General features: G+C 38.3%; 3 protein-coding genes and 1 long non-coding RNA gene across 8 annotated transcripts in view; 1 reads left to right on the top strand and 3 right to left on the bottom strand.

Annotated features, from left to right (window-relative positions):
• Window positions 1-35,740: 35,740 nt before the first annotated feature.
• Window positions 35,741-45,300, bottom strand: LOC132131905 (uncharacterized). The gene is made up of 3 exons (XR_009428968.1): window positions 44,882-45,300; window positions 36,102-36,261; window positions 35,741-35,778 (listed from the first exon to the last, which is right to left on the bottom strand). It is a non-coding gene; the product is annotated as an uncharacterized LOC132131905 (long non-coding RNA).
• Window positions 45,301-46,466: 1,166 nt separating this feature from the next.
• LOC132131123 (poly(rC)-binding protein 4-like) lies at window positions 46,467-129,194 on the top strand. Of its 5 annotated transcripts, none has more exons than XM_059543078.1 (15): window positions 46,467-46,928; window positions 48,146-48,251; window positions 90,698-90,877; window positions 93,852-93,875; window positions 99,005-99,037; window positions 102,880-102,996; window positions 108,247-108,378; window positions 109,358-109,486; window positions 110,727-110,801; window positions 113,085-113,156; window positions 116,824-116,865; window positions 117,082-117,160; window positions 119,607-119,659; window positions 125,100-125,269; window positions 126,740-127,147. In XM_059543078.1, exons 3-15 carry the CDS (start codon window positions 90,770-90,772, stop codon window positions 126,846-126,848), a joined length of 1,143 nt encoding a protein of 380 aa, XP_059399061.1. In that variant the 5' UTR covers window positions 46,467-46,928; window positions 48,146-48,251; window positions 90,698-90,769; the 3' UTR covers window positions 126,849-127,147. The 5 variants fall into 5 exon arrangements, with proteins under 5 accessions (XP_059399061.1, XP_059399060.1, XP_059399059.1 ...); XM_059543074.1 differs by having other exon boundaries at window positions 46,479-46,928; window positions 127,005-129,194; XM_059543075.1 differs by lacking the exon at window positions 46,467-46,928 and adding an exon at window positions 47,966-47,990 and having other exon boundaries at window positions 127,005-129,194.
• A 9,734-nt stretch (window positions 129,195-138,928) lies between these two features.
• On the bottom strand, window positions 138,929-142,852 carry LOC132131083 (putative RNA-binding protein 15B). The gene has a single exon (XM_059543006.1). It carries the CDS (start codon window positions 142,618-142,620, stop codon window positions 140,185-140,187), a length of 2,436 nt encoding a protein of 811 aa, XP_059398989.1. The 5' UTR covers window positions 142,621-142,852; the 3' UTR covers window positions 138,929-140,184.
• Window positions 142,853-143,816: 964 nt separating this feature from the next.
• The window catches only part of LOC132131625 (mesencephalic astrocyte-derived neurotrophic factor-like), a 2,680-nt gene continuing 2,317 nt past the window's right edge, over window positions 143,817-144,179 (bottom strand). Inside the window, exon 4 of the mRNA XM_059543684.1 lies at window positions 143,817-144,179. This exon is cut by the window's right edge and continues 253 nt beyond it. The gene's annotated coding sequence lies outside the window, so the exon portion shown is untranslated.

Genomic DNA, 144,179 nt, shown 5'->3' with positions numbered 1-144,179 from the left:
CACACCAGACCGTGAAACCTGTTTTTCTTTTATTTCATTTTATTTCCTTTTTTTATTTTTATTTTTTTTACATCATGCTGTAACTTAACATTTCCTGTTAAAAAATAGATGAAAAATTTGTATTTTAGCGGAAAAGCAAATAATTGTGTGGAACAATTTTGATGTGTCTTATAAAACTTTATTTATTTGTTGTAAAAATGTTATGTATTAAAAATATTTTAAATAATACAGTGCATTATATGATTATAAATAAAATGTAAAAATAATAAAAATAATAATAATTATATATATATATATATATATATATATATATATATATATATATATATATATATATATATATATATATATATATATATACACACACACACACACACAAACAAACATATATAGTATTATAGATAATGTATTATTAACTGTATTATATATAAATATTAAATATATACTACATGTTTATATAAATGTTTGTAATATATATATATATATATATATATATATATATACACTGAACAAAGTGATACACAACACTTTTGTTTTAGTCCCTCATTTTTCATGAGCTGAACTCAAAGTACTAAGACTTTTTTATTTATGCATAGAATACAAAGAAGAAGTGCTCACTAACACATATTTAAACAGATTTGTGAACAATATTTGAGAGAAATAGGCCTTTTATGTACATAGAAAAATTATTGGATTTTTTAGTTCAGCTCATGAAAAATGGGGGCAAAAACAAAAGTTTTGTGTTTATAATTTTGTTCAGTGTACATACACACACACGTTTTTACATTTTTACCCTTTACGGTCCCACTTTATATTAAGTGTCCCTCATACCTGTGTACTTACATAGTAACTAGATGTATACTGTACATAGTATGTATCCACAGTGTAAATACACATCGGTACATAGTATCTACAGCTCTAATGTGTAAATACACATATGTAACAACCCACTGAATGGTATGTGTAAGTACAATTGTGTAACAGGACATTGGTAACAACATATTTAGGTAATGAAAGTACAAATGTGTAACGAATGTGTTACACTTTATATTAGATTTATCATGTAAATACTCTGATGTTACACAGAAGTGGCCAGAAAATTAGGAATTACATAGAAATTGTGGTTGGTGTCCAGAATGTTACACTTTATATTAAGTGGACATTTCCTGAGGAGTTACCATGTACATGTACCATTTACACTGTATTACTGTATTACTGGTATTACAGTGGTGCACCAACTCCAACTCAAAATCCAACTCCTCCCACTTCACAAATCCCTAAACCTACCAATCTACACCCCTTATATTCCATTTCCACCCCTACACCTACCCATCTCCAGCCCCTGGATCCTACTTCACCCCTAAACCTACCCATTACCACCCCCTGGATCCTACTTCACCCCTAAACCTACCCATCTCCACCCCCTGGATCCTACTTCAGAATCAGAATCAGAATCAGAATCAGAAAGAGCTTTATTGCCAAGTATGCTTGCGCATACAAGGAATTTGTTTTAGTGACATAAGCTTCCAGTAAACAGAGACAACAACACACAGAAAGAAAAAAAAAAAAAAAATTACAGGAGAATTACAAATTGGCAAATAAATAAGTGTATAAACAATTGTGCTATAAATGATAATGGAATAGGATTGAGTGAGATGCAGGAATGTTCTAGGATGGAGGGGTAACAAATAAATATAAGGATATTGCACATTTTTGCATAAGCATAAGTTTAAGTGGGAAACATTTAACTGTTCATGAGGTAGATTGCCTGGGGGAAGAAACTATTCTTGTGCCTTGCTGTTCTTGTATTTGCGGCTCTGAGGCGCCGGCCAGATGGCAAAAGTTCAAAGATGGGGTGACTTGGATGTGAGGGATCCAGAGTGATTTTCTGAGTCCTTTTCCTCACTCTGGATGTGTACAGTTCTTGGAGGGTGGGCAGGGTAGCACCAATAATCCTTTCAGCAGTCCGAACAGTTCTCTGTAGTCTTCTGATATCTGATTTTGTAGCTGAACCAAACCAGACAGTAATTGAAGTACACAGGACTGACTCAATGACGGCTGAGTAGAACTGTTTCAGCAGCTCCTGTGGCAGGTTAAACTTCCTCAGCTGGCGAAGGAAGTACAACCTTTGTTGAGCTTTTTTCACAATGGAGCCAATGTGATTGTCCCACTTCAGGTCCTGAGAGATGGTGGTTCCCAGGAATCTGAATGACTCCACTGCAGCCACAGTGCTGTTCATGATGGTGAGTGGGGAAAGTGCAGGGGGGTTTCTCCTAAAGTCCACAGTCATCTCCACTGTTTTGAGCGTGTTCAGCTCCAGGTTGTTAAGACTGCACCAGACAGCCAGCTGCTCAACCTCCTGTCTGTAAGCAGACTCGTCACCGTCCTGGATGAGGCCGATGACTGTAGTGTCGTCTGCAAACTTCAGGAGCTTGACAGAGGGGTCTTTAGAGGTGCAGTCGTTGGTGTACAGGGAGAAGAGCAGAGGGGAGAGAACACATCCCTGAGGGGCACCAGTGTTGGTGGAGCAGCTGTTTGACATGAATTTCCCCAGTCTCACTAACTGTTGCCTATCTGTCAGAAAGCTGGTGATCCACTGACAGATAGAGCTAGGAACAGAGCTGGGTCAGTTTGGTCTGGAGGGGTGTTGGGATGATGGTGTTGAAAGCCGAACTAAAGTCCACAAACAGGATCCTCACATAAGTCCCTGTTTTGTCCAGATGTTGCAGGATGAAGTGCAATCCAATGTTGATTGCATCATCCACAGACCTGTTTGCTCGGTACGCAAACTGCAGGGGGTCCAGTAAGGGTCCAGTGATGTCCTTCAGATAAGCCAGAACCAGTTTTTCAAATGACTTAATGACGACAGACGTTAGAGCCACAGGTCTGTAGTCGTTAAGTCCTGTTATCTCGGGTTTCTTTGGAATGGGGATTATGGTGGAGCGTTTGAAGCAGGAAGGCACTTCACACAACTCCAGAGATCTGTTGAAGATCTGTGAAAAGATGGGGGCCAGCTGGTCAGCACAGATTTTCAGACAGGCTGGTGTAACGCCATCTGGGCCTGGTGCTTTTCTTCTTTTGTTCTTCTTGAAGATCTGGCGCACATCATCTTCACAGATTTGAAGAGCAGGAGGTATGGAGAGGGGGATTGCAGGAGGTGTTAATGGTTGTGTAGGGAGATGGTCAGAGTGGGTGTTGGGGGTTTCAAATCTACAATAAAACTCATTCAGGTCGTTAGCAAGTCGTTGATTAGCCTCAGTGCAAGGGGATGGTGTCTTGTAGTTTGTGATGGCTCTCAGTCCTCTCCAAACTGAAGTAGAGTCGTTGGAAGTAAACTGGTCTTCCAACTTTTTAGCGTAGGTCTTTTTAGCTGCTCTAATCTCTTTGTTCAGTGTGTTCCTGGCCTGATTTTACAAGACCCTGTCCCCATTTCTGTAGGCATCCTCTTTGGCCTGACGAAGGTATCTGAGTTTTACTGTAAACCATGGCTTATCATTGTTGAATGTTAAATAAGTCCTGGTAGGAATGCATATATCCTCACAGAAACTAATATAGGATGTTACAGGATAGTACAATATAGGATGTTACTTCACCCCTAAACCTACCCATCGCCAACCCCTGAATCCTACTTCACCCCTAAACCTACCCATCTCCACCCCCTGGATCCTACTTCACCCCTAAACCTACCCATCGCCACCCCCTGGATCCTACTTCACCCCTAAACCTACCCATCGCCACCCCCTGGATCCTACTTCACCCCTAAACCTACCCATCTCCACCCCCTGGATCCTACTTCACCCCTAAACCTACCCATCTCCACCCTCTGGATCCTACTTCACCCCTAAACCTACCCATCTCCACCCTCTGGATCCTACTTCACCCCTAAACCTACCCATCGCCACCCCCTGGATCCTACTTCACGCCTAAACCTACCCATCTCCACCCCCTGGATCCTACTTCACCCCTAAACCTAACCATCTCCACCCTCTGGATCCTACTTCACCCCTAAACCTACCCATCACCACCCCCTGGATCCTACTTCACCCCTAAACCTACCCATCTCCACCCTCTGGATCCTACTTCACCCCTAAACCTACCCATCGCCAACCCCTGGATCCTACTTCACCCCTAAACCTACCCATCTCCACCCCCTGGATCCTACTTCACCCCTAAACCTACCCATCGCCACCCCCTTGGATCCTACTTCACCCCTAAACCTACCCATCGCCACCCCCTGGATCCTACTTCACCCCTAAACCTACCCATCGCCAACCCCTGGATCCTACTTCACCCCTAAACCTACCCATCGCCACCCCCTGGATCCTACTTCACCCCTAAACCTACCCATCTCCACCCCCTGGATCCTACTTCACCCCTAAACCTACCAATCACCACCCCCTGGATCCTACTTCACCCCTAAACCTATCCATCTCCACCCTCTGGATCCTACTTCACCCCTAAACCTACCCATCGCCACCCCCTGGATCCTACTTCATCCCTTAACCTACCCATCGCCCACCCCTGGATCCTACTTCACCCCTAAACCTACCCATCTCCAACCCCCTGGATCCTACTTCACCCCTAAACCTACCCATTGCCACCCCCTGGATCCTTCATTACCCCTAAACCTACCCATCTCCAGCCTCTGGATCCTACTTCACCCCTAAACCTACACATCCCCACCTCTGGATCAAATGGTTCCAATTACTCTTATACATATTGTTGTAACAAAATGTAGTTAAATATGTCCTGTTACACATTTGTATGTACACAAACCATTCAGAGGGTTGTTACATTTGTGTAGTTACAGAAATATTACAGTTGTAAATACTATGTACCAATGTGTACTAACACTGTGGTTACATACTACATAGACATTTAGTTACCATGTAAGTACACATGTATTAGGGACACAATATAAAGTGGGACCCAATTTACGTATACATTTTTACATTTTAATTGTTGCAGTAGTGTTATAAAACAAATTCTTATATAAAAATTATATATAACTTAAAACATAAATCAATATAATAAATCAACATGATCGTCATATTTTTGGGGTCCTTGGCATGAAACAAGTTTGAAACCCCTGATTTAGATAATGCACATAATAATTGATTTCCTTTAGTTATGTTATATAGCAACTGAAACCAGGTGGATCATCATAGAAGGACGGCATTAGAGACCACGTGGTCACAAAAACCAGGAGGAAAATGAAGCAAGACAAAACATGTATTTGTTCACGAGGAAACAAGATGAATCCGTCAGGGTGGCGCGCGTCTGCTCACTTACTGACAGTTGTCTGTTTCTATCCCACTTACTTCAGGGGAGAAGATGGAGTGATATATTGTGATGTATCTCAGGCTAACCTGACCATCTGTGACACCACGAAATGCCAGAGCTAAATTGTCTTCGCTGGAGGGGAGTGTGAAGGTGTGTGTGTGTTTCTGTGTGTGGGTTTGTGGAGCTACTGCAATCAAATCCCTGGATGTATCTGACACAAACAGCTTCCAGGGGAAACAATGAGATGCCGCAAATCTGCTGAGGGATGAAAATTCTATTGGCCAAGAGACTGCTGATTACTTTAGCATTTTCCAAACAACTTGTAAAGCATATTGTTGTCTATAAATAAACAACGTAATTAATAATTAACCTTCCCTGACCAAATTCACCCACTAAAGTGAAATGATCTCTTGAGAAGAGGCAAAGCCATTTTCCACGCTTGTTGAAAATCAGCATTAAATCACTTCAGAAATCAATGGGCATTCCAGTTGCTCACCCACAACGCACATAAACGGTGGCGATATATTACGCAGAAAAACCCATCACAGGGACTAATGAACATAAATACTGGCCACGCGAATAATGAAGTCTGGCCGTATAAATCTCAGCCTCACATTAAAGACTGCCAAGAGAATAGACAAATATTGTCCATGCTAAAGAGGCCAGAGGAACAGATGTATTCAGTTGATGAGCGATCGGTTGTTTGCGTGAACTGGTTTGTGATTTACCGAGACTCTGAACGGTCATTGGTCTCTCATGAACTCATTGGCGAGGTTCATTTAATTAAGGTGAAACTGTCAGGGAGGGACTACATATCTCACAGCCTTAAATGCAAAAGCAATGAGGTGATTACCATTTTTTGATGGCCAGCATGAAACATTCAATGCCGGTAACTTCATGAAGATCAGTGGAGAACGAAACCTGCTCAGGAAGCTAAATAAATATCTAAACACTCATTTGTGATACATATTTTTTTTTCTCCTTGCTATGGAACTCAGTGGGGACCAGCAAGTATGGGGGTAGAATTGTTGTATTATTCCAAATAAATATATTATGCAAATAAATGTAAAGAGAAAAAAAAATAATAATAACATTTTGACAAATAAATAGAATGAGATCCACAAATAAATCTCAGTGTTTCACAAACATTAATTCAATTCACAAATAAATAAAATGAGATTTGCAAATAAAAAGACATGTCCACAAATATATTTTTATGTCACGAACACAACTTTGTCTGCCATTTATTTTGAATCGTGACCTTGTAGATCGTTGCGTGCATTTGTGGATTTTGAAACATTTCTAGCGTCAAGACGCAGACAATCCACAAATGCATGGCTCCACCCACTGTCTACTCAAGCCAATCAGATAACAGCCACATTTCGCTGACCAATCGTGGCACTTTCTTGCTATAACCTTCATATAATCTTTCTCCACAAGGGACATGTAACAGAATTGGAAGTAAAATGTTAAAATCTCATTTGTCCTTGAGTAGGGTTAGAAGACTTCTTTTTGCCAATCTGGAATTGACTGGATTGTGAAAAGTGGATATGAGATTCCAAAATGGAGTCACGCCGGAAGAAAGTTTTCAAGAAAACAAAGTCTATATGGTATTTGGCTACTGATTAACATTATCCAGCACACTGCATATCATTGTCAATGGAAATGAACAGCATTTCAGCGGAAGCACAATTTATTACATTTAAAAATACTCTCATATCTCTTGATATGAGAACCTCCATAGAACCTATAACATCCATAGAATCTTTCCATTCCATAAAAAGGTTCTTTATAGTGAAATGTATTATTATTATAATTATTATTATTTAAGAAGTGTTCGCTGAAAGATTATTTTGTGGACCCAGAAATACTTATTCTGTGGCATCACTATGAAAACCACCTTTTGGAACCTTTATTTTAAAGACTGATTAAAGATAACAAGGATAATATTACTTTCTTAGAAATAACACAACCAAACTAATCATTCACTAAAACCAGAAAAACATGTAAAAGTAGTCAATTTTCAGCTTCAATAGAACCAATTTCAAGTTGACTACAACTTCCTTTTATACTCAAAGAATTGTACACGTTTAACAGTGTACGACTCTAAGAATGTCATTAATTTGGATTTCAGTTAAAAATGATATACACCACTTTTATTTCGCTCTCTTTCAGAATATTTTTTCTGTTTCAGAAAGAAGAGAGATTTCATTAAAACCTGCCTGAGAAAACTGTGCCAGTTGACGAAGGCTTGCTGATATAAGCAAAGGATTTTTCCCACTTCTTAAAACCCTGTGCTTCCTTCCTCAGTCTAATATGAAAATATGCTTTGAACTTTTGGTCATGCTGAAAAATATAGTACTGAAAAATACGGTGCCACTGCCAGTACAGGAACCCCCCTCTCCCTTGCCACCAATAAAATCTCTTCCTTCACGTATACTGATTCAAAAACACCAGGAGATATTAAAAGCTACTGCATCATTACTAGATCACTGTGCCATGATCACTTAAGCTCATTTCATAGCTGGTTTCATCCTTTGTGTACTAATTGGAAGTGGCTGTCATGTGCAAAAGAGCGATTTGTTTAGATTTACAGAAGGAGACAACAGCCCGCATGTCCGTGACACCCAATAATTAGCCCAGAAGTGGCACTAGTGTCTGCGATAATCTGCATGTGCTGTCAGCAAAAGCTCTGATGCTCACGATAGGATTGTTCGGTCATCGCACCTGAAATGTGTTAATTTAGCTAAAAAGCTCCTGTTTTAAGCAGATCTGAGGTGATGAAAACTATTTCCCTAATTAAAATATGGTTCGTGATTTTACATATAAACATGGATTTTGTTGTTACATTAATGGGTGAAGTATTAATCAGTCGACACACATGTATTTTCCCACAATACAATCTGCAGTATGTGCCCTAACAAGTGAACCATTACAAACTAATAAGAGATATGATTAAGAGTAGGCTCTCCAGGAAAGTAAAAAAAAAAACATAACACCTGGTCCATTTCACTGCAGTATCTGCTGTTTAATTGGGCAGCAATTCCAATGTTACGCTTGGAAGCTAAGTTGGGCCACTCCAAATTTTACAGAAGTAACAGAGTAGCATAATGGAAGTGCTAAATAGATACAGTAGGTGGCCAACCAGAGTGTGCTTTCCGCCGCTGCGTCTGCAAAGTGCATTTGCAGCTTTTGACCGCTGAGTGGTTATTAGCCCTAAGCACGGGATTATGGGAAATGGAGTTGGGAATGGCAATACAAGAATTCCAGAGTCCTGAGTGGAATGCCCTCTATTGGAGGTCATGGGCACTCCAGCTGATGATCATGACTTTCAGCTGATGAAGTGTGCTTTCTACCGACCCGCAAGCGTCGCCGCGACTGCAAAGTGCATTTGCAGCTTTTGACCGCTGAGTGACAACCACAAGTTATCAAACAAGCGCATCAATAATCAACAAAGTGCATACGATGTAAAAAATAGCTTCATTAATTGACAACTTCAGTGATTTTAAATGGAGCCGTTTTTAAATTATTTTATACAATTTAAGTAAAAAAAAAAAAATTGCAGCCACATTTAAATGAGTGTATTCTATTCCTTAAAATATCAGAGTGCAAGATTTGCATGCCACACATGATGCTGAGTGCGACGCACAACATTTATTCTTATCTGTCTACATATTTTTTCTTCAGTACAAATCTTTTTTTTTGTGGGGGGGGGGGTGTATTTTGTATCATTACATGTAAAAATAATTATCTTTGTAATGCATATGCAAAATGTGAAACTGCAATCTTATTTGAAGTCTATAGTATTTTATAATTATTTTTATAATAATAATAAGATCTAACTTAACCGGTTTTGTATATTTATTATATAATGTAAAAGAGATTTATCAAAATAATCAAAATCAACGAACTGGAGCGACATAAGACCTTTAGATCATTTTAAAACGTCAAATAGTCTTCAATTTACAGGTTATAACTGCATATGTATCGGCTTCTGAAGATTTATTTTTAATGTGGATCCCATACTGAAACTTAAACCTGACAGGGAAAATTATTAATGTGCATGCATTTTTACTTATAATGAAATAGCTTACAATTGGGGTGCCTTACATACATGAGAAATATATCTACAGAAACCTTGAAATGTCTACTTTTAAACGAACCAATTAAAAATGAAAACAAATACTCCCTGATTATGTGCATCCTGTAGTAGCCAGTCCTGGATGATGATTGGTCAATGCTGTGTAAAATATACAATATAGTAACAGTCAAGTGAAACATAACTGCGGGGAGTCATGGAAGTCTGGATAAATCAACCGTATTGATGTATTTAACCCATAATCTGGTTCCCTTGAAAAAAAAAATACAATAGGATTTTTTCCATTGGCCTTTGTATTATTGTAGAAAATAAGCTCTGTGACCAACAAAAGTTGGATTCTTTATGATTTGTTTTGTTTATCTTCACAGATAAACACAACTGTTATGAATGTTAAACTCTAAATACAGTTACCAGAAATGCAAAATGAAAACCAAGAAATCCAAAAAGCTTAATGTAGGTGTCAGGATTCTGGACTGTTGTGTCATGTTTTGACCTTGTTTATGTTCTTTTTTTCCCTTATTTGTTCGTGTTCCTGTCCTAGTTTTGTGAGTTTATGCCTTGTCTCCTCGTTCATCGCATTAGGGAAGTGTGACAGTAGGTTATAAATGAACTACCCCAAGGTCACATGACTTCAACGTCACCATCAATAGGCTTTCAAAATGAACAATGTGTTGTTGTTTTAAACCTTTTCCCTTAAAGTTAGACTTTCAATATTTTGCAAACACAACAAGGCTGTGAAAGTAACGTTTGTAATGATGTTTAATGCCGTTATCTTGATCTTGTGCTCTCCACTGACCTGAAAAACCACTGAAAAACCTTTTTTTTTTTTTTAAATAAAAAATTCACTTCAAGATGATGGAACCAGAAGTGCTAAAATGCGAACTTGTTTCTGGGTTTTGGCTGAAAAAAAAAAAAAAAAAACGCTGTCTATAGTTAAAATGGAAATCTGTTTAAATAAAAGTCAGTGGAGAACATGCCTCAGCACATTGAATTGCTTTAACATGGAAACAGTTAATAAGTAAACCACCTGGATACATAAACAGGATATTTGCTGACATATTAATTTTGTAGAAATGGATGAATCCCAGTACAAAAAACCTTGTCATATCTTGTGCCCGCATTCTCCACCAGCGTAACAATATTTTTCTGCAGTCTTACATAACATTTTGTCTTCATGCCACATCCAGTAAGGCTGGCTATAGTACATTGGCATTAAATTTCATGATAACATTATGAACAACTGAAACAGGAACATTCAAGTCTCTGGAGATGTGCTTGGGATAGACTTGAGCTCACCCACATTGGTTTAGATCTCAAAAAGTCATCAAAACTATGATGCAATACAGATCTAAATCACATTCTGAGGCCTTAATATTTTATTAAACAAAATAAGACACTTGCATTCATAAATGTAATTGTTCAAATATATTACGAGTCTGGACGACCATAATATGTTTAGACACTTGATTTAATGACTTTGTGATTACATGTCTGTCACTATGCTCAGCTTAATACTTCCACATTCTTCTTGTGCAAGTGGCTCTGGAGTACAGCGACATCTCTGTTCTCGTTGGGTTTTGTTGTTGTTGCTCTCCTTCTTTTAACCTACCCTGTCATGAAATGGTCTAAAATAACAAGAACTGACAAGTAATTATACGCAGAACTCTCCTCATTCATTTCCAATTATCCCTCCACACCTCAAGCTCAGACCAATTATTCTAAATTGTGCTGCTTTATCTCAGATTTTCTTGTCTTATTTTGCTGAGGGAAAGCATTCATTAGTGTTAATCGGACATGTGTTTGTGCACTGGTCAATAGTATGAATATAGTCTTGCCTGTCATATTTTTTTTCAAGAAATATCCTTTTTTTAACTCAACATAACTCTAAGTTAAGCTCCAATGAAACAGTTAAAATGTTCATTTATTTCATTTCAAAAATCTAGGTGACCGTCTATAGAAATAGCAGACTCTCATCGCAACTGTCCATCCATGCAGATCTGTGACCATTTGTTTCACTTTCTCTTACAAAGGTTACGATTTGTAGATGAGACAGGAACACTGGTTCATGATTAGTGTAAAATAACATCTAAAAGAGAACTTAATTTCCCTAATTATCCACTCCTCTGCCTATGTCACTCTTTTCCATATAAAATTAACTGCAAATATTTGTTAAAATATGGTTTTATATATCATTATTAGAACTTTTCATATTCGTGACCTACTATCTCATAATTTTTCCTTTTTTTCTTGTAATTGTAGTTCTCTTACGAGAGTTCTCTCGTACTGCGTCTTAGCTAAGACGCTACGGGAAAAGTCTCTTTTCACGAAATACTGAAGCAAAAAATTATCCTTAATTTTGAATTTTTGTAAAGCGCATTTGCAGCAGTACGCAGCCATAGGCGAGACGGCTCGCTCACTCATTGGCTGCTCTGCAGCAAGTGCACAGCCTATCGAGCACAGGCTGATGCAATATCAGACCAATTAGGACGCTTCGCTCCCATCACGCCACTTCTCGCCGAAACGGGTGTGGCCCAACCCTATAAAAGGAGCTCGAAAAGGCTGACTCACCTGATTTTTCATCTCTTCGGCGAAGCTCAAGCATCGCTGGATCACGGAGGAAGCAAGCGCCGTCTGAGAGGCATATCAGCGGGACGAGCCATTCGGAAGCTGCTGGCCTCGCCGCCTTCTACTGCCGTTCCTGCTGCGCTGTCCGGCGCCTATATCCTTTAATATCCTTATATCCTTGTGTGAGTTCGCTCTGCGACATACACTCTAAAAGAGCTGCGTCTTTTTAAAGATGCCCTCGTGCGGCTCGTGCAGAGCCCCGCTCAGCGAAGGATGAAGACTAAGGGGTGGATATCGATAAGGAGCTGATGCGAGTGCTCACGTTGGCCGCGGCGAGCCTCGGCCTCGAGTGGTCTGCTCCAGCGCCCCCTTCTCATTCCCGGCTGGATGGTAGCTTTCTCCCGGATGAGCGTTTTTCTCCCAGCTCAAAGCACGCCCCCTTTCTTCCTGAGCTTCACAAAGAAGTGGCAAAAGCTTGGAACGCTCCTTTCTCGGCGAGAGTTCGTTCATCTGTTTCGCCAGCATTCTCCACACTGGACGATGCTAAGAACAGAGGCTACCTGTCACTTCCGCCGGTGGAACAGGCTATTGCAGCGCACCTTTGCCCGCCCTCTGCTGGACGGCGGACTAAGGCGGCATTGCCATCCAAAGCCTGCCACATGACGTCATCGCTGCTCGCACGGATCTTCTCTGCTGCTGGGCAGGCTGCGTCTGCGCTGCACACCATGGCCACTCTGCAGATCTTCCAGGGCGATCTCCTCCGCAAGCTGGATGAGATGGGGCCTGAAGCGATCTGTCTTGCGGATCTGAGGAGCACTTCGGATCTCTCCCTCCACGCTGCACAGGCCATGGGACGGGTTATGGCTTCCGCTACGGTAGCTGAGAGGCATATGTGGCTGACGCTCTCTGATATCAAGGAGTCTGAGCGTGCTGCGTTCCTCGATGCGCCGCTGACTCCTGCTGGCCTCTTCAGATCATCTGTCAGCGAGTTTGTGGAGAGATTCGTCGAGGACCAGAAAGCATCGCAGGCGTTCAAGCACTTCTTGCCGAAGCGCTCCGGTCCTGCAGCTGGCCGCGATAGACCGGCCCCACAGAGCTCTCAGTTACGCCCACCGCCAACTGCGTCATCGCGACAGCGTCAGCAACGCAGCACGGGACCCCGTTCTCGCTCTTCCAGCCGTCGCCCCGCACCGCGGGAGCCGCGGCAGAGGATTGCGGTGAAGCCAGAGGCCCCGAAAGCATCCTAGCACCGCTAGGAAAGCGCCGGTGTATGAGTTCCGCTGCGGCCGAGCTCTCACCCAAGCGCGCCACTGTTGCAGTTCCAAGAATTGTGACTGTCTCAGCGTCTTCTGCAATGCGCAAGCCTGCACGAGTGCCCACTTGCCTGCACACAAAAGCCGTTATCACGGCTACCCAGATATTTCCCGAAAAGAGTGTTATTTCTGATGTTCCGGCCACGGCCGATGGTGCTATAAATGTTGTGACGATGCCCACTCCTCAGTGCCCATCTCCGCATATAAGCACAGCCCTGCACACAGGGCTCGCGCCTATAAGATCGACTCAGATCGGTCACGCGCACCACATAGTAAACGTGCCCACTCCTCAGTGCCCACAAACACTATGTCACACACGGCGCGTGGTTTCTGTAAAAACGAAGCCCGTGCTCGTACGATCTGCCCAGGCAGGCAGCGAGTCAAAAGCAGTAAATGTGCACATTTGCAGCCCACAGTTACTCGCAGACATCATGAGTCCCATGGGACCCGCTCAGCCCTCCCTCGATCGGTTAAGCGCCGAAACGGGGTCGAGGAGGAGCGATCTGCCCGCTGTGATCAGCGCGCTCCCCGCCTCAAATGCCACAGGCGTGACGCCCATGTTGCAGCACACCGAAGCGCCGCCGTTGCCCAGGCATTATAAAGAGAGGCTACTCGCAACAGTTTTCTCGACGCCCTCCGCGCTTTTTAGCGCGCGTCGAAAAAACGGTAAAAACAGAAGTAGCACACCTACTTCTGGCCGAAATATCAAAACTGTTGAGCAAAGGGGCTATAGAGCCTGTGTCTCAAGCTCAAAGCGAGGGGGGGCTGTACAGCAGATATTTTCTGGTGCCCAAGAGAAACGGGGGTCTCAGGCCCATACTGGATCTAAGACAGCTGAACAGGGCATTGATGAAACGCAGTTTCAGAATGCTTACGACCAGGAAGCTCCTCGCGCATATTCCCAGAGGAGACTGGTTCATGTCAATAAATCTGAAGGACGCGTATTTTCAAATACAGATAGAGTCAAAATCACAGGCGATATTTGAGATTCGCCTTCGAGGGCCAACCGGAGTTGTGGTCCCTCCATGTGTGGGCGCTCAACGGTTACCCGCTGATCTCTCAGTGGGAGTGCTAAATACTATCACTCAGGCTAGGGCTCCGTCGACCAACGGCTCTATGCCTCGAAGTGGTCTGTGTTCTCCAGCTGGTGTACAGCTCGGGGATGTTCACCCCTTAGTTGTGAGGTGACGGAGGTTCTCTCCTTCCTGCAGGAGCTGTTGGATAAGGGCAGAGCCCCATCCACGCTCAAAGTCTATGTGGCGGCCATCGTAGCGTTTTCTGAAACTGCGCTGGGTCAGTCAATATGAAGGAACGATTTGGTCATCCGCTTCCTTAGAGGAGCTAGGAGGCTGAATCCTCCCAGACCTCCGTCAGTCCCTGTATGGGACCTTGCGACGGTTTTGGAGGCCATGAAGGGTTCCCCCTTTGAGCCTATCCAATCGATTGGCCTCCAGCATCTGTCGTTCAAGACGGTATTCTTGTTGGCTCTCGCTTCAGTGAAGCATGTGGGTGACCTGCACGCGCTCTCGGTGAGCCAGTCGTGCTTGGAGTTTGGGCCTAATGACTCTAAGGTCATACTCAAACCTAGGCACGGTTATGTGCCAAAGTCCCTCAACACGCCATTTCGGGCCCAGGTTATTGCCCTGTCTGCCCTGTCGGTGTCAGGAGAGTCTTCGAGTCTTCTTTGCCCTGTTAGGGTTTTAAGAGCTTATGTGTTGCTCTCCTTCTTTTAAGAGCTTATGTGTTGCTCTCCTGACTGAGCAGCTGTTTGTCTCGTTCAGTGGACGTTCCAAGGGAATGGCTGTTTCGAGACAGACTCTATCCAGATGGATAGTCGACGCCATAGCGTTAGCTTACGCTTCCAAGGGCCTTCAGTGCCCACTGGGCATCAGAGCACACTCCACAAGAGGCGTCGCCTCATCGTGGGCGCGGTCTACTGGGGTCTCCTTGCAGGATATTTGTATGGCGGCAGGTTGGGCCTCGCCGTCTACATTTATCAGGTTTTATAACCTGGAGGTTCCCGCCTTGCAAGCAAGGCTGCTGTCGGTGTAGCCGAATCAGGGCCCTGATGGGAATTCTGAGTTCGTGAGCGTTATGCGCTACCGACTGTTATATGGGCAGTATTGTGTAAGACCCGTATTGCCACATTGGTCAGGCCTTGCCTCGACTGTGTGATGATTGTATTGCCGCATCTACGGGTGCCGCTAGATATGGGACGGAAGGCTTTCCCCCCCTCTCCTGTCCTGGGCTCTCTGTGAGTCCCTCGGGTGACTGTGCACTGTAAATCCTGGGCGTTGCTTCAGGTTTATTGGTGTGTGACATGGGGTTCCCGTAGCGTCTTAGCTAAGACGCAGTACGAGAGAACTCTCGTAAGAGAACGTACTCGGTTACTTACGTAACCTCGGTTCTCTCTAGAAGAGGGAACGAGTACTGCGTTCTCTACCGTGCGTACGATTCACTCTGGTTCGCTTCGGCGATTAAATAAATTAGGTGAGTCAGCCTTTTCGAGCTCCTTTTATAGGGTTGGGCCACACCCGTTTCGGCGGGAAGTGGCGTGATGGGCGCGAAGCATCCTAATTGGTCTGATATTGCATCAGCCTGTGCTCGATAGGCTGTGCACTTGCTGCAGAGCAGCCAATGAGCGAGCGAGCCGTCTCGCCTATGGCTGTGTACTGCTGCAAATGCGCTTTACAAAAATTCAAAATTAAGGATAATTTTTTGCTTCAGTATTTCGTGAAAAGAGACTTTTCCCGTAGCGTCTTAGCTAAGACGCAGTACTCGTTCCCTCTTCTAGAGAGAACCGAGGTTACGTAAGTAACCGAGTACGTTTTAAATCCCATTATTTTTATGTTTAGTATTTGTGACCATCTATATTTCTTTTTTTTTTCTTTGTATCTCACAATTCTGACTATTTCTTGTAATTACATGTTTATTTCAAAGAATGTGGGTTTATGTATTTGCAACTTTTTTATTGCATTTGCAACTGATTATTTCAGATATTGTTCTCATTGTGACTTTATTTCTCACAGTATGACTCTCTCTTGCGACTGTGACTATTTTTTTGTAATGCGACAATTGTGAATATCACAATTGTGACTTTAGGTCTTAAAATTGCGATCATGTATTGTGCAATATAACTGTATATTTTACAATAACTTCAAACTCATTAGTTGAAATTTTCATTTATCTGCTTCCAAAGAGCAAATCACAGATTTCAAAACACTTTTTCATGATTCAAAAGATTAATTCAGAAACACATCTAACTACAACATGGACCACAAAATTGGAAGCACATGATTCTCTAGAATGTCACCTTAAGATTTGGCTTCACTTTCATTACAGGAAAAGCCGAACTAAGAGGGTTTTCATCCATATCTTATATTTGGCCATGTAGCACAGCTCATCAGGAAAGGGGTCGCCCACCAAAACAAGTATGGGCTACTTTGAGAAAAATACGCCCCTGTGACAGAGAGAGCTACATAGGCTTTGATTTATCTTGAGAGCCTACTTAAGCATGCGGGCACCAGAACACAAGCACAGTGAAGCTGCATTCAGCTGGAGGCCGAGGAAGCATTGAAAGTATCAAACGTACAATGCGCTGCCACTTAAATTTTATTGCCATCCATATTTTTGCCGGTTAGGGAACATTAGAGAAGTGAAACAGAGCCCCTGTTGTTCTTTAAGCTCTATAAGCAATGCTTGAACCGAGGACAGCCTGGCTGCTCCTGGTAGGGCGCCAGGTCTTTCGCCTTTAAGCCATAAAAGAGTGCTTGACTTATGAACGTCTGGTGTTAAAGAAAGATGGAGAAAGAGAAAAGGAGATCGATATTTACGTTGATGCAGTTGGCAGCCTTCAAAGTTGGCAGCTGGATACAGGGCCTTGGACACTTGGGGGGTGGTGTCAAATTTACAATGCTGAAAGCTGCGAAAATCCCCAAAAACCATTGCAGCCTGTTGTATTACACCCTCCCACTGCATACCTCTTTAAAAATAAGGGTGATGGAGGATTAAGCTCAGAGCACAATAGCTAAAGGGAGAAATAGCCTGAGCTTTAAATATATCACTCTGCGGGGACAAAACTCTTGAGCTGAGGACCTCCGCAAACAGCGACATGTAAAGTCCTTCAGGAGCATATCTAAGAGGACATGTCACAAAGAATTAATAAAACTGTCTTGAGCCATTCAATTTTAATCAAGAGCTGGAGGGGCCTGGGAAGTGAGTTTTAAAGGGAAATGTTTCCACCCTTTCTTTGCCCAGCCCAGACCTTAGCCTAACCCCAAGGACGGCCTTGAAAATGCATTCTGACATGCAAATAAAACCTCTAGTCAAAGTGTGATTTGATGCTCCAAATACACTACGTTGTGAGTGCTTCGAGGTGTCTGGGAAGTGAATTTTAAAGAATTGTTCAGGCAAAACTGAAAATTCTGAGATCATTAACCCCCATGTTGTTCTGCACCTCTATGACTGCCTTTTCTTCAGAAAGAGAGAACGGTTAAAAAGTATTTATAAAAAGGCAATTGTGAGTATTTATCATGATTTTGCATTTTTTATTGTAATTTTTACTTTTTATCTAACAATATATACTTTTCAGAATAATAACTTTCTCACAATTGAGACTTATGTTTATAATTGTCTTAAATTCGCAATTACGAGAATTCACAATTGTGGGATATAGCAATACCATTGTGAGAAATAGTTGTAATTATGTGCAATTGTAACAGTTGGTAGAAATTAAGTCACATTTCTGATAAAATACAGCAGCAATTGTGTGAAATGAAAACGTAATTCTGAAAAAAAAACAATTGAAATAAAAAGTCGTAATTATAAGCAATAGCCACAGTTGTGAGAAGTCATACTTTTGGGAAATAGTCACAGTTACAATCAACAATCGCAGTTGAGAGAAATGCTGTCACATTTGTGAGAAATGAAATGGCAATTTGGCAATTACGAAATCTAAGACATAATTGTGCCTTTATATATAAATTATAACTCTCACAACTGCAAATAATTATCACAATTACGAAAAACTGTCACTACTGAATTAATTTCTTACTGCAACTGCAACTATTTGCACACACAAATTTGCATCACAAATTTGACTATTTCTATAAAATGCTACATAATTTATTTTTCATGATCGTGACTTTATATGTTAATTCAAATCTGAGATAGCCATCTTTTATTATAATTCTGATGTGAAAACTTGCTTCCCAGTGTTTTGAACTTTATTAACCAATTCACAGAAAAGAACAAGCTTATAAGAACATTTTGTTTTTTAATCGGTTGATCCACTTAAAGAGTTTTTGTATGGCTTTATAAGTCAAGTTTAAACAAAAGAAAGTGAGTAAACAAACTATTGGTGACCTATTGCTTTAGAATGTGATGATTCCTGCACTTCTTAACTCAGACCTCAGCCTAACCCCACGGATGGCCTTCACCAAAAATGCATTCTGACATGCAAAAAAATCCACCAGTCAAGGGGCAGTTTGACACTCCTAACAGAATCCATGGTGAGTGTTTAAAGTAGCCTGGTCTCTTTCATGAGATAATTTTCCACACTCAAACCCACTTAGACAGGCAAAGCTTTGTGCCATATTGCGGCAATGCTATTTTTAGAACGGCTGATATATTTCCTCTATTATTTTAAGCAATGACACAACCATCACAGATTATATAAGCACCCTCCCACTGCTGTATCTCCCTCCAAACAAATCCAAGGATTTCACCAGCGCCCCAAGAGATAAACAACTGACAGCCCAAATAGCCAATCAAATCACTGCACTGCTTTGTTGCTATCCGCCATTTTGTCTGTCAAGCTCTAAAGCTTAATGAACTGGCAGACACATAAACTTTTTTATTTTTATTTTATTGAATTAAGGTACAAGGCGTTGTTATGGTGCACGTCATTTGAATACTAGAAATTTTGAGTGGCTAGTTAATCAAGTTTTCTTTGTGAAACCAGTTAGTAATATTGAGAAATGCAAGCTTTGAATCAGACCTGTCACTCATTTTGACACTGTCCCTCTTTGTGATATTTCTGTAATACATTGTCCATAAAAAAGACCAAACAAATAAAATGTTTGGGCAATTTTCATTAACATCGCATTTAGATCCAATTTAGAGGATTACGTGGAGTTCTATATGGGAATATGTGTTCAAAGTCAGAGAAACTAAGCAGGGTATTTGGTTTATTTTCTCTGTAAATCTTCAATCAGACCGAACATCTGCACATTAAATTCAAAGAGACTTCATCCGAGATACTGCATCTGTTGACTTCATCTTTTGTGAGGATTATTTGAAAAGCAGAAGCATGCTGAATGGTGTTTGGGATGAATCTCGCATTTCAAGAGCCCTTTGCTCTGATAAGTAATAAACAATGTGACACGCAGCAAGAGTTAACTTGATTTTAAAGAAACACAAACCATTATTTACCACTAGATGCATCTGCAAAGCTTCCATTACACGTTTTTCAAGTGTCATTGTCAATGACTATGATATTGGCTGTCTGGCTTCTTGACACTTCTTGACACAAAGAAACATCCTGAATGGCCCGAGGGTGAGTAAATGTTCAGCAAATTTTCATTTTTGGATGAACTATTCCTTTAAGAACCTGCCATTCCAAAATGATAGATTCATTCCTCAAGTCTGGAGGCCATCTAATTATAGAACCCGTAGATGGCGAGGGTGAGAGGACAGGGAGAGGTAAAGAGATAGAAAGAGGGATGTTTTTCCTCCTCGTGACAGTAATGTCACCTCCCAGCGGACTTCGAGGCAGTTGTGGGCTGCCGTCTCCTGCCTGCAGCCTCCCAGCTGAGGCGAGCCAGACAGACAGACGTAGGTCGATAATAACGGCACTAGCTACTCTCTTCCACAACATCAAGCTGCGCCTCTCAGAGACGCTGGAGGAAAGACGCAAAAGAATGAGGGGAAGTGGTTAAGCCTTGGGAGAGAGAACGCATCTGTGAGGAATTGTGACAACCCCAAACCCCGTCTGTGAGTGTTACAAATGCACCGCGTCTACTGAAAAACGACTCTGTGTTTATGTTCAAAAGGATCTGGAGGACCATAGTAAGCGAGGTACTCCGCTCGAACCTGTCCTGCATGTCTCCGATTAGAAAAATAAAAACTGTTCCCTCCAGACACCTGCTCATAACTGCTGGCAAAAACTTGAAACAGTCACCTAGCCAGAATTGGCTAGAAGACAAAATGAAAGGGGAAAATGAGGGTAACTTTGGATCCATTATGAGTAATGCTCGGCCCCTGCTGGGTATGATTTGGCTTGACATTTTTACATAGCAATTACCACATATTTTCTTCTCTTTCCTTCTTTCTTTGCAGTGTCGTCATGTGATATTGATGGCTCTGCCTCTATGCATGGCTTAAATCAGACATATATCAGGCTCAATCTGGGGAAAACACATGGTGATGGTTTTGATTCAACTCTAATGGAAACTTAATACATTCATGAATGACAAACAAGACGCCACCTGATCTCTGGCAGCGGGAAAAGAAGAAAAAAGCCACTGAAAACACTGAAAGCTACTATTAAATATTAAACCTAGGGAGACGTTTTTGTTATGTCCTTTGATCCTATGGCCATAACATTCGACACTTTTTTTTTTTTTTTTTTTTTTACATATTTACAGATTTAGCATGTGCAGGATGATGATAATGCATCATCCAATATATTACTACAGGAAATAAATGGAAACATCTGCTAATTTTGTAATGGCCCAAATCCATAAACCATGATTTGGGGTAAGATGTAAAGATGTAAACTTAACTCTCATCTGATTTTTGTATACAGAATATGTACATTTTCTGATAATATTAATGATTTCTTAAAAACAATTAACTTCAAATATATTTTGTACATTTATGTATTGACTATTCATATGAACAAGTATACATATATTTATATATATAATTATCTCATCTGCTGCAAACCCTTTTTGAAAGTATGTTCAAAGTACAAGTGTTTCCAGTTTCCATCATCACTGCGTTTTATTATTGTAGTCCATATTAAAATGTTATACTAGCCTTAGGCTTTGTAGCCATCACTAGCATTATTAGCTGTATTGTCGTGTGGCATATGCTTTATTTTTCCCGCAGCTTGTTTGGACTGGAAAATTGAGTTCAGTTTAACAATACTGTTTAATGAGCCTCAGAACTGATTGGTTTTTATGCTATATAACCACAGGTTTTTACCGTTTGGTTAAAAGAGAGTGATACTCATGGCAAATCTAATTAAATTTGCCTTCTATAACCTTTTAGCTGAACATTTTGTGTCGCATATGTTGCAGGCACCAAAATGCCAAACGGTCCACTGGCATTAAACAACCATTTTAACAGTTTTTCTCCACCAAACTCACAGTGGGAACAGTCAGCTGTGCGATTTAAGTAGAAATATTCAAAATATGAGAGTTTAAAAGAAGGTTTGACCAAAAGTAGATGAAAATTTCTGCTTAAAATGTTTTTGAGAATTTATGAATAATGAAAGGGCTTGGTTTAGAACCAATTTCATCCCCGTCCTTGCGAATAATATTCCTTGGCTTTCAATCCGTATGATTCATAATTATTCACATGTAGTGTTTCTTGTTTCTCTGCAGTGAATAAAGTGCGGATTAAAATGACTCATTCAAATTTCCTCCAGTTTATTGCCTGTTAAATGTCGCTATCAAACTCTAAGGATTCAAAGCGGGATGAGAGCAGGAACACGATCCCTGACATGCTAACAAAACCCTATTTCAGACATTTTTTTTATTTATTTCATTTTTTTAATTATCTAAACTTGTCAAGCTTCTTGCGAGAATTAGCCGTGATTAAAATCCCCTGCAATTTCATACTTTGTTCTTACCACGATTGTCACAAATAAAACACTGTTTGGCAATTACGGCCTCTTTCACCGGGGAATTACACTTGCATTTCATTAAAATAAGAGCTGCAGGAATAATTGTGTCTCTTCTTTTCTTCATTTCCTCTGCTCACTGCTTCTTGTGCTTCTTTCCATATCTCAGAGATGTGGAGCAGAGGAACAAACGCGCTGATGATAAATTCAATTTGTTTGAAATTACAAAGAAAGAGGCACATCAAGTGTCATCAAGGGGATTCCACATCAGCCACAGGTTTAACTGTAAGAAAAATTAAGTCTGTGTTTTGGGGAAAGTGCTCTATTCACTACTGTAGTGCTGCTGCTCTCGTGCATGTTGATTATGTTTGCATGGGTACTAAATGTTATGTTTAAATATGCAAATGAGGCATTATTTAATGAAATATGCACTCATTTGCATACATTTCTAGTACAAAAATCTAAACACTGGATGAAGTCAGTTTCAAAATTCTTGTTTATTTTATTTATTTATTAATTGTTTTGGACATATTAGACTAAAATGTTTTTACAGAGGGAATTCTGGGTATCTCTTTTTGTCACTCCATAATTCAGAAAATTCTTTGAACAGCCAGAAAACAATATATTTTCACAATTTGTGGGGGGATAAAATGTTGTATATAATCAAGAAAATGATAAATGAACAGTTCCCTCTTTAGAATGTAGTCAGGAATAAATATGTAGAAATAGAAATAGAAAATGGCCTTAAAAAACGTATCCATTGTAATTGAAATCTATTGACACAAATAGATAAAGTGCTATAAAAGAAACACTTAACACTTTCTTTTGGATTTCTTCTTTCCATTAGTATGAAAAAAAAAAAAAAAAAAAATTGACAGGTGCATGAAAAAACAGTTTTTTGCCTGCAGCGTTTCCCCTTAAAATGTGAATATACAGTTACGATCATGAATATATAGATGCATATCTGTATATATATCTTAATATATACAATTACATGCTCCCAAACAAGCTGTCTTGAATGTATGTTTCCCCAGAATAAGGTATGGATTTAAGGACGTTGATTATATGGTGATCAAGCTTCATATCAGATGAAGGTGTAAATCCCCCATTCTCTTGCAGTCATAGTTCCTTTCTGTGATTAAATAAAGTCCTGATGCTCATACATAGATTGTGACATATAGTGGTTCAACTTTTTTAAATATCACACAAATTTTCTGATTCCTTGAAATACTGTACCTCGTAAAGGGAAAAAAAATACCACTATATATAATGCATTTATTTATATTGGAATACCAAAAACAGAAACACTGTTTAACACTGGTCAAGAGCATGCAAAATTTGTAGCCATGTTGAATTGTGAGGAGCTTTTTGGCACTACAGTCAACCTTTATACTGTAAAATACAGTATAAATACTCCTCTTGGTTTAGATAAATTATATGAACGTACAGTAATTAATGTAATACAATATCTCCATTGATGCATTCAGGATATAGACCTACTGTTTTAATAAAAATAATAAATAAGAACATCTGTCTTTTGACATGACTGATGATTAAGATGTATTTAATATTTAGATATACATTTATTTATCCAAATGTACCTGTATTTATATATATTGTCTCGTTTACGTATGTAACCCTCGTTCCCTGAAGGAGGGAACAGAGAAGTTACGTCCGTAATGACCGACGAATTGGGATCCCTACCAAAATGCCATGGATGCTGCCACTTCCAGTGTCCTGTGCCCCATTTTCCGTGTAGGCTGGGGCTCGCAACAAGAAGGCCAGTCACTGTTGTCGTAGCACTACCCACTCAATGAGATTGGATAACACTGGGAAAACGCCCTGTTCCACTTGGAACAGGAAAATTGTGGAAGCTCCATCCTTCCTGAAGGAAGTTTTGGAAGCACTTACACACATGAACAACCGTTTAGGTACATATGGAAGATTACAGGTGATTGTAACCCTCTTTGAAATGGCAGAAGACTACCATGGAAACACAATCTCTGAGGCTATACAGTGGATTTTACACATATGCGATCCACTTTGGTCTCTACTTTTGGAACCAAGTCCTCTACTGGTTCTCACAGATTCATCGGGTGAGGGCCTGGCACCGGACGTTACGCCATGTCTGGCTGCCGAGGGGATGGAGGAGCCTACAGCATCTAGGGGGTCACCCAGCCTGCAGCACTACAAATAACTTATTAGTGAGGTGCCACGAGCTAGTGCCCAGGAGGATGCAACACTTCTAGTAGAGTGAACATGCAACTTGAGCAGGCAGCAGCATAGCCGAATCGTCCTATCTAGAAAGCTCTGGCTCACCCACCGATGCCGCGATCAACATCCGATCTTCAAGAGGATGGCCAAAGGATACTGCTGGTACACTCCTTGTAAAGGACCCAAACACACTCCTTTGGCTGCTCAACTGTTTGAGGAATGCCTAAGGAGCGATGGTCCCCTGAGGGTTGGTTCCCTGGAGGGTTTTTACTGTACATCACGGTTACCCTCAGATCGCCAGTGCTACTGCCTGACTGCCTCCATGATGAATCGCCATACAGCCAATACTAAGAAATCCAAAGACCATGCTTAACTCGTTTAGTTTTCTTCTATCAGTAGAATAGTCAGAAGCAAAGCGGTGTGATTGCTCGGCTCCGAAGCAAAAAGCTGATGTGCGTTGCACCTGCTGCCTTTTTATGTTCACCCTGTGATCAGCAGCAGCTAGGTGCAATCATCACATGCCCGTATGCATTGGCTCGTTTAGTTTACACTTTAAGTGGATTGGTCTATCTAAGCGAGATCCCAATTTGTCGGTCACTACCATTGTGACGTCGAGAGTAACCGACTGAAATGGAACCAGATGTATGTGTATATATTTAGATTTGTATCTATATATGCAGGGTTATAACTGTATATTCATGATTTATGTTTATATATTCAGGACTTCTATATGTTCAGATTTACATTTATACGTTTTGATTTACATTTGTTTATTGAAATTTACATTTATATATTCAGATTTTGATTTATATATTTAGATGTACTTCTATATATTCAGATTTCCATTTGTATATTCAGATTCACACACACATACACACACACACACACACACACACACATATACACATATACACATATACACATATATATATATATATATATATATATATATATATATATATTATTGCTATTATTGCTATACAGAACTGTTACTACACCTCTTATTCTCTCTCTCATACACATCATCTGAGCTGCTAGAGACAGTTCAGTTCAGCCTTGACATGGGAGCAAAACATGCAATCAGTTTGATTTAGCCCTTAACGTGCTGTGCTTTTGTAGACATTAAATGCTGTGAACTGAGGTTCTATTTATTCATGTTCTCCCGGGAACCAAGATGGCACGTGCCTCACAGAGTCAACATAAAGATACCAAACCCACCTGAAGAGGAACAGTTTGGCCGAAACAGAAAATGTGGTTTTTATTTACACATCCTCACCCTGTCCTTCTGGAAGATTGAAAGCGCTAGTCCCCATTAAATTTACCAGCGAGGAAAAGAGCAACCAGAATGTTTGTAAAAATATCTGTGTATCAATGTATAATGCAGGTTAGGTAATTATAATATATATGTTTAGAGAGAGAGAGAGCTGCTTAAAGTTTATGAACCCTTTAGAACTGTCTATATTTTTGCATAAATATGACTGAAAACATAATCAAAATTTCACGTCCTGAAAGTAGACAAAGAGCAAACCAATTTACAGAATCGCTTCAGCTCTGTGATGTTGATGGGTTTCCACTTATTGCTTGCTTCAGCTCCTTCCACAAAATTTCAGTTGGATTAAGGCCTGGACTTTGCCTTATTACGATACATTGACTTGGTTCTTCTTTAACCATTCTTTGGTAGAACAACTTCATAGATGATTACAAGCCGTCCTGGTCCAGATGCAGCAAAACAGGCCCAAACTATGATACTACCATGTTTCACAGATGGGATGAGGTTCTTATGCTTGAATGCAGTGTGTGCTTTTCTTCAAACATAACGCTTCTCATTTAAACCAAAATGTTCTATTTTGGTCTCATCACTCCACAAAACATTTCTCCAGTTGCCGTCTGGTACTGTATGTCCGCATGATCTTTAGCAAACTGCAGACTGGCGGGAATGTTCTTGTTGGATGCACCATGCACACTGTGGTTGTTCAGTGTTCTCCTGATGGTGGACTCATTAACATTAACATTAGCCAATGTGAGAAAGGCCTTTAGTTGCTTAAAGGTTACCAAGGGTTCCTTTGCAGCCTTGCAGACAATGAGTGATATTTGTTGGTCAATCACTCCTTGGGAGGGAAACGGTGGTCTCGAATTTCCTCCATTTGTACACAGTCTGTCTGACTGTGGATTAGTGGAGTCAAGACTCTTTATAGATGGTTTTGTAACCTTTTCTAGCTTGATGAGCAAAGCAAGCTCTTTTTTTTCTGAGGTACTCAGAGATCTCCACTAACATGTTCAGACTTTAATAGATCCCTGTTCTTTAAATTAAACAGGGCACGCACTGACACCTAATAATTAAGTAATTTAGTAATCAGTAATTTCACTGATTGAAAACAACTCTGAAAAACTGATGGACTGATGGATTTCATCTTCAAATTAACTGCCAATCCTAGAGATTCACATACTTTTGCCACTCACAGATATGTACTATTGTGTAATTCCCTAAATAAATAAATGACAAAGAACATATTTTTTGTATCATTTGTTTGATTGGGTTCTCTATGCCAACTTTCATGACTTTTATCTTTTTCAGTCTGATTACGTTTTGGGTCATATTTATGCAAGAGTAGCTAGGACATAAAATTGCTGTATAAAAATGCAGATGAGGTAATTATAATAAGCAATAACAATAAAAAAAAATGCATGGAAAGAAGCAGGTAATTGCAGGGGAGGTAATTCTAATATATTATTTAATATTTAAAGTATTAAACTCTTTCAAGTACATAAATGCAGGTGACGTAATTATGATTTGAAAAAATCAATAAAACAATTTATGGAAAAGAACAGCTTTGACATTTTTCTAAATATCTGCAGAGAAATGTATAAATGCATTTTGCAATGCAATCTATCTTTTAAAATGTATTTATATAGTAATAAATAAATAACAAAAATATGTAACATAAATAAAACAATGTATGAAAATAAGCAGCCACGATGTTTTCCAAAAAATATTAATAAACTGTACATTGTCACGGCTTACGCTGCTGAAAGGAACACGGAGCCGAGGGATAAACGAAACAAGGATTTATTAAATCAAACATAGGCAAGGTAAGTAGCAAGTAACAAGTGGACAAGTAGACAAGTTGACAAGTAACAAGAAGACGAGTTGACAAGTTGACGAGTTGACAAGTAGACGAGTAGACGAGTAGACCCGAAAAAAACAGAACTGAAAGGACAAGGCTTTTATACAAGGGATAATAGGGAAAACACAGGTGGATGGAATTACTAAATTAACAGGGACATGGAACACATGCGGAAATGACTAGACACACCTGGGAACTAATCAAACCACATAGAGACAGAAACTGGGTCACAGGGGCAAAAACACACAAAATGAGTCCAGGTGTGTGACAGTACTCCCCCATCCCGGTAGGTGCGTCCTCGCACCGTAGAAACAACAAAGGGAGGCGTGGGTGGGAACTTGGGAGGAGGTTCCGGTGGAGGACAGCCTCCCAGGAGGGGGCCAGCAGACAGGGACTACAGAGGAAGGAGCCAGGGAGGAGATGACGGAGGGAGGAGCCAGGGAGGAGACAGGAAGGATCTGAAGCAGGAGGTACCCAGCAGGACCCAGGCCACAGCCATAACGGCCCAAGGTGGGGCCGACGGTGGAAGGAGCCATGGAGGAGGAATGGTCACCGACTCCAGGGACTCGACCCACGGCAACGGAGCAAGTGGAGGAGGAGCCCGAGGCGGAGACGGAGAGCCGAAGAGCCAGGGTGACGGGGAGGAACCGGAGGTCCTAGGCGGAACTGATGGCTCTGGTGACTGACGCGGCGACGTGGATCCGGAAGGCCGCAGTGAGGCCAGAGTGACCGAGTACTGAGGTGTAGCCCAGGGGATGAAGGAGCCTGACGGAGCCGGAGGGACGGAGGGATGAGGCGAAGCCGGAGGAGTGGAGTCCCGAGGCATAGGATGGACGACGCCAGACCAAGGCGGAGCCAGAGGGACGAGGGAGCCAGGCAGAGCCTGCGGACTGCCGGGCCACGGCGGAGAGGAAGGAGCTAGGAGCCATGGTGGAGCCGACGGGTCAACGGGCCGAGGCGGAGTCCAGGCCTCAGAGGCTGGAGGCGGAGGTGAGGGAGACACCGACCAAGGCGTCGCTGGAGGATGGCGGTCCCGCTGAGCTCGCACCACAATGATGGTAGGCTGAGGGCGAGCAGAGGGGCAGCCAGACGACAGCGGAGGAGGAGGCAGGAGTGGGTGGGAGGGTGGGAATTTTGGAGGAGCAGGCATTGGAGTAAGCTCTGGGGCTGGAGCCCTTCCTGGGCTTAACGGAGGATCAGGAGCCCGTCCTGGGCTTAACGGAGGATCAGGAGCCCGTCCTGGGCTTAACGGGGGTTCAGGAGCCCGTCCTCGGCTTAACGGGGGATCAGGAGCCCGTCCTCGGCTTAACGGGGGATCAGGAGCCCGTCCTGGGCTTAACGGAAGATCAGGAGCCCTTCCTGGGCTTAACGGGGGTTCAGGAGCCCGTCCTGGGCTTAACGGGGGTTCAGGAGCCCGTCCTGGGCTTAACGGGGGTTCAGGAGCCCGTCCTGGGCTTAAAGGAGGATCAGGAGCCCGTCCTGGGCTTAACGGAAGATCAGGAGCCCTTCCTGGGCTTAACGGAAGATCAGGAGCCCGTCCTGGGCTTAACGGGGGAACAGGAGCCAGTCTTGGGCTTAACGGGGGTTCAGGAGCCCGTCTTGGGCTTAAAGGAGGATCAGGAGCCCGTACTGGGCTTAACGGAAGATCAGGAGCCCTTCCTGGGCTTAACGGAAGATCAGGAGCCCGTCCTGGGCTTAACGGAAGATCAGGAGCCCGTCCTGGGCTTAACGGAAGATCAGGAGCCCGTCCTGGGCTTAACAGAGGATCAGGAGCCCGTCCTGGGCTTAACGGGGGAACAGGAGCCCGTCCTGGGCTTAACGGGGAATCAGGAGCCCTTCCTGGGCTTAACAGACGATCTGGCATAGGTGAATTGGAAACCCCCTCAATTTGACCCATTTGGCGCTCCACATTTTGCTCCCTCGTGGTGGGTAGTGTCGCCGGCTCTCGCACCTGGTCTGACGGGTTGCTCTCTGGCTCTCCGTCATCGGTGGGCTCGGGCTTATGCCTCGTACCGTGGGGAGATTGTAGGCTGGGCTCTGGGTCCAGAGTGGACCTGGCGAGATCCTCCATTGGGCCGACCGTGAGAGGTGACCCATTTCTCACCAGATTCCACTCTATGAATGCGGCGAAATCCTCCCGAGGACCATCTTCGGGCGACAACGCTCTGCACCTGGAGTTCAGGCTGGCGTGATAAAAGGTGCAGAGCGCGTGGTCCGGGTAGCTGGTGGCATTAGCTATCAAGAGAAACCGTCTGGTATGGTCCTCGAGAGACAGTCCCTCCTGCTCCAGCAGGAGGAGGAGGTATTCAGGGCGATAGAGGGGATCCATGACACACTCCGGAAAGAAAAAGACTGTGAAAAAACGGAAAACAAAATGGAGGGAAAACACGCAGTTTTTTTAACTTTTTGGGTCGGGTCTTCTGTCACGGCTTACGCTGCTGGAAGGAACACGGAGCCAAGGGATAAACGAAACAAGGATTTATTAAATCAAACATAGGCAAGGTAAGTAGCAAGTAACAAGTGGACAAGTAGACAAGTTGACAAGTAACAAGAAGACGAGTTGACAAGTTGACAAGTAGACGAGTTGACAAGTAGACGAGTAGACGAGTAGACCCGACAAAACAGAACTGAAAGGACAAGGCTTTTATACAAGGGATAATAGGGAAAACACAGGTGGATGGAATGACTAAATTAACAGGGACATGGAACACATGCGGAAATGACTAGACACACCTGGGAACTAATCAAACCACATAGAGACAGAAACTGGGTCACAGGGGCAAAAACACACAAAATGAGTCCAGGTGTGTGACATACATATTTATAAATGCAGGTGATTTATTCTGTATTTTTTTTAAACAAACAAACAAAATAAATAAATAATGTAATTAAAATAAAAATCAATTACATAACTTATGTAAAAGAGCAGCCATGACATTTCTCAAAATATCTGTATATAAATGTATAAATGAAGGTGGAGAATGAATGAATGAACGAATCTACAAAAGAAACAAAAAATCGACCAAAACGACAGACGTTTTAGTTTTACTGGAAGTGTGCGTTTAACTAATTAATTAAACAGATTCTCAAGCAGAATATCGATCTTATATCAAAACCAATGCCAGCTCCTTTCATTTGACAAATTACTCGTGATGGGGGGCTGAAATGTGTCCGCACAGCTGCCAAAAGCACAGGGAGAGTAAAGGGCAGCGGGTCATTGGGGTGTGATAGTAATACGCTCACAAACACACGGCTGTTAGACTGTGGAAATAAGGGCCTCGTTCGCTGTTAAACACTTCAGGGCCGTTTGTTAATCTGTCCTCCTTCTCGTTAAAAAAAGGCATTTTGATATAACAAAAGACAAGGTAATGAAGGAAGTGGGAAAAAATCTCCAGGAAGAATTTCATGTATTTATTTATAAATAAGGTAAACTGATCTGTTTGTCGATAGCATAGCTCCCCCTAGAGGAACAGTCAGGAATAACGGAAATAAATCCATTTCGGGTGATCCATCCTCCTCCCCTCCTCTCTCTGTGCCATGGAAAAGCTCTAAGCAGTCTTGTCAGTGCATAATCACAATCTCACTAAGCAGCCTTCCTCGCGGTTTTATTACAGAATGGAAGACAGACATTCATTTCGCTGCAAAGGCTAAATTTGAAACCCGGAGCTCAGACTTTGCCTGATTACTGTCGTGTCGAGCTGACAGATAGACTCGGAGTTCACTCGCTCCACTGAGGATGGCTGTATAAACCCAACAGGCCTTTAGGAACAACAGGATTTAACACGAGGGACGACCAGACAATGCCCTGCTCTCATCTGGGGATCGATATATACAGACGCCCCCTGATTCACCACTTATGGGCGGAAATGTGGGAGTGAGTCGCACTGCTAAGAAAACCTGCATCCTGACATATTTCTTCATGGGTTTTAGCTGGTGACAAAGAAGTGTCTTTAAAAAAAATAATAATAAAAACAGATGTGCCACATAGTCATGTTAGTTTCTTATTGCTGCTCAACGGCTTTGAACCATTTGTACTATAGTTTGTTTAATTAATTAATTAATAATTTCATAATAATAATTATATTCATAATAATAGATATCATAATAAATCTATTCATATCTCCTTAAAATGTATAAACAAACAAACATACATTTAAATACATTTTTGTCCCTTTGGCCTAAAATGAAGAGAAAATGGCATCCAAATGTCAAGATATTATTAACTTAATATTAACATAAAATAAAATAGAGTAATTTATTATTGTGCAACCATCAAAAAAATAACATTTTCCTTACACTTATGTGTGTATATACAACTATTTTTGTTTTCATTATCAAAATTCTTAATTAGGTGGAAAATTCTTTGAAATGTATTATTTACATTCATGTTAGTTTCAAATGGCTTTAAAAATCGTATAAACTACCTGTATATAATTAAATGCATAAATAAATGACTGAGTGAATTAATGAATGAATATTTTAGGATAAATAGGAAAATATGAGTAATATAACTATAATATCTAAAAACTAAAAATATTGATGATTAACTTTATTTGTTAATAAATCTTGTATTTACATTTTTTATTAACATTGATAATTTATTTTAAATAAAGTATTATTATTATTATTATTATTATTATTATTAATAAAATCAAAATTATTGAAAATTCTGATAATACAATTGTTGATCACAGAAGAGGTGAATTTATTTTATTTTATGTATGAACTTCATACATAAAGTAAAATAAATTCCCCTGTTCTGTGATGAACTGTATCTTTTTTATGTATTTATTTTTATTTTATTTATTTGTTTTTTATCACTATGAGTTGCTACCACATGTAAAATATTAATCTTAATTCTCTTAATTGTTATTTATTATTCATGACGGCTGTGGATGTTGAAATGATCTGAACTCAGCGGTTTGCCATCCCAGCCATCAACGGTGACACTAAGCACTCCAATAAAGTGCAACCTTCATTCACTGATGCCCAGGATGCATTAAAGTTTTCTCAGGTTGATATCTGGCTCATAAACATCCATGACAAGCTTTCCGCTGAAATGATGCACTCATGAGGTCAATGGCATCTTTTTATTGCTTTGTAAGTTTAATGTTTGCATTATAAAGCTGGAAATATCGAATAAAATCTGGGAGCAGACAGAGTTAAGTCCCTCTGAACCTTGTATGTGGCATGGAAACCAACGGACTATTACACTGCGTCGCAAATATCCATGGTGAATTGGAAATACAGTATCAATAAGAAATATCCATTTAAAGGCAAACAATATTGTTATGGGGAGACTGTAACCCTCTTAATCTAAATTTCCTTGAGATTCTTAAATTCCACTTCCACTGTATATGAAAAAAAATATACCAAAATACTTCCTTCAAAAATAGAAAAGTGATATAAAACCACCACATATGTCTGCAATTATTTGAATATGTCTACAAGACATTGGATATGAGTTATAACAACCATGAGAAAACATGATGTTTTTAATCTGTTTTATAGACAGAAAATCTGATGACGTTTACAGCTGATGGTGATGGCATTTTCTTTTTTAGTGACACTAGTATTTAGACACGAAAAGAAAAGAAAAGATGAGTTTTTGAAAAGAAAAGAAAACAAAATGAAAAACAACAGACAAACAAAAACTTAACATATAAAACAAAAGAATAAAAGCAAAAACAATGCAAAACAAAACAACAATAGAAAGGAAATAAAAACAACAAAAAAACAAACAATAAATAAGACAGAACAATACAAAACAAATAAAAAACAACAAAAATATACAAAACAAAAGAAAAACTATGAAAAACAAAATGAAAAGAAAAACAGCAACACAACACAAAATTAAATTAAATTCAATTAAATTGACCTTCAGGATGAAGAATGATTTAATATTAATATTTAACTTTTTTATTTATCATTTTTTTATGGTATTGGAGTATTGAATTATTCTCTGAGGATGCTCAGGTTGTTATGATGGCAGTTTTTTATACAAACAAACAGATAAAATGCAACTACACTGGTGGTGGTATTTTATTGATCAATCTTTTCAAAATGGAATGTACAGTAGGCATTGTCAGTTTCTACAATCTTGTCATTGCGTTTCAGTAAGAGACGGTTTAGTATTGCACATCCTTTTGCATCGCTCTCTCTGTCTGTCTGTGCGGATTTAGCATTAGCTCCTGAAAAGCCAGCGTCTTTGACTCAGATATAAAGCAGGTCATTGGGCAGGCTGCAACATAATTAGTTCTGCAGAAGGGTTTCGCTTCAAATGCTGGGGGTGGAAAATGTCATGACGGCGAACGGATGGCTTTCAGAGCTGCCAAGCAGGCTTTTGGAGCAGTGGACCAAGAGGAGACACATAGGACCCCAGCCCTCCTTTCTAATTAACTATTTAACACCTTAGATTAAGTAAACAGTGAATTATTGAAAGCACCGAGTGCTGTGGTACTGGGAAGCGCTCAGTAGAAAGCCACACTGTACTGTAAAAGAGCTCAATGTCGCTCAAAGTCGCAGCATGTTAAACGCCTTGAGAAGTGAAGCAGTGCTGCGCCAGAATGTAATATGTAATACGCAATAAATTAAATACAACCAGCTCTCAAAAAGACGAGAAATCGCTTACAAAGAATTATAAAGAGTGATTTTTAATGTAAAACCTCACGGCATGGGCATGCAGAGCAGCGGTTCACATTCGGTTTTACTTCATAAGCCAGATTTTACACTGAATGTCATGTGGCGATCCAACAAAAGAGCAAAATTGCTATAAAGCAATGTTCATTTCAATAAAATAAAATAAAAAGATTCATAAGGACACAGAGTTGGTTGAATAGGAAAGTGAAATGGTTAGCTGGTTTCAGTCCTCTACATTTACCAGTTAACCACTTCACTTTCCTATTCAACCAACTCTGTGTCCTTATGAATCTTTTTTTTTTTATTATTATATATATATAAATATAATACATACAAAGGTTGTTGATTCAATGATTCAACATGAAATATTATTGTGTAGCCTAAAATGCATTTTGCAGCAAAGATGAAGCTGATTTTGCACATCAATGCTTTTGTATTATGAGGCAGACAGAAATCATACCTAAGCTGTATCTATGTGTGTCAGGAGAATGGCCAGAGATGTGTCAATCTATTTGTAAAGTGGGAATGGTGAGCAGTTCATCTTCCCACAAAAGAAACCATTTTTATTTTTATTTAGTTTTACTGTCCCTCAGCAGTATTAGTAAGCATATATATGAACCTGTTCATTATTTTAGAACAAGCCTATTTAATTAAAGTTTAACAGTTGAAAGTCAAAATTAAATTTCCAGTGCAGCTTCAAAGGGCTTTACATGATACCAGATGAAGAATAAGGGTCTTATATAGCGAAACAATCGGGCATTTAAAAAAAAAAATGTGATGTGATTGCGACTTCCGCCTACTGTACGTCACACGTGACCTTTTCGACGTAATTACATATTGACTGATCGTTTCACTAGACAAGCCCTTATTCCTCGTCTGGCATCGTAAGCTGCATTTCGTAAGCGTGTCCAAATCCACTTTTGCCATTTTAACGGCAGAAAAACGGTTCGCGCAAATGCATTTACTAATTAAACGACGTAGCGCTGGACGGGAAAATGTGAACGGCGCCGGACTGAAACTAGCAAACACACTTGCGCTGTGCCTTGCATCACATTGCGCCGGGTGTGTGATAGGGCCCTACGACTTATTGCTTGTTTAACGTTCAGAGAACATTCAAAAGTAACGTTCACATAATGTTTGGCTTTAATGTTTTCTGTAATGCTCACAATAACGGAGGAAACAAAATAGACATTTTGAATGTTTAGAAAGCATTTATAAATAACGTTTCACAACTCGACTGGAATGTTAGCAAATCCCAGTGCTAAATATCAGCACTCCCAACCAATTCATTTAAAAAACAGGAACTAACTACAGTATTGTTCAGTTGATAATACAGTGAATTAAATACTTAGGTATACTAACATGAGAAAAATTCATCTTCAGAGTGCAATTATTAAGATGTTTGTTATCGGCTCATAATTGCATCTGGATATATGGAGTGCTTAACTGAAAAGGAGCTTTAGGGGAGCATTCGTAAGCCACCTGCGTATTGCTGAATTCATTGTCGGGGGAACATCTGTGAGTTGAAAACAGAAATAAAAATAATGAGGAAGATTATCTTTCCATTGAAACCCCTACTTTGCTAAATAGAGTTCATAATTACACTGTCAGGGCACAGGGTCGCATGTGCTGCCGATAATTAAAAAATGCTTACAGATTTATCCTCTGCTCCGTGTTTGTGGCCTCAACGGACTTAAATAGGAGAAATAAGGTGGCACAAGAGTACTTTTAATTGCCTATACGAAAGGGTTCATCACATATTAAAAGCAGCCGTGCGTCATAAGCACACACACATGCACATAAACACACACGTATGAATAGATCAAACCTGGCAACTCATAGGAACATTAGTACTGATAATTAGACTCTGCTTTCAAAAGGATAAGTGAGTACCATTTCAGGTCTTGGGGTTTAATTATGATCTTCAAGCATATGTGTGTGTGTTTTTGTGCAAGTTGGACTATTCATCTCAAATGAAGTGGAAAAGTCTCCCCAAGTGCTATGCATCTACCTACCTGCCTTTGTAGGTCTTCACAGTGGGGCATTCTTCCATTACGCTAATGACTGAGGACATGAATCGCTTCTAAACAGACCTCACTTCCCTTGGTGAAAACGGGCTTCCTGTATAAGCAAGAAGATCACTGGGCCCTGTGGCACCACATCACACATTGTAACCTAAAAATGAACATTGAGTTTAATGATTTTGCATTGAAGAACCTCAGCCGTATCTGTAAAGCACACATTGATATATTGATCCAGCAAATTAACATTACCTTCCATCATCTGGTACATCCGAAACCCAAGAAAATATATGAATGTATTTTCATTCTATTAGTCATCTTATTATTACTGTCTCTATCGTGTTTTTGGCCAAGAAAGGACATCATAGGTAGAGTTAAGAATTTTAACAAAACGTATGTAACTCTTGCAAGGTTTGTGCTATAGAAACATCCATCCATCACGAAAGTAATCCATACGACTCCAATGGGTTGATGAATGCTTTCTGAAGTTAAGCTAAAGAAACTACTCTCACTGGCTTCAGGCAAATGTTTTAAATGCGCTGACACGTGTACAGTCAAGAGTTAAATTATGATGTGTGATGTAAGCGTAGCGGAAGCTAAGGTGAGAACTGATGAATGCAGAAGTGCATTTTAAGATGGATACTAATGTAAATCTACAGTACAGCCAAAACAACTGTTCACAACTCCATAAAGAGTTAGAGTTGTAAACAATTAGACTGGTTTTGTTTTGTATACCTGGAAACCCTGTTTTTGGGTCAGTATATCTACCTTGGGTTGGTTTGCCAAGTGAACCCTAGTATAAATGCAGATATCTGATATAGGTCATTTTTAAAAGAAGATGTAAGCTAGTCATCAAAAAATAAAATATTTACATATACATATATTCAACATAATATACATCAATATAATCAACAAAACGTAGTTGGGCATCGGAGTTGGGCACCTGCAGTATAAATATGGCCAAAGAGGAAAACCACCCACAACTCACTAGAGACCGCATGTAAACACCCTTGCAATCACACACTGCTGCATAGAAAATAAATATAAAGACCCTGACAACCACCCCACCCTGGCAATCACAGCCCTATAGTGACCACAAAGAAACACCCTGGCAGCCACTCACAACCCCTTTGAAACTGCATAACAACTCCCTGGCAACCACCCACACTCCCATATCAACTAGATAAAAATAAAAATAAATTGGAAACCACCCATAAGCCCATAGAAGCCACATAGCAATCCCACAGCAATGTCCTGGCAACCACCCACAAACTTCTAGCAACACCTTAGAAACAATCTGGCACTCATTCACATCCCTAGAAACTGCATGGCAACTCCCTGGCATCCACCCACATTCCCATATCAATCAGACAGAAACACTCTGACAATCAGCCACAACCCCCTAACAACCCCATAGAAACTTCCTGGCAGCCACTCACAACCCCATAGCAACTCTCTGGCAACCACCCACACTCTCAGAGCAATCGGATATAAACAACCTGTAAACCACCCAAAACCCCACAGCCACCACATACACAGAGCCTGGCAAACACCCACAACCCCATCGCAGCTGCATGTACAGACCCTGGCAACCGCACACAACCCAGTAGCAACCACATATAAAAACTCTAACGACTGCATAGAAACTCCCTGGCAACCACCCACACTCCCAGTATCTCAGCAATCAGACAGAAACACTCTGGGAAGTACGCAAAGCTCAGTAGCAACCACAAATTACAACATTCTGGCAACCACCCAAAAGCCTATAGAAGAAAAACCCTGGAAACTGCACAGAAACACCATAGCAACCACTCACACTCCCATATGTCAGTCAGATAGAAACACTCTGGCAACCATTGCAAAGCCCACTAGCAACCGCATATAAAGACCCTAGAAACAACCACAATCTCACAGCAAACACATAGTAACTCCCTGGCTACCACCCACAACTCTATTGCAAAAAATAGACCAGCTACACTCCCATTTATCAGTCAGACAGAAACACTCTCGCAACCATACACAGCACACTAGTAACCATTTACAAATGCCCTGGCAACCACATAGAAACACAGTAGCAACCGCATAGAAACTCCCTGGCAACCATCCACACTCCAGTCAATCGGAACCACTCTGGAAAACACCCAAACTCCCATTTATCGGTCAGACAGAAACACTCTGGCAACCATGCACAACACCCTGGCAACCACCCACAACCCCACATCAACTACATAAAGAAACCCTAGCAACTGCATAGCAACTTCCAGGCAACCACCCACTCTCCAGCACAGTATATCAATCAGATACAAACACTCTGACAACCTCCTACACTCCTCTATCAATCAGACTGAAGCATATAAAGCCTGGCAACCACCTACAACTCCATGACAACTGCAAAGCAATGTCTTTGCAACCATCCGATGGCAGGGAGTTTTGCATGGTCAAAGCTGCTGACATTTTCTTCTACTATTGTGAAAATGGAGTTATTTTTACAATATTGGACCTAATTTCTACACAGTACGTGAAGTTATGCAAGTACATCAGTGAGTGGGAAGTCTTTTCTCTCCAGAAGCGGGCCTACTGTTCAGGGAAAAAAAAAATATCATGGTTATTGTCTACTGATGAGATGGTAACTGCAGCACTTTCAGATGAAATATTTGGACTGTCTACTGCATTCAAAGCAAGGTATGCATGCAGTAGTTTCAAAGGACATCATTTATTGATCTTGTTCTGTGTGGGCTCGTTCTGTCTGACAGAGTTTAGAATAACACAAGTATGTCTCTCCAGAGAGGACACTTGGCCGCTTGAGTTAATGTTTTGCAGACACACGACACATTTGGAAAAGAACATGGAACTCATTGCTACAGCAAATGATGACGCCAAGAACAACAAATTAGACTTCAGTGTCTACAACTTTACATGATTTGAAGTGACAATGCAGAATAGACTAGAATATAATAGAATATTTAGAACTATAGAATAGTCAGATTTTTGAAAACTAATATAGAGTAATAAAAGGTGTCTTATATCAAGGAGCTTTAGAGGTTTGACGGTAATAAATTAACCAGAGGTGAGGCGTCTGATGGGTTTTAGCATGTTGCTAAACTGGTGCTAGGGTTCTCTGGCTTGTTCATAGACACTGTATAGCAATATGCTAAAACTCATCGGAACACCCTAGCAAACATATGCACCACCCACAATACATCTGAAACAGTATTGCAACATGCTAAAGTGTTCTTTCCATGTTGTTGCTTATTAGTCAAAAGTGGTATATATATAGTATTGTGGTATGTATATATGGCTCAGATCTCTCCTTCAGTGTAAATCAATGAGGGTTTAATCATCCGCCAGTGTTTTTAACTATAACGTTGACACACTTAACAATGAACAGTAGTATTAGCGATGTTTGCATTGGAAAAAGAAGAAGAATTAGCATGAAAAGCAGTAGGGTTGCCATTGCTTACTTCTTGAGCCTCTTAAAAATTTACTTTGTGGTGATCTATTACCAATCAGCCCTGAAAGACCAAGGCTCCTACCTAAGCAATTCAACCCTCCACAAGTCGTGGATAAATCTCAGTTGGAGGTTAAAAAATGAGCTCCGTTATCCATAATACAGGCCCACAAGATCCCATCTATCCTGTAAATGGCTTTTGTTCGGGACCATGTTTAGATTCACGTCTCAGCCGGGCCTGCATCGTGCCTGACCTGTGGCCCATTGGGAAATGCAGTTTGTTTGGCCTGCGGCCAATCAGTATGTCCTATCCAAGACCTCACTGCGATCGTGGGATGATACATCACACTCATTCACCAGTGCTGATTCAGGCTTTCCATCTTGAACCCCCCCCCCCCCAAAAGGCTGCGTATTAAATTTGGTTGGCCTCATTGGGATTGTCCATTTCATTCATTTATTTTAGCTTCTTCGATCCTAATATCAGCAAAAAGTATTTTTTCCAAAAGATCCACAAAACCCTGTCTGGCAGCTGATGTGGCTTTTTTTAATGGCGTTCTGCCAGCGTATACATTAATGCATGTACAAATCAGACAGACCCTGCAGTTGTCAGAAGCAATTTCTGTCTAGAGCTGATGGGCTCCGAAGTAGGCAGAGTAAGGACTCTGTCTTTCTAGGTCTCTTGCAAAAGTGTGGGAACAGTCATTTTCAATGGAGGATAATTGTTTAAACTATCGACATTTCTGAACTGCAAGTGAACAAGGTAAACCAAGAATCTAGAAGCAGAAATGGAAGAAGAAACAAACGTCAAGACGACTTGAGAAAAAGGTGTGGGCCGGTGGTGTAGGTGCAGCATAAAACCGGTCATAAAACAGTTTGAGTCTCATGTGGGTATGTTGTAACTTCTTGAAATTCAGAAGAAGGAAAAGATGAGCAGTTTCTTGTGGGTGGTTTGTGGGAAAAGCACCGTCTAATGGTAGTAATTATAGTAACTCTGTTTATGGTGTGTCCAGATGGCGGCTCCTGTAATGTTTCTGAAGTTTAACTTTTCAGTTAAAATCTGTCGCTGCTCGGAAGTGCCAGATTTGGGAGCGTATCATCTCTTCTCAATTGTTTCTATTCAGCGGCTTGTGATTCTATTCGAATGGCGCAGACACCATCATTTTCGAATTTTCACACAGGTGTGAAGCGCTCTCCCTCGTTGCCTGGCTCTTTCAGAAAGTGCAGGTGTTACACAAAGGCATGACCACATGTAATAATTGTACTCTTTCTACTTGGGATGATGTCCCTTATTCACAAGAATGTGTTTAATCCAGTGAAAAGCCAGACAGTCTGCGAGTTGTTTTACTAAATGGATGCTGCAGACTGAAGAATAACAGGTGTACAAAATATCTTTAGCTCTTTGAAATACAGTCGAGCGAAAAGAGAGAATAGTCGGAGACCAAATGCAAGAACATTCCTTGATAAATACTGGTCACATCTGGTATCAACATCCTTCTGGGATGATCCAATCACAGTGAAGTCATTTCCAAAATGGCCTCCAAGAGAACTGACTTGTCTTAGTGGGACCTTGTCCTGCCCTCTTCAAAGTAGTCACTGGAGACACATCCGGGACGAATGTTAATACCAGATATAAACACCAATCTGTCTTGGCTGACCGTTTGTAATCAGATCAGCCATAGGTGGGTGTTATTACCAGGTGTAAAGGCTGCTATGAGTCCTCAGATATGGGCTTCTGGTGGACAAGCTACCAGAGAACAATCATATAATGGACTATGATGACTGCTTAATAAAGTACTGGACCTGGTCCCACAAGAAAACAAGAACCGCTGTCCTTTCTGTTTTAAGATTGTAATGCACCAAAGCACCACTTTGGGGATGGTTAACACATTATGCCCGCATGCTGACATTTTCCTTTGGTTTATCCGACTTGCCTCCTGCACTCCCACTACTAAAACTTAACATCAGTTCAGAGGATTTTGCCTTCAACGTTTTTACCAAAGCATCCAATATTTGGAAGAAAAAAAAAGGACCCAGCCTTCCCGAGTGCAGGACACACACCGCCTGACCATCTGCCATTGGAGCCAGTGTAGAGGACGCTCTTCCTACATACATGTAGTGTTGTAATGGTTTGTGACAGCTGGCACGTCACAGTTCAATATGATGATGTTTGGGACTAAACACCATCCCTGGTAGGGTGCAATATGCTTGTTGCAGGACAAAATGGCATGTCAACTCCATTTGCTGTTCCATCGAGAACCATTGAGAGGTAGTCAAGAGTCTCCCCAGCAAAAGATGACTGTGAAAGTAAGATTCAAGAAATTGCTACTTTGTCTGGTAAATGACTACTAGAACTACATCTGTAGTATATAAAAGTAAATAGCAGTGCTTGGAAGGCAGCACAGAACAGCTGCCTAGATGCAATTTCTGTTTACAAGAGTTTGCTAAGCATTCTGACTTAATGTAGCCTATGCTAACTCTGAGTTACATTTGAAATAGCAGCTGATATGTATTGTACTTACAGTATATGTTTAATAAAGATCTAAAAGTCCCCTAAAATACCCTCTAATTTGAACCTTGGCAGCAAAAGTGGTATCTGGTTTTCTGTCTGTCTGGATCCTATAATGAGTGTTTGTAGGCTATCATAAAACAGGCCTGGGCAAGTCAGGCGCATCATCATTCTCACTTAAACTATAATGTGGAAACCAAATCTCAGATAAGTGTTACCAAGAAAACACCCTTAAACTATGCAAGGGTTTGTGGATTAGTGCACTAAGTGCAGACTCTGCAAAGTTCATCCTGGGTAAGATTTCTGCTTGTCCAAGTCTTCATTAAACATGCATTCTTGAACTTCAAACTGGATAAGAATTCAAAGTTGTCTGAAGGAAGAGTAGCTCATAGATGAGCGCGTGTGCGCCTGTAATTAATCCAGTGCTTGCTTAAACACATCAAAGCACACCTTGTGAAGCTATATATTACTTATACAACTTCAAAGGAAAGGTATTACAGTTACGTACTTCGTCCTATGATTAATAGAGAAGGCTTCTTCATTTTTTACTCGTTTTAAAAGTTACAAAGGATGAAACACTGACTTCATCGAAGCAATAACTGAAATCAAGCTTTATGCACGCTATATATATATGCATGGAATAGCCTTTTGTGACATTTTATTTTACAGCTCAAAATGTATACGATTTTCTTTCCAATAGACTTCATATCGATGAAAATAGCATCCTTTAATGACATAGAACATGCCTCCTTATCTTAAACCTTAGATATATAGCCTGTATTTATAGAAATGGCTGTACTATTTTTAGCTGTAGCCCAAGAATTGGTATGTTGTCATTAGGCTGAGCCCAGAGAGGTGTGACAAAAGCGCCCTCTCCTGGACATGAAGTTAATTACATCTCAGCATTTCTTGGAGGCCTATTAATTCATTCATTAAACTGAACCTACGATGGCCTCCACACACACATTGGGGTTTTATGCATTATAATTTAATAAATTATTTATAAAAAAAAAAAAAAAAAAAAATATATATATATAAAATAAATATATATATATATAATTTTACATAGTCATGTAGTACTATTTTATATATTAATAGAATTAAATATATTATTTATAACATTCACATTTTATTTAATATATAAAACCTGTGTTTTAAATTATTCTCTTTTATACTCTGGACAACCACAAAGTGTCAAAATACTGCTCTCATTCTTTAACAAAATAATATTTAGAAAATGTCAGATTATAAATTACTCATTCCTAAGGGCCACGGCAGTACAAGCTTGGTTTTGTGAAGTTCATTTTTAATAAATGACTAAGGATGGTTATCAAGTACATTCTCTTTCACCACAAGTCACCACAGCTAACACGACTGTCACATCTGCCATGAAATCCTGGGATTAAGTGCAAACATAATGAGCAACACGACAGTCAAACTTCAACGGAAAACAAGCAGCATGAATCAATACACTCATTTTCAACCACGGTCTGCATTTATAACCGCTGAGAGAGAGAGAGAGAGAGAGAGCATTTGAACAATGAACCATTGATTTTGTGCTGGCCTAATACATCCTTTGGCTTATGAAAGTAAGCAGAAGCATTTGAAGACAACTTTTTCTGAATTCCAGGGGTCTCGTGAACCCTTAGACCGATCACAGAAAGCTCACAAAGATACAATGGCCTCCTCTTGATATGACGCTTTCACCATAAGGTTTTATTCGCTGACAGTTTATTTGAGCGAGAGTGAAATCTACTCTTTGGTCTTGATCTGCTCCAAAAGGACCTTCTTCCTCTCAGTATTCCTGTCTCTGAAAATTACAGAGCTGAAGTTCTATTTCGCTGAAATCCTCTTTCCAACACAGAGAAGGCTCAACTTTATTCTATAAAGAGGAAAACCAAAACACATGGTGCTTTCTTTAGGCACTTCGCCTGTCCACAGACTCCAGGAATCCCATTCATTTTTCAAAAACATCGGATTCCTTCCTTACAATCGGCTTACTTTCTAAAGCGGCGCAATTATCCGTAACTCGTTTTTAAGTATTCCTAGCAAATGGATTGAATCTGTCCATGCTTATGCTTCTGCTCAATATATTTCAAATTGCCCTTGTATTAAACCATGTGACCAGAAGATTTCCGAAAGGAGGATTTCTGCCGTTAAAAATTATTTATTTAAAACTGGATGCCAGTTTATTTGAACTGTGAGCCCTATAATTAATAGCAGCTCGCCACATATTGCAATTACACAGAATAGCAATGCATCGGAGCAAAGGTCACTTTCAATATTGGTATCGATTGCTAATATCTCTGCACCCCTGTGAAACACACCGAAGCAACCATGTGGACGTGTCAATATAAATAGCAGTTTTAGTATTTTGTGATAAAGAAATGAGAATCACTAAACATGATCTTTTCTGTTAAACATAAATGTACATTGTTCGAGAAGGGGGCATCATCCTCTACCATTTACAAAGCTACATTCAAACTGTTATGCTGATAATACTGTTTGTAAGGGGAAGAAATGCATTAAATAGGGAAGCATTTTTCAAAAGAAAACACACACAAGTCTTTTTGCGGGGCTGCAGTGGTCTGGCCAGAGGCGAACCAAGATAAAGATGAGGCCCTTCTAAAAGATTATTTTGTTAATATATCTTTGTTACCTATATAAATATATATATATATATATATATATATATATATATATATATATATATACAAACGGTGCCACCCAAAATACAATCTATAAGGTGCTTCCCAAACTAAGGTCTATCTATGTACTTGAAATGTGTGCAAACAGAAAAGCTGTATTGCCATTACCTACCACTAGAGGGAGATATGCTTCCACGCCAGAGTACTCTATAAAATCTATATAAAACAAACCTTAAAGTGGACTTTAAATGGCCCAAAATAAGTCGGCAGTAAAAGTAATGACATTTGCTTCATCACCGAAGTAGAATTCAATTACAATCCCTATTGTCATCATTCCTATCTGGGTCCTTGAGAAACCTCTAGACCACTGCGTGCCTGTCATGTTGCACTTGTGTACTGTCTGGAAGCTCTTCACGCCTCGACACGGTTCCCAACGCGCGCGGCGAATCTCAGGTGTTTCTCGTGGCTGTCGGCACGCGAGGCACCTGTTGGCCTGTCTGTCAAATCTGAGTCCATTTGATTTACCCAAGAGCCGTTTGAGCCTTAAGAACATAAACAAAACATATCCTGGACTCTTAAAATTAAAGAACAGCAAAGCACTGGGATTTCGTCATTGACGCGTTGAGAAGCAAATACAGGTGTGCGCTATAAGTGACCGAAATCAGGTAGGCCTGCAGTGATTCACTTCAGAGAACCCTTTCAAAACCGTTTATAGTGGTTTACCAGAGACAAATGTTCGTGTCAATTGAAGTTCATGTCATAAAGAAGATGTCAGTCATACTGTCGTAAAAAAGGAAACATAATCTGACCCCCCACCCCACTCATCCCCAAACTTCTTTTGTCACAGATCGTTTGGGAATCAGATTACACAGATCGCACTATGTGTTTTTGATGAACTAAAAAGAGTTCTGGAATCTAACTCAATCAATCGCATCATATGTTTTGGATTCACTAAAAAGACTAGTCGGAATTTGAAACCGGTTCCTACACGAATCACGCTGTACGTTTTTGATTCACAAAAAAACTGAATCGGCTCTTAAGAGTCATTTGTTCATGAATTGGACTAGCCTACACATATCGCCCTGTATGTTTTTGGTTCACTAAAAAGAACCGGTTCATAAGAGTCATTCATTTGGAAAGTAGTTTGATTACACTGGCCGGGTTGTTTGGATTCCTTCACTAAAAGGAATGAGTTTTATTAGAGTTATTACAGGATTACAGGATTTATTATTTAGAGGAATGATTATTCTATATAATTATTATATAGCTTAAGCTGTTGTTTGAAAGAGTCGGTTTTAAGGGAGTTGGACAACACTAGTCATGTTTTGATTCGATGACTCATTCAGTTAGGAATCGAACTGCACCAATCGCTCTATTTGTTGAGCTGGGTCATTAGAGTTATTCATTAGAGAATCAGACTGATGTCATACAGTAAAATGCAAAAGTGCATTGCGAACATTCTCATTAACATGTTTTTGTTGTGCAGAAAAAGCAAGGCATGTGATGAACAACATGAGAGTGAATAAATGATGACAGAATTGTATGCATTTGTTGATAGTGAGCGTGTGTCTATCTTGTGCCTCTCACTAAACAGCTCTACAACAATGGAAATAGGCGACAACTGATGCCAGATCACCTGTGGCCATTTTTCACTGTCACATGAGCACTTTTACCATTGCCTTCATTCCACACGAACTCCAATACTAGTGTATCAGTTACAGCCTGGTTAAATATACACAGATAATTACACTGATGTAATTAATTCAGAGAACGACGGGTCAAAGCACAGATTAGCTTTTCATACTTAAGTTACAAATGGTGTGTAACAATTTCTGTACCACAAAGACATATTGTGATTAGGCTACATTTACTAAAATATGCACTGTGTATGACTGCATGAAGTACGTAGCATTTCTTTGTAATTTATTGGCACAAGTGTTCTGGGATGCTTTGTAATCAACAGGAGGTCACTTCATTCATCTCTCACTGGCTGAAATGAAAGATTTCTCCGACCCCGTGTGGCCCTGTGCTGCTTGTTACAAGACCGCAGAATATTGAGAAAGACAGCTTCAGGCTCCCGCTGACTTTATATGATTTCTTACAGCAGGAAAATTAATTAAAACATCCAGAGAAGGAGAAAGACTGCCAATAACAGCCTCGGTCTGTGTGCATGCACCTATGGGGAGAAAGTGGAGCTATGTGACAAGGCTAAATTACAGGTAGGCCTACATCTAACTGATTTTATTTGCATGTATATGAATGTGCTTTGGACATGAATAGGCCTATATGTTTGAAAATATACATTGCATATAAAATTCTAAATTGGAGACAAAAGGTCTGCATGTGTTAATATGCAGACGTTGTGTTGCCACAAGGTGGCAGTGTTTCTTAGGACATGTCAGTTTTGTCCTGTTATTTATTCATTCATCTATTAATTGTTGATCAATATAATGCATAATGCAGATAGTCTTCGATCTGGATTTCAAGCATCTGAAGAGTCCGTCCGCACAGTCAAATAGATTTCTTAAAATCAGGGCTATTCTGAAAGCAAAATGATCTGTAAAGGTTGATCAACTTGATCAGAAAATGTGAGACTGGTATCTAACTGTTATGAACAGAAGTTCATTATAAAACGCGTTATTGTAGCCTATTATAAAGCAGTGCTTAATATAGGCTACATTCAAATAGGCACATACATTTTTATATGATTAATCATGAAACACTTAGCCTATTTGAGGTTTGTTAATGAGTCATCTTACATTACTGAAGAGATAATGTCTGGCATACAAACTGCTAAATACATAATCATAACAAGAATAAACAAATTTGCCTCAGTTAGCTTTTCTTTCTTGATCTTGATTAACGATTAATCGAAACGAATCGTATGACTATCAAATCAAAGGTTCATGCAGCATTATTTATTCTTTTTTTCCTGTAGCCTAGTCAATCGCTGTCAAATAGAACTTGTCGAGTCTTACATCTCGTTCGTTCAAGGACTATCGAATGCAATTTTTGAATGTAAGCGAATGTTTTGTTTTCTATCAAAGCGATTTATTTCCCGACCGCGTCGAATCGAATCTTTTGCACGGATTCGAATCTCTTTCTCCTTCACCCACGCGCTGTCGAATCGAATCTTTCTGTCATTCCGCGTCACCTTAACTGCACCACAAATATCATGGCGTTATATTTGGAACAAAATACCAGACACATTTCTTATGAAATAACCGAGAAAAGACAGTGGCTCAAAAGAAGACACCAGTGCGTTTTGTCCTCGGCATATGGTAGTGCATTGTTGTTCTTTTTAACCCTCGTTTGTCTTTTGTAATTGGATAGGATGGTCTTATCTCATTTGCCCACCCCCTCCCTCTTCCCATCTCTCTCTCTCTCTCTCTCTCTCTCTCTCTCTCTCACTGACATCGGGGTTTCTCTTCTACAGTAAGCGCCTGACACTGACAATGTGGACATCAGCGAGGAATATATAGTGTAGACTATCATCTAAATTCGCATCGTGTTATCAGCGCATTCAACTTCATTATTACCAGGTAAGACGGTATTATTATGCCAGCTATCTTTTTCCTGTAAGCATGTAGTATTTGTATAGCTTCTATTTGTAATCTGCTCCGGTCAGAAGTGAGAGATGGTTCACAATCACAATGATCTGCTGCTGCTGTTGTTATAGCAATACAAACGCAGATGTGAACGGGTCTGCTTCAGCACCACTAATACACTTTAAACAACTAGTATGAATCGGAATGGCGAAGTTTACACCATAATGAACGTGTTATGAAACCGTTTACCCCGCAGCTGTTTGAACTTAACTTAAGATAACGCGCAGTATTCACCGAGACCAAGTTGGCTTGTACATTAAGATTTCTAACCTAGTTAATCTGATTAAGCCAATGCAAAGTGAGAGCTGATCCAACCCTGGCTAGTGATCTAGAATTCAAATCTCTACACTCCAGCTGAAGATTCTTTATTGGCTCTTTCCAGCACTGCAAGGTTATGACGCAACGTTTGGATTTCATAAGCATGTTTGTGTAGGCTAAGCTGTTTATGCATATCAACATATTGGTTTCTAGGTTCTTTAATAAAGGTTAAATACAGAACCCAAAAAAGTTCTTTGTGGTCTTTGTTGGTGTACCTTTCTAAACATGGATGACGCGTGTTTGGGTCTGGACTGAAGTTCGTTGATAGATTGGTGACCAGATGCCCAGAGGTCCGGGTGATCACTCCTTCTGGACATCAGGTTTGATTTGGGATGCTCTAATTGATCAGGTTGACCGGGAGCCGAACCCTTGCAATTAGTGCAAATACGAATTAGCTCGGGTCAGTGACTGAATGATTGAGCATCTTTGTAATTGAACTGATCCAGGAGAGCGCTTCAGTTTGGAACTCATTTTCATCCATAATCAAACCATTCTTCACTCCATCACTCTCTAATCTATCTATCTATCTATCTATCTATCTATCTATCTATCTATCTATCTATCTATCTATCTATCTATCTATCTATCTATATAATATTTGAATGTAAAAGGTGGATCTACTGATATATTAAGCATACCCTGTAACTGTTACTGCATTATATAATGTATTTGCCAATATTATTAAGGCATTTGTGGAATAATAGAATTGAGCTGTTATTTCAATTATTCTCCATAACCTAAAAATGAAGTAAAAGCGTGTCTGCTGCAGCTGAATCTATGCAGAATAAAACCCTCATTGTGCTCTTGGTATTTTCTCTGTTAAACTGTTTGGCATGTGAGCCGCTAATTCTTCTTCTCCGAAGCCCTGAATAGAGATCTTTGTTGCTGATCTTTTGCCTCGCTGTACAAACTAGCTTTGAAGTTAACGTTGGGTATTAAAAGGGTGTCCAGGGACGTGTCCGTAGCTCGAAGAACATTACTCTTTCAAAACAAAAGGAAAAAAATGGACGTTTTGCATTCGTTCGGTTTCTACAAAATGTCTATTACAAAATAAGACGTGGCCATGTAATTGCTGCAATTACATTTTTGACAAATCTACACCAAAGCACATTAGTTTTGGTTCTTTGATTAAGTCCCTTGTCAACTCAAACTGATATTCCCTCAAAGCAAGTTCATAGGAAAACAAATTGCCTCTCTGGCTGAGGAAATGACGAGGCCAGAAAAACTGATGAATGACTTGAGAAGGGGGAAAAAAGAGGATGAAGTGTAAACATCCTTTCAAAACAAAGTCAAAACCAATAGCGGCTTTGCTTGGAAGATCTTCGGACCTCCTCGTTGAAGCACCTAACACACAATGGCATTCAGCGTCGCAGACAGGCGATTAACTGTGGTTTAATCTGCACGAGGCGCTTTTCTCTTCAACATTCTGATCTACGACACTATTTTTAGGCTCACAATACAACCGCGGTTTCCCAACCCCCTAAAAACACTGCAGGCGCCTGTGAGGAATCCAGCATTTAGGATAAGAGAGCAGGCTCTCTTGGCGCTACGTGAGGATGCTAAGTTTGTCAGCGTGACATGCATGTGATTCATGCAAATTCTCCCTTGTCTCTGCCGTTTGTTTGTTTGGGGTGAGTTTGCAGCACGTGGTGCATCGTGAGGCCCTCGGGCGCGTGGTGGCAGAGCTGATCATGCACGCTTTCTGTGTTTAAAAACAGATTGGAGAAGATATTGACCACTTGCAAATATGTTGGCATCAGTAAACATAGCCCTTGGCATGAAATGTGACTCCAAACTGATACGGCTGGGGCCTTTTAAGGCACGAAATTCAGTCATTATATGTTGTTCCAAAAATCATGTGAATTTCTTTTGTCTGTGGAAAAGGAAAGGAGAGATTTTGCAGCTCTTTCCTATGCAACGTAGTGACCACATCTTTACAAACTTACAAAAAGATTGGTTATTTGCAAAACAATTGTATGAATCCTGAAGGAAACCGTTTCTATTTCCAGTTACTCAAAGCTTTTGTTATAATAGTTTTATTTATTTCTAACGGTTCAACTAAACACTTTATTTTACTACATTCCTAAATATTTACATTTGTTTATATCTACTGTAAAATACATTTTCAGTGACCTATTATTAGCATGTCAAGTATTTTAAGAAATAAGGGATTTTTTGAGGGATGTATGACCAATATATGTATAATTAAAAAAAGTAAAAAAAAAAGAGAGAGACAATATTACTTTTTATATTATTTTTATTTTTTAAATGTTGTTTCAGACCATATTGGCTATGTATTGGTCAATATTAGAATATTTAATGATGCATGTGCTTCTTTCTAACTAGTTTTACATTTAGATCATCTTGCGCCGACTTCATTCGTTACATTTAAAGTATTAATTTATTTATATCATGTTTTATCTATACTTTTTGCTTTCAGGATGTACAGTAATAAAGACAAATTTGAATTGAATTTTAATATCAGCCATTTATTGATTATTGTTCATAACATAAAAGGGAGTTTGTAAGGGATCTATTTATTTGTTTAGAACAAAATAGCTTTGAATTTTTGTATCAGCCATTTATCAGTCATTGGTCAGAACAACAACAACAACAAAGATGTAAATATTAGTGCATCTTTTGTTTTTATGTTTTGTTTATAGGTTTTATTTATATAATGCAATATATTTTTGTATTGTATTTAAAATATCAGCTATTTATCGATTATCGACCATAACATGAATTATGAAAAATAATTAATGGCTTTTATCAGTATCGAACAGAATTTTAATATTGGTGCACCTGTAGTTCGTTTTTTTTTCTCTTTATTTTTAAATCATCATGAACTCTGCCATATGGAAAATAGCTGCATGAAGATTCTTCAAAAACTCTTCTTTTGTGTTTCACAGAAAGAAAAATACAGCACACAGGTTTGGAATGAAGTGAGGGTGAATAAATCATGACAGGACTTTAGTTTTGGGTGAACTGTCCCTTTAAGTAAAAAGAAACCAGCGTATTGACAGATTGATAGCATAATAATGGCTTAACGTCTCTCTTATGAAGTAAACAAATTAGATCCATTGAGTCATGCAAAAAGAGACCAAACTTGCTGTCACAGTGTGTTTGCTGCTGAAACAACTGTTCCTCCTATAGCACTTCCTCCAGCTACAGTACATTTGTCAGCGTACACAATTATGTTTTTCCTGTCTGCTACATTTATAGGAAATGCAATGAATTTTATTTTTGACAGACTGGGCCATCGGTATCTCTTTTTGTCACAACAAAGCTTTATTTGATATTTTAGATCTTGCTTTCTGCACTCCATCAATAGATTTTTAGAAGTTGCAAATAAAACAAAGACTTAAAAAAAAAAAAACGATTTTAATGATTCTATTAAAAAAATTCACTAGTGAAAGTAAATCCTACTTTTTTTTCAGTGTGGCGTCATTTTCATTCTTCTTTCAGATTGCATGACAAATTGACAAAAAGGGGGAAAGTAATGAATGTTAATTAGAAACGGACATCATATCTCACTATTTCTTCTAACGTATAGCGTCAAGGTTGTTGCTTTTGTCTTGAGACTGTGTCTAAACTTAGAAGCGATTCTCCGTTGTGCATGTTGTTTGACACTCATATCTGCTTCAGTCGAAGTTTTCCCCCATCAATGTCAAAACAGCACCCCCCTTCCTCGCCCACTGTCAATGTCACGCTTCCAACTTTGATATATTTCTTTGGAAGAGAGGTGTTGCGATTTAGAGCTCTGAGAATTTTTAGATCAAGACGTGCTTCTTTTCTATCTCTCCAGTTCCCATCGGTATCAAAGCCAGCTGGCAAGGTTGCAATCAAAAAGCTGAAAACGCGACGCGTTTGACCTGCTCGTGAAAAGTGAGAGAACATCGTAGTTTTTTTATAAAAGGACGCACACGGTTTACTGCCTTCGACTGTTAGAGTTAGCGAGGATTGTGTAATTGTTCAGTCGATTTATGAAGGCCTCTGCTGAATCATTTCCAACAGAACGGTGCTTTCATAGAAAGAGAATACTTGTATTGTTTCATGTGTGCTAGCCTAGCGAGCAGAATGCGCGAAATGCAGCCTACTGCCCCGAACAAGCTTCCCCTTATTTTTCTGCTTTCTGAGAGATTGAGGTCATTGTTAATTAAAACACAGACACATGTTAATTAGTGTGAGATATTTTCCCCTGAATCTCTCCAACTAACGATGTCCTTCAATTAATTACCGTGTTCCTGTCTCCGCTGCAAGCTAGTGCTAGTTAAGAGAAAAAATAAAGGAAAGGAATTGTTCACCCACAAATGAACATCCGCTTATGTAGTTCACAAACGGACTTTCTTTCACCCGTGGTGCACAAAAGAAGGTGTTTAGCAGAATGTTCACGCTGCTCTTTTCCTTACAATGAAAACAGTGGTGACAGATTGTCAAAAAAGCACCTCATTTTATTTGCACTTCTGCATGTTCAATCCCAGTCACATTAGCCACTATTATTAGACTTTTTTTTAAAAAACCCTTTTTGGAGCAGGGTTGCTATTGTAAACTAAAACTAACAAGAATTGTTTTGTTAATGGAAAAAATGCTAAGCTAAATTTTGATTAGTTTAGAACAGTAAAACTAAAACTATTAAAAGTATATATATATATATATATATATATATATATATATATATATATATGATGAATTATATTTAAATTTAAAATACTGATGCTTCAAAATCACTATTATTATTATTTTTTTATTTTGTTTTCAGGAAATCTAAATGTAAAAGCAAGTGAAATTGTGATTTTGTTGGACTGTTTGTTTAGTGAAGCTGCCATAGATTTAAAACTGGCCTGAGAGAGATCCAGCGCTCTCTTAGATACTCTAATAAAGCTTGAGTAATTAAATCCAAACCGGGAGGATTTCCTGACAGCCACCAACTTTCTCCATGGTGATTTTTGGGATATAATCAATCCGACGTGTGTATCAAACACCTGTTTACCCCAAACTGAATTGCTGCCACCATCTATTTTAATCAACCACATGACAATTGCCATGGTGTGCCTGACACACCAGCTCTTCTCCAGCCCAGCAGGCCAAATGAGGATCTATCTAGTCTCCACAGAGAGATTCCCCTCAAGCTATATTTATGAGATGCACTATTCACCTACCACAGCCACAAATGATTGGTCCTTTCCTGAAAGGCATGCGTGTACCTGAGCGTTTTGGACACCTTGCCATGCCATGTTGACTTTACATTAAGAGGAAAGCTGTAAAACAATGCTATTTTCTGAAGTAGTACTTAAACGAACGAGGTGGAGAGGGACCTCTGGACTTTCCGCCACTCGTTGGAAGTCTTGATAGTGGGAGGGAGGAAAAAAAAGAGTGCCGAAAGCACTCTGTATCCTCAGAGGGACGGCTAAGCGCATAGAGAAGAGCTGCAATCCTCCATTAGACTGAAAGGTTACAGGTTAATAACTGACTGCGGAAACAGGATAGGAGAATGAATGCTTTTTGGCATTTGAGCTAAGTGAAAATTGTGTCTTGCAAACATGAGAATACAGCAGAAGGGAAGAGCGAGGTATGGTCTTTAATAGCAGGATGTTAAAGTGGACGTCAGCTCAAAATTGACCTTATTTATTCATGCGTTTCTGGTCTTATTGTGATTGATTTGGAGTGTCTTTTTTAAAATGTCTTTGCAACTTTTCATCAACACTGTTCCGCTTCTAAAACAACTAGGTCTTGTTTTGTAGGACAATACAATTAATGGTAGATTATTTATTTTATATTATATATTTAGAACATTTTATATTTTAATATGCAACCTATTTTATAAATAATTATTTTGAGAATTTTATAAGCCAAAATCTGCAATTTTAGATGAAACGCATTACTGTCTGATGACACAGGGAAACATATAAATTATACATTATAAATATAATATTTCCCTAAAGTCATGATTCATTCATTGTTGAATAATAACAAGAGTATTCTTTTTTATTCATTTGTTCACAAATCATTTTTGCTAATCTGTTATCCAACAGCAGTCGCTAATATATGAACATAATATTAATAAAATTAATCAATATTTTATGAATTTATAATTAATATATTTATATTAATATTAATGTTGTGAAAATATACAAAAATATTCATAAAAAATAATATAATAAATTATTTATTATAAATACTTTTGTAGATTTTTAGCTGTATATGTCAGGTTATAACATGTAAAATTATATAATTTAGCTCTTTTTTTTTTTTTTTTACAAATTATATAATATATATTTAGCAATTTTTTTACTTCAATATAAACTATTAATAATTATAATTATATCTAGCTGTCTGTCTATGTTCTCCAACAATAAAAAATATTGCTATCATTGACAAATATTGGTCGACTGTGCAGAGGATTTCTATTTCAGAGGATAGCGAAGCTGGACGCCGCATTCGAGCAGCATCTAATGTGCAACTTTTGAGCAAGTTCTAGGTCAAATAGTACGTCTCATCGAAAGAAAGAAAATTTAAAGTGTGCCTTTTATTTTAAACAAGCCTCCATGCATTACTCGGCTTTTCCAGCTCATGCTTGAGCGCACAATTATGTCAAGCAATGCCTTGGCTCTTGAACAAGCGTCTGAATGGTTCACTTGGTCGTAAAGAATATCGCAGAAGCACTCAAGTGCTTTATTATTTAAAACCCATCATCTGCTCATTTCCGAGTCTGGAGCCCCACTACATCTCCTGAGTTTCAATGAGGTGGATTTGTTTGTGCAATCCAAAAGCAAAACGCCCATCTGCAGTCATCAGGGAATCTAGAAGTTTATGTCCTATGGATACAACCCGTCATTGTCACCTATCTCACACCCTAGGTGATTACAATAAATGTCAAGTTTTTTGGCTTGCGAGCTACAAGGGTTGGCATTGTAAATGAGGTCAAACTCATATGCCGAGTACAGGAAGAAGGAGATATTGCTTGATTATTTTATTTGAAGGAATATGTAAAGATGCTAAAAGATCTGTACATGTGGGGCAGCAGAGACTGAAAATCTTATGCTAAAATCCTAAACTTCTAACACATGAAATACTCACAAAAATACTAGTACTGTTCTATTGCCATAGTACAATGATTGCAGTATATTAAAATACTGTGTCCAAAATGTGGAATTTTATTGGTTCCATAACAAAAAATATCATTGTAATAATATGGTGTTTGTTGAAGATATATTCATATTTAAATACCACGGTATTTGCCTGGATCTTCAAGCTACTTCAAAGAATACCATGCTATTCGCATAGTATTTAAATGCACACCATGGACGACTATGATACGTAGGTCTTTTCTTTGTGAAAATTTTACCTTTTGGACATTTACTATGGTAGTACAGTAGTATTTTTGTAAATACCATGGTACTGTGTGTTGTAACTATATTGGAAAGTATCATAGGATTACCATGTGATACCATACCTAATGCACTGAAGGTGGGACTTTGAGCAGGGGCGTAGATTACACGGGGGACGTGTCCCCCACACTTTTAATATCATGTAAATTCGTCCCCCGCACTTTTTCAGTCAAATGTGTTCGCATAGAGGTTTTCAAGAGCTGGTGTAAATAAATATAGATTTAAACTCAAAGAGACAGGATAGTCTGCGCATGACCCCATATTTTATTCTGACCCAGAATCGCTAAACACTCCTGCAGTGTGTGTTTCATTCATCCTCGAAGCCAGAGGGCACTCTCGCACAGAAAGTCATACCAGGAAACTCCTAATATGGGCAACAGCGTCCAGCTATCGCTATATGAAAACAGTTGTTTTGACAGAAGCACTGAAACTTTTGGAAACACGAAGACATTAATATACGATTGCGACAATATGGTTTTTCAAGTCATCTCCAGCAGGTGATAAATAAAGTATATGAACAATGCAGTGCTAATTGACATAGCATTTATTACAGTATATAAACTATTCTGCCTTATTATGTGATACATAAGTGTTTGTTGTATATATTAAAAAATCATTATTATTTGTTATTGTCAAGCAGTTATAGATTTCTAAGCAAATTAAAAGCTAGAAATTAGAGAATTATTAAAGTTGATTATAGTATCCACTACCAGTCAAGTCTCTTCTGTTCACCAAGCCTGCATTTATTTGATCCAAAGTACAGCAAAACAGTAAACTGAAATATTTTTACTAGACTTCTATTTGAATACATTTCAAAATGTTATTTATTGAGATTTTAAAGCTTGCTAAATAAAAGTATTCATATCTATAATTTATTTTCCAAAAAATATATATTTTTAAATGATAACTGTATAATGTTGCAAAGGCTTTTTATTTCACATAAATGCTGATCTTTGGATCCTTCTATTCTTCAAAGAATGCTGAAAAAAAATGTACTCATGTTTTAAATATTGATAATCAGCAAATCAGCATATTAGACTGATTTGATTTCTTAAGGTTGTCACACCGAAGGCTGGAGTAATTTTACTGAACATTCACCTTTCATCACAGGAATAAATTACATTTTAAAATATATTCAAATAGAAAATAGTTATTTTAAATAGTAAAAACTTGTAAAACTTTTGCTGTACTTTGGATCAAATAAATGCAGACTTGGTGAGCAGAAGAGACTTCTTGTATATTGTAATGTGTATATATATATATATATATATATATATATATATATATATATATATATATATATATATATATATATATATATATATATATATATATATATATATATAATTTCTGTCCCCCTCACTTCTGAAAAGATGGCTACGCCCCTGGACTCGAGCCATATCTGGGGGTCATAATGTCACACTTTTGAATTGAGCCAGTAAGTAACTACCTGTCAGCCACCGAGATTACAATAGCAGCAGCACAGCAATCACCCAGAAGGCACTGGGGCAGTTTTGCACAGAAAAAACAACAATTTTGTTAATTTGTCTAACAGTACAGCACATTTTTTTTCCCATCTTTGTGTTCTGTCCTGACGACAACCGACTTATATCTCTGCAGAAAATGAGAAAGCTACGCCCTTGTTTGTGAGACAGTTTCCCCTAAGTCAAATAAATAACAATGGCGAACGAGCTGCCATAATGGAAGCTCACATGTCATGAGGAATGCTCCTTAGGCGGCGCGAGGGGGGGTGTTATGCTGTGTGGGTGCATGCATGTCTTTATCCTCGAACACGTCAGAATGATTCATACGATGACAGAGAAGCCACTGTGCCGGCCACGCCATCTCTTCCTGCTCACAAGTGGCTGCTTTGTGCCTCCGTCACCCTCGGTGCAGAGATGGCAGGACACGACAAGCGGGGACCAATTCAGAGAGAGATGTCCAAGACCGGTGAGGAGGAGGAGAAAGAGTGAGGAGAGACAGCAGTGGGGAGTCTTGCCAAGTCGGCAGGCAGCATCCATTCCCATCTTGAATGTAATATCCTAATGTGCTCTTGGAATCGCAAAGCTAATAAGGAAAGAGATGGGGAGGGAGGGGAGGCAAGGAAAGAAGGTGGCCCTTTTCAATAATGAAAACTGGGCAGAAATCTCTCAAGCAGTGAGAGAAAGAGAGCGAGAGAGGCCTACCATAAATTACCGAGTCAGGAAGTGACACGCACGTCTCCAAAAGCTCTTGGAAATGCCAATATCTGGACTTATTTGTAGTGCAAAGATGCGGCAGTTGCAATCCTGAGCAGAGAAAGGGCTTTGCTGGGTGGAAAATTCAAGACTGAAGCATTGCTGACTGTGAACCTCAATCCAGCTGGTGTAAAGGAAACAGCCGACTGCTCAAATTTATCTGTCTCTTCATCATGCTTTTCTTTCTCCCATCTTTTCGTAGAGCTCTGGGATTTGATTGTTGCTCCAAAACACAAATCTGTCCATTTAAAAAACAATTTTGACAGTGTTGTAGTCAAGTCCAGGTTATTTGAGTCTGAGTTAAGGCAGAGACCTGAGTAGGAGCCAGATCCAAAAGAAACTAGTCAAGACTGAGTCGAGTCTACCGTGTTGGTTCAGAGACAAGACAGAGACCCGAAGAAGGCAGAGTCCGAGTCAAGACACAGACCTGAAGAGGATCGATTCCATGGCAAGACCAAGACCAGTAATGGATTGAGTCCAAGTCAAGACCGAAACTAGAAGAGGGTCGAATCTGAGTTAAGAATAAAACTAGATGAGGGTCGATTCCAAGTCAAGAAGGAAACCGGAAACCAGACCAAGTCCAGAAATGGTTTGGGTCCGAGTCAAGACCTAAACCAGTAGATGGTCGAGTCGAGACACAGGCCAGAATAGTATTGATTCCAAGTTTAGACCAAGACCAGAAATGGGTCGCGTCCAAATCAAAATCAGAAGGGGCTTGATTCGGAGTCAAGGCAGAAACCAGAAACCAGATGGACTCCAGGAACGGTTTGGGTCCAAATCAAGAATGATATTAGAAGGTGGCTAAGCCAGAGTCAAGGTCGAGACCAGAATAGGGTTAAGCAAGAGTCAAGACACAGGCCTGAAGAGTATCAATTCCAAGTTAATACCAAGACCAGAAATTGGTTGAGTCCAAATCAAAATCAAAACCAGAAGAGGGTTGATTCTGAGTCAAGAAAGAAACCACAAACTGAACGAATTTGAGTCAAGACAGAGACCTGAAGAGGATTGAATCTGAGTCAAGATCGACAGACACAAGACAGAGTCTGGACTCAAGTTTAAAATGGATTAAAAATACTGATGAATCATATTGTACTAAACATTTAGTCCAGTCAAATGCTCTCTAGAATTTGAATGCCCTTCCCTTTAATACAACCTGCCACATACTAACATTAGCAATCAGGAATGACTAACGCAAACTAAACTTCAAAAATAAAATCTATCTGTAGGAAAGAGAAAAATCAAAAATATCTCTTTAACATCACAATTGTTTCTTCTAGATGGCAGTGCAACTTAAATGGAGAGCAAATTGAGACTTTTGCTTAGGGCTACTGTAGTTTACCACAAAATGTGTTTTCTTCTGTGGAAAACAAAAAAATATATTTTGAAAAATGTCTCTGCATGTTTTCTTCCATATAATAAAAGTCCATTTTTATTTCAGATGCCGTTGCTTGGACAAAAGCTATTGAAACATTCTTTGAAACATCTTCTTTTGTGTTCCACAGAAGAAAGTCATGCAGGTCTGGAATAACATGAGTAAATTATGTATAAAGAACACAAGACATGGTCAATTTTCGATTTCATGTTGACTTTAAGTGAACATAACTGAGAACTATAATGTCTCCTGAGCAATAAAATCCTCCACCTTATTGCTTTCCTTAATCTCTCTCTCTCTCTCTCTCTCTCTCTCTCTCTCTCTCTCTTGTTTTCTCACCTCCTTGTTTTCTATTGAATATACATGTCTGTGCTGGTAATTACTGCACAGATCTCTCTGTTATGTATCGCAGAGGATGTGGTGTCAGTATGAATTAGGGATGAGACAGCCCTGCAGCTGACGTCTGCACTCGTTTTGAAGATATAATCATCCACCCTTGTGGCTCCACCCGCACTCGTTTCCGTCCCCACCTACTCATTACGCTAAAATACAAGCTAATCACTATTATTAGCCCACTAGGTTTCTGCAAAATAAATCGATTAGTCTGACCTAGTTTGATTTAAGGTTTATAAACAGGGCGAGGTTTAGTAGAGGTTTAGCGGCTCCCGTGCTGGTGGGATGATGGCACTGTCATGGCGCCCCGGCTTAGTTTTAGCAGCGGCATCTACGACCAGGATCAAGGCCGTACCCTGCACAGTCCTCAGAAATAATCTAATTTCTCTTTCCCGGAATAGGCAAATAAATCTCACTACAGGAGAGACGCAAGCTTGGGCTCCACAGTACAGAACGGGATAGTTCTATCCCCATTTTGTCCACCATTTCTGGCTTTGTCTCTTTAACGTTGCAGTTTACGTTAGGAGTACGTGCATTAAATATATATGATTAAAAAAAAAACATTATTGCAATATTTATAGGTCTTTGAAAAATACGTTTACAGTGTAGTTGTCCTAATGGAGTATCACTCACTCTTACAATACTTGTATTTAATCAGTAAACACTTTACTTTTAAAGAAATATGCGCCAAAAAACACTTGCATTTGAGCATGCACTTTTATTTTTACACAGCGTTTGTGTTTCTCTGCGGCATGCTGCATTTCTTTACCTCGGCACTGAGCTGCTTATCATTCTAGAGGCTGGTTAGCACTTGCTGGCTTTGATCAAACCCTGTTTCTAGACACCCCTCCACTCCCGCTTTACTCTGCTTGCCATGAAAGACCCTGACGCCCATTGCCTCTGCATCTCTCAGAGGTGCTATGGGTGGTTTTGAAGGAATGTCATAGGTGGTTATGAGTGGGTGAGAAGTGCCAATCTCTCGGTGGTTCCCCCAGCCCTGTCCTCCCACCCCACGCTAAGCCGTTTGTTGCTGGCGTGACAGTTGCAACCGCTAACCGTTGCTAAAAGTGGCCTGCTTTTCCTAGCACTGGCTAATCTCACTTTGTTTCGCCAAGCTCCTAGTTTCCACAGAGCCAGCACCTGAATAACAGCATTTGCTTTTAAGAGCTGGCCCGGGCCGAGCTAGAGGGATTTATGGGGCGAAAGCTTCATCGCTGCAGATCAATCAAAGCCCACTAAATGCATTCATACACTTATAATTCAAGACTGGATGTTAATCATTCAATGCTAGAGTGTTTTTGTTTGTGGCTAGGGATTTTTTCCCCCTTCTTTCTGTCTGCCGAGTGCCTAAAATATTTAACAGGGCTTGCGCTATTTTTGGACGGAAGCTCATTCTCCCTCACTGTGTGTGTTCCTTTTCTTTTTTTCTTTTCTAACCATGAGACAACGACTTCTGAAATTCAGTCGGATGCAGTTTATAGCTGTGCCAAACCAAGCAGAGTAGGGCTTTGAGGTATGACAGCGTTTACCTGGCGACGGTTGAAATGTGTTACTGGGTAGAGATTCTGCTCTACCATTTATACTGTTATAGCTGTTTTACTAAATACATGTACTATGTGTTTGTTGATATTATTATTATTATTATTATTATTATTATTATTATTATTATTATTATCATCGACAAATACTCTATAAATCAGATTAAGTAAATAAGTTATAAGTAAATAAGTATTATTATTGTTGTTCATATTTTGTTTATTTATTCATATTTTAGTTTATTTTAAATTGAATAAATAATAATAACAATAAATAATAAATAATAACAATAATGTTTCTTTATTAATATTTCAGTTTATTTTAAATGAATGATAATAATAATAACTATTATTATTATTTAGTTCAGTTTATCTTAACTTAATAATAATAATAATAATAATAATTAGTAAACATATAATAATAATAATAATAATAATAATGAGTAATTATATAAATAAATAAAATAAATAAAATATTAAAGTTATAATAATAAAACAAATAAATAAATGTTTTCTTCAGATAAGAATAGGAATAATTTATACTGTGTATATACACTGGTCATATCATTAAAATAATTAATTCATTGGCTTGAATTTTAATCTAAACATTAATACAATATAAATTTTAAGCAAAACTGTATAAGATTTTTTCAAGAAATCTATTTCAAATGATTGTTCTTACTCAGTTGGCACATTTTTTGATTAAGCCAAAACCTCACTGTATTCTGTTGAATTTGTTAGATCTATTTTGGGTCCAACCACCCAGTCCTAACAGAAAGTATATGGAAGACAAAAGAAGTTTGTGTCTTGGATAGCGATTGGTGCTTTGAAGATATTCTGTATGCAAATGAAAGAAGCTGGCAGGTGTCACCATTCACTAAGGACATGTAGCCTATCCGCGTGCATGTTAATCACTTTCAATGCATCCTAGATCTGTCTATTTTCCACCATTTTCTTCCTTCTTCCCACTTCTCCCTGCTGTGCATCTGTCCATCACAATGACAGACAGATGGGATGTGCCCTGGAAAAAGCAAATCTGCATGGAAATCTGCAGTTGTGACAGACAGAAAGACCAAAGTCCTGTATTCGGAGACAAATCTCGTCCAGAAAAAGCTAATCTAAGAGCAGCTTCAGTTGGTAATGCTCTTAGCCTCATTCACCGCGGTGTGATTTCCCACAGGGCTAAAGGTCAGGTGCGTGTTGGCTCGCTGTCAGTTGTCCACAGGGTGTTGATGTGAAGTCATCTCTTCCTAAAGGACCGTCACAAATCTCGATGGATGTCATGAGACATTTGACTATTAATCGAAGGTTTGAAGTGTCGTTCACAGAATGTTAAACACTTGCTTCTGCCCAATTAAATTTGAAGCCTTCAGATATAATTTTTGGACACTTATCCTTCTTGATGAAAAGGCATTTTGTTGTTGGTTACTGCTTCGTTAGCTGGTAGAACTGATAAAACCTGGTGAGGCCGGTTAACCTGCTTGAACTAGTAAGTGTAGAGAGGTATCGATGTTAAAATGCATGTTTTGGTTGCCGATAAATTATATTACAATTCCTCAAACTCAATCCAAAATAATTTCAATCACAAATAATTTTTGTCTAAATGAACTAAAACTACTAACAATACTACAGTTGTAATAATAATGAGTGAACTAAAATCAAATATTTTAAACCCTGCCTTATAATTAATCAAATTAAAAAAAAAGTATTTATTTTGAGATTAGCTAATTATTTGTATTTATTTGATTTTATTATTTTTCAATGTAAGAATATGTATTATTTTAATTGAATTTATTTGAATATATAATAATATGCTTTAAATTACAGGATGTGTTAAGTTTTACTAAATTAAATACATGATTAATCTTATTTTCTAATGTTTAATGAACTTTCTAATACTATTTATTATTATTAAAAAACATTTGAAATCATGTAATATTGATGGTAACAATAATAATAATAATGTTATTAATTTTTAGAATTTATTTAATGTTATCATGTATGTTTATATACACAGAATGCATATAAAATTATAAAATATATCAAAATATAGATAGAAATATAGATGAAAAGTAATCCGCAACAACCAAAAATAGCAACTGTATGCAATTATAAATAATTATAATAACAGACTAAACAAAATGTGTAGAAATATGTATGTTTAAAAATGATATAAAATTCCATTTAACTCAATTCAGATGGCCTTTTCTCTAAAGATGCATCATATAAGTACTATGCAAAGTATATTGTGCATAAATTGATACATTTACTGGAATGAGATTAAATATCCTGCATCAGAAATAATGCAATAAATTGGGGCAATCTATAATATCAGCTGATAACTGTATATTGGTATATTATATATCTCAGCGTGTAGATGCTTAAGCTAGTTGAGAGTTGCACAGAACAAGCGTTACCTTACCGTCACGGCAGGCATCGCTGCTTTTCAGAACTGATATGTGAGATTGTATTCCTTCTTGTCTTTTCTCATTATCTTCCCTGCATCTTTTAAAACAAATGTCACCCATACGTAGCGCCCAGTTGTAATAAGGTTTATTATGACACCTCGAGCGTGACCACCGAACATGCTGTCTGGGATTAGACTCAAAGGTCAACGTAGCGTTTATGGTGAGATGAACGACCGTGGTTTGAGGTATAGCTTTGAATACCTGCCACGACATGTGCCTCTCGTCTGAAGAGCAGCATGGAGGATTTTCCTCGTGTTTTGAGTAGTTTTGAGTAGTTTTTCCACACATGGCCTCCCAGAGCCCAACACAAAGCCCTTGTTGAAGCTGTGAGATAGTTTCTCATTAGAGAGCTGGCTGCTTTGATTGAGTTTTTTACTTGAGCGCTAGTGTTGAGATTTGGTTTTTGGATTACCGCCATGATGGATTATACAACTGGTGGTCTAGACAGTTTGGATCGCTTGCTGTTAAGTGTCCTAGTTTATACCGGCCTTACAAAACAAGTATTACAATCAGTTTTGTGCCGGTTAAAACATTGTTTAATTAACGTTTGTTAATTACATTTTGTCTTTGGGATTTTTAAAGGAGTAGTTCACCCAAAAATAAAAAAAAAATTGGATAAGTTACTCATCCTCAGGCTATCCGTGTATTTCTTCATTAGATTTGGAGAAATGTAGCATAACATCACTTGCTCAGCACCGATTCTTCTGCATTGGATGGGTGCCGTCAGAATAAAAGTCCAAACAGCTGATAAAAACCTCACAATAATCCACAAGTAACCTACACCACTCCAGTCGATTAGTTAATGTCGTGTGAAGACAAAATCTGTATGTTTGTAAGAAACAAATCCATCATTAAGTCATTTTAACTTTAAACTGTTACTTCTGGCCAAAATACGAGTCCGTAATCCATAATAACGCTTCCTCCAGTGGAAAAGTCCATCTCCTGTTGTTCTCGAACACCAATTTTTGTTTTGAAATGTTTTGGACTGTTTTGAACTGGTCATGATCTGTGCATATTTCTCTCCTGATTCAGACAAGACTATTATTTTTTTTCTTTACATTTTTATGGAAAAAGCAATATTATGGGTAGTACAATTTATGGGTAGTAGTATGGGTAGGACTTATATTTTATCAGCTGTTTGGACTCTCATTTTGACGGCACCCATTCACTGCAGAGAATCCATTGATGAGCATGTGATGCAATGCTACATTTCTCCAAATCTGATGAAAAATAAAAGAGCAGTCCATTTTCAGCGACTTTTCATTTTGGGGTGAAATAATCCATTAAATTGGGATTCTGTTGTTTCTAAAGACAGAGGCTCATGGGATAGATGTGGGTTACAGTAACTGAAGGTCACAGCTCAGAATGGCAGGTCACGCTGGAATCATGCATATCCATTATTTTTATTTCTTGTTTTTGGCTGACACTCGGAGTTGCCAATTTAGGTGCCTGTTTTAGAGCGCTGGCGTTCCACTCAATGTAAGCGCCCACATTTAAGGACCGGTTTCGGGTGTTTTATTGGTGTGGCGTCACTCCAGCATTAATGAATAGGTGTTACGGCCCAGCTCTGCCTCTGCTCAGTGAGTGAATGCAGCATAATGTGTACATTTGTGTTTAAAGAGTCTTGAAAGAAGAGTAACCATAACACAATTTAACTTTAGAGTAAATATACAGATATATATATAATTTTCCTTTCTTTAAAAAAAAAAAATAATTATTTCCTTTGATTTTGAGGTGAAAAAGTATTTTTTAAATGGTTTTGTTAGATTGCGTAACACAATGACTGTTCAGTTGTTCAGTGAACATAGTCGTCTCCTCTATGTGCCGACGACACACAATTCAAATAAACCGTAATGAAAGCCATAAAATTCTGACTGCATATTCTGAAGAGAGGGATCTTGACATCCGTGTACCTGCATTTTAATTTCCACCCTGACCACTCCACAGGCCTCGAGTTCCTCCAGCAGGGATCAGTCAGAGCCAGATGGAGATGTCTTTTCCTGCAACTCAAATATTACTCTTTCATTCCCCTATCTCCATCGTCACAGGGTTTCGGGCAGGCTGTAAAAATATCATGACGCACTGTCTTCCGATTGCCAAATTATATTACATTTGTTAGCCGTCTGACTCTTTAGTGGCTGGTAAAACACAGGAGCCAAAAAACAGAGGCTTGCAGATGTAATCGGATGAAGAACAGCTCGGCTCAAATTACAACCAATTTAGGTGCAAGGACAAAATGTACATATCCGTAACGTGTCCTCATTACATTTAGTGGAGCCATTCAGAGATCAGGTGATGGACAAATCAAGGGAAAGCAGAGGAACGAAAGGAAAGGGAACTCTGGTTTACATTTTGCTGACTTGATGTTGGGATTTGAACATCTGTATTTGGACGTTAAAACAGATGAAAAATCTTTTTTTTTTTTCATTAAAAGAAGGACTTTGTATGGGCTTTTTGATTTGGCCTCATAAGAAACTATTCAGAACATCCATAAAACAATATAGAACACCTAAGAAACCACTAAAACCCAATCAGAACACACTAGCAACTGCATAGCAAAATAAAAACCATTTACCACACCTTGGCGATAATCAGCAACTGTATATCAAAAAAAAAATTAAAACATTTAGAACAACCTATAAACCGCTAAAACCCAATCAGAACACGTTTATGAAATGTACAATATAATGCACAACAATATGCTAAAAACAATTCAAAACAACCTAGCAAGTACAACATCAATGCATTAACACCATTTTGAAGATCATAGCAACTGCAGAGCAACTTGAAAAAAATAGACTGGGTATTTCATTTCTTCTTCCACAAAAATGCTAGGAGAAATGTTGATGGGGCCATTAGGGAACCTAAATGATTAAATTCTTATTCTGACTCTCATTCTTCTCTGTACTCTTCACATCCTCTACCTTTAATCCTCCACAGAGTTTACGTGACACAAATGATCCGAGTCAAAGTTCAGGTCAGGATTAGTTTATCAGTTATGCTGAGATCATTGGGAGCGAGCCACTGTAGAAAGCTCGTTATTTTTGTATTTATTTTTATTCTTTGAAAGTCTTATCCCAATCCAGTGGAGTTCTTATCCACTCTTATCCTGCTCTTAACCTTTGAATCTCCACAGACACTTGTCACGAGTCTCTGCAGGGAACAAAATCGCCTGACCGGCCTATTTGATAACTAGTACAGATGAGAAACGCCAGGCCTCTAATTTACACATTTATCTTATTTAGGAATATTCCAAAATCTATGCTAATTAATAAGCGTATCTTTCTGCCCAAGTCTCACAATGTCCTGTTAAAAAGCTTCCTAAACCTCTTCTGGTTTTTTGAGTGAGTTGTCACTAGTGTTGTTTTTGGCGACCTGTTTTAATTTGAGTTTTAGTCTAGTCTTTGTGTGTTGTCATTTTAGTTTTTATTAGCTTTAGTCACGTTCATACTCTTTTTAGTCTCGTCTAGTTTTAGTCGACGAAAACTGATGACATTTTAGTCTAGTTTTAGTCAATGAAAATTGTATTTAGGCTCTTTTTTTTGTAATGAAATTCTACTTAACCCAGTCAATATAATATAAGTTCCTAGTAGTATAGAAAAAAATAAAACCAATTTTTAGTCAAACCCATTTCAAACAAGGTTATATTATTATATTATTCTTACCTTATAGACTCAAGAATACATCCATTCCAGACAAGGAAGACTCTCTGATTAGAATTGACAAACTTTAATTTCCCAATCAAACATGTTAGAAGTACACACATCGGTCCCTTTCTCTAGGACTTATCTTTGTTAGTTGTCGTCTTCTAAACAATGCCACGATTGGGGCTTGAGGAAGTGACATCGCAGTGTGACCTGATGCAGACCCTGAAGTGAGACTCCGGAAACAGAATTACTGCAAAATAATAATAATAACGCGACAAAATGATGTTATAACATTTTGTTTTGTCTCGGTTTTGATCAACGAAAATTAAGAGACATTTTAGCATAGTTTTTATTTTGTTGACCACATTTAGTCTCGTTTTTATTCGTCAACAGTATTGCATTATACATTTAATTATAGTCATCATCACATGACCAGCATTTACGTTGCGTCTTGTCACATTTTCGTCACGTGATAAAAATTTGTTGATGACGATATTTATAATTTTTCGTTGACGAAAGCAACATTAGATGTCACATAACTTTTTTTGTAAAGTCTTACAGGAACAAATTATATGCTTTTTGTGAGATCGGTCTGCTATGTTACATGCAACCCTGTTTCAGATTCTGATAGTAGTATTTAATGCATATACATCTATTATAAATGTATCTATAATTGTATTATTATTATTATTATTAAACGTTCACACATTTTAAACTATTTAAAAAAATCCTACATTTGTCAACAAAAATCATAAACTTTAGTTATTTATCTATTTATTTATTTTAAAATTCACACCTTTTAACTGTTTAGAAATGTTCTACCTATGCATTTATTTATTTATGATTAATTACTATGTTATGATAGTATTTTAGTATTTTGTTTATCCATCTAATGGTATTTTATGTTTATAACTTGGCTAATAAAAGTATCTATAATTGTATTATTATTGTTGTTGTTGTTATTATTATTATCATTAATCATATTTTCAATCATCTTTTCAATTGTATTATTAAATGTGTTATACCAGTATTCAAAAATGGCAAACTTTTTTTTAAATCTTATATTATATAAACTGTTTTCTATGTTACTTGCAGTCCTGCTACTGATTATAATAGAAGTATTTTATGTTTTACATGTTTTTTTTCCTTAATTTTATTTATTTTATAATCTCTAAATATTTGAGATATATATATATATATATAGATAGATAGATAGATAGATAGATAGATAGATAGATAGATAGATAGATAGAATTTATTTTACCATTTGCATGTTTATGAAAAGAATCTATGCCCTGATCTGCAGTGTACACTGCAGGGGTTTATCAGACATAAAGCGTTCCCGTAAGCAAGCAGCGAGTAATGCAAGTATCCATAACCTGAAACTATTGATCATGGGGCTCCTCACCCCCATCCCAGCATCTCTAGTGGCTTCTCGGGTTGCTTGCATCCTCATGATCATGTGGAACCAGAGTAAAGTGACAGATTGATTGAATGACCTTCAACTTAGACAGAGGTCAATGGTCCAGATAGGCGTTTCTCTCAAATGACAACCAATACATACTCTCAATACCTTAAACTGAAGGACGAGGACTAGAGGAGGAGGAAAATAAAAGGTTTACTCAACTGTATCAGTAAATAAATGAGAACACCGGAGGTAAAAAAACAAAAAACATTTTCCATGGTTTAAAAGAGGGCACAATAAAACATGCTTACATTTTTATGCATCAAGGGATTGATAATATATATATATATATATATATATATATATATATATCACATTTGAAAGTCCCTCTATTTTTTCCCTACTTTTTAATGCTTTAACTTTAGCCATAAACAGCAGAATATAATTTGCATAAGCTCTGCCTTTAAAAAATAATTCAGTTCAATAGAAGGAAAAATAAATATACTAGAAATAGCTTGGAATATTTTACAGAAGGGTAAGAAACAAATGCACGTCAAATAATTCCCAACAGGATTGCATCGCATATATTTTTTTAAATACGATTTCTAGCTATGATGTGTCTGTCTGCGTTGTAATAAATGTATCCAGAAAATTGGTTGTAATCTGAGAGAATCTGCAGCATATGTAGGGATCTCGCCTGAGGGGCTAATGTGTCCCGTGCGCTGCAGAGCACTCATTTTCTCTGGCGTGAAGAGGATTTTAACAGATGACTGCTCGATCGGAAGAGGGCTACGTGACTTTAGCGGGCCCTGGTTCCATGTCCTGTGAGAAAACATACACTAGAGACTTAGCCTTATGGCATTTGCCTTGTGAGGTTAGACTTCAACAGAGAAAAATTAAATTTGCACAAGTGTTCAAATGTGAGTAACTGGCTGCAGTATTGTGACTGTGGCGCTCAAGTTAAAAGTTGCTTCGTTTCCATTCCACTGCCCTGTGTCTTGCATTTTTTCAACACAAAAACATTTTCTGTGTGAATGGCCCTTTACTGATACTTTAACAAACCTCCATACACTAGGGGGCGATAGAGTTGCTTTCAAACATCTGTGCAATTGTTTAAAGAGAGTTAGCTGAAGTCATTATGTTTACAGATAGCTACATGAATAACACATGTAGCTATCTGTAAACATGCTGACTTCAGCTAACTCTCTTTAAACTGTTTTTCTGTAATGAAAGTATTTGACCTGAAGGAGAAAGCCAGTGGTACATGGTATAAGCTAATGCTCAAGCAGCATATTGCTTAATGCTAATGCTAACGTAGAACATTGCGTAAATAATTGTATCCTGACTAGGGCTGCACGATGTGTCGTTTAAGCATCGATATCGCAATGTACAAATCCACGATAGTCACATCACAGGATGTGCGATGTAGGCTGTCGTAGTTGATCCGTTATTCATTAACCGTAGGGGCCAGCTGCTCCCCGGCCCTTGACGAATGTGATTCGCGGATTAATTGCACAGCTTAACCATCATAGAGTGAAAGTTTATCATTTGCATGTGTTATTAAGTCCTGTCAGTTTAACAGGGCAGAGAGATAGAGCGAGTGAGAGAGAGAGCGCGTTCGAGAGAGAGAGAGAGAGAGAGACAAAGGGAGAGAGAGAGAGAGAGACAGAGGGAGAGAGAGAGCGAGAGAGAGAGAGAGAGTGAGCGAGAGAGAGAGAGAGAGAGAGAGAGAGGGCGAGACAGAGAGAGAGACAGAGGGAGAGAGAGCGCGCGAGAGAGAGAGAGCGCCTGCCGCACGCTCACCGTCTTCAAACAACACGAGCGCTGTCTTTCTCTCTCTCCCTCGCGCATATTAATCAATTGACACGATGGCGTCGATGTTTAAATCATTTAAAATGAGAATTTAAGTGTAATCACCCCATTTTTGTTTGTAAAAAAATTTGATTAGATTTCATATCGCAATATATATCGCAGAAAAATAAAATATCGCAATGACATTTTTTCCCAATATCGAGCAGCCCTAATCCTGACACAAGACATGACATTTTGTTTGTGTGGATAGAAGCGCCTGTGTTAATATACTTTTATAGTCTATGTTTTTAGACCTTTTAATGCTAATGTTTGATATAGCGTTACTTTTGACAATGTTAAATATTCACTTGCGTACTTTCATGGGGTTATGAATCGTGTTCTGGCACAGTATGAAATAAAGCTTGCTATTCTAGAAGCATCTGTGTTCACATACTTTTAGTGAGTATGTTTCTGGCCTTCTTTATGCTAATGCCAACAATAGCGTGACTTGTGGTATCAATGAGCTTTGCTGCCGTACCACGGGTGCAGCAGGCGCAATGATATTACGATATAACTAGCTGGGGACTATTTTTAAGTGCTGCGTAATATCACTGCGCCTGCTGCACCAGTGATATGGCAGTAAAGTTCCTTGATTATTACGCTGGAATGAGTATAGTTCCTACCCATATCAGCCAAGAAAATACTTTTAATTTTCCGTCGTCTTTTTACATGATGTAACTACAAAAGAAAAAATAGGAAAAATATAGAAACTCTATGGTAAATTTTGAGTGAGATGCTAATGGTCTAATCCGATTCAATGATCTATGCTAAGCTAAGCTAAGCTAAAAGTGCTACCGCCAGACCCGTAGATCGACTGAATGGATCCAAAAATGGCAAAACTGTTTAACTCTAAGCGATTTGGAAAATTTGCCTATTTTCAAAAAAAGTGTAGTGTTCCTTTAAGACATACTTGCATAAGGTTATGAATCATGTTCGACACTTAAAAAGAAGCATCTGCCTCTAAGGAACGTTCTCAGAACTTCATTACATTTCTGGCAAAGTTCTCTCTATGTTATGAACAAACGTTTCAGTACCGTTAATAAAACATTTGTTCAAAGTTATCCGGTCTTTAATAATGTTCTCAAAACGTTAGAACAAAAACGTTCAAAGAACATTCAGAAATAGCATTTTTATAACTTTTATAACAGTCTTAAAATATTTTTTGTTAGCTATAGGTTGCAGGCATGCTAAAAATGTGCACTTAAGTTATCAATTACGTTCTGGCACATTTTGGAAACAGAAGTGCATAAAATCTAATTTATGTACAGTAGCTAGAAGCAAAGTACTTTGAGTATCTTTCTGGATCAGTTCACACTAATGTCCGCTAGCGCACAATGATGCTAAGAATGCATACTTATGCTGTGTTATGAATGAAAATTAAATCTCTATGCATAGCCTTAGCATTTGTAAAAAAAAAAATGTTCGAAATGTTTAAAAAAAGAGCAAAAACTGAACAATGCATCCTTGATGTTTACTAACAAACAGACCTTTTAAATGACCCATTAAATGAGCCTGGGAGGAAATTCATCTGAGACATGAGAGGAAATGATGACTCGGTTCTTAACGGGATTCTGTATTGCTGTAGCTTGTTTTACAATTAGTCTTCTGAGCTCATCGATTAAAGCCCACTATCTAGCAAGAGACGAGACGTGCAGATCCTTTGTGGGTGTTTTTACCCCGGAGGGGCCGTCCTGATTGCTGCCCAGATGTCCATTACTTTAACTGAGAGTAAAGAAACAGCAGACTGCCAACTTGAGAGAGAACGAGATAAGACAGGGAGAGGTAAAGTTCAGGGAAGAGATGCTATTGACCATGAATTCAAATAACGGTCCATAGGTTGACTTGGAACTACTATGCTATGACTGTCAGTCATGCACAAGGCTGTGTTTCTAGATGCCGCCCATCGAGGTTTGGTTCATTCCAGTGTCATTTAAGATGACAAAAGGGGTATTTTTATATGTGCCGTCGTAGCTCTCACAGGGACTGTAGTCTGAGGTTGTGGAGACACAGAGCTTAGCGACAAAGCCTTGTATTTGTTTAGAAAGGTTTCTGGTTTCTGTCCTTTTCATGATTTTGGGTATTTTTGGAGTCATAATTTTGTTGTTTATGGGTTTTATTTTGCACAGGTTGCTTCTTCAAAGGATATGAGAGAAATAGACTTGGCTGCATTTTAATTGTGGTTCATTCTTCTAACATTTATGTGATTAAGCAGCATGATCAAATGGAAAATCTAAAATAAATTGGCAAATTTTAATAACAAATCAGTTTGAAAGTAGGCAGTAGCATTAGAAATATGCTGTAGGCTTTGCATGAAACATGTTTTTATCTTTTTTTTGCAAATAAATCTTGCCTCAATTAAATCACAAATTAATCCACTCAAGACTTTCATATTTTGTGCAATTATAGGACTTTTTTTCTGATTAATTGTCAAAGCGTGGGAGTTCTGCTTCTAATAATTATAATGCCCAATATAATGGATGATTTTAATCAAGGAAAATAAAACAAGACACAAACCTTCTCGTGTCTTTTATGACCATTTGCAGTAACTTGCCTGCCATCAATGAATAATACAGCAGCAGTTTAACTCGAGTAACAACATAACAGACACACAAACAAATACTGAGATTTATCCATGTACATCCATTACAACTTAGCATTCAGTATAGCTAAAACAGTAGCTATTTTACATACATTGGCACTGTAGTAGATACACAACTTAGACTGCATAGATCAGTATCAGAGTGAATGTAATGGTATACAGCTAAATATTTATTTTACTTATGAATATATTCTATTGTTATATTATTGTTATTATTATTTCTAAATATGAAGGCAAATATATGTAATATAATTTTGATGTAATGTAATATAATATGAATTTATTTCATAACAACAGTGATAATAATGTGAATTATTATAATTATGATGAAATATGAAGACATTTACAATATTTATTATGATTTAATATTAAATAATAATTCAATTGAAAAATATAAGATTATTATTATTATTATTATTAATATATGCAAGTGTATGAACTATTTAATGTAATTTAATATTAAAGATTTTGTAAATTTGCCTTTTTATGTAATAATAATAACAACAATAAAATTATTATTTTTGTTGTTGTTGTTGTTAGGACAATGTTTATTTGAATTTCATATCATCATATATATATATATATATATATATATGGTTGCAGGACACTATAGTTCATTTATGTAAGTGAAGATAGCAAAATAAATTATACTGCGATATATTATGCACAAAAATTCTTCATACGGTGCACAACCAGTAAAATTGATAAGAATTTTTGAGCACAAATTATTCATACACTTTTACCTGACCATGTTTCACTTAAGTCTTATCCGACATTACAAAGATGGATTTGTTCTGACACAGTTTAACTCTGAGTTCTTGTCATATTTCATTACCATTTTCGAAATAAACTGCGAAATAAAATAAAAAAAAGCGAATAATGTGTGAAATGTTGAAGGTGTCCGAATACGTTTTGGTTTGAGTGTATATAAATTAAGTATATATAAACTGAAACACTGAAGAGTCAAGAAACAGAACATAATACTTCTGCCGTTTCAGCAGAGAACCAACAGATGGCTAAATTATCTTGACTTATTGTCCTATTGAATTGCATTGCAGCAGACACAGGAAGCCCAGCATTACATTATCCCTTGTAAGTCTGAATTAGCACAATGGCTGTGGAAAGCTTGAGGATCCGTAAAATCATGGGGAGAAAAAAAATCAATAGGTGCTGTAGGGGTTAACGAGGCAGATGCATGTTACGCAGAAGAGTTTGAATGCTATCTGGACGGTTTAGCCTAAGGTACATGGGATGGGGGCCAGACTGTGTTCTAGCACACGACGGACCCCCTGGAGACAGAGACAGAGTGCTCACTCAATAGACGAAACATGGAATGACATGCTCCCACCATGAGAGGCTGAGCTCAGCGCTAGTCACTTGCGTCAACATCCCAAAGGTTTTATTTTTACCAGCGTTGGAATGTAACACCGCAAATTGGGATTTTATACCAAGTAACGTGTAAATTAACAAGGGCTAACGCCACGTGAACCTCTTAACAAGCTGCGCATGTGGTCTAGCGCTACTCCACACTTCTGTGAGGACCAAATTTACCTGCTTCTTCTGCACTGATAATTGCTGACAAAACCAACAGTGGATCCAGTCGGCGGGCCTTGCCCAACGCTCGGATGGTTAGCCAAATGACACCGAGTGTATAGCGGTCAGCGCTACCCATTCTTTGGTACAGACAAAGGGAGACATTTACTAATGAGAGCAGGCCATCCAGTCCATCCAGTCCATCAGACGCCTCCATCGCACACGCATTGACTGAACAGAGCTGTAAATCACAATTAGAGTGACATGACTTAACTAGGCTGTCTGGCGTCCCCGCTTCTTCGCCTGTCATAGCATAAAACCCCAGAATTACAATTCTATAATTAGATCATTTGTCCCTTCACCTAATTGGCACGGTGGGTTGTTATGCCGCTCCTCATTTAGGACTAATATTCTGTTGTTAAACGAATAAGATAAAGATGCGTAAATGTCAGAAGTGCGTTTATTAAATCACAACGGGATCCAGGATATTAGTATATGGATATTGCAACCTAGGTGTACCATTTGTCATCAGAAGGAGTAATGAGATTCGTCTGCGACGACACATTAATTTGCGACGAGAATTTTTAATCAGACGTTATCTGTTTGGAATATGTTTATTTATCTCTCTCCAAAAGCAATCTTTCTAAAAACCAGGAGTGGGAGATTTGATGGTGCACAAGTGCACAAGAAAAATGCTTTTCGGAGAATCAGATTGCCTGGTTTTGATGGAATACAGCTGGTTTTTGTGCCTGCTTTGTAATGCAAATAAATCAAAAGGCCATCTTCATTTCATTAATGCACACACACGCACATTGTACATGCAAACTCAAGTAAGACATGCTTGTTGTATCACATTTTTGCATTGATTTGTTAGAAAGATCTTTATTTAAAAGTGTGAAATTTAGTGTCAGTACACTGAATAACAGCAAAACATGATTGTTTTCAAATAGAAACATTCCCTGACTGCAGTTGGGCTTTGAAACAGTTGGCCCCATAGATATCTATAGATGCCCTATTTGATCCGCTCCAGATACGTTAATGCGTCCGCCATCTTGGAATGGTCAACTTGACGTTATTCACCATAATGATCAATGCATTTTCAAACATATACAAGCATTTAACTTGCTATTGCAGAGGCACACAGTCAACACGCTCGGAGGTTCAGACCATTCCAAAAATGGCAAATGGCGTACATATCACAGCCCATAGAAACAGTCGCTAATGAGGTATCTACGTATATATATATATATATATATATATATATATATATATATATATATATATATGAATGGAATGGCCCCGCCCCAAACACACCATATTGGTTGAGTCAGTTCTGCTGTAACAGCCAAAAAATTACTGTTATCAAACCAAAACATTCACTGACTGTAGTTGGTCGGTGAAACAGATGGCCCCGCCTCCAAACTCACCCAATTGGTTGACCCAATGCTGCTGTTGTCGGACTGATCAGGCAGTGCAAACAAACAGAGAAATGTTTTGAAAGCAACACATCCACTGTTTACACTTTGGGAGAATCGACCTATAAATGTCTTGCTTTATATTTCTCTGAAACAGAACGAGTTTTAAAGGTCCCATGACATGGATTATTTCCTTTTCTTTAAATGCTTTTTAATGTTTCCTTAGGTGTACTTATATTGTTAGTATGATTTTTAAATTTAAAATTTAGAAATAAAAAGCATTTTTTATATCCTGATATTAGCCCTCTGGCTTGAATGCTCTGTTTGAAGGGGCGTGTCTGCTGTGAGACTCCGAGGAAACGACAACTGTTGTGATTGGCTGACATCTTTGCATTTGAAATGCGTATTACATGTGGAACCCCTCTCAAATATATATATATATATATACTATTACAGCTGTCGAGATTAACGAATCGTGGATTTGTTGATTATATAATTATTTTTTCGATCTTTTCCCATCACATGAAAGGCTGCAGTGATGAGTATTGAGTAGACCGAGTCTGTTTATCGCGTGAATGCAGTGATCTCGTCATTATTGCAACACGTTTTCTCTCACAAAATGCTTTCACCACAACTAACAGCAAACACATGAATACAGTAAGAGCTTTGTTGTGCAGCATAACAGCGTCATTCAATGTAACGGCAGTTTGGGCAAGTGTGCAGATATAACGTGACTCGCGATGTGTGAGAGCTCCGAAAAAAAAGGGAGCGTTCTTTGATCGCTCTCTGTAGTTAAATCACAATTTAAATAACAGATTTGTTTCATGCTACTAAGAGAAACAACGTCAAGTTGATCGTTTAGTCACTGGCTTGATTCAGTGATGCATAAACAGTATTAAACGATTTAGAAAGAAAGTTTGTGTGAGCTTGAATGATTAACTACACATCAGAAATCACTGATCACAGATCAGGCATTAATGAACACTGTTACTCACTGTTTGTGCCGGTGCTGTCGAATCCATATCATAAAAGTCTGTTTGTAACGCCTGTGCTGACATTGCGACTGAATTATATGTAAATATTTGGGCGGGCAAAGCAGAGAAAGGGGAGGTAACATTTCTCTTTACAACGTCACAAAGAGGAGATTCCAGATCAGCCCGATTGAGCTTCCATTTTTTCAAAGGCAGAGAAAGATAGTAAAATCTCGATTTACACTGATTAAAATTTTTAGAAACTTGGGGACCACATACATGCTAGGGGAAGTCGTATTAATGTTAAAAAACCTCAGAAAGTGAAATTTTCATGTCATGGGACCTTTAACATTGACACTCGCTTTTATGATTTACACCTATATGGCGCGACGCTGCAAATTAAAGAACAGTGCTTGAATAGAGATTACAGGGCAGATGGTTGGTAAAAATAGCAGTAATTTACTTCTTATATCATAAGGTTTGGTAATGTAAAGAGATTAGGTTATATCAGTCACCAAATGGCTATGTTATAGACTAAAAATATCTCTATAGTATTAAAGAATTTAATGGTAAGGAAATTGGTTTTCAAGAAGAGGGCCGAATGTAACCTTTAATATCTGTGACATTTTATCAATCGGGGTAATTTCACCTTCACGGGACTGAACATCATTCAGCCTGGCTTATCTCTGAACAAAATTGAGAAATAAATAGCAGCAGCCAACATATACACTGAATGGATCATTAGCGGTGTAAGTTTTGCAACTTATTTTTTATTTCTCATTTGGTTTTAATAGTTCTTGGGTCTCTCATGACGTGGTTTGACAGTATGATGGGGCAGGAGGTCAGCGCTCTTACAGAGTGTTAGGGCACGGTGAGCGAGAAACTTTGTTCCCCATGGATCTCATTAAAACCTTGAGGAGAAGTGGTGTGAGTCTGACCACTGAAGAGCGCTGCCTGGTTGAAGTTAGAGTGATCAGGCCTTTTAAGAAATGTTGGGAACCTCAAATATTAGAGAAGTAGTTTTGAATTTCTTGTGTTCTTTTTCACCCCTGCGGTGAGATTTAGATATAGCAAAGTCAAAGGCTCTAGTGTTTTTGAACTGCTTTATACAATTACATACTTTATGTGAAGTTAGTTCCAGATACAGTATTTCTATAACCAATGGGATCAGGCTTTTTACAGATAGGGGCTTGACTCTATGATTCAGAAATAAAATGAGAATCGATTGTCAAGGTAGGGTTTGGGTTTAAATTAGACCCAGGGGTGTAGTAACAAGCTCATATATTGAGTATTAACTAGGTGAAGTAGAATTGCCATGTTTTGCTTTTTTGTCAACACAACCATTTTACAAAATATAGGCTATGCTTGGTCGTTTTTTGTGCTTACAACTACAGTTTTATAGTTTGCATGGTAGCCAAGTAATTATAGAAGAACATTACACCAAACTACTGCTTTTCTAATAATAAATAAATAAATAAATAAAATTTAGTAATTTTTTTTTCTATATGATATCAGGAAAGTATCAGAAAAGTCATATCACAATTTTCACAATAGTAGAAGTGAAAAAACATGTTAATCATAGAAAAAGAATGCAAGACATTAAATATTTGAATTGCATTTTTTATCTCAACCAAAAATGGCGAAATTGTAATCATTTACTAACTCTCATATCATTCCAAACACATATGGACTTATTCCTTATGAAGAACACAAAAGAAGGTATTTTGATTAATGTTGATAACCAAACCGTTTTGGTGATCATTCACTTATATTCATATATATATATATATATATATATATATATATATATATATATATATATATATATATATATATATATATATATATATATATATAGAACCATTCCTTTAATGCATACAGTATTTTTAATTAATAGAGCATTGACCCACCCAGGAATGATCATCCAAAGGATCTTGATCAAGCAATAGGTTCTTCTTGGCGACATCACGAAGTGCCCTATTAGGTACTTTGCATAATTAAACACGTGTTTATAGGAACACTGAGAAACTGAGTAGTTGTGTATATCAAAAGTAAGATATGTTTTCACAAGGGGGAAATGCGTCGAGTCCTGTCGCCTGTACTCTAATTCGAGCAGGCTGTCTGGATCCCTCAGGGCTTCAGCTGTCCAGCATAGAACAGCTGAGGAGCCTCCCAAAGATCAGAGGCACACGCCCGAACAGCTCTGCTTGTGCAGCTGACAAAAGACCAAACCCCGATCCTCCGCCCTGCCCCACTCAGTTTGCTTTGTGCAACAGTCCTGGAATCCACCCCTGTGTGAAGGGTGGGTGGCACGTCGTGTTGTTTTAGCACCATGCTCTACTGGGCTCAGGCGTCAAGTCCCTTAACCTAGCGTGTCCGAGACACATATCTGTCATTGGAAGGGCTGACGAACACAGGCCTTTAGTGGCTCGGATATCACAAGCCACCTCGTGGAAAAAAAGAGAAGCCAGCATTGTGACGGCGACTGAAGGCGTCAGTCGCAAGTTAATTCAAATGGAAGATCTTCTGCAGCGCTGGTATATTTTGTATTTGGGTCAGTTTGTGTCAGGAAGGCTGGGGTTGGCGAAGTTTTCCATAATCTATGTGTTAGACAAAAAAAACAAGATAGAATTTCTGTCAAGTTTTCTTTTGGAAACAGACTGGGATAAAGTGCGGAATCATTTGACAATTTCTCTTTCGCGAACTCTTCCAGAGTAGTTATCACAAGTACAGCTCTGGTCAAGAGGAAGCACTTACGGATTTCCAACTAATAGCTGCCCCTTGTGATCACAGGTAGCAAATGTGAATTGGAAAATCCAATAACTCTGCAGCCAGCTCTTTTATGTTGTTCCTCCTGTCCTTTTTCCCCCAATCTCCATTGTATTTACACCATCCGATGGTATGCGAGTAATCCTTTGCCACTTCAGAACTGGGGTCAGACATAGAAAATGAGAAAACAAGCCAGGGTAATTTTCCTCTGCCAATATTCTCAGCCGGTGACCTTCACCTGGACTGAAGTGGAGGGAGCCAGGCAAGTGGCGGCCGAGGAACTGAGGGGTGAGAAATGAAAGCTAAGAAAAGCTAAGTGGAAATGGAGTTTCCTGCCGCTGGAAGGTTAAATATCTCTGCTGCCTTTTGCGGAGCATCTAATTAAATCAAAATGGGGCAGTTTCAGGTTATTGCCTGTACTCATTAAGAGTCTGAAATCACTGAACAAACTTAATTCGGCACCGCCACTCAGCTGGAGCCATTCGCACAAAATGAGAAAAAATGATGAGTAGAACTGCATTGGGTTTAAGCATTAGGGAAATCGCTGACATCTTCATATGCTAGTCACAGCGGTTGGATTAGTGGTCATGTGTTTGACTTTAACTACTTCTATTATGCACAAAATTAAAATTTTACTTTTGGGTTTAAGTGCTCCACTTGCAATAAGAGAGTATGCTGGCCTTAACAATTACACAAAAAGACAATTTCCAATTGTCCCTAGAGTTTCTTTTCTGCTTTAAAACGAGAAATCAAGACATCTTAAAAATTCAGACACTGACCGAAGTTGTAATATAGAAGCTGTTCTTATAGATGTATGCTTTAGATGCTCTTTAATTTTGATGTTCAGACAATGGTGATTGATGATCTCTGACTGAGTGGGTTACACGTTATAATCCGCCCTCTGAATGATTGCCAACCCTGTAATTCCAGCACCTGGTTACCGAGTGGTAATTTAGGTGGTGGTACTAGCCATGAAGTCTTTTGAACCGTTTTCAGTAGCACACCTGACACAATCTAAGGATAATAAACATGTGATTAGCATAAGCTTTTGGTCTAAATCCCCCCCCCCCCCCCCCCGCAAACGCTTCATCTGCTACACACAAAATATATTTCGAAGAATGTTGGTAACCAGTTGACAGTTGCCTTTGACTTACACAATATATGTAATATAAGCAACGATAATAAATCTGTCATTAGCATTAGCATTTAAGCTAAACAGGTTGCTCTAGCTAAAGGTTTAGAGTTTGTGGTTTGTATCAAGTTCAGCTTAATGCAATCCATGATTAGAATATGTTTGTCCTGGAAATTGCCACATTAGTAAACAGTCCTTGTAAAACTACACAAGGATTAAATTAGAATGATATGGCATTGTCTTTGTGAACCTTTTGTTTGTGTCCTAGAGCTGAAGTACATGTTGGCCATGGCTTTCCAATGCTCAGATTCAAATGTTTGGTGTCCATCATTTGAATGTTACCTGGCGTTCTACTTCTCTTTGTCCTTTTGCAGACAGCAGTTTAGAGTCTGTGTGAATCAATGGCTCCTTTTCACTGATCTGGAGTCAGGAGTGTGTTTGCTCCTCCTCTTCTACCACATGTGCTTTTGAGGACACTGATTCCAGATCAGCACTGTAAGGACAACTCAGCATGGCTGGGATTTCATGAGTCATGTCACCTTTCGCACAGATTTTCTCACTATTAGCAAGTTTTTGATCTTTTTCTTGCTCTAGTTTCGTGAATGTTTAGATGCCAAAGAACATTTAAGTACATGATTAGCAGCTGCAATTTAAACTGTCATTATAAGGGGGAACATTTATTTACTTATTTATTCATTCATTCATTTATTTAATAAATAAAAAAATGATGTAATTATTTAAAAATAAGACTAATAATAGTAGTGATTATTATTAATAATAATAATAATATATTATGAATCACAATAAATTAATACTACTGCTGCTACTACTACTAATAAATTACTTTATTTAAATAAATAAATAAATATGAAATGCTGAGTGTGCAGAGTAACATTAAATGACTGGATTTTTATACATTTATTTATTTCATCTATTTTTTTTTTTTTTGATTTTTACTAAATTATGAGTATGCTAAAATAAACAAACAAATATACTTTAAGAATATTTTGATAATAATTATACTATAATTATATTAATTTAACCATTAATATAACCATTTAATGGTTTTATAAACAGCTCAATGTTTTAAAATGTCACAACAGCAGTATTTTCAAATTTTCAACAATTCTTTTAATAATTTTCTCAAATGAATGTGAAAATTCTGTTTTTGTCTGTTTGTGTCCATATTCACAGTTGCATCTCGCTTTTGACATTTCTATGTGTGCTGCTGAACATGTGCCACTTGCAAATGTGCAGCACTGAGGTGCAGCCAGCCTCCTGCAGGACTCCTCCTCCAGTCCCAATCTCTCTGCCGAGCTGTTTTCAGAGCCGTCACATAAATCTCCGATGGCCAGAGCCCCTCCAAGGTCAACGCCTGTGTTTAACTGTCAGTCATCCGGCAGAGCTGCTTTTACAAAGCAATGTAACCCAGCGCTGCACAGTCAGCTCTCTGACATATACACACAACACTTGGGAGTAAAGAATATCGCAGCAACAAAAATACTCTCAGTTTGCCTTTAAAGTCAACTCAAAATCTCCCCAGAACAGTAATTATACTAATACTCCACAAGTCTTTGACAGTATAATCACTCTCGGCATCCTGATAGTGTTATCTTTTGGGACGTATCCATTGACCTTTAAGTCATTGTAGTGGCACGAGCTGTCAGCGAGGAAATTGATTTAGAGGAGATAGCAATCAGAAAATCCACCCCTCACCAGAAATGAATCCTTAACTCCGCAGCTCTCGCGGCTCGCCGCCACTCACCGCGCAATTATTGTAACAAAACGTAATAATGTACGATTGTGATGCAACAGTCACAAAAGAAATTGGGCTAAATCGAGTCAGACTGCTTTGTACTTAAGCACGCGCACTTCAGAGTGGAGAACTCGGCTTCTTTCGAGAGCTCTTCAATGCCCCTGCTATCCCACATAGCATAATTATAGTGATCATGTGCACGGGATGAGTGATGGAAGGAGAGGGAGGGCGAGACGTGAGGATGGATGGAGTGGGTGGAGGGAGGGAAGGCGAAACTGCATGATCTTGTTTTGTCTTTGTGTTCTGGCAAGGCCCTGTCAAAGCTGAGACATGCTGCCCTACACTCGTGCTGTTTAAATAGTGTGTGTGTCGGTGTGAGGAACACACTGTGCACGATATACGCCGAGAAACACATTTCAACTATATGATGCACTTGTTTTCAGGCAAATCAGTTTCGCTTACTTTGGAAATCAGTTGCATTTTTATTTCTTTTTTTGTCATCTACCACTGATTGGATCCTGTTCTGTGTGCATAAAGAGCAAAACACTTTTGAGATTAAATATTTGGCATTCACGTTCATAATTGGGACACTTTCAGATATCAAATTTATATCAACTTATCAACTTTCAGTATTATTATTACATTATTACATGTCTGTGCATTCATCATTACATAATCTCCAAACATATTTGCTAATCAATGTTATGATTTCTTGGGATCTTTCAGATCATTGCACTGTAAATTAGGGCAAAACATGAACAGTAAATAAAACATGAATCGAATTTGATATTGTCTATATATAACAATATCTGTGCAAGTGCTTTCATGCCTCAAAAAAAAAATGGATACTGTAACATTAGATACAGTTTTGCAATGGGTTCATGTGAGGATTCTTTTGCGAATTCGAATGCTTTTTCGTCAGCAGAGAAAATATTATTTACCCAAGGCCTGCTGGCTCATTGTTGTCCTGCATAAGAGATTAGACCCAGTGTTTTTAACCAGCCTCTTTACATATCGTCAAAGCAATTCACCCAACAATAACATCAGTTCACCCCTTGTGTGATGTTAATAGAGCTTCCAGTCCAAGGACAGCCCAGCGTTTATAGAGACGGAAGCTTGTCTGTTTGATTTGGAGGGGTGATGGTGAAATGGGCGAAGAGCCTGTTGGGACAGGCCCCGAATCCATCATCCGTGGGTCACTGAGAAAGAGAAAGGGAATTGGGGATGGACGGGGATTTTAAAAAATGGTTTTAACCCCATCCTATGGAAATCAGTTCCATAATTCATGTTCACTGAGACGAAGTGTCATGGGCTGTAATAGAAATTCTATTGGGTGTGGACGATGGACATCCAAGAAAGTCCTTCAAAATCTGAGATTAATCCGACCGGTAATCCACAGCCTTAGATGGTGTGTATGAGCTCAGTGAATGGTTTATCTCAAATCAAGTCATGATGCAACATTCCAGAGGAGCATTTTATTGCTAAGACTACTTTTTTTTATAGTTCATGAGATAAATAATGTGGTTTGCAGTTAAAGTCACATTAGAGAAATTTCTGCTAAATTTTACGGGTATAAAAAGCTCATTGTCTATTTTCAGTAGTGCATGAAGTCAGATGCAAACCAAGCAGCTTTCTATTGGTCAACACTGTGAATTTGCATGACCAACTTGAACCCGTTGCGAAATCTGTGTGGGAAAATCTTTCATCCTCACTTAAAATAATCCTCTGGCATGGATTCCTGTTGAAATAATGGTAAATGTGACCAAACACACAGGTTTTAGATGTTTCTGCAAAAATTCCTTAGGCTAACTTTAACCAAAAAAAAAAATGAGACAATTGTTGACATACAACATGAGTCTTTAGCTATAATATTATCATGGATTGCTGTTTGATCATTTGGTGTTTGAATTGGAAATGTTTGAGTGCTTATTGAGATTTCTGACTTTTACTCTCAAACTTTGGTATCTCAACAAATCCGAGCATAATTTGACACATGCTTTGATATGGAAACTCATTTTTTTTTTTTGAAGAATACCTACATTTTGCAATTCATGTATTATTTTTATTATTAAAGACATAAATGAGAAGTGTTTATTACCATTATTCAAAAATGAATGGGGAAATTGATGAGAAATGTTCTTGTTGAGATCTCTGATGTTTGGTCGCAAAACTTTGTAATAATAACTCTGATAAAACTGTAGTACTTGAGTAAAAGTCTCGGTTTGTTGTCCATGTGGTCTCATTTCCATCTAGGAGCCACATTTGAGAAATTCAAGAGGTCTTGACTCTATGGGATGCCCTAGCTGAAGGGATCAGATTTTTTTGCAGTAAATCTCCAACCAATAGGATATTGTCACTCATTTCATATGCAAAAGAGATTAGTCAATCACAACAAAGTTTATTTACAAATGTAAGTTTAAAGGTACCGTAACAAAAATTTTTTTGGCGTCAGAAACCTTGACTAAAAGTGGACTTTTTACAATAAACGGCAAGATATGGTCTCTTTAAATAACAAAGCAACCAATACGAAAACATTACTCATTTTATATGCAAATAGTTCAGACATCACAACAGAGCTTATTTACATAGGAAAGAATGGACTACAATCCCGTGAACCATTGTGAATGACATCATCAAATTAAAAACAAAACAAAACAAACAAAATATGCATATACCGTTTATTTAAATATTTAGGTGTTTTGAGAGCATGTAAAGTTCACCTCGATTGTGTCCTTTGCGGTGCTTCATGGGAGTGGGCGGAGCTCAGCGCTCGTTTAACATAATTTGCTTGCTGCGACTCTCTGATTGCTGGCATTTTCTGTACAAGATCATGGGTAATGTAGTTTTTCACCAAAGATTCCCATTAAACATTATTATTTAAAAGATAAGGTGAAATAATGTGAATCGCTGGCTTTAACAAAAGCACATAACATTGATTAAGATCCTCGGAGCTCACAGTAGGTCTTTCTTTAATGGTTTATGAGTTGATGTTAACAATACATTTCCCAATGGAGAACATTGATGGCATTTTACTTCTGGAACTGAACTGTTGCACTCTATAGCAAAAAGTTGCTGTTGTTTTTTTTTTTTTGTTTTTTTTGCTGCAAGAAACCTTGAGTAGAAGTGGATTATTTTTATTTTTTATCAGGAAAGAAGAATTCAATAAACTGCAGCAAAAGTCCACTTTAAAATATAAATATTGACAGAAAGAACTGCACAATGAAGAATTAAATAATGACCAAGAGTTCATCAAGGCCCTAGTGATCATTAAGGCCTGCCTGGGGCACCCCTACCACTCTTGCTTTGGTGGTTTCCTGTTACAGCCCTTGTATTCATGGAATGAGCCATTATGAATGTAGAAGGGGTGAAGTGGGGAGGGCTGCGGGACAAGCACGCAGTGAACTGATATATTAGTGTGTGTGGCCTTGACTGGCAGGTTGTGTATTTGAGCTGCGTGTCAAACACGGAAGAAGAGAGAGAGAGCGAAAGAGAGAAAAAGACCAATGCAAATAGCAGCGCTCTGCTGTGACCTCGAATGTCTCCCTGCATACAGATGCTTTGAATGAATCCTGAGTTTGTGTTCATATTCAGACCCTCCCAGCGTGAGTGCAGGTGCTCCTTAATGTCAGTGTGTGAGTGTGTATCGATCTCAAGCTGTGCTCTGAAATGCACATTTGGGATACTAGCTCACAACATGTGGTATATGTCCCATGTTACTTTTATTTAAGGACACATGAGGCAATCTGTTTCTGATGGTTTGACATGCTTACTGTACCATGATAATATTTGCCTTAGACGTTAATACCATGTTTTTTTCATGGTACTCTTATATAATCAATAACTGTATTTGCATGAAATAGAATATTCCGATGTTAATCAGAATTTGTGTGTATTCTGATCATGCAAACATAATGTAAATGCATTAACTTGATCACTATAACCAGATTATGCCAATATTCTGGTCTATCTCAATAACACAGCTGGCATGTTATTGTTGTAATCAGAATTTTAGGTTTTGCGAACGCCTTATTCAGAAAATCCAAACTAAACGGGTCCAAACAAAGATAAATCTGGGTGATATTAAATATACTTAGCATGAAATAAAATAAAACTTGAGACAATGGAGAAATGCATACTTGAAGCAGGATATTCAATAGTTTTAAGGCGTGATAAGATTAGCAAAATTTTGCCAACAGTTTTGCAGGCAAAAAAGGTACATTGTAGTTTTGTGATGTATAAAGCACCGTTCAAGTCACTTTCTAACCAAGGAGTTTTTTTTGGTTATCAACATGTCAAATTTTACACGTATTATCATTAGACCATGCTGGGAAAAAGTTACTAAAAGCTTTTGGATATCTCAAACCATTTTCGTGTAACTTGTGGTCAAAGTTGTTGGCATGATACCAAACTGGATCTGAGGCCATATTTCTGCAACTCTTTGGCATAACGATACCAAAATTAACGTGCATCATAGTCATTCAACACCGATTTTACCAGATCAATTTTGTGGCAGCACCAGATATTGGTCAAAAGTGATGAGCAATTATGTCACATTACAAGCGATTTGTATTTAAGGGTTTCCAATAGCCTATAAATGTCTTTAATTATAATATTTTTTTCCATTTGACTGATGCTCGCTGCCATGCCATTCACATTATTCAAATTTCCAGCAGCTGTGAAGTGAGTAATTCTTTTTTTCGGAATAAAGGCTTAGCCAGAAAACAGAACTCTTTTGAGATCTCTGTGCATGTAAACACGGTCACTGTGGTGCTTTATTGTAATTGACTGTGGGTAGTCTTGATAATCCATATTTTCACACACTACAGGTCGGCGAAGCATCATTTAGCTCTGCTAATTAGTCTTCATTAGATGCAGCACTGTATTACACATAAAGAAAATGTGATTTGCATTAATTAGATGGGAGATTATGTTCAAACAGAGACCTTGCTACTGGTTCTTAGATATACAGGTGCAAGTAACCTCACAGTAGCAAATGTTCCTGGATAAACATGGACCTTGGTGGTCTGGAAACAACATTCCAGGTTTGATTTAGGGTTAGAGGTTTAGATCTGTGGTTTAGTGGCTGTGAATGGACTCATAAAAAAAATCAGTTAGACTGGGTTTAATGATTTTATGTAATTGATTATTGGCTGGGAACCTTAACATTCAGTATTGATTTTTTTATATCTACCGACATACCTTTCTCGGTTTAATAAAAAACTCTTTAGGCCTAGACATAGCTCTAAACCTCTTGACTGAGGTTCTTTTAGGCTTGGTGGGAACAAAGAGCCTTTGAAACCTGACATCTGTAGCAGCAGCGATTTATTATTGTGATCTGGCATGAAAATGTACAATGTACATATTTATTGATGAAGTGATGGCAATTTCCATCTGGCAGTTTGTAATTTGGTTACATTTGGATGAATAAATCAAAGGTAGAGCTGTACACTTAATCAAATCACAATATGGATAATAGTTTCTGTGAATTTTAAGCACAAAAAAAAAACATTTGTTAAACTATTGTCATATACAAATTACAACCCACCAATATAAACATCCAGTTTAATTTGAAGAAATTAAGGAGAGAAGAAAAAAAAATATATATATATATAACTAATTTATAATTATAATAAAGTTTATTAAATTATTATTTAGGAACATCCCATTTTTTCATCCAAGTTTTAGTTTACATTTGCATTTAGTCATTTAGCAGTCAGTTTTATTCAAAGCGACTTAAATGAAAACTGAATTGGGGAAGAAAGGAGTGAATGAAATGGATTTCATAGTGCAGTGTTTTATTGTCATTTTTGAGATTTTATTGTTTAGACAGAAATGTTGTTCCAGGACCAACAGAAGATCCGTAAACACTTTCGACTTGTCAAAATCCCGGTGACCACAGTTGTGAACCAGAACCAGTGGGCACCATCATCTCGCTCTCGTTCCTCTCGCTGTCTCTTCTTCTAATTGGTTGGTGGATCGCCTTGAGGGACGAGAAAAAAAAATGAGACCGGCACAAGTAGCGATCGCCTTGCACTAATGATATGCATATGCCACCACCCCCCGTGGACATCGCTATCCAAATGACACACTCCCAAACTCCTACACAGCCAGCAGATGGCCTCACCATTGCCTCTTCGCTATGCTTTTTGGATTTCTGACCTAGTTTTTACAGCCCTGACTGACTGATGCACTGCCCCTTTGAAATCTTGGCTGTGTTCTGATGTTATCTGAAAACACACACCCACACCTGTAATTGAGCGGCCGTGTCAAACGCAGCTTTAATTAACCTGTCGGCAGATTTCAGAAACCACAACGTGGGTGAATCCGGGTAGTGTTAAGGCCGAGCAGTAGTTGGTGCGTTTGATTCTAGGATTCATCAGCTGCTCAAGAGAATTGATCATTAGCACGCTGTGATGCCACAGTTTTAGCACCTGTGACGTTTGATGTAGCAGTTTCTCTGAGAGCCGAACGCTTATTTCATTCAGCCTGAAGCTTCAGCAACACTTGCCAATCAAGTTTGAATGATAACACATGCAGTCTTATTTTGGGTACATTTAGAAGCTGAACGGAAGTTTTTAAGTGTTAAGTAGACTTGATTCCCGTCCCTCGGGAGATGGAGGTTACAAACGTAATAATTTGCTAATGTTTTTTTTTTTTTTTTTCAAGATCAACTCTTTACCCAAACTCTTCTTTTCTAACTACGAGAACTGCTCTGATTTCTTGTAGACTCTTAAAATCTAGTCGTGCCATGCTCTTGGAGTTTTATGCATTTATACCATTTTAAAGGAGTTCATTATTGATTCATTCATTTATGTTTATTTGTTTGTTCCAAAATGTTGGGTTTTCACAAATCACTAACTAAATCTAAAATCAGCTCTCTCATTGCTACAGTATGTGTGGGTATATATAACAAAACTGCTCCATATTTGCTATCTTAGATATTTTCAACTTCTCTTTATACCACACCGACTAAAAAAAGCCATCAGATGGTCTCAGAAGAGCCTGTCCCGCTCCCCACGGGTGAACAAAACCTGCAATTTCCTTTATCAAAAAGAAAAAAAAAATTGCCCAACTCAGCACCACCTCTCAATCCACTTCTGGGCCGTCACCAAAAACCGCAGAGCATGCAGCGAGAGTGATTTCAGCAAGCACTTCCACTCTTCCTCTCCTGCTTTGTACGATTGGCTAAATTGGTCCTACTGGCTTTGGTGGCACTGTAATAGAAGCCCTCATTTTCACCCTTCAGCTGCTGAGCCATTGTTGGATCCGCGGGTCATGGTTGTCCTCACTTAACTGAACACTTTGCACGTAACAGCAGACGGCGTGGCTATTACATATATCCTTATTTACCGCTGTAAAGACATGCGGACTCCCGTCAAGGCAAACAAAAACCACCACGTTTGAATCTAGGCTGGGGTCGTTTCCCAGTCCCACCCAACCCTCTCCCATGTGTCCCAGTCTCTCACTGTTCAGTCCCAATGAAGGCAAAACGCCCGAGGATATAGTTGGCGTTTCTGCAGCATTTTAAAAGTGTTATTTATTTTGTTACAGTGTTAAATATTGATGGATGTTTTGTGTGTTGTCGTTCCAGAACGGTGAGTGGAAGGAGAGAGTCCTGCCTTCCCCCCTCCCTGCCCATTCCATCATCCGTAGAGCATCTTTCATGCGTCTCCCTGGGCCCCAATCACACGTCAGGATGAACTGTGAGCAGGATTTTGGAGATGGAGGCATGAACATCACTCTAACTCTCCGGCTGCTCATGCACGGCAAGGTAAATACACACACAATGTCATTCAGTGTAACAAAGTGTCACATTTAGTTAATTAATTATAATTTTAAATCTTTACTAATCTTTACCACTATAATTTGTCAGCAAGAATTTGTTTATCATTTGAAATACAGTAAAATGTAGTATAATCACTTAACGCCTGTTTCACACATAATCCGTCTGCAGTGCGTATGCAGTCCGTGTGCATTATTTATGTGGTGCTGAAGCAGCACTGACTCATTGTGCTTTCACACAGGACGCGTTTGCAGTCCGCTACTGATCCGCGGCTGTTTAAGCCACAAAACACAACATTTGTCCATTATTTTGATATCAAATCATGTAAAAAAAAAAAAAAAAAATCAAAAAGCTTTTTCTGCATTGTGATACTCTTCCATCACAGTACAGTAACAATCTTTCATAGACATTTAAATTCAAATATAAACAACATATTACTCATGCATTTGACTGCTAGGTTTTTATAATAAGTTGCTGAAACAAGCTGCAACACATTTAAACACAACATTAGCCTACTTTTCTTGTTAGGCTATCACAAACATTCAAAATTAAAACTCACCACTGACAGAAACAGTCGACTCTCGTGCCTTTTGCATTTAAATCTTTATTACACGCAATCCAACGGGTCTTAAATCACTTAGTTTTTCTGCCTCTATAAAAGTGCATATATAATGTTGCCTTGTTTCTCTAAAGTTGCTCTTTTTCTTGTTTTAAATCCAGCCAAAACCCATGTGTTGCGTGTGAAACACAGTAGGCTTTAATTAGTATACATTTGTTGTGAAATGACTTTCCGTGTCAATTTATGTTAATTTTACCGTGAACAATGCGCTGTCACTTTAATTCAGCGCGTGCAGTACAGCAAAAATAGACTCGTACGTAAACGATCGCTGCACTGCTGCAGATGCACTGCTCCTGGAACGCACTGACGGACCGCAACCGCGCGCAGTGTGAACGCTGGAATCCATTAACATGGGTGCGTAAAAAAATACGCAACGCATACGCACCGCAGACGGAGTATGTGTGAAACGGGCGTTATGCTTAACTTTTATATTTTAATAAGTACAGCAGGTCAAAATAAGTATGTTGTTTCATTTTTACATAAATTTATCTTATGCTGAATGATGATCGGACATTATTTCATAATTTATTACATTTAATTTTCACAATAGTTATTAGAAAACAATTGACACTTTACTTGCATTTAATATGCTTTCAATGCATATACATTTTTTTGGTGAATTTAATTGAACGAAGACCCAAAATGGGATGTCTCTTCTGTCTTGTGTACAATATGTAAATATCGCTGTTTATTACAGAATTTTGATACATCACATATTAAATATCACTCTTGTGTTCATTTAGTAAGAAAAAAAAAGAAAAAAAAAAGAATGAGAATCATGTCACAAATATTTCCAACTACTGTAGATTCTTCAATGTATCGATGTCTTCTAAATGTTTCAAATCTGCTTGAATTCTCTGAAGTTCTTAGTAAACAAATGGTTGTAGATTCCATTGCCATGATAATACAGTGTCAACATGTTCGTTTAACTGTCAGTGACAGATTTCCTCCCACATGCCTAGAACTCTTTGATATTCCTCATTTGCATATCAATAAAAAGGAATGAGTCATTAAAAACAGTCATGAAAAACCAATGAAAACATAATGAACCGTTAATAAACTGCCACATTTAAGATTTATGTGTTAATTTACATTAATTCTCCATCAACCGATTGTGATTTGATCTTCCATTGAGGATAAACTCAGAGATCATTCAAGACTTAAGTGATGCCTTTCGTTTTTTGGCTGCTCAAAACACACATCCTTGCTGAAAACTTTTATAGAAACTTTGGTATGTGGTGTCACAGGGTAATAAATGGTACAAGCCATCATCCTTCAGGCTTTTTTTTGCACTCTAGTCAAAGTTATAATACTTTATAAATCAAAAGCCACCCAAGCTGTTATCACCAGTAAACTAAGGTGGCGATTTCGTATATTCGTACAGTGCTATATGTATAGAATTTCATTTTTTTTTTCAAGAACACACAAGCATGAAAGACCAACTCCAAACCTAACTGTCAGTTAATATGATCTAATTTGTACTTTCGTATAATCTGTTTGTACCCAGTCGTACAAAAATAAATAATTATATTGTACAAATTCATTAAATGAGCCACCAATTCGCCAAAAGTTACAATAGTTACAAATTGCGAATAGAGTGTGTTGAGCCACTTGAGAATCATTCCGAGAAAGTGCATTACTTTTTCGCAAATCACAAATGTGATTTTTAGGCCCATTTATCAAGCATACTTTAAAGTCAACCTGAAATCAACACACATTTTTGGTTTTATTGTTAATGAACTATTAATCTGTGCATGTTACTCTAAAGAAGCAAAAGGTTTGGTTTATAATATCTAATCACAATGAAATGTTATTAAAAATGCTCCAACATGCTTTCAATTGGTTTGCAACAACATACCCTACACTGAAGTTTTCAAAAATGGTTTTACAAAAGAACCATTTTTGAACCATTCTGAGAACAGATCTTAAAAGAACAACTTTTTTCTTAGTGTAAAGAACTCTGAAGAACATTTTTCCATGAATAGAATGGAAAGGTTCCATGGTTCCATGTCAATAAAGAACCTTTGTTTTTAAGAGTGTAACTTTTGCAATCCAGTCAAATCCCAAAAAATAAAACCAAGTTTTGTTCTGAAATACTGTACTTTTTGGTCACATAAATGGATTATAAAAACCATGTTGTGTTGACTTTAAACCCGAGATGGACATTTAAAAAGTAATGAATGCTTCCAGAACCTGTAAGGCCCTGATCTTATATGGTCTCACGTGATCCCTGAGTGTACAATCACTCCAAACCCAGCCTACCTCATCAAAACCCACAGACAGATGAGAGGGGCGTGAGCAATAATCAATAAGCTGACATTTGCTTTGTTTCTCTTTTCACAGGAGGTCGGTAGCATCATAGGCAAGGTGAGCGAATCTCTTTGTTTCCTGTTGTCCCTGCTGTTGACTTAATAGATTTGGTGGATGCGTCTTGAGATTTGTGTCGCTATTCGGGATTGCTTTTTCCTCTGTATTAGATTGTTCTCTCAAACTTTCTCACAGATCTTTAGGTTACTATCCAACAACCCAGATTAGAAACCTACAGTATGGATCACTATAAGACTTGATCCTTCTTAGCAAATGGATTGTTAAATGCGACGACACGTGCATCTTATGTTTTAATGATCTGGATATATTACAATGCTCAATTCTAAAGCTAGTTCTGTTTATCCCTAGAGTGAGTGCAATTGTCTAAACATGGCACAATCTCTTGGAGAGACCCGATGTAGATGTCCCAATGATTAGTAAACAGTGTGTCAGCTACTGATGAGATGATTTTTGTGTGTGTGTCAACTCAACTCAACTCAAGGTCCTGGGGCGACAAAACATATACATGCACAAATACACACAGTTGTTGGCATTTCCTTGGCTCCAAGTAAATCTCTTGTGACACAAAGCTCTCTTCAGAACTGGTCTGCTAAAAGGTCTCTGGGCCTTTGGCAGAGTTTGGGCTCAGGACAAGAGCCAGATGGAAGGATACAGATCAGTCTGAGATCCGCAGGGGTCTCTGTTGCTACAAAGACAACTTCTCAAAAACACAGTTCACTCTTTTGTCTTGCACTAAAAGTAAATGAAGAATGTTGCAATGTCCTAAAAGTGAATCTTTAGAAGAAAATTAGATTAAAAAATTCAAACAAGAAGTCAAGAACAAGCTTAGCTGCACCTCCTGCTGAAAGGATCTCCTCGACCAATAAAAACAAAGACTAGCTGAAACAAGTAGTGCCGAAATACTCAACGCAAGTATGTGAATGCAGGCGTTCATTGTTATGCAAACTTAGTTTCATATTTCATTTGGGTTAAATTTTCAAAAAACAAATCAAGAACAAGTTTAGCTGCACTTCCTGTTGCAGGGATCGCATTGACCAATAAAAACAATGCATAGCTCCAACTAGCAGTGCTGAAAGATATTCAATGCAAGTATATGAACACAAGCTTCCCTTGCTACACAAACTCGATCTCATATTTTGTTTTTTTAAACTGTCCAAAAAAAAAAACAAAGAATAAATCAAGAATAAGCATAGCAGCTCTTCCTGATCTCATCGACCAATAAAAACAAACCTTAGCTGCAAAGAGTAGTGCCGGAAAACATACTCAAATATGTGAAACGTTCCATGCAACACACATTTGATGTCACATTGTGTTAGTTTGGGAACACAGCAAATAAAAAAATAAAAAGTTTATGGCGTTATTTCCCTGTCAAATGTCGAGAGCGCATTATTGTAGCGCGAAATTACATTAATGTAATGTGCGAGTGCGAATCTCTCTGCTCGCTCGCGGAATATAATGTGCCCGGGCGCGAATCTCTCTCCTAGAGCGCGGAATATAATGTGCGGAGCACGAATCTCTCTGCTCGCGCGCGGGATATAATGTGCGGAGCACGAATCTCTCTGCTCGCGCGCGGGATATAATGTGCGGAGCACGAATCTCTCTGCTCGCGCGCGGAATATAATGTGCGGAGCACGAATCTCACTGGGCGCGCGCTCTCAGATACACGTTGCTCTTGTAAGAATTTTCTCTGGGCTCGCTCAGAGAGTATGCCTGCACTTAAAACGTGTTCAGTGCAATCGCAATCTCTCCTCTTCGCTTAAAGTAAGCGTGTATGTGCTTAGACTGTGTCCCGTGCATTCGCGCATGGCCAAGTACTCTTCTCTTAGATTTCTTTCTCTTTGCTCTTGGCATAAACGCTGTCAAAACGGCAACAACCAATCAGAAATAGGCTTCAACGACCGACCAATGAAAACGTGACATCATACATGGAATCTTATTGGTTGATATTGAACCGCACATGGAACACATGGAATAAGTTTACTGAAGTTCAATCAAGACGATACATTTGACATATTTAACCTCAAAACAAATAAAACTGGTTACCTGAAATCGTCGATTCGGCGGATCCATCTCGGCTCGTCTTGATTGAATTTCAGTGAACTTATTCCATGTGTTCCATATGCAGTTAAAATTTTAGCTAGCTAACTGAATCATGTTGATAACTCTTGTCGCTCCCTTGGGTACTGGAGTTATGTACAGTATGCTTTCGGCTCGTTGGCCAGGCATTTATGTCTGCAATTAAATACTTGTGTAGAGTAGGTTTCTGGCTGTATTTCCCAGTACTGGCAATGTTCCTAAATCAAAGTGTACATTGCCGTATCAAAAAGAAAAAAGTTAAAAAGCTTGCATTTGTTTGATGCATCAATTTATGCCGAGCCTTAGACTTTTCATCTGGCTAATGAAATATGAATAATGAATATTATGTTCTGTCATAGAGGATTGAAATCATATGCTGCTGTCCCAAGGCTTTTTTAGGTGACAATTATGAAATGATGATCATGTTATGCTCAAACACGTTCCAGTATAAGATTAGCTAAATTAGGATTTTGACATCCTCTGTTGTCTTCTTTTTCCTTCTCTTGTTTTTTTTTTTCTCTGAAGCATAGTAAATAAATGAAGGCCTATGGTGTATAACTCCCCACAGTGATAATCAATAAACCAAGGCTTGGTTTCCCAGACATAGATTAAACACAGTCCTAGACTAAATTTGTGGCATTACCGGTGGTTCTCCATCACAAATCTCCACTGGAGATACTCAAAGGGCAGCCTAGAGTCGATTACTATTCTAATGTGCCTTCAGGAGAAAGAAATGATGGTGAACTGTAAACTATAAGCAGCAAAAGAGCTCAGGCAACTTGGAGAAAGTTTAACACTCGAAAGTAAAGGAAGTAGATGCTAGATAAAAAACAAAACAAAAAAACCCAGAATGAATTAATAAAACATTTGTAAAATAGTTTTACTAAATTGTTGCAGTGAATCATAATTATTATTATTATTTTTTTATTTAACTATTTATTTTTATGAACGGTATGCACAGAAACATTTAAGTTTATTATTTGCTGTAGTCTTTTGTTTTGTTTTTTTTATTTTCTTGTAGTCAAAAAGGTATACAATTCTGAATTTCATTAACCAATATATATATATATATATATATATATATATATATATATATATATATATAGATAGATAGATAGATAGATAGATAGAACAAAATAATAATAAAATTACGAAAAGCTAGATATCAATGTAGTTGAAATGCTATTATAGGTTTTAATAATAATAGCAGATACCATTAATGTTCTATGTGATTATTTTAACAATATGATTCAGTGGTCTGACCCAATGACATATTCACTGCTAAGTCCTGACTGGACGAGAGGAGGAGCTGGGGACGAAGGTGGATGATTAGTTCCTGAGCGAGCGATAGCTGCTGAATAATGACAGAAGAGACCTTATGAAGGGAATTATGATTGGTGTCATGATCCTATAGGTAGATGTGGATGAGCTGAGTGTCAACTGATGCGAGCTTGACTAACATTGCCTGCCAGAACTATCACTACAATCCATTTTGAATTAACTTTTTTAGTAATTAATTATAAAGTTTTTTTTTTTTTTTTTTTTTTACAGGTAACATTTATTTGTTTAATTATTTTTAAAGTTGACTATAATAACCCAACATTATCATTGATGAACAGTGTTTGGAATAACGGCATTTAAAAGAACTGCGTTAGGTAACAACGTTATTTTTTCAGTAACGGGGTAATCTAACTAATTACTTTTCCCGTCGTTACAACGCCGTTAACGTTACTGAACGTTAAATGCCGTGCGTTACTATGCATTGATTTAATATGCAATCCGAACGCACCCCTGGCTCACACAGCGAGTGAGCAGGTGGGTTAATAACGAGATAAGCGATTATGATTGGCTAAGGCAGAGTCATGTGTTTCATGGTAGCCAATCAGAGCCAGTGTTTTTTTACACACACGCGCCAGTGGCGCAAAACACACACAGTCACACACACGCAACAGCTACACAGAGATTCGCAGCAGCAGGAGAAATGGCGAGTCAGGAGCAATCCGGTGAAAAGTTGGCATTTTCAAGGTGGAGATATAAGCACTACTTTAAATTCATTGTAGTCAAAGGCAAGAACGTGCATGTAATGTGTGACACGCATCTACAAAGCTAGTGGCCAAAAAACACTTTTCTTACAAAGAGTGCAGGATAAAACTCTTGCTGTCTGTTGACGTGCAGTAAATCTCGAAAGTTTTGTACGAACACCTGTCTGTTCTACTTATTTCAACTGACTTGTGAAAACTGCTAAAAAAAAAAAAAATCTTTGACATATAGCAACTTTTTTATTTTTTATTTTACAGTAACGCAAATAGTTACTTTCCCTGGTAACGAGTTACTTTTATTATAGAGTAATTCAGTTACTAACTCAGTTACTTTTTGGAACAAGTAGTGAGTAACTATAACTAATTACTTTTTTAAAGTAACGTTCCCAACAGTGCTGATGAATAACAAAAACCAAAACATTTTCGTCAGTTATGTTGTTATATATGTATTTCAATGTTTCATTGGCCGAACAATCAACACACAAGTACGCAACTGTATGACAAATTTGAACAAACTGTACCTCTGTTCTTCTGCTTGTTTTTGGTCAGTGTTTTTTTTTTTTGAAAAAAATGTAAATTTCCTTGATAAATTAAAACCACCCAAGCCTTGCTTTAGCTCTATTATGACACATCCAATCATCCTTTTAGCCCATCTAATGACAATGAAACACCAGTCAAGCGTGCAAAAGCAGGTCTGGGGATCTGCTGTCATGACTATGGCCCACACGTTACCTTCTGTGTCTGACATAGCGAGACACTATCTGAAGCTATCTAAGTGATTCATGGACTATTGATTCACTAGTCAGTCCAATTGCAAGACCTTCAATTGGAAAACCTGTTCCCCTGAGGCCTATCCATGCAGATGCCGTATTGCTGTGTAGCGAAGCAGAATTGATATTAATTTGAGCTATCTGTTCAGCTAGTCAAACTCACTTTATCCTCCACTATAAGCCATTGTAAAATACAGTCACTCTGGGAAAACAACATATCAAACAAACAAACGTCAGACAAAGGCAATAAGTGCTTTATAATCTTTTTTTTCTCCCCCTACAGAAAGGAGAGACTGTGAAAAGGATACGAGAGGAGGTAAGCTACAAGCTACTCGTAAATGTTATCTTTCTCAGGTTCCCAGCATGTATCATGCATGCAGAACAGACTGTATTCCTTTGAAGCTAGCGCGACGCTAAACCACATGGATTTTTACACATAAATGTGGTTTAATGCTGGAAAAAAGACAGAAAAAATCCCTTATGTCCCACATACGTACTCAAACCAGTTGATGTCTGCAACATTACAGCTGAAAGATTGCAGATGACATGAAAATTTAAATTAAGCCTTTCATCTCTAGGGTGCATGACGCACACACACACAGCAAACACTAATTCATTAGTTTGATATGAATGCGTTGGTATTTTCAAGGTAGTTGCTAATAACAATAGCTTCCAGATAAAGATTGAAGCAAGTTACCAAGGAGAAAAACCAATGAGCGGGTGAGCATGTCCCTCTGAGAATATATATATATATATTTTTTTTTCTCTCTGATGCTAATGATCTCATAGTAGACATTATTAGTCTCTTGTTCTGTAGTTAACCAGAACCTTTACCTAATGGTTTTTGCTTCCTAACATCATAAAATGTCAAAAAGATTGTGATATTTAAACCTAATTAATGGTTTGGGGCAGTGACAAATGTGAACGCAAGCCTGCACATGAGGCATTCTCTATTGCATTAGTTGGGACACCACAGGGTTCAATCCTGGGCCCGATAGATGTCTTAAACAGAAGAAATTGCCACTGGATGTTTTTCTCTGCTGGTCTGTGCTATTATGTCTTTCTTGTGTTGAATACAAAAGGAGATAGTTTGAATGGTCACGTTGCTCTTTTCCATATGACAAAAGTATATAGTTAGCATGGACTGTTAAGCACACAAATAAAGCAAATATGTATGGAAGCGTATGGGTAGCAATATTCAATTTGGGATGTAATATGCAAAATGACAATGCAATATGTGAAATGAAAATGCATTTCTGTATTTACATTTTCCAATACATTTGTGCAACGTTTGGTTTGTAATTAAATTACATAATTTTCATTTGCCATTTCATACACCAGTTTTAATATGTAAAATGAAAACTAATTTTAACGCTTTATAAGCAAAATTAAAATGAAAATGTATTACAGAAATGATTAGATATGTATAACATGTTCAAGCAAAAACTGTGGCAAAATTATCATTTAAATGCTATTTTTCTTAAATGCATTAACACTCACAGTCAAGACACTTACGATTGCATTTTCATTCAATGTCCCGCAATGAATGTAGCAAAAATCAATGTGCACATTGAAAATGCATTCCGACCCGATCACGTGTCCGCTCCCTCCCGCCATGTCAATCACTGCGTGAACAAGGCGGGGCTTGCAGAAGGTCAGAGACTCAAATCTCAAGTGAGAGAACATGGACAAGATAGTTGGTCCATGTACGTTATGTACATTAATTAGCATAATATTTTAATCAGATGTAGCTGGGCACATAATTCGTGCTGCTGAGACCTGCAAATTATTTCTAGGTTGTAGTATTGTATGAATATTGTCCCACTGATAAATACAGTGCAAATAGTTCTGTCTCTTTGGATAAAAGTGAAGTGGAAATAAAAATCAATAATAGACTGAACAGTTCCATGTCTGTAACATTTACCACTCTCATCTTTTAAGTCATAAGGCACTAGTTATGTGTGTGTGACATTAATAAATAAATGTGAAAATTAATATAGTTACATTTCTGAAATAAAAATAGTAAAATTAGCTCTATGCTGCTTAGTGCTCCTGTAGCCTCGCGGCTGTAGACGGTAATGTTTTCTCTTGGTTTCTGAATAAATGCGACTTAATAGTCCAGTGCGACTTATATATGTTTTTTTTCCTCGTCATGACGTATTTTTGGACTGATGCAACTTATACCGAAAAATACGGGTAACATTATTATTATTATTTATTATGAGAGTAATTGACACTAGAACTTTAATGTTTCACCAAATTCAGCTCGTCTGACTCGTGTTGCTGTATAACTGGCCAGACTTACCTTCCCAAAAAATCCTATTTAATTTTATTTCATAAATTTAACTATATTTATTTCCACTTCACTGTTATCCAAGGAGACAGAACTATTTGCACTGTTTTTATCAGTGGGACAATATTTATACAATACTATAACCTAGAAATAATTTAACGGGTCTCTTGCAAGTCGCAGCAGCACGAATTATGTGCCCAGCTACATCTGATTCAAATATTATGCTAATTAACAGTGAGCGGTGGTTTCAGACATTACAGTGCTTCACTCGCACTGACTCTTATTCTGCCTGAAAGAATAAAAAGACAGAGCTGAAGGTGGAGCGATTAGACCAATCAGATGAAAGGAGCGCTTCAGCGCCGCCCACAAATGCGAATGAAATATTGAAGCCATAAACCAAAATGATCAAAGCGTACACGGACCAACTGTCTTGTCCATGTTCTCTCACTTGAATCCTCTTCTTGAGATTTGAGTCTCTGACCTTCTACAAGCCCCGCCTTGTTCACGCAGTGATTGACATGGCGCGAGGGGGCGGACATGTGATCGGCTCGGAATGCATTTTCAATGTGCACATTGAATTTTGCTACATTCATTGCGGGACATTGAACGAAAATGCAATCGTAAGTGTCTTGACTGTGAGTGTTAATGCATTTAAGAAAAATAGCATTTAAATGATAATTTTGCCACAGTTTTTGCTTGAACATATCTAATCATTTCTGTAATACATTTTCATTTTAATTTTGCAACTTATAAAGCGTTAAAATTAGTATTCATTTTACATATTAAAACTGGTGTATGAAATGGCAAATGAAAATTATGTAATTTAATTACAAACCAAACGTTGCACAAATGTATTGGAAAATGTAAATGTAAATACAGAAATGCATTGTCATTTTACATATTGCATTGTCATTTTGCATATTACATTCCAAATTGAATATTGCTACCATATGCTTCCATAAAGATGAGTGCACATGTTTGGAATGACATAAGGGTGAGAAAAGATGAGAAAAATAAAATCATACCTTGTCTGTTTGCTTTTTAGCCACAAACATAAATAAATAAATGAATACTTGTCATACTTGATTAAACAGTAGATTACAATGGGTCAATATTCCATTGTTTAGTGAAAAATACACACACATACACACACACACACATATATATTTGTAAGTCATATTTTACCATCACAACACAATTTACAATGTGGAAAATATGGTCCTCTGTTAATTAACTGCATACATTTAGTAATGGCATACATATCTATGCATTTTATGAATAATAATAACAATATATAAACAGTTTATGTAAGTTATACTGTAGCTTCAATTCACCATTGACTAAACTCTAAACTTGAATTTGCATGCATTTGTGCATGATCGATAGAACAATCAGTTTAAGTGAAGCTGACAGTCAGAGCCCTGCAGGAGAATGAATCAAGCAGCTCAGTCCAGATCTCTGCTGGAGACATCCACACATTTGGACAGAACACACACACACAATACACACACCTAACATGAGGCCTGTGCAGGCGGAACTAGTTTCCCTGAGGAGGTCAGGTAAATCCATGTTTCATATAAAAAATAATAAATAAATTAAAACCTGTTGGTGGTTCAAATACTGCTGGCATCCTACCAGATGTAGAAAGAAAATACATTGTTATTAATTTATGTGCCTTAAAATGCACACACACACACACATCTACAGCATATTTCATTTCTAAGGTTAAAATACAATAAAAGCAAGGCCACAACTTTGCCTATGAATTTGGGTAAAAACTACTGCTAGAGAAAATCCATGATATTTAGTTTATTTACTCTGTTTTTTTCCCCATCTCCCATCCATTTACTGTCCCATCCATACAGAGCAGTGCACGTATCAATATCTCAGAAGGCTCGTGCCCAGAGAGAATCATCACCATCACGGGTGCCACAGAGTGTGTGTTTAGAGCCTTTACTATGATCACAATCAAACTGGAGGAGGTGAGTACCGGAAAATCGTTCTTGCATATACAAGCACGTAGAGCAATAAGCATCAAATATAACATAAACATGCATGTTATTGCACCAACATTAGAGAAAGAGTCCAGTTTTTATTGTTAAGTCATGTTCCTAGTCTCATCATGTTTTTTTTATTTTATAATGGAAAATGGATTAAAAAAATGCTGATACCAATAAATAATTACTTAATGCTATGTTAAATCTACTCAAATCTGTCACATCATCAATAGTCTGAGGAAATAACTGACGTCTGTTGAAAATGAATGATTTCCGGTCAGTTTGCAGTGATAAAGCTGTCAGGATGAACACTTCTTAAAGAAACTGAACACCAAAAAAAGAAAATTTGCTGAAAATGTACTCACAGGCCGTCAAAGATGTTAATGAGTTTATTTCTTCATCAGATTTGGAGAAATGTATCATTACATCACTTGCTCACCAGTGAATGGGTGCCGTCAGAATGAGAGTCTAAACAGCTGATAAAAACATCACAGTAATCCACATCTAATCAACACCACTCCAAATCATCAGTTAACATCTAGTCCCTCCAGAAAAACGTGGATTTTTTTGTGATTGTTGCGGGCAAAAATCCTTGATTTTGCGGCAAAAACTGCGGTTTGATGAAAAAGAGAAAAGGTGATTCCCCAAACTCCCTGTTCTCACTTGGCTACTACCTTACTGTAAAGAGTCATTTCTTATGACTTCCTATGATAAGCAAGCATACTAAAGCACATAGCCTAATATTTAAGTTCTCATTCTGTTTTATTTCAGACCTTAATTAACACATGTCTAAAACTTACAAAACATTGAGTCAAACAAGTTATCTAGCTTTACAAAAGGAATATTCAACAACTTCTGTAAAAATGTGCGTTTCCTGTTCTACAGGAATTGCAAAGTGCAATCTCTTAGTGCAACGTAAATTATTTTACATACTACTAATATACTTACAACTGTAAGGTTTTGGTACTGTTCTGTAACAAAAAAGTGCAATCTTTCAACTGTAGAGGTGCATCAACTTCTGAATGAAACTACAAAAGTCCACTGTGAAAATGAAAACTAACTGCATAGCCTCTGACACTGGCCTATCATTCGCCATCCTCATCCTCATCCCTCTCTCAAAATAATTTGCCCCCACTGTCATGTAACACACCGTGTAACTGCTTCTCGTGGTCTTTTGGGCTTATTTTTGTTGGCAAATGAGAATGATTTGCGGGCTTCACCCTGGTTTCACCGCCGGGTTCGCAGATGATGTTCACGTCGCGTAATTATGTCACTTCATAATGTTCCCATTGAGAAATAATGGTGATTTACTTGTGTGAAGTAAACGCAACATTTGTCAACTTTCTGCTAAGATATATGTGACTTTTTTGCTTCCTGAAATCGGCAATTTATGCAGCGAAAGTGCGACGTATTTGAAAAAATGCGACCCCCGCATAAGTATGCGGCCTTTGGCTGATTGTGCATTAAATCAGGCGGTCGCATTATCGCGTTTTTCTGGAGGGACTGAACATCTTGTGAAGTGACAAATCCATCAAGACATTTTTAAGTTGAACTCATCGCTTTCGGCAAAAAATACAAGTCCTCTCTTCATATTATTGCTTTTTCCTTTGAAAAAGACATCTCGACTGAATCGGGAGAGAAATATGCACAGATCAAGCTAAATTTACAAGTGAAAACAGTTCAGAACAGTTCTGTACAGATATGTCAGTGGATTTTGATGTGAGAGGACTATTTTGGCCATGAATTGATAGTTTAAACAAATACATCTTAGACGTTTTATTACAAACAAGCAGTTTTTGTAATAAAGAACTGGGATTGTATGGATTATTGGGATGTTTTTAACAACTCTTTGGACTCTTATTCTGATGGCACCCATTCACTGCAGAGGAACCATTGGTGAGCGATTGATGTAATGCTACATTTCCCCAAATCTGTTTTTATGAACAAACAAACTCATCTACATCTTAGATGGCCTGATAGTGAGAACAAATTCAGCAAATTTACACTTTTGGGTAAACTATTCTTAAAATTTCTGCAATTTTCATGAAGCAAAATTGGCATGTCCTTATTTAAAACAAGTTCATAGTCTTATTTTTCCTTTTTTTTATAATAACAGAGAACAAAGGACAAAAAAATAGCTGATACCAATGAATACTTAATGCTATTTAAAACCTCATCAACAGTCTGCAAGTAACTTCTGCTGAAATTGAATGGTTTCCAGACGAATTGCAGTGATAAAGCTGTCAGGAGGAACGCATAAACACCCTTTAACTCTGCATGTTCAGAATTTGAGCAGTTCTGAGACATGGCTTGTAAGAAAAGCTGGTAAATGATGCTGATGTGTGTCATGTATTTCATTGCATGTCATGCATTAACTCAACCAATGGCATGAGTCTGAAGTCAAGATCTGTATTTCCAAGCAATAACGCTATTTACTTAAGTAAATTGGGTGGAAATTCTAAAATAAAAAAGTGCGTAAACAGCCAAATGCAAACCTCGGTTGTTTATAGAAACATACATACATATGCATCACACACCCATATTTTTATTTAATGCCATCTGTAGAGTTATATAACTGCCAGTCAATGAGGTGTCCCTGTCCGCCTGCAGCATGTCAGCTCTACCCCCAAGAGGTAATAATGAATCTTCTCACTCCTGCTAAACCCATTATGTATTTGATATCCTTTCATAGCAGGCAGGGTGCCATTCATTAAACATCTGTTAGGAATCTCCCTGTCCTCCGCACAAGCCCGTTTCTATACCCATAACGGAAGAGTCACCATAGAAACCCCTGAGGTGCCGGCAGGGTTCTTTATGCCAAACATGATGAGCATTACTGTATGAATTTTACAAGGAGCTCTGTTGAGGTTTGGCCCGGCTCTGATGCAGAATGTTCTCACTGCTCTTTCAGTCAGAGGAGAACATGGAGGACATCTAAAAGCCATGTTTCTGAGTTTTGGATGATATATGACAGAACAGACAAAGAATGTCGATGCTTAGGGAGAAGACTGTGAACGTCTAGACTAGAAACGAGTCCTTTTTTTAGCTAAAAATCCACAAGAGATGTCATGAGACACTAAGAAACGAGGTCTCATACACTAACAATTGCATGAGATTTTAGGTATTTATCTTGGTAATTTTATTATTTAGGTTATGCATTTTTACATGTATAGCTAGTCATTGAAACCCTGTTTAAAATATAAAGTAATCATGAAAAAACTGAATGCATTCACACAAGAAATGTGCTATGATTAAATTATCATTATTACAAAATAATACAATTCCAATAGGTAGATTTCACAAGTAATTACAAACAAATGACAAGAAACACAAATTAAATTTAAGCAGACAGAGATATTTTCTTATAAAACTTAAACCAATAAAAACATGTATTCTAATATATCGTTTACATGCTTGAGATGCTTGAGATACATATCCACATAAAATAGACAAAACAAGGATGATTTACTTGTATTTTTTTGCATTATTTATAAAAGGTTATAGTGTTACTGTAGATGTGTGGTACTAGAACAACAGAAGGCACTTGAATGGCACTAAACATTTCTTAGTTAGCATCAGAAATTGTTTGACTTCACTTGCGTGCTGTCAACTCTGAGTTGCATATGCTTTGGATTGAAGCTTTAAAATAGCTCCTTAGTTGCATCAGATCAAGAGCCCTTACAAATCGTCATCAATTCTGAGCCAGGACCCCCTTACTCAACAGCTAATGTGCAAATATGACAGAGTCAATCTGCTGAGAGTAATAGCTAAACTGATATTTTATTATCCAGGAGGGTTGTTAAATGAGACGAGGGGGATGAGGGGTAAAGGCTTTGTGTGAGTCAGGGGAGTGGACATCCTTTAGTCACCGTTATTAAGACTGAGGCATATTAATATCACTCCTAATTCCACCGAGAAAGAACTACAGAGGGCCACAAAGAGCTACTGGGAAGAAAAAGACATAGATAATATAATTTCAGTCAGACATTTGGATATTTCTTCCCACAGCATCTGCAAGAAAAGATGCACGGTTTTCTTTTTTTCCACCTCCCCTTCATTCTCTTGAGGTTTCTGGGCGAGACGTTGAAAGAACACAACAACAGTATCTCCAACCCCATAGTGCTGATGGAAACACTAAACAGAAGAAAAAGACTCACTAGCTCTACTTTCTGAGACGCCACTCAAGGTGTATTCATTCAGCTCACGTAGGTGAGGTCTGGGTTGATGGGCAGAGAGGCAACACGTGCTATTTACATTTCAAACCCGGCAAGATTCCTGCTTCCCCATCCCCCTGCCCCCGAATTGATTGCAGCAGTGGTGGGCCACGATCCGGGCAGATATTTATTACCTGGTTAATTAAAGAGAAAGCCTCTGAATCTGCACTGCGTGAATAATGGACACTGAAGCTGATTTTTTTTGTAGTGGCAGGAATATGGGAGTGGAACATTAGTTGTCCTTCTCTACCTAAGTGCTCACCATAAGACTTATTCTGGTTGTGTCAAATGTCATTTTAGATGGTCCACTTGTAATTTTGTTTTCTTCTGTGAAATACAAGGGGAGAATTTGTTTTTAATCTTCATGCCTCAGTTTTTTATACAAATTGTCTCATTTAGGATGTTTCTGAAAAGCCAATATGCTCTTTTTTTTTTTTTTTTTTTACTAGGGTTTTGTTTTTGCACCTTGGGAATGCATGTCACATTTTGATAGAGACGAGTGCAGGTGACATGTGGATAAATATTGTTTCATTTGGTCATAAAAATCAATGGATGTCTTCAACAGCGATGCAACCTTGTTCAGTCATCTATAACCTTTTGTTAGCGGGGCACATCGATCCGGAAACTCTGAATAGGGATATTGATTAAAATAGCTTTGGTATAGAACATTTAATCAGATTTCAATCAAAAGCCACAAAGGGTCATTGGTACACAATGGCATTTTCAAACCTTGGAAGAAAGAATGTAGGTTAACAATCCTTCCGAATTATGAGGAGAATCACCAGATTAATTCATGGCATGTCTCAAATCTGCTTCAACACTTGCTCAAGGGCACAATGATTATAGCTCTGGGATATACACTTGCAGGTTCAGTCCTGAAACTTTCTAGTTACCAGACCATATCTTTAACTATGGTTCCAAACCACTCTGAATCAAAGTTCCTACTCTTTTGAAAGATGCCATAAAAGCCACAGCACAGATTCCAGTTAATACATCATCCATTCTGTCTTTGACCCTCAAGGACTTGGCTGCTCTTGTGGCAAACGGCACAGTCACCAGTAAGCCTCCAGTCACACTGCGGCTGGTTATCCCAGCCAGCCAGTGCGGTTCCCTCATAGGCAAGGGCGGCTCCAAAATCAAAGAGATCAGAGAGGTGAGTGCTTTTCCATATCCCTATCTTTTTTTTCCTCCTCCCTGGGACATCCATGTTAGTACTGCTTTCTCTGTTGCATATTTCATGGGTTTGGATGCCAGTAAAAACCCATTTATTTTACATTTATGGTCTCTGGGATGTCGAGATGGTATGAGGTAACGGTGAATGCTCTGTAATGCTAAATTTGGAGTGTTCTGTATTGCATTTGCAGGGGGTGTGGGGAAGGGGAAGATTGTCGGAGTTGGGGGAATATCAAGGTCGTTAAGCTAATCAAAGCAAGAAAGTAAGTTTTGAAATGGGTATGTTGGGTGGGTTGTTGGAGGCTTTCAAGTTAGCAGCACCAAGTAAACACAGTGCATCTCAACGATTTAGCCCTACCCTCTTGCTTCACTGGGTTTGGTTAAGCAACTCCTGGATTTCGTGGTTTTAATTATAAATGTACATATATTTGGTGGTTTTACGCTAGCAATACTTTAGGGGGAAATTGCTAGAAGTTATATAAATTTGACAAACTTCAAAGAGAAAGATCTAATTGCAGTAAAGTTAGGGTTTGGGATAGCCCTCATTATTATATTTGTTTATTATTATTTATTTATTTTTGGCATTTTATGCCTTTTATTTAGATAGGTCAACAGGAAGCGAAGTAGGTGAGAAAGAGGGGGTTGGGTTTGGGAAAGGTACACGAGCCGGGACTCGAACTTGGGACGCCCAAAGCGCAAGGCCATCGGCGCAGACCTCATTATAATCCGTTTGCTTGGTCAGGGGTGTACACTCCTGCTCTTTGAGGATCAACAACTTATTGAACTCTAGCCCTAAATAAAGACACCTCAGCCTAAACATGCTATTTCAAGGTCTCACCTGTCAGACTGGTGTGTGGGAGCTAAACTCTGCATGAAGCCGGCTCTCCAGGAGCAGGATCGGACAGACCTGACCTAGGTAAAACAATGTACTAATTATCTGTTTTTCCTTTGTGGGGTAGAAAACAGGGGCTCAGGTACAGGTGGCAGGAGATCTGCTCCCTAACTCCACAGAGAGAGGCGTGACGATATCTGGCAGTCAGGAGGCTATCATCCAGTGTGTCAAGCTCATCTGCACTGTAATACTGGAGGTAATTTGACTCTGAGCAAATCCATTTGGCTTCATTAACACAAGATTTTTATGCATGCATTGGCTTTGAAAAACTGTTATGGAGGACAATTGTGTGATATTCCTAATCTGGAAGACTTCAAATGCTTCTGAGCTTCAAAGACTGCATACTGGTTTTCAGTTTTAGCTTTAGTGGCATTGATAAATAGATATGATACATTTCTGGAGCCTAAACAGATATTTTTATTGCTTTTTGCATCTGTCAAATACTTTTTCCAAAGATACTTGATCTAACTTACTGCATGTTAAAAATCATTACAGTAATGATAAGTGAATGCAGTCTCAGCTTTCCCACAGCGTGAAATGCATTTGCTCTCACATGGTTTTCTTTGCACATAAATGGTTGAGAGAAAAGAATTTACACTTTTTATTCAGTGGGATTGTACTGTGTGCGTACTGCTCGTTCTGTTTAATATTTAAAGGACCAGATGATGGGCAGATTGTTGACTGCTACACTGCCGTTTTAGGAATCCTCTGGCTGTCTGCCTGCTTCAGGATGCAAATTATGCAAAGTCACCCAATGAATATTTAAAAGTATTATATTTGTTTGGTTGAGCAATTGTGGGGGGTGCGCTTCACTGGGTTTTCATCACTTTGGCTTTTTTCTGATCACTTAATCGAATTACTGCATATGAGCAGGTAAAGTTAGTTGTCGGTGTACTTGTGTTTCATTTCATAAAATATGTCCTTCAAGCCCAGATGACAGCTTGTCTAGGGCTAACAGGCCAAGAGTGATTTCACATTCATTTTGTAAATGTATTTTATTCCTTTTTGATATTAAAATGTAAGTTTGAACAGACTTGTATAGTTGCGATGATGCTACTCAAAGAAAACTTGCTCTGGGCAAATTTTCTCCATTGCAAGATTTCCATCTGAGGTTATCACGAGCAAGCATTAACAGCATTCTGAAATTATTTGGCCAAATGACTTTCTGTAAGAGGATAATGGTATGCTTTTAAGTGATCCAATGAAGAGCCAATCGATAAATGTTGCATTTGTGCACCATGTCAGCATTTCCAGTCATTAAGATAATATGATCAAATGACTTTGCAAATGCCTTAGGTAAGAGAAACCTTGACTTGTTCTAGACCTTTTAGAGCCATTGCCGAATGAGCTGAGAATGGTAGTCAAAGATTAATACTGAGGGTGAATAATTATTCATTTATTCAGTATTGAATAATTGTTGTATTTTATATTTGTAGTCTCCGCCAAAGGGTGCTACAATTCCATACCGCCCCTCTCCAGCTCCAGGCACGGTGCTTCTTGCTGGAAATCAGGTAAAAATGCACATCAAAATGGCAAAACATCCTGTTCTTTCAACAAAGCGTCCCACTTTTACAAATGTACAAAAATATATTTTTTTTTATAAAGCACATAAAATCTGTGTGAGTCTGTCTTCTAACCTTACTTCAGTTCTTATCAGATCTCTTAACAGATAATACTGACTAATATTTTGAGTTGTTGGGTTGGATTTTGCAAGAATTGTCAATTTGACCTTAGTTTTTGTTTGGTCACATCCATAAACTTTTGTAACGTTATTTATTTAAAAAAATATATTTTCAATAAGTCAAAAGACGTTATTGATGGAAATTTATATATATATATTTTTGATTGTTATGACTTTTCTTTTTGGAAAGAGAGTAATAATATACCTCTGCAAGTAACTTTTAAGCTTTAATCACTTAAACAGCCAAATATCCCATAATGCACTCTTATTAAGTGTTTAATGAGTAGTTCATACTTACCATAGTTTTAAACCTGTAAGAATTTTTCCTTCTGTGGAAATGTTGCATATCCTGGCCACTCTTCTTAAAATAATCAATGTGATTGAGTTGTCAAGCAACAAAATGACAGAACATTCCCACATTTGGTCCAAAAATCATCTATTATATTCCAAGTCAAATAAAGACAGCATTTCAATATTCCTTCAAGGCCTTGTTCACACTGCACACCAATCTGATTTGTTTTTTTAGATCCAGTCTTCTGGACTGGCTGTCCAAAGTGACATTTTACAAGGAATGAAATTGGACTGCATTTGTTCAGACAGTATAGTCAATGTCTGGTACATCGATTGTGACAGTCATGACGTAGGTGTCATCACGATGCCAAGAGAGTTGTTTCTTTTACAGCAGAAATTAGCAAGTTGTCATTGTGGATGTACATTATGGCTTCTCACCATGGTGCTAAACTTGCAAGGATTACAGTATTTAACAGTATGAATGTATGCATTTTAAAGTATGAATGTAGTTAAGTAAGGTTTGTTTTTGCGCAGATCAGTCTAGAAACATTGTTTGTATACACCAAAAAAAAAAAATGCCTGTGTGAACAAGGTTTAATTGTCTTAAATATAATCACATAATTAGTGCTGGGATCAAGCAGATCCAATCAACATCTCCAAAAACACAAACCCAAATGTAAATATGCTATGTGCACTGAAAATACTTAATGTTCGTTGACTAACTATAGTAGAGTTTAATAAAGTGCCACACAGCTGACATAATGCTGCCTCTATTTCCTTTAACAAAACGCGTCTGTCCATCAATGAAGGGTATTTGTAGGGACCATCTATGTTTAAGAAATATTTCTTAAGCCTGTTTGTTGTGTGTTCATTAACTGAAGTAATTTTAAGTATTGCAAACATGTATAAATTCATCTAAGATGTAGTTTTATTTATTAGGTTACACTGTTATAAATCTGTCATGCTACCATTATCATATTGTAAGCAATTCTTACAGTCTCAATAGACCTTATTCAGTCTTAATGGCAGGTTTAATTGGACACAAATGAAAATGAGACTCTGGAATGGAAGTATATTGAGTATGTTCAAGCCTGAAACACAAATTTGTGTGTAAAAAGTGTTGGTAAGTCCCAGTTTTGTCAGAAGATATATTTTCAGTGCTTTGACTAAATTTGTTCGTAAAACCATTCTTACTTAAGTTGTCGGATTTAATGGTCTTTGAGCAAACTGTGCTTCCATCCTTCACAGCCTTGTTTTCGTCCCCATCAAATGAAGTACGCTGTTTACCCTGAGTAAGGTCTATTGTTTCACTCTTTAATCTATTGTTTGCTCCATTATTCACTTCACATAATTCTCGAACACGTCTCCAGAAGAGAGTAGAGAGGCCGTTATGTTTATTCATGTTGACACGGCTATTCATTATCAACACGCCTATGCATGAATAATAGCAGCATTAAGATCAATCAAGCTCATGAATATTCCACACTATTAAAAGTGTTGTGAAGTCATTCACCAATGGTGTAATTAATCGGACTGGCAGAAACTTTGACACGCGTACTTATGATACATCATCTGTTTGATATATTTACCTGTCTGCCATGATGAGTAAGATTGATGTGTAATAATGAAATTAATGTTCATTGCTTCATCTTTTTTCTTCATTAACACTTTTCTGTCTGTATTCAAATCACACCCAATTGTAATGACAGCAGTAACAGCAAAATTGACGCTAATATACATACAAAATATGCATATTCGTAAGACTAATGACATGCAAATGAAGCCTTCGTTTGTGTCTCTGTCCCCTATTTGCCTTTTTAAGGTTTTCGAAACATCAGAGTTTGCGTCTCACCCGCTTTTCTCAATGACTCAGGGAGGGCTGGATCTGCAGCAAGTGAGTATCATTTATCCATGATGGATAACATAGGGAGCCATGCTTCCCACTATTTATTTATTTGCCTCTTTCACCCCTGCATGGAGATGGGAATTCTATTCCCCTCTGTCATTCCTCTTGCCGCATGTTGCAGCCAGTGTCCTACCCACTTGAGCAAGGGAGCGAGACTATACAGCAATTAATGTTTTTAGACATGAGATAATTTTCCCACTTGATGTTCCATTCAGGCATGGCTTTACCCTTGACCCACTGCACATTTATTGATTTTTGCTCAGAACTGAGTATTGACTTGATTTTATAAATTTGTGTAAACTTTACAGGTATTAAATATAGGGTGTTCCCCAAGGCTGTGGCTGTGGTCCTATTATATTTACAAACTTAAATATCTGGTAATAAAGAAATGTTTACCCCAAAACACTTACTTTTCTACATTTTCATGTAGCTCTTATACATAAAATTATGATGAGCTCAAAAAAAACCCCCATATTACAAAATGTAAATGTAAATCCATATTTTGTGTGAGGAACTGACCAAAATGTAAGTTGATTTTTTTTTATCTTACACTCCCAAGTTTGCAAACAACTTCGCTTTGACGTTTAATTTACAGGGTGGAAAAAAATATTTTTTTTAATTTTTATTTTTTGGTGCTTATCATTGATGTTTCTATGAGAAACATTTATTCTGGATGTTACAGAGTTCCATTGCTGCTGTGGGAAGTTCATTTGAGTATATTACGATGGTGTGAATGACTGATAATCTCTCGTCTTAATGTTCAGGTCTTCTGGGCAGACTGTTATCAGTGTATATGCAAGTTTTACTATGAAGATTAACAGGAACAGTTGATTGCATCACCCATCCCCCATTCCCAAATCAGCATTTAAACAGAGGTGAAAGAATGTTTATCATGGCCTGGAGGAACTCAATATCAAGGCTAATTCTGTTAATTGTATATTAAAGGAATATTTCCTCAAAAATTAACATTTACCGACCCTTATGTAATTGCATATCTGTATGATTTTCGTTCTTCTGTGAAACCCAGAACAGATGCTTAACAGAATGTCTAAGCTGGTTTTATACAGATGAGTGCAAATCTGTGCCCAAAATTTGTTTTGTTTATGGGACGTGAGAACCAGTGGCATTTGTTGTCACTTTTTGCTGGCATTATGCATATAATACGACAGTTTTGAAAACGCAGATGGGATTGAGAGCTACGGCAGAGGGCACATATTTTCAGTAAAACAACTAAGATATGGTCTGTTCCTCATGCAAAACTGTTATATGATTTCAGAAGTTTTATGGACAAAATGTATGGCCCTTTTTTTTCGAGATTGACATTCCCTCGTCACTGCCTGTTCGCCTTGTATGGAAAACAACCGCATAAATATTACTGAAATCATCCTGTGTTTTGAGAGTGAATTAATGGTGACAGAATTTTCACTTTTGGTGGGTGAACTGTTTCTTTAAGTGTCAGCCGCCTCTGACTAATGCTGATGTGAAGGCTAAAAAGGGGAACCATGTGACCTTCAATACACACTCTACCTCCAGAGCTGTAAGGACGGGGTGTCAGGCCAGAGCACTGACATTCTCTTAAATGAGTGGAGATAAATGCTGTCTGCCAGGAGACAGGGGACTGACAACATCACCACGACTCTTGCTAATGAAGGCACTATGTGTGTGTGTATTTGTGCATAAGGATTATGCAGCGTTAAGTGGCTCAGCCAGGCGATTAATACTTTTCTTCATTATTTACAAGCGTTTTGAGCTCAGAGGACAGGAAGGAAAGAAATAATAAGGAAATGACTTAAATGATGAAAGCTCCGCCTCCTTTTCACTACCCTAAGTCCTTTCCCGGTAGACACATATATTGCCAAGCTTTTAAAATCAAGAAATATTTCACCCAAATAAAATTCCAGTTCCTTTCCATTTTGCTACTGACCTTTTTGAAAGCTATCAGGTTCCAGAAAGAAATTGCTATTAAAGAGGTCAATATGATTTATGTGCTATAGTCCAAAGATACTAACATCAAAAATAGACCAAAATTTAAGTCATCAATAATCATTTACTTTAAAATCGCTAAGCGATGAGAAGTGTCATGTCTTTTGTATTCTGATATTATTCCAAATGAAATGAATTATCAGACAAGAAAAAAATGTAGTGCACAGAACTTGGATTCTTTTCATCGGTTCTTTATTGAATGTTGAGATACAAAAGTAAAGGCAGATGTTTAAGTTAATTAAATATTTGGTCCTGCATACATCACCAGAGAAGTTATTTTAATTTAAACATTACAAAGTCGAAATAAAATAAAATTAAAATAAAAAACTTACAGATACTGTGAGCATGCATTTAGAAAGTAGATATAGGGAATTTTCATTTTATGACATTTTATGCTAACTGTAGTCTTCTCCTTATTTAAATGACACATCCAGATGCGTTGTCAGGTTTGAATTTAAATTGCGGACTTCGCTCACACAAAGCTAATGTATCATTTTAGAAATCTCAGAATATAGAGCACGTCTTAGTTTGCGATTTTTTTCCTTTTTTTAGCTTGACCTTCTAGTTTGTAACCCCCTTTTTTGTGTTCCATGGAAGCAAGCCGTATAAACAATAAAGATAGCAAAACAAAATGGGAGAATATCAGAGACATTGAAGGGCAAGGAGTGCCGGTCACGTAGCAAACTCTGAGCTCACCTCCAGAGAGAAGCTAAATCTGTCCTGACAAAGAAGGGTCATGTTTTCCCCCCAAACAATGTTTGCTTTGAGAGCTGTGACCAATCTTTTTTTATTAACTTGGCTACCAGAGACACAAACTAGGGTTGCTCCTTAACATAGACTGCCATTTCTGCATCACTGATCTTTTTTATTTTATTTTCCATTTTATCCTCCCTCAGTTTCTCTCTCTCTCAATCTCTCTTCTACGTGTTTAAACTTTTAAACAGGCTTATGCAAGAGAACCTCTGGGAACAGCATGCAGCGTTCTCTGTAGCTTTTGCGTCTGGCTATTTGGCTTCTCATTCTCTTTGATGAAGACTTGATTCAAAGATCTTCTAGTTTCACATCTGTCCCCTTTAGAAAGTTTTGGAATTATAAAGATGGCTGGGTGGTCTAGAGGGATCGGAGACCCCCTAGTTCTGGCCTAACCAGTTGACAAGTGCCAAAACACCTCCTAAAATCAGCCAACAGACCAGAAAACAACTCTTGGATGTTTATATCTTATGTTGATAGGTTATTGGAATATATCTATACATCATACAACTCATATTCTTAATTTAGTAACTCTTCCCACTTCAATGAAAAACTGTGAACTAAACTGATAGTTTTCACGTTATGTGGTTAGCCAATAACATATTGAAGTAAATGTCAACATGAAATGGCATGTGCAGTCCCATTTATTTCTGTGAGAAGAAATGTTGGGTGAAATGTTCATTGTAGAAAATGCAGGTTTTGTTTTGACTTTAAAGGAACAGAAGTACAAATTGCTTCAATATTTAGGGCGTTTAAATTATTTGTGTGGTTGACATTTCATTCAGTAACATTAGACCATTTTGATTCATACGTTGTTAAATGTTTGGTGATCACTATTATCACTTGTTCCCACTTCTTCACTTGTTTTTGGATGCGAGATTCTGTAGAAGATGCATAACACTCCTCACTTTTTCTTTTCCAGGCGTATACTGTACAAAACCAATACGGCATTCCACACTCAGAGGTAAGAAGCTTTAGGGAGAACTTCTGAAAACCAGCTTTATACTGCGTAACTTCCATTAGTTCTGTGTTCTTTTTGTGAAGTGAATAAACTTGTTTTACACTTGTGAATAAATTATATGGTTCCGTTCTCAGCTGTGTATTAGGATAGGAATAATAAAACCCTTTCATCCAAATTAAATGACATTTTTCTCAATTTTTTCTTTCTCTTTCATCTCAGTTGGCCAAGTTGCACCAGTTGTCCATGCAGCAGGGTCTTGCCCCCATGGCTCAGCCCACAGCCACCCAAGTTCTCTCTGGTATGTTTTGCCAAACCAAGTTTCTTTGAAGAGGACGATAATGGTTGGGATCACACAAATTATGGGTTAGACAGTGGCATAGACTGTAATCAACTTGTTGCCACCTTGGTCACACAAACAGGATTCCCCTTTTAATGGTTCAGAGGAATTAGTAAAATGGTGTAGATGTGATCTGACTATGTTTTCAAAGGCCAGGAACAGTGTGAATTCAAATAGGTTATTTTTCCACTCAGTTAAGTTTTAGTCTTTTTCTAATAGGACTAAACTTCTAATAGAGAGAACATTTACTAATATTTACCCAGAAGCACAAGTCTGCTTTAGCAGCGCTAAATCGTTGACAACAGTGAGAGTGGATGTGACACAATTCCACCTGAGACCTCAAGCTTAAGTATATGGATTCAAACAGACCTCCCAAAGACCCAGAGGCCACCCTCGCTCAAGGTAATAACCTGAGCTCCATGGAGCATACGGCACATGCAGATAACAGCTGCAAAAATGGGGACAAGCTTTACAAGGCTCCACAGTCAGCTCCTGGGGCTTCTCAGAGCCATGACAAATATCCAGCTAAAGAAAAAGGAGGGACTCTCTCCTTTTCTTGGTCCCTCACTTTTTTTTCCCTTGCACAGAATCAGACATCCAATTATACAGCCACCCCAAGTTATTCAGTGATGTCTTTCAAGTTTCTGAAGATTCCGAACATTTGTCAAAGGTTTTGTTGTGTAAGCCCTCTAAAGGCAACAGACTGTTGAATATTATGGTAAATAAGCACTTTTGGTGCAAATGTGAGAATCAAAAGCCCCTTTGAGGAATTTAGTGGTCGAAACAAATGTAATAGTTACCCCCTGCCACTAAAACTACAAGAGCACATCCTATCATGATATGGCTGGGGAATTCGATTATGTCTGAGGTAAAAAGCTCATCAGTCAAGGCAATGTTTCAGCCTATTAAATAGGCCCGTTGGGCTGGGAATCACTGCAGGGTCTGGTCCTCCTGCTGAGACAGGAAGTAGATGAAAAGAGAAACAGACTAGCTCTGTGCCAGTTATGTGCGGTTAGGTGATAGCATCCTGCTAACAGATAGGAGAACACTACATAGCATTAGTGGCATAACGTTGATCCACAAAATTTGGGTCACAAATAGCCCTATATTCAAGCTAAAAGGCTCTTTTATAGTAGGCCAATCTAAAAGGGTTATACATTTAGTTCTGTGTGAGGTAACAGTCTAAGGGGTTGATCAGTTTGACTAGCGATTATAGGGATATAATGATTGAGTGTATCCTGGTAAACCACCCTGACTAAGCTAATGGGAACTTGTGATTGACCACTTTAGGCTGGTATAACTTGTTTTTTTTTTCAGGGTTGCAAGGATAAAAAACCTTTATAATTTATGCACCACGCATAATTTCAAAAGCAATTTCAGGTAGTCCCTGCCCAAACTCATGCCAGAAGTTGAGCTAATGTTGCTATCATATGTTGATACAATTAAACAGATTGCAATTTGGTTTAATGAAACTGGTTTGGTACAGCCCTTGACTTTTTGAATGGTCTAAATGAGTAAAAAATTTGTTTTGGGCTGTACCTTCATCGCATCAGTGTAGAAATAACCTGAAGTGTTTTTCCTTTGGGTTGTAATTTACAATGAACATGCAAAACAGTAAAGGGGGAAAGAAAATACACGGTGCACGATGGGTGAAAACACATCCTAAAGGGGTGGTCACACTAGCCTTTGAACGTGCGAAATTATTTCGGACGCCGCTGCGAATATGGGCGGGAGCAAGATATAACGGTTTCCCCCCAGTTATCACAACATGGATTAATCTGTGCTTGTACTGTGTCTTTTGCGACGGCGTCGAAAGCGTCTCATTATATTGTACTCTCTGTCTCTCTCTCTCTATAAATATATACACACTAAACAATAAAAAAAATATAGAACGTATCCTCATTTAAATGTACCATCTGTTCCTGTTTCCATTGACACTGCGAACCATGCAGCTTCTTTTTTTATTATCTATTAAATATGTATTATATAAAATAGGATGCTGCGCTACGGCTAAAATTAGCACTTCCTTCATTCTTTAATTTCTGTACAGAGAGGTCACGCAGTGACATATCGATCATCTACTGGTCACACGACTTCACGTGATGCGAATTCACAGGTCAGAGTTCACCAAACTTGAACTTTCGAACGCAGCGAAATGCGAAATTGTTCGCATGAGCCTGCGTTTCCGGTCTAACGCATTAGCATGCGTATGAATGGAAGTCAATGGAACGAAAAGTGCAGTGTGACCGCCCCTTAAGATTACTCTTGTCAACAAGTTCAGAGGAGTTTCTTTCAGATTTGGAAGAACACAAATGCTGAACAAAAAGAAAGGGAAAGAAAAAAAGCAAGCAAGCAAGCAAATTATCCTATGGTTTGTTTAACTGGGTACCTATTCCCTTTCCAATAGGCATCGAGTCCAGTTCCCATACAGCATCACAAGAACTTCTCATTCCAAATGACGTAAGTGCAAAAATGTATTTTTGCAAGTATTACTTTTGCTTCAGTAGTAATGTTTATGGATACATTATAAAATTTTTGAGGATGGTCAGATATTTATTTTAGACTTTAAATTCTTTCTCTTAGAAAGCCTGGTTCTAAAATTGTTTGAGCACCTCTCATGGCACACTTTGGCCATATAGAAATCCTAAAACATTTTCTTTCAAACACACCGACTTGTGTTAATTTAGTTTTTTTTTCTGTCCACCCCCTGCTCTGCTAGAAGAGCTTCACAAGACCCAGTTCAATACTGTAATGGCGTCTGAAATTCTTAGCACTCCTCTGCTGTCAAAACAGAGACGGTAAATAAAGCCAGAGCCTTTTGTCAGAGCTCTAGGTTGTGGTACAGACCCCGCACCCCAGGGGCCTATGGGACATTCCCTTCATGCCTGCTGACTGGGGCTCCCTCTCGCCTCCACGTCTCCCTGAGATCATAGGATTAATCGACTGGCGAAGGGCCGAGGCATGGACTCTGACCATACCCTATACATAATTCAGCTCCCATTGTTTTGTTATTTTAAGACCTTATGTCCAACTAGTAATAATCTACAATTAAGGCAGCAGTTTTTAGTAAAACCAGTGCTGTTCACATATGACAATTTGTGTATTATCTGACTTTCCCCATTTTCAGTGTCTCACCGCAGTTAACAACAGTTAAAGGGTTAGTTCACCCACATAGCAAAATTATGTACAACCCCAAATCAGAAAAAGTTGGGACAGTATGGAAAACGCAAATAAAAAAATAAAGAAGTGATTTCTAAATTTACTTTGACTTGTATTTCATTGCAGACAATATGAACACAACATATTTCATGTTTTGTCTGGTCAACTTCATGTCATTTGTAAATATGCATCCTTTCCCGTCATTCAGACCTGCAACACATTTCAAAAAAAGTTGGGACAGGAGCAATTTAGGGCTAGTAATGAGGTAAAATGGTTAAATAATGATGTGATTTGAAACAAGTGACGTCAACAGGTGATTGTAATTATGATTTGGTACAAAAGCAGCATCCAAGAAAGGTCTAATCCTTTAGAAGCAAAGATGGGCCGAGGATCGCCAGTTTGCCAACAAATACGTGATAAAATTATTGAAATGTTTAAAAACAATGTTCCTCAAAGAAAGATAGGAAGAGATTTGGATATTTCACATTCAACAGTGCATAACATAATTAAAAGATTCAAGGAATCTGGAGGAATTTCAGTGCGTAAAGGACAAGGACGCAAGCCTAAGCTGAACAACCGTGATCTCCGATCCCTCAGGCGGCACTGCATCAAGAATAGTCATTCATCTATAAGCGATATCACCACATGGGCTCAGGACTACTTTGGCAAACCTTTGTCAAGTACCACAATACGTAGTTACATCCACAAATGCCAGTTAAAACTGTACTGTGCCAAAAGGAAGCCCTATGTTAACAGTGTCCAGAAGCGCAGACGACTTCTCTGGGCTCGGAAGCATCTGGGATGGACCATCACACAGTGGAAACGTGTACTGTGGTCAGATGAATCAGTATTTCAGGTATTTTTTGGGAGGAATGGACGCCGTGTGCTCCGGACCAAAGAAGAAAAGGATCATCCAGACTGTTACCAGCAACAAGTCCAAAAGTCAGGGTCTGTCATGGTATGGGGTTGTGTCACCTTGGCAAAGGTAACTTGCACTTCTGTGAAGGCACCATTAATGCTGAAAAGTACATAGAGATTTTGGAGCATAATATGCTGCCTTCAAGAAGACATCTTTTCCAGGGACGTCCATGCATATTTCAACAAGACAATGCAAAACCATATTCTGCACACATTACAAAGTCCTGGCTGCGGAGGAAGAGGGTACGGGTACTTGACTGGCCTGCCTGCAGTCCCGACCTGTCTCCAATAGAGAATGTGTGGCGCATTTTGAAGCGCAAAATGCGACAACGAAGACCCCGTACTGTTGCCCACCTTAAGACTTGTTTGCAGGAAGAATGGGACAAAATTACACCTGAAACACTTCATCACTTGTTGTCTTCAGTCCCTAAACGTCTTTTAAGTGTTGTGAAAAGGAATGGCAACATTACAAAGTGGTAAATGCTTTACTGTCCCAACTTTTTTTGAAATGTGTTGCAGGTCTGAATGACAGGAAAGGATGCTTATTTACAAATGACATGAAGTTGACCAGACAAAACATGAAATATTTTGTGTTCATATTGTCTGCAATGAAATACAAGTCAAAGTAAATTTAGAAATCAAATTTCTAAAAAATTTACTTTTTTTTTATTTGCGTTTTCCATACTGTCCCAACTTTTTCTGCTTTGGGGTTGTAATTTATAACTTACCCTCATGTTGTTCCAAACCCGTAAGACCTCCGTTTATCTTCAGAACACAGTTTAAGATATTTTAGATTTAGTCCGAGGGCTCTCAGTCCCTCCATTGAAGCTGTGTGTACGGTCTACTGTCCATGTCCAGAAAGGTAAGAAAAACATCATCAAAGTAGTCCATGTGACATCAGAGGGTCAGTTAGAATTTTTTGAAGCATCGAAAATACATTTTGGTCCAAAAATAGCAAAAACGACGACTTTATTCAGCATCGTCTTCTCTTCCGTGTCTGTTGTGAGAGAGAGTTCAAAACAAAGCAGTCTGGATATCCGGTTCACGAACGAATCATTCAGTTCACCAAATCGAACTGAACGGTTCGCATCTCTAATATGCATTAATCCATAAATGACTTAAGCTGTTAACTTTTTTAATATGGCTGACACTCCCTCTGAGTTAAAACAAACCAATATCCCCGAGTAATTCATGTACTCAAACAGTACACTGACTGAACTGCTGTGAAGAGAGAACTGAAGATGAACACAGAGCCGAGCCAGATAACGAACAACAGACTGACTCGTTCACGAGTCAAGAACCGTTTCTGTCGGACGCGTCCGATTCGAGAACCGAGGAGCTGATGATACTGCGCATGTGGGACTGAGTGTGAAGCAGACTGACACACAGGGCATCTGAACTGAACTGATTCTGTGCTAATGTTATGAGTAAACCAAAGGCTTGAATCAAGGGCAATCGTCGCAAATGACGCCATTACGTAGACCGCAAAAGAACCGGTGAAGCGTTTTGTTCAACCCGTTTGTTGAATTGAACTGTCTGAAAGAACTACTGGTGATCCGAAAACCGATGCAACCGGTTCTTGACTCGAGAACGAGTCATTATTTGGCTCGGCTCGGTGTTCATCTTCAGTTCTCTCTTCACAGCAGTTCAGTCAGTGTACTGTTTGAGTGTATGCATTACTCAGGGATATTGGTTTGTTTGAACTCAGAGGGAGTGTCAGCCACATTAAAAAAGTTAACAGCTTAAGTCATTTGTGGATTAATGATTATTAGAGATGCGAACCGTTTAAAACAATTCAGTTCGATTTGGTGAACTGAATGATTTGTTCGCGAACCGGATATCCAGACTGCTTTGATTTGAACTCTCTCTCACTACAGACACGGCAGAGAAGACAATGCTGAATAAAGTCGTCGTTTTTGCTATTTTTGGACCAAAATGTATTTTCGATGGTTCAAAATTTTTTAACTGACCCTCTGATGTCACATGGACTACTTTGATGATGTTTTTCTTACCTTTCTGGACATGGACAGTATACCGTACACACAGCTTCAATGGAGGGACTGAGAGCTCTCAGACTAAATCTAAAATATCTTAAACTGTGTTCCAAAGATAAACGGAGGTCTTACGGGTTTGGAACAACATGAGGGTGAGTTATTAATTACATAATTTTGCTATCTGGGTGAACTAACCCTTTAATCTTCAAAAAAAAAAAAAAAAAACCTAGAATCATTGTAGTGTACATGACTGTGTCTTATGTAAAGTACTCCTTACTTAATTTTGTCTCGTTTGTTGTCAGTAAATATAGTTAGTATATGCCCTGCAATTTGAAAAAATATTTTTGTTATACAAGCCATCTGTACTACTTGAAGCTTATATAGTGTGTAAGCATTTTTGATTTCTTGCAAAGCTGTAATAACTGAGTGAATTGATTACCTAGAGTGATTCTTGAAGGATTCTGTACAAGTAAAGTCATTGACTACCTTGATGCACATGAACAAGAACTCAGCTCTTATCACGTTGACACCAGCTTCAAATAAATCTTATCTTCCTGAATGCATTCATTAGGTGCTAGACCTCATTTCTAAACCTCAGCATACATGATAAACTTCAAAGGAACTTCACCCATTTCTCCAATCAAGGGCTGATTTAACATGCTTGTATATTCATATTCCTGCATAAAGCCATAAACAGAGCAATGGAAAGCATGTATTATTGAAATTCCCTCACAGCAATGCAATTCCAAGGCAAGACGACATCAAACAGACATCAAACGCCTGGCAGACTAAGTTGTTTATCATTCGCAATCAGATTTCTCTCTAGAGGAGCAGTTTCTTCATGGTGAACCATCCCCTTAAATCAGCAGAAACACGTCACAATTAGATTGGGATAAGATCAGTGCTCTAGAGCACAGCAGCAGTGGCAGCAGATACAGTTGGTCCATAACTCTACCTGTTCAGAGATTGCCCTGTGAGAGGCGGAAGAAACCATCTGTGAAACCAGTTTTAGCTGGCAGATGTGTCCATGCTCTCCCAAAACTAAGTACCTTCACCTTAAATATACCTATCTATAGCTTGACTAGGGTATAAATACCTTTGACCCCTAGCTTGCAACTTTATTTTAAATGATACAAAGAAATCAATAAAACTGACCAAACTGAAGTTTTTGTTTGGAACTGGTAAACTTGACAGCTGGAGGAGGTTGTGTGGGTGTCGATACTTTGTTTCGTTGATATATTGCTTGAGGATAGAGAATTCATAGAGTTTTAAAAATGAAGGATATCAGTCGGCAAATATGTGGTGCAGTGCAGAGGACATGCTGGAATCCTTCACGTCAGGGTGGCAGAGAGACCTGGTGTTCGACTACGAGCACTTAGCCACAATCAGCTGAGACATTAATAGCCCCTGGGCACCAGGGAGAACGGTGCGACAAATCGGGAGCTTTGACGTTCATATGACTTGTGAGGAAAGGAATGCTTTGTGGAGCAATTCTTGCCCACATAATCCAAATCACACTCAAAGTGAAGGTTGGGGGCTGAGATGTGGAGTGGACAAAAGGCTAGCTGTCAGTCATTTGAATGACAAACCGTTAACTCATCCCAGTTGGGGTCACTCCACTTTGTCATTGTCTAAACTTGACACCAAGCCCTAAGGTCACTCAACCCTCTTGGTCCACTTCCTTCAAGCTGTGGACACCTTGATATGTTGAGCAGGACTTTGGCCCTCCAGAAGCAGGATTGGACACCCTTGTCTTGGACAGAAATAGTGCCAGTGAATAGCTGTGTATATATATTTATTCAACGTATTTGTCTTTTCTTTCTTCACAGCTGATTGGTTCAATAATCGGCAGACAGGGTACAAAAATCAACGAGATCCGCCAGGTGTCAGGAGCTCAAATCAAGATCGGCAGTCAGATGGACAGTACTAGTGACCGACATGTTACCATCACAGGCTCTCCAATCAGCATCAACTTGGCCCAGTATCTAATCACATCCTGGTAAGCACTGGAAGCCATCCCATCATAACAGATCCAGGGTGTTTGAACTTAACCACATGTTTAAGTGGGATATTTTACACCATAATGCTATAGACGACCCTGAAGTAGGAGACCTTGTGAAAACCTGTGGGGAATATTCAATCAGGGGCCTATCCAGTCCACAGTTTGCTGGCCAAAAGAAGCACTCTTGAGTAAAAGCATTGCACAACTACAAAGCAAGGAGATGTGGTAGAAAGATGCCAGGCTGAGGGATTGGCTAAGTTTCAAGCCAGAAGCTTGATAGAGCTTTAAGGCAGAGTATTTTGGATGCTTCATAGAAAGACAAATTTTCTCCCACGAGATCTATGCGGTTGCAATTTGATCAATTGTTGTGTCAGGCAAGAAAACTGTAAATTCCTGACAGCTCGGTTCCTCAGCAAGGACTTCTCCATCAATGCTGGGGCAAAATTTCATTTGCTAATTGTAACAAAATGAATAGTTTTGTTCTTTACCCAGGCTTATAAAAATACTTCAATTAACATAAGGATTTAGCTAAACACTCATAATAAAATCTGAACCATTCAAATCAATATTGTTAGTAAAGTTCAAGTCAATGACTAAAAGACGACTAGAATTTATTCTGTGGACCCAAACATATGCATTAATGAATAATAATGAGGAAACAGAATTGGACACCACTCCAAATGAGTGGCTTCTTTGTTTATTCCCGCATTTCAGTAATGGCTAGCAAAGAAATTAGGATTTCCAATAGATGCAGTGTCGTGCAAAATAATAAAATTTTTCTAGCATTTATGACTCAGCAAATCGACAAGAGAGCAATAATTGGGTCTTGAATGAAATATTAATGCTCGTCTCAGGTGTGTGTTCAACAAGCAGACCGGTGCAGAATGTCAAACTTATTCTGAGAAGCCCCTCATTATTTTATTTGAAAAATGTTACTCAGGCATCCTGCATGGAAAAATTAATATGTTGGTTTCAAGATATTTTGGGAAAGCTTTTGTTGTTTTGTTTCTGTTTGAATATTATTGATTTAGTGGTTTCTCATCAGTTAAATTATTATCATTTTGGTCTTTGACAAGTGACGGCAACCGAAGGCACTCTAGCAAGCATCAGAATACTTCCTTAACGAGTCAGCTCCATCAAGCCATTTAAAATCAAACATGATTATTCATGTCCTTGATCAAGTCTGGAGACATCACCCCCAATCAGTGTCACTCTTGAAGAATACTTCCTCAGAGACAGACGTCTCGTTTCAATGCATTGCATCAGAGCGTTCTGCATATTGAACACACCCCCTACTTGGTAATGTCCTGAGAAATCAGTTATATGCCATCAATATACATTGATGGCAGAGCACATTTCATTACATGCATTTGTCAACATGGTACTTGGTGCAAATGCATCTTTTTATACGACAAAAAAAAAGGAAATGCTACTGAAATTGAAATCATTTTGTTTCTTTTCCCAAAGCCCCAACCCAAGCCATCACCCTGAATTAAACAGCTCCTTTCCCATGAGTGCCAAGGTCCCCCCTCAAATAATCTGTTGCAACCACCAGCAAAACACACCTCTCTTATGATTTTTTGTTTCTGTTTTTTGATTCTTTCTTTTGTTTTCTCTCAATTTTTGTTTAACATGTCTTTTATTTAACCTTCTAACCCTTCTCCATCCGGCTCCCCTCCCTTGTCCCTCCACCCTCCTCTCCTCCACCTCCTTCCTTCCCTCCCTCGTACAGTTTAGAGACCGCCAAATCCACTGCCCAGTCCTCCTCCATGTCGACCCCTGTAGACCTCAACATGAGCTTCACCCAGACTGCTCCCCATGCATCGTCCTCTGCCGCAGCCCTGGCAGCGATGGGCGGCCTGCCCCACGCTCCAATCTTGGGCGCCCCCTATACCCTTCCCCTCTCCAGCCTCCTGGGAATCAAATCTGTCCCCTTCCTGGCACTCTCGGCCCCTGCTGCCACAGCTGCTGCCCCTGCCCATGGCACCTTGGCCTCCTACACCGCCAAGATCTCCTCTGCCAACGGCATCAAGAAACCAGAGAGACAGAAGTTTGCACCCTACTGAAGAGGAACTACTGAGTACTTCCTTTGTTTCTGAGACAACGATCGGAGAGGAATACTTTAAGGTTCTTCTCTTCTAGCCTGATGTAGCGGTGTAGAAACAGACAGTACCAAATTTATTTTTCTTTTTGGTTTAATAGCTTGTCCTGAAAAACTGTAGGAAAATAATCGCATACATTTTAAAATGTTTTAGTTTTTTGGGCCGAGGTAGCCGCTAAAGCCATAGATTATTCCTAATCTCCTAAAAAAGGAGATTTTCCCGAAATCTTTACACGTTTATTGTCAGCTCTTATTTATTGATAATAACGAAATATTCCCGCAAAGAGTTTATAAAGTAGAACACTGTTGACTGATGCTAATCTCGTGTATCAGCTTTTATACAATGATGTCTGTGAATGCTTCTGTATACAACTTCCTGATTTTTTTTTAGAAATCTTTAAATGATGTATTAAAAACAAAATATGAAAAATGGAAATGTTTTTAAAATGACAACAGATCTAAACATTGCTTTTGCTTTACATTTTTACGTTTTGTTCACATTCGTTTTGAAATGTTATTTATTTTATTTTATTTATTGTATGGAGTGTTTCTCTTACAGTTTACTGTTGCTTTTCTGTAACGGCTGCAGGAAAAACAAAAAAAAACCCTTTTCAAAAATCTTCCATTCAATTGTGGTTACATACGTCCTGAAAAACACACACGTCTAAGTAACCACAAACAAGATATCTGTTTAATTAGTAGTGAGTTTCTTTAATTTCTATGGGAAGTGTATGGTGACACGGTGAATTCTGGTGTGATTAAATATCCAAATATGAAACCGCTAGCAAACTCATTTCAAAACTTTGGCTAGCTGTGGCAGAGTATGGACAATATTGTTTCAGGGGGTTTCTTTCACCATTTCTAATGGTATAAAATGACTACTATGCATGGTGACTGCCCTCGTCAGAAATTAATGCTGCATGTTTACTTGGCCCCTCACACGTGCACACTAGCAAAGATAGGTAACGCATAGGTCGATTTTGTTGATGGCGTTAAAAACAGGCAGTGTTGCAGAAGAGCAATATTGGTTCGAAAATACAAAAATATAGACACATAGCAGACCTACACATAAACATGCTTCAAGTGTAGCTACAGTAACAATTATGCTCGATCACAGAGTATATTATGTGGACTGACTTTTTGTTTTGTTTTTTAAAAATACAGAATAATCACACTTATTTTTCTAAACCTAGCGTCCTAAAAATTGAATGTGACCACTCACACGATTCACTCACTTGGTAGATGTAGTGTAACCTTGACTCGTGTTTGTCATTTTTTTTCTTTATCGTAATTTTTTTCCTTTTGTTTTGTTTAGATCTTCTCAAATGTCTTTCCCATACTCATTTGCATGCATTTAACTTGGCGTCTATGCAAAACATTTCGCGGGCGGTTCAGCAAGGTATCTTATGTCATGCTTCATAGATGGCCCTAAATAAACCACCGTTGGGAAAGGGCTATCAGCAAAGGCGGATCCCAAGACAAGGACAATGATGCTCTCGAATATATGAACCATGCTATGTAACATGAATATATATGTTATATTATATCCATATTTCCCATTCCAAAGCCTAACACATAACCACCCTTTCACACTCTAAACAAAATGAGACAGTGTGGCTATGGCACGCACCATCACACTTCACCGCGATAATTCCACGATAGCTGGACATGGTTTGAAAACTGTTCAGATGCTTGAATTATCCGATTATTTTGGATTCACATGAGGATTTGTTTGTCAGCCTTGGCATAAATGCAACTCTTGTTTTAGTTTTATTCATCAATGCCATACAAAGGAATAAAAACAATACTGTATTAACGTAATCCAGTCTCTTTTGTCCTTTCTCAGCTGTGTGAAATGAAACAACATTAACATTAATAGCTGCATGTGTGATTGCTGGGATAGTGACAATGACTTACAATACAGTCAGTTTTTTGTCTTTTTTTTTCTTTTAAAAATTTAAACTTTAGACCTGAAAAGAGTTTGAACTTAACACCTCAAATAAACCAGCAATTGACACTAAGCCATAAAGTACAATGTGTGTTTTATTAAAGCAAGAATCCACTCAAGGCTATTACATTGCAGCGATTTTATCATGGGTAAGTTATCTGTGATACGAAGCCCCTTAACTATGGTAAAATCAGCATACTTTGACAGTGCAATGTTGCTTGCATAAAATGGCAGCAACAGTAATATAAGACAAGCGATATTCATTTTCTTCACAGTAATTTTCTTCAAAATCAAATTTCTGAGTTGAAGGTTGCCAAAATTGGATTCCAAGCAAAAGATACTGTGAATGACATAATTGAATCAGACTTCAGAAAGTAATTGCTTATAAAGTATTAAAACGGATATGTTAAGACGTTATGAAATAGAAATGGACCCTAAGTATTTTCAAAATGTATCTAACAGATCTTACAGGGAACGATTATTTTATGCAGGTTTAGTTAAAAAAAAAAAAAATTGACCTTGAAAATTTAAATCACAAGTCACATGTCATGACTTGATCTTCCAGAGAGACAACAGACTTCTCTCTAATGAATGCCATACTTCTCCAATCATTTTGTCCGCTTAAACCATACCCCTTTCTTAAAACTGACTGTAAGCTCACATTTAGATCACATTCAGCCAACAGACAGAACCAAGTCTATCCATCAAAAAAAAATAGTTTTTTTCTTTTTCCGAAAATTTGCATCATTTACATCATAATATGTTGCTGGATGTCACACTATGTTGCAACGTTACGTTGCAACTTCTTTGCAAAATATTAAGATATATACAAAAAAGTAGTAGTTTGAGAAATGCATCATGAAAGTACGACACAGCAAAGTGTTGTTGTTCTTCATTATGAATTTGATTATTAAACACTTTTGGTGTGTTTAAAGAGAGTTCACCCATAAATTATAAATTCATCAATTTTTATTTTCTGTTGAACACAATCAATATTTTGAAGAATGTTGGTAAACAAACTGTTTTTGGTAGCCATTGACGTCCTTTGTATTTTTTTTTCTCCATATCAAGGAAATCAATGTCTACCAGCAGATGTTTGGTTTCCAAGATTCTTTAAAATATCTTTTTAATGTTCAACAGAACTATTCCTTTAACAGCCGTTGAAATTACACTAAATGGTTTTCGCTAGATGCATATACCATCTCTAATCTCACGCTACATCTGTCATGAAAGGTTAATATGCTTACGTTAGAAATCAAATCTTCAAATAAGCTTTTCTCTGCATTCATTATGAAGTATTAATGCCAACACACAGTCATTAGAAGATTTGCCTGTTCTGTCAACATCAACGTTACATTTTTACAAGGTTAGCATCCTCTCAAAAGCTAATTAAAAAGCCATCGCGCAGTGGGCCGTTAAAATAAGCAATCTAAAATAAGACATCCCACTTTGTTTGAGCAAGTCTCTGTTGTGTCACTCAGTGTATTTTCATTTCTGAGGAAAAGCCCCTTGAGACTAGTACAGCTGAATCTCAATAGTGATAGCCAAAATTCATGTGTATAATAAACATACTGCGCTATAATAACATGCTGACACATCAGCCGCACTTTCTATCTTACTATCCCAGCACAACCTGGGCTGAGAGTGCCGCCCGTGGCGGTTTGCCATCACACCACCAAATGCAACGACGCCAGAGATGAAAGCAGTCTATGAATAAAGCTTACACCTCGCAGCAGCTGCTCAAACACAAACAAATTCTTGCGGGCGGGGTGTTCTGTCCCGAACAAGTGGGGTGTGTGTAATGACAGCCTAAACACAGTCTACATCTCTCACAAAGGAGCTCGCCAATGCCAACACGCGACAATCTGTGACATCTTGCGCAAAACAACAACAACAACAAAAAACATGCCAGGTTAGGTGTCCTCCATTGATGTTGACTGTCCACGGCCTGAGACGGATACTTTTACAAGAGTAATTATGCAAAAAATACTTTGTACACCCAGTGAGTGGAATAACAATTGCAATTTACCAACAGTTGAAGACAACCTGGAGACAAAGCAGTTGGAAACAGAAGCCGGTAATTATATGGTGATGGCCATTCTGTGGTGGGAGCTGAACACCAGTGGGCTTGGCATGCAGATGAAAGCACATGCTCTGTGCCATGTACTTGGGGTAAAAACAAAACATCAAATTCAGAGGAAACTCAAATTCATCTCAGCACATTAAACAGAAACTAGAGTGTATTTTAGCCTGAAGCTGTTCATAATTATTTAGGGCCACTGTGACCTTCCCCAGAGGCAATACAAAAGCCTGTACAATATTTTGAACGTAATAAGAAAAATGGAGAGAGAGAAAAATGCAAGTTCTTCTATTATTAACATAGCAAACAAAACTCCCAGTTTCCATCATGAAAACATTCCTGAGATGATGGATTATTTCCCCTTTACACCTGGATTTGCCCTTGGCAGTGTTGTTATAGTATTAATATTATAGTATTTTGAATTAGGTTTTATTTTTATATTTTCATTTTACATATACATACACACACATACATACATATATATATATATATATATATATATATATATATGTATATATTTATTTATTTATATATTTATTAATTTTTTCATCTTTTTATTCAAGTAGGTGCTTCAACTTATTTCAGTTTTATCATTTCAGATTCAGTATTTTCATTTCAGGTTTTGATCTGATATCTATTTCAGTTTTAAGTTGACTTTAAGTTAATTTTAAGTTAACAACACTGGCCCTTTGTTACCACGTTTTAGTATACGATCAAGTCTGATTTAAACAGGGACAACTACCACTTTCTGGCCCATAAACTTATATTTTAAAGGTAAAGTTTGTCATTACAGCAAGACCAGAATTGAATTGCACAAATAATGACTGCTCCCCTCATCTTACATTGGTCAGGTGAACCAACAGCACCGCCCATATTGTAATTAATATTCATGAGCCAAACAGAACCTCACAGTTTATGTAATGTACAGCCAACGAAAAGTAAACTTACTGTGGAATGATGTAAACAAGAAGACTCATCTTCTCCAAAAAGATGCATATTTACAATGGTCACAATGTTTGAGGCCTAACTATTAAACTTTTATGACAAAAACACGATCTCGATCAAGTTTATTCATTGCAGCTAGACGTTAACTGGTTATACTGACATCCTTGATGAACTTGTAAAACTGTTACAAAGATTCTGTTACTGTAATATACTTCATGTCCTTCACATTAGAGTGACCTTTAGGCTTCAGTATTACACACAGCCATTCATTTGTCCAAGACCAGGTCAAGAGGCATCATGGGATACATAATTGCAAGTCATTTTCATTGTGGACATGGTCTGGTTCATCACAAAATTAAAGGTTTGCTTAATAGCCTACATTTCTCCAAGATAAAAAAAAAGTTGATGATCAAAGGCAATGAAGTGTATAGGTAATTTATTTTCCGGTGACCTGTTAATGAGTTGAGTTTATTTTTGCAGTGTGGTGATGTGATTCAGACAGGTATGCAGAGCACACACTTCAAATCTTGAGTAAAGAGGAAAGCGGGATTTACATGGCAAACCGATTATTTAAGAAGTTTGAATATGACTTTCGTTTTCAGTGTTTGCAATAAATATTCATATGTTTGAGAGGTAAACGTTCTTTAAAAAAAACAAAGCGACTTTCTCATTAAAAGATTGTTCTTTCCTGTTAAGACTTCAACTATATTCAGCCCATACTTCCTGTTCCAATAGGAAATACTGTGCATGGATTATATAAATGTTCAAGTGAATGCAGTTTAAACTGACTTTTGTCCCTCCCAACGATTATTTGGATCGATACAGCATCACAAACGGCATGTGGGTTTGTTTTTTTTGCTGTAATTACGCGTCTATGAGAGTGAGTTACACCGGCAGATCTGAAACTTACACGGCAATCCTACGATCAGCCACAATGAGGGTTTTCAGCACAGGCAATCTAATGCCAGAGCTCTGCGTGTTGAGTGATTAAACATTTGTCTCGTGAGAGATTCACGACGGTCCGTTGAGCACACAGCCCATTCATCAAGCCATTCATAGACACATCATGTACAAACTGCCTCCCCATTCACTATATGCAAAACGCACTGTGAAAGGCACAACTGAATGTCCTGCTTATCAACACAACCCTTCTGAAGGACTAAAGCTTTCTTGTGGAGGCTGAATGACATTTCTTTGTGCCTCTGCTCATCTTCTCCCGCCCTGAAATAGTGATCCTCAATCTAATAGCATCAAACTCGTCACCTCGTATCAAAGGCCTCTGAAGTTTCCGCTGGCGGCGTCCCAGAGGGCCACGCGTGCCCTGATGGTTCAGGAGGACAATCAGAAAACAGGATCAATCAGGGGCTGAAACAGGAGGAGGTGAAGCAGCTGGACCCCCGTCACCATCTGTCAGCCTGGAGCCGCTCATCTGGAGGAGAAAAACAGCAGAGAACAACACTTAAAAAACAAGTACAGCTGTGCTGGTATCTGTGCACATTTTATGATGGGTAGCAATTAGGGTTCATTTCAGGTAAATGTTGTTTACTTGCATAATAAAACCTAAGTTATTTAGCAACAGTGTTGTTTAAAACTATATATTACTTTGCACACTAATTTGGAATAATTAGGTTTTTTTTATGTTTTTTAAAGAAGTCTCTCCTGCCCACCAAGGCTGCTTTCAAAATACAAGAAACAGTAATACTGTAAAATATATACAGTTGAAAATAACGGTTTTCTACTGTAATATTTCAAAATGTAATTTATTCCTGAGATGAACTTTCAGCATCATTACTTCAGTCTTTAGTGTCACATGATCCTTCAGAAATAAATACATGCATACACACACACATAAATAAATATCTAATAAAATGTTGCATTTTTTTATTTTTATTGTTTGAGCAGCAAATCAGCATATTAAAATGATTTCTGAAGGAATGTGTGACACTGAAGGCAGGAGTAATTTACACTTTAGTCACTTTACACTTTAACATATATTCAAATAAAAAACCCTTTTTTAAGGTGTAAAAATATTTCACATTATTACGTTTTTTTTTTGTTTTTTACAGCAGAAGAGGCTTGTTTCAAAAAAAAAAAAAAATCTTAATTTTTCCAAACTTTTGATTGGTAGCCAATAATCGTGTATTTGTATGTAGATAGATGCATGTGCAACAACAGAGGGTGTGAACAAAATATACTGAAAGCACCGACTTCATTGATTCGTCATTTCATAATTGCCTTTAATAACTGCTTTATAGGCTTCCTCTGCTCGTCAATGGAAGCTGCTGTATCATAAGCTCAAACAGCTCCCCTCTGACGTTCTCCCTGCTGGAAACCATGCTCTTCATTAACATTTATTTCTAATTAGAGATGGGATACTTGCACTTCCTCTAAGGCAACCTAAAATAATAAATAAATGTTAGACTGTTTTAGATTTAAAAATTTTAAATCTAAATTTAAATTGCCTCATGAGTTTTCTTTAATTTGAAGTACTCACCTGAAGCATTTGAGTGAACAGCACAAAACCTGTGGCACATTTCATCCCGCCAAATTCTTATAAATAAAACAGATATTTTACTTTCAAATATTCTGATTTATACATTTAAAGTAAGTAAGTATATATATATATATATATATATATATATATGAATGATTTACTACTTTGATTAATACTTATTTTTGCTGAATTAAATACATTTTTATAATAATATTTAAATATTTTATGTACAATTAATTTTTTTTTCAGATACATTATTATATAAATAGTAGAGCAAATAAATAAATATCAAATGACTACAATCTTGATCTAAAGAGAACTGCCATTGAGAAAAATAGAAATGTAAAAATGATTTGGACGCATTACATCAATGAACGTTTGGGAGCTATTTTCACGAAAATTATGATTAAAACAATTTAACACCATCCAAAAGTTTGGAGTCAGTACAATTTTTGTAAATTAATACTTTTACTCAGCAAGGATGCATTCAATTCATCAAAAGTTACAATAACATTTATGTTACAAAATGTTTCTATCAAAGCATCATAAAAAAATCCATAAAAATATGAAGCTGTTTTCAACATAAATTCTAATAATAATAATAGTTTCTTGTGCGTAAGATCAGCACATTATAATGATTTCTCATTCTAAGATTCTTAAGGATTGTGTGACACTTTTAAGACTGGATTAATGATGCTGAAAATTCAGCTTTGATTACAGGAATAAATCATATTCTAAGATATTCACATAAGAATCAGTCCTTTTAAATTGTAATAACATTTCTCAATATTACTGTTTTAACTGTATTTTTTTCATCAAATAAATGCAGCCTTGGTGAACATAAGACACTTCTTTTAAAGTTTCACTGACCCAAACGTTGGAACACTAGTATGTATATTATTACAGTGTCCATCCGCAATAAGAGCGAACAATGTTTGGGCAGCACCGTGCCTGCTTCATGCTTTAAAAATACACCCGCAATCTCATCGGGATAAAACAGCTGACAACTGTTCCTGGGAGATTCCTGCTTGTCTCTACCTTAACCGAGGTGGATTTGCGAGACAGGGCCATGAGCTCCTGACAGCGGTGAGCAGCTTTCTTTGTAGTCTTGTAACAATGCCTAAAGCGATACGTTAGGCATGTCACAAACATATACATGTGACGCCAAAAACCACACGGCCACCTGCCCGCTTACTGACATCATCCACCAGGCTTGTCGGGTCCCTGCTGATGTTGTGGTCGCACCATATCCTGCCAGCTTTACTAGGTCTCCACTGGTGCACATCTGAGGCTTTACAGGAGATGGTTTCGATCTCAGATGTTAGGATCTTGTGATTCTGGAAGGGTAATAAACAAAGCGTGAGCTCATACGTCCATTTCAGTCATAAATATACAAAGAGACATGCATAATTGTAATTCCATAGAGGTTTAAGCTGGACTAATGGATTGCAGGCACTGTGTGTCACTAATGGCTGAACCCTCGTTCATATGTGTTCTTACCAGAGGTCCATAAAGATGAAGAAAACGACAACAGATCCGGTCGACTCCTTCAGGCCGGCTGAGAGGCATGAGGGGCCATGTTTCATTGATTTTCCACACTTTAATGGATTTCATTGGGCCTTCTCATGATTCCACATTAATATTTAATTACTTGTGTCTTCCATTTCCTACGTGCGCTATAACAGCGGCAGGCTAGCTTACAGTGAAGTGCTTTGGGTCGATAGACTGCTACCAGGAACCGGCCAAATCCCTGAAACACTCGACGCCCGTCTACACCCCAGGGACCAAACTCATGATTCAAAACAACAAAAAGGGCAAAAAAAGATTTGGGTGAAGACATTAGCCAACAGCGTATTAAAACAACCCTGAACAGCAATGGGATTCACATGCCCATTCCTGTGAATATATAACCTTGTGTGCTACATTCTTCCTGTGAATATTTGGAAAGCATACCAAACAAGGTTACTTTGTTGGTTTGAATTGGATTTCCTGTCAAACGATTCCTGCTGTACCTGAAACTGGGTGGCCTTTTTAGATAGGAAAATCAGCAATGCAGTTGTGTTAAATATTATAGGTTGAGGTGAATTGTGGACGGTAATGTATTTGAGTGCAATAGCGCAAACTAAAGCGATCAGACATATACAGGTCAGATGAGCTGCTGGCTCAACACACCATGCAAAGATGCTTTTCTTAAAAATCCTTTCAAGTGCTGCTTCAAAGGATCCATCAATGTCAGTAAAGAAAAAAAAAAGCCATCTATTGCAAACAGCAAAATGCTGAAAATCGAAATGCCTTAAAAAAAATTAAGAGCTTTAACCTGTTAAATGTCACTCAATATAGACTTTAAAGTGCATGATCCAAAGCTACATTTTTAAAATTCATGACTGAAAACATTTTGTAACATGATACGTATGTACCATTTTCATGGTAATGCAGTGTTTGATTTTAAAATGGGTTTCAAAGGATGAATTTTGAGATTACGTTTTCAAGTGATATATCATTTCTGATGATTTCTAAAGTGTGATAGAGAAAAAGGCCACAATGAAGACTTTATTTTGACAAAGGTCAGAACTCTTATTATGATGTATGTTTTTGAGGTGCACTCTTGCCATTAAATAATCTAATACTTTTCCTACATTATAAATAAATAATAAAAAAGAGATCTATTTAGGAGTCTTAGACCTTTCCAATGATAGTTTGTTAGTTTAGGATTTAATTGTAAAATAGGGAAGTAAATGTAGGCGTCCCACCGAGGGGACGGGTGACAGTAAATAGGTAAAAAAATAAATAAAAAGATTAAAAGACATCTTTTGCATGTTTAATCTGGATAAGTGAGAAATTTGAATTTCAGAAGAAATATCCATAAAAACATTTCAACTATCTAAGCTTTCATTAACATCCATAATTCACCTTTAACCGGTAATATGTCATAACAAAAACTAAGACTCAATTTTTACGATTTTGGACATAACCATTAAAATACATATAATGTGTGTATTGAAATTATTATCATATAAGCAAGTTTATGTGGCTATGTTACTTGGTAGTGAAATCTGTGTAATATTTAAATGCAGATTACCTCAGTCCCGCTTATCATTAAATATTTGATCAATTCACATGCATTGTAAATTTAAAATACATTTGTTAGATTTAGATGACACCCTATTTGCCTCAATAGACTGATTATCATTAAGTCATAATTATAATTCAAGCCAAAATCGTAACAGAGCTATTAAGAGTCAAATATAAATAGACTCCGGTCAGCACATATTAACTCTAAGTACACTTATATCACAGTTCTCCAACAGCAGATATCAGCGGACCGCTCAAATTACACTAGCTGTTGACAAGTGCAAACACAAAAAACCCTGTACAAATGGCCAACTTCAAAAGAATTGGCCATCACCTTGAAAGCAGGCGGTCCAGTCATTTAAGTAACTCTTAAGCCTCTCTGCACAGATAGATGGTCAGCAGGAAACAGATTTGACAGACAGGACTGCTGTTTGGAGTTTAGATCCTCTCATTCTGACAATGAGAAATGCGCTAATTAAGTGTTAATCTGAAGTGCAATGCATTAGAAATATCTAACAAGCTTCTGAAAACAATAAGGCTGGTTAATCTTCCAGCATCATGTAGATCAATATATTAAACAGCATAAACACCACATGCAAACTAACTCATTTGCATACTAGCATAGGGTGAAACTAAATGAAGATTGCCTTCAAGTCGGTTAAATGCAGCAACAATGTCTCAGCAAGCGTTTAATATGCACTGCTCTGACTTGTTTCCCCTCAAGCAACTTCCCACTTGCACAGCAGGAACTCGCTGGTTTCATATGTTGAGTTAAGGTTGTTTTTCTTTGACCACACTGCTACCTAGTGGTTATTATAAGCTACTTCACAGTCAAGCCTCATTTGAACTCTTTTTTTTTTTACTGATGGATGTGGTTGCCTGGTTACTACTTTAACCTTCAACTTATTAAATGGAGAGAACTGAACTGGAAAGGTAACTATGGAGAAAGGATGTACGCGCAGCGATACAAAATCATGACATTGATTTGAAAACTGAATGCAGCTTTGCAAATAATGATGGAGGTATGGATTAAAATCAAGCACAAGAAATGTTTACTTTTTTTATATGCCATACATGTTTCGCATACAGACAAGAAAAAAAATACTTCGAGTAAAAAGTATTACAAAAAAAAACAAGTGTAAAATAACAACATGATTAAAAATAAACAATGGAAAATTACTGTTCAGTGCAAAGGGTTGTTTGTAGTGTTGGCGAGTGGACCTTCAAATCTCATCGAGTACAATCTGAATATAACACTTGTTTCAGGTTCATACGGTATTGTGAGTTTAAAATCACTGGACATTTTGAAAACCTTTAGAATAGCACTTGTTTAAATGTGTTGGCTCAATGGGTTACAATGACTTAGCAAATAGTCATTCCAGTGGAGGGCAGTCGAAAAACAGCTAAGACTTAAAAGGACATTCCTGCTGTACAAACAAACAGTCACACAAGTTTAACCATAGTGTTCGTAACGTTTACAAACATTAGTGTGTCTGGATCGGTACAGTACTCGTTTAGTAAGTTAGGTATGGTCACATGACCTTTCTGTTAGTGCTGCAGGTGTATATTTATAACGGTATACAATAAAAATGCAGTGGCCTTCATTTTTTCTAGCTTACCTGATGCGTTACATGGTTAGAGAGGTAGATGCCGTCAGTCATGACACCAACGCCTTACCTGAACTGTCTGAACATACTGCCATTTCAAGTACTGTTTTATTTCTGAAAAACAAAATAAAGCATCTAGGTTTTGTGAAACGGACAGCAGATGTAATATGGGAGGGAAGAACTGTTACTGAATGAAAAAAGCCACTAACATGTTATTATACAAGAATCCCAGACCTATTGACCTTAATGATGAAATGAGTGTAAAAAACGTTTTAGAGTAAATTGAATGTGACTGTTCAATGATGAATGGATTTGTGAACAATCCACACAAATTTGAGTTTTAAAAATGAGGCTTAGTACATTTTACATCCATTATAGTGAACCACTGGAAGGAGACGTCAAATTGCTTGTGCATGCATTAATATAAAACATTTTAAATAGAATAAAACGGAAAATTTGTAACACTTCTGAAAGAAATTTAAACCCCTTGGTGGAAAACTTATTGGCAGGTTTATAAAACAACTTTTCTGGGGATGCTGTTCATTTCCCAAACAGTTTTAAGGAAACATTGATCACATGTACTGTTTGAGAGTATTAAAGTAAAAAGGTACATCTAATCCTAAAATCATGAAAGGCATAAAATCTCTAGAGTTGGAACTGAAGTGTTAAGGTGAGTCTCTAACAACCACAAAGACCAGGTGGTCCTCCTCAAGTTTCCCAATCGTCTTCAGAGCAGTCTGGAGATACTGCTGTGAGAAGTCACATGGAGGGAAGGCGTACAACATGCCCCCCATCTCTCGCTCTTTGGGGCCGCCGAGAGGCAAGCCGATGACCCCTGCTGCCTGCTTGTTCCTGAGGTACGTCACCAGGTTGCGGAGAAGGCGCTGTTGAAGGCCCGATTCTGGAGGAGGGGCATCTCGGTCCATGGGGCCCTGGACGGCGAGGAGGACAGCGTATCCATCCGGGCTGCCTAGCTTGATGCGTCGCGTCACTTCATCTAGTTTGGGCTGATCCAACCTCAGCCGTTGAGCGATTTTAAGCTGCGTGATTTTGGAACCGCCTGCTTGGTTATCTTTCATGAGGGCATGGAGAAAGTTCACGCCCCCCTCGAGCATGTGCATGTTTGTGGGGAAGCAGCTGTTTTTAAGAACGAGGGAACCTTGCCACACGCGACTCAACGTCTGGGCGTATTCGGAGAGCGTGCTGGGCTTTTTGGAGTCCGTTTTGGACTTGTCTGTCTGCGAGTCAGGGTCGCTCTCTATTTTGCGGTGATTGCGCTCACGCTCGACCTTTCTTGGATGTAAAGGTTCGTCCTGCGCAGGACGTTCGTCGCTGGAGTGTGTGCTGATGTCGGGGGTGTGATCAAGAGGTTCTGAGGTTGAGTCCGGGAGACGGCCACGGCCCCTGTCCGGACTGTCTTCAGGAGTAGACGGTGCCCCGGCTCTTAGCTTTGACCTCCCGCGTTCCTCTGCCGGACGGTCGATGGGACTGAGGCTCCTTCGCTTGCGCCGCTCCTCCCAGTTTTTCCCGCGTTCTAGCTCTCGCTCCTTTACCCAGCGCTCCCTGCTGCGGCTACGACTGCGCTGCCTGACCCGCCCAAACGCTTCAGGGTTTGCTCGCCGCTCAATTCCTTTCGGGGGACTCCAGTCTCGGTCTGAAAGGCGCTCTCTTTCTCGCTCTGCGAACAGGGGGTGTGACGGCGACCGAGCCCTTGCTCTCAGTTCTCTCTCTAGGCTGTGGTGGCGTCCGTAACCATCAGCTAGAAGTTCGTAATGTGGAGGCGGGAGCAAAGGTGGCTGGTATTGTTGAGGGTACGTCCTCGTCTCCTCAGCTTTAGCAAAATCCACACGCAGCCGACGATTCGGACCGCCTAGAGGGAAGCCGCGCATTTGTGCACAAGCAGCCTGCGCTGCATCCAGACTCTCATAATGAATGTAAGCAAAATTATCTCCCTTCACGTAGTCTATAGTGCGAATACTCCCAAAGCGATCAAACTCGCGGGCTAAAGCAGCCAGCGAGGTGTTCGGGCCAAGTCCACCCACCCAGAGCCGAGTTGTCGGATTGGCCTTCCCGTATCCGATCTTAATTGGGTTGCCGTTAATCATACGTCCCTGCATGGCCAGTTTTGCCCGGTGAGCCATATCCAAGTTTTGAAATTTAAGAAAAGCATACGCACCCCCTTGCCCACGGGCGGGCCGCTTGATAACGACTTCTTCAATAATTCCATACTTGTCAAATCCTGTTCGTAGTTCCACCTCAGAAATATTATGATCCAAGTTGCCGATGAACAAGTTCCTTGTGGCTCTCTGATCGTCCTCTGGTTTTAAGTCCTCCTCAGGAAGCTGATACGCATACACACGGCTTCTTTCCTCCAAAGCACTGTAATAGTCCAAAACACGATCTCTGCTAAGTCCCATACCATCAACATAATGCCTGGGTCGTATATCTCGAAGGGCACTACTCCCAGCACCCGGTGAAAGTGACCGCTGCCTGTAAGTATATGCAGCACTGTGCAGAGACACATAACTCACATCTGGAGGCGTGACACTGCGACGCCGCATGTACATGGGTTCAACTTTAAGTGGACGATCATATAGCACCAATCTGGTTTTTGCATGACGCGCTTCCCGCGCGTTTTCCGTGTGTCTGAAGTTGACGTAGGCGACACGCCCCAGTTCAGGCGTGTGAGACAGCTTGACGCTCACATCCCCGAACTTTTTAAACTCATGGAACAGCCCGTCCTCTACGTGTTCATCAGAAAGCTGCGATCCAAGGTTGCTGATAAGTAGTGTCTTGTATTCTAGTCGCGCACCCACCGTTTCCGCGGATGGGGTCTTACCTTTAGGCAGGACTGAGGTGGTTCGGAGAGGGGCTCGACCCAGCAGACCCAGTTCATGATGCGCGCGGTGATGCAGACTCTCTCTCTCCTCACGGACCCGCGGTTTTTCCCGCTCTCGGCTGCGGCTTCGTTTGTGGTAGGCTCGGCTTTCGGCGAGCAGAAGCGCGAGCGGCGGGTTCGGTTCGCGCTCTCGGTCCCGCTCGCGGACGCGTTTGGCGAGCGTTCTGGTCGGACTCGCGTCGCGCTCGGCCTGCCGCTTCATTTTACAGTGATGCTCCCGCTGCAAAAATATAAAATCAGCTCCGAGGTGAGATCTTACGGCTCCGAGAGATTTTGCACATCCGTGAGGAGAGTCCTAACTAACGTTTCCACGGGAAAACGTTCGCCTGAATGTTGAATTTCACTGATAAAAATAAAAAGACAAACATTAGTGTCCCATCAGCTGCATCTATTCCGCCATCTTGGACAAAAGGAATGTGCGCGCTCCGCGAGTGGGAGGAGACTCTGCTGACGTCAGAACGCATCGCATGACGCTATTATAGTTGTGGAAAATAATTTTTATTTTGTATATAATATATATTTTTTTATATAATATAAGGCATTGTTGTACAGTTTAAAGCATGCAAAACAAAATAGCAACAACAACAAAACAGAAACGGAACAAAACAATTACTGGGGAGAAAAGTGCTATATAATATTAGGGCAGTTACATCAATTTGAAAAGCTTTTATATTTTTATAAGCTTCCTATTTTGTGATCTCTTATCAAAAAGCGTTTTTAAAGTTTTTTTAAAAATGTATTTTAAGATTAGTTTTATAAAAGATAATATGATGGTTTCTTTTGAATTATTTTTTTACTTATGAAAATAAGACATTGCTATAATTAACAGATGTTGTGTATTTTTTTTTTTTCTAAAAACAATGTAAAATATCATGAGGTCCTAAATTAAGCTCTGTGTAATGTTTTTGTTCTTTCTATTGACAAAAACAGCTTTGTCTGGAATGGATTACTTTCCTATTGCATACTTTACTTGGTTTAAATTATGTGGAATAATTAAATTACGTAAAATAAACTTTTTTTTAAATTATTTTTACAAATGTAGTAGGTTCTCTATGAATACAGAAAATGCCCATATCATGCACAGTATACTGCATAAAACACAGCCAATACATCATATGATATGAACTATATTAAAAAAAAATTATATAACATGAATTTCATGACAATCCAAATTCTGTGCATGAACTTTAATGTACCGAAAGCTGTATACAAATACATGCAAATACTATAGCATTATATAACCATATTAATTCATTACTATGGTAAATAGGTATTTTGGTAGTCAAACAGATTCCAATTCCCTGAGGGAAAGTTTACAAAATGTGACCAAGATGAAGGAGGAACAATGCAAAACACTAAACTAAACTAAAAATAATAAACTAAAAAGGACAAGTCCAGTTTCTTTTCGTCTTTTAATGAAAAAGCCAGTATAACAGTATTAAACATTTCACAGCAAAATCCTCTCAAACTGACCCACAACATTTTTGCAGAGGAGACCCCCGTTCATTATATTTCATATAATGTGTCAACTAAGAAAGTCTACACTCAGAAAAAAATAAAATAAAAATAGAAAATGTAAATCAAACTAGGCAAAGTGTGTCAAACATTATTTCCCATAACATCAGGAGGATTGTGTTGGATATTAGTCTAGATAAACTATAAATTAAAGGTATTTAAGGAAGTGCGTTTGGTTTCTTGATGTTTACCCCTGGAGTACAAGGTAAAATGACAACACAATGCAAACCCCGTTGTTAGGTGGTC

Source organism: Carassius carassius, chromosome 48 (assembly GCF_963082965.1).
Source record: "Carassius carassius chromosome 48, fCarCar2.1, whole genome shotgun sequence".
In the NCBI taxonomy this organism is placed as follows: domain Eukaryota; kingdom Metazoa; phylum Chordata; class Actinopteri; order Cypriniformes; family Cyprinidae; genus Carassius; species Carassius carassius.
The sequence above is the reverse complement of the archived record's forward strand: the minus strand, read 5'-3'. Positions and strand labels throughout refer to the sequence as shown.

Excerpts from the sequence above, each read along its gene's own strand:
- LOC132131123 (XM_059543076.1), top strand. The coding sequence starts at position 90,770 with ATGCGTCTCCCTGGGCCCCAATCACACGTCAGGATGAACTGTGAGCAG. Across the intron at positions 116,866-117,081 it reads ACGGCATTCCACACTCAGAG|TTGGCCAAGTTGCACCAGTT; the intron begins GTAAGAAGCTTT and ends CTTTCATCTCAG. Across the intron at positions 125,270-127,004 it reads CAGTATCTAATCACATCCTG|TTTAGAGACCGCCAAATCCA; the intron begins GTAAGCACTGGA and ends TCCCTCGTACAG.
- LOC132131083 (XM_059543006.1), bottom strand. The coding sequence starts at position 142,620 with ATGAAGCGGCAGGCCGAGCGCGACGCGAGTCCGACCAGAACGCTCGCC.